Source organism: Tachypleus tridentatus, chromosome 3, assembly GCF_004210375.1.
Source record: "Tachypleus tridentatus isolate NWPU-2018 chromosome 3, ASM421037v1, whole genome shotgun sequence".
Classification (NCBI taxonomy): Eukaryota; Metazoa; Arthropoda; class Merostomata; order Xiphosura; family Limulidae; genus Tachypleus; species Tachypleus tridentatus.
Genome location: NC_134827.1, coordinates 114,575,317 through 114,719,495, shown reverse-complemented (window position 1 = coordinate 114,719,495; position 144,179 = coordinate 114,575,317). Strand labels below are relative to the sequence as shown.

Below are 144,179 nucleotides of genomic sequence, written 5' to 3'. Positions count from 1 at the left end.
TAAGACGTGTTAGTGAACATATCACATCTGACTGGTCTTGACTAAGACGTGTTAGTTAACATATCACATCTGACTGGTATTGATTAAGATGTGTTAGTAAACATATCACATCTGACTGGTCTTGAATAAGACGTGTTAGTGAACATATCACATCTGATTGATCTTGATTAAGACGTGTTAGTTAACATATCACATCTGACTGGTCTTGATTAAGACGTGTTAGTGAACATATCACATCTGACTGGTCTTGATTAAGATGTGTTAGTTAACATATCACACCTGACTGGTCTTGATTAAGACGTATTAGTTAACATATCACATCTGACTGGTATTGATTAAGACGTGTTAGTAAACATATCACATCTGACTGGTCTTGACTAAGACGTGTTAGTGAACATATCACATCTGACTGGTCTTGACTAAGACGTGTTAGTGAACATATCACATCTGACTGGTCTTGACTAAGACGTGTTAGTTAACATATCACATCTGACTGGTCTTGATTAAGACGTGTTAGTTAACATATCAGATATGACTGGTCTTGATTAAGACGTGTTAGTTAACATATCACATCTGACTGGTATTGATTAAGATGTATTAGTAAACATATCACATCTGACTGGTATTGATTAAGATGTGTTAGTTAACATATCACATCTGACTGGTCTTGATTAAGACGTGTTAGTAAACATATCACATCTGACTGGTCTTGACTAAGATTTGTTAGTGAACATATCACATCTGACTGGTCTTGACTAAGATGTGTTAGTGAACATATCACATCTGACTGGTCTTGACTAAGATGTGTTGGTGAACATATCACATCTGACTGGTCTTGACTAAGATGTGTTAGTAAACATATCACATCTGACTGGTCTTGACTAAGATGTGTTAGTGAACATATCACATCTGACTGGTCTTGACTAAGATGTGTTAGTAAACATATCACATCTGACTGGTCTTGACTAAGATGTGTTAGTGAACATATCACATCTGACTGGTCTTGACTAAGATGTGTTAGTAAACATATCACATCTGACTGGTCTTGACTAAGATGTGTTAGTAAACATATCACATCTGACTGGTCTTGACTAAGATGTGTTAGTAAACATATCACATCTGACTGGTCTTGACTAAGACGTGTTAGTAAACATATCACATCTGACTGGTATTGATTAAGACGTGTTAGTAAACATATCACATCTGACTGGTCTTGACTAAGACGTGTTAGTGAGCATATCACATCTGACTGGTCTTGACTAAGATGTGTTAGTAAACATATCACATCTGACTGGTCTTGACTAAGATGTGTTAGTTAACATATCACATCTGACTGGTCTTGACTAAGATGTGTTAGTTAACATATCACATCTGACTGGTCTTGATTAAGACGTGTTAGTTAACATATCACATCTGACTGGTATTGACTAAGATGTGTTAGTAAACATATCACATCTGACTGGTCTTGACTAAGATGTGTTAGTGAACATATCACATCTGACTGGTCTTGACTAAGATGTGTTAGTAAACATATCACATCTGACTGGTCTTGACTAAGATGTGTTAGTAAACATATCACATCTGACTGGTCTTGACTAAGACGTGTTAGTAAACATATCACATCTGACTGGTATTGATTAAGACGTGTTAGTAAACATATCACATCTGACTGGTCTTGACTAAGACGTGTTAGTGAACATATCACATCTGACTGGTCTTGACTAAGATGTGTTAGTAAACATATCACATCTGACTGGTATTGATTAAGAAGTGTTAGTAAACATATCACATCTGACTGGTCTTTACTAAGACGTGTTAGTAAACATATCACATCTGACTGGTCTTGACTAAGATGTGTTAGTAAACATATCACATCTGACTGGTATTGATTAAGACGTGTTAGTGAACATATCACATCTGACTGGTCTTGACTAAGACGTGTTAGTAAACATATCACATCTGACTGGTCTTGACTAAGATGTGTTAGTGAACATATCACATCTGACTGGTCTTGACTAAGATGTGTTAGTAAACATATCACATCTGACTGGTCTTGACTAAGATGTGTTAGTAAACATATCACATCTGACTGGTCTTGACTAAGATGTGTTAGTAAACATATCACATCTGACTGGTCTTGACTAAGATGTGTTAGTGAACATATCACATCTGACTGGTCTTGACTAAGACGTGTTAGTGAACATATCACATCTGACTGGTCTTGACTAAGATGTGTTAGTAAACATATCACATCTGACTGGTCTTGACTAAGATGTGTTAGTAAACATATCACATCTGACTGGTCTTGACTAAGATGTGTTAGTAAACATATCACATATGACTGGTATTGATTAAGACGTGTTAGTGAACATATCACATCTGACTGGTATTGATTGAGACGTGTTAGTGAACATATCACATCTGACTGGTTCTTGACTAAGATGTGTTAGTAAACATATCACATCTGACTGGTCTTGATTAAGATGTTTTAGTAAACATATCACATCTGACTGGTCTTGACTAAGATGTGTTAGTTAACATATCACATCTGACTGGTCTTGATTAAGACGTGTTAGTTAACATATCACATCTGACTGGTCTTGATTAAGACGTGTTAGTTAACATATCACATCTGACTGGTATTGACTAAGATGTGTTAGTAAACATATCACATCTGACTGGTCTTGACTAAGATGTGTTAGTAAACATATCACATCTGACTGGTCTTGATTAAGATGTTTTAGTAAACATATCACATCTGACTGGTCTTGACTAAGATGTGTTAGTGAACATATCACATCTGACTGGTCTTGACTAAGATGTGTTAGTAAACATATCACATCTGACTGGTCTTGACTAAGATGTGTTAGTAAACATATCACATCTGACTGGTCTTGACTAAGATGTGTTAGTAAACATATCACATCTGACTGGTCTTGACTAAGATGTGTTAGTGAACATATCACATCTGACTGGTCTTGACTAAGACGTGTTAGTGAACATATCACATCTGACTGGTCTTGACTAAGATGTGTTAGTAAACATATCACATCTGACTGGTCTTGACTAAGATGTGTTAGTAAACATATCACATCTGACTGGTCTTGACTAAGATGTGTTAGTAAACATATCACATATGACTGGTATTGATTAAGACGTGTTAGTGAACATATCACATCTGACTGGTATTGATTGAGACGTGTTAGTGAACATATCACATCTGACTGGTCTTGACTAAGATGTGTTAGTAAACATATCACATCTGACTGGTCTTGATTAAGATGTTTTAGTAAACATATCACATCTGACTGGTCTTGACTAAGATGTGTTAGTTAACATATCACATCTGACTGGTCTTGATTAAGACGTGTTAGTTAACATATCACATCTGACTGGTCTTGATTAAGACGTGTTAGTTAACATATCACATCTGACTGGTATTGACTAAGATGTGTTAGTAAACATATCACATCTGACTGGTCTTGACTAAGATGTGTTAGTAAACATATCACATCTGACTGGTCTTGATTAAGATGTTTTAGTAAACATATCACATCTGACTGGTCTTGACTAAGACGTGTTAGTTAACATATCACATCTGACTGGTCTTGATTAAGACGTGTTAGTTAACATATCACATCTGACTGGTCTTGACTAAGACGTGTTAGTGAACATATCACATCTGACTGGTCTTGACTAAGACGTGTTAGTGAACATATCTCATCTGACTGGTCTTGATTAAGACGTGTTAGTAAACATATCACATCTGACTGGTCTTGATTAAGACGTGTTAGTTAACATATCACATCTGACTGGTCTTGACTAAGACGTGTTAGTGAACATATCACATCTGACTGGTCTTGACTAAGACGTGTTAGTGAACATATCACATCTAACTGGTCTTGACTAAGACGTGTTAGTGAACATATCACATCTGACTGGTCTTGATTAAGACGTGTTAGTGAACATATCACATCTGACTGGTCTTGATTAAGACGTGTTAGTAAACATATCACATCTGACTGGTCTTGACTAAGACGTGTTAGTGAACATATCACATCTGACTGGTCTTGATTAAGACGTGTTAGTGAACATATCACATCTGACTGGTCTTGACTAAGACGTGTTAGTGAACATATCACATCTGACTGGTCTTGGTTCGATGTATAAAGATGTTAATGATGACTCATGTTTCTTCATTAGTTTAAACTTACAAGCTGTTTAATTATGCAGTATTTACTTGAATATTTCATCAAAGATATTTTGTTACTTTGAAGCATGTTTAATTACATGTTTAATTAAACATCCACTTGAATCTTCAGATACAAAAAATTAAACGTAAAGAAAAAACCCTGAAAAAACCATCTATATTCTAAGAGCTGGATCAGGATGTTTACTAATTAACAACATTAATATCTGTCTTGGACAAGTTGTCAAAGTTTGTCTGTTTACTAATTAATAACATTAATATCTGTCTTGGACAAGCTGTCAAAGTTTGTCTGTTTACTAATTAATAACATTAATATCTGTCTTGGACAAGTTGTGAACGTTTGTCTGTTTACTAATTAATAACATTAATATCTGTCTTGGACAAGTTGTCAAAGTTTGTCTGTTTACTATTTAACCACATTAACATCTGTCTTGGACAAGTTGTCAAAGTTTGTCTGTTTACTAATTAACAACATTAATATCTGTCTTGGACAAGTTGTCAACATTTGTCTGTTTACTAATTAATAACATTAATATCTGTCATGGACAAGTTGTCAACGTTTGTCTGTTTACTAATTAACAACATTAACATCTGTCTTGGACAAGTTGTGAACGTTTGTCTGTTTACTATTTAACCACATTAACATCTGTCTTGGACAAGTTGTGAACGTTTGTCTGTTTACTAATTAACAACATTAACATCTGTCTTGGACAAGTTGTCAACATTTGTCTGTTTACTAATTAATAACATTAACATCTGTCATGGACAAGTTGTCAACGTTTGTCCATGATGTTCAACTTTTTTCTCAATATCACCTTTGACCAAACAAGTAAAATGTCTTTTTTTTTTTATAAACCTCAAAGTGAGAAATGTTTTTCAGCCCCCTTGTGAGAAATAAAGAAACCAATATTATATTTTATGCGTCACAGAATAAAATGATGTATTTAAAACATAATAAGGTTTGGAAAATAGATTTTTAAAATAAAACTTTTCTGTGTGTGAAATTATTCTTTAAAAATTCTGGTTTTTACCACTGAACCGTATGTTATGTAACTTTATCAGGTTATTTTATGCACGTAAAACTGAAAACCGAAAATTTAAAATAAATCATCGCTGAGTGACGGAGACACATCTTACCGTCGTCAGAGTCGTACAGGTAAATAATGGCTTTCCATTTGTAGTGTTTGATGACGTCAATTACGGCCCGGAGATAATTCGGTCTCATATTAATACCGTAATAGCAAGGGCGTTCTGCCGCTTGTTCAGGGAAAGCGGGACTGACGAATGGCATCTGGAAAGTATTGGTGTAGGACGCCAGTGTATCGTAGACTGGTTCTGTTGTCGGTGCGATGAAGGTAAATATTCCGTCATTCAGTTCCTGACAAACTGTGCAGAAATAAAGAAATTGTTTTCACTTGAAAACAATAGTAATTATATGTAATTACTGATAAATAAATACAGTGAATAGTGTCAGTAAGTTATGAGAATTTTTTTATAAAGCAAGGGAGGAATTTGTGTAAACTTGTAATTTCATCAGTTCGAGATCAGTACATGAGTTAGAGTGATTTTATACGGTGACGTTTTGTTGTGAGAATATACAGGAGAGTTTGGTGGTATATAAGGCTTGAGTTTCCTTCTGTTAGAAACTCCCAGGTGTTACTAGGGCTGTATTTCTAAATAATAAGAAGTCTTGCTTATGTGGGTGGATTTACAGCTAACACGTATATATTCGAATGTAAGAGACAGAATTATTACTGTTAAAACCCAACTCGATGGGCCACTCAAGTCTATAGTCTTCAAGTCGTTTCGGTAATGTTTTTAGAAGTAAAGACTTTTTTATCTTCCGTTTTACATTCAAAGATCGTATGTAACACATAGTGCTGTAATGTCAATGACTCCATCCAATCAGACATCTAGTTGTCAGTCATGTGATCAGAAAAAAAATGTGCAGCTCGAGACGCATAAGATCACTGTTGGCAGGTCCTCGTTCCCTGTGATTCAGGGATATTTCTAACAAGTGAAGTCTCTTGAGGATTGTGGCATGGTTCTTACGGACTTCGTGTATCTCACAGCAGAGCTTACTGTAATTACTCCAACACTCCTTTATAAGATCTCGTTGTAGGTTCTCTCTGATTTCTATACGCTTTCTTACACTCGCGAGTACAACCGTTGGACATTATCGTGTCCAAACTTCCCATGTCCACTTTGCACTAAGTGTACCACAGCTTTTCAAACAACACTTCCACACACAACAGCCTGATATATGTGGCTAACACCTCGCATGCATCCTCGGAGGTCCAGCCCATGAACTGAAATTTAAAATTTTAACATACGAGTTAAAAGTTCAACTAATAATAAGTAAACACACAATACAGTGTTTCTTTTTATGTGATTTCACACTTTATTTGATAATTGAACATTTTTGTAGTTTTCCAAAATGGCGTCTTTCCACTAAGAGGTGATATCTAATTGTCTATAATTCTTGGCCTTTAAAATAAATATCTTTCAGTTGACAACAAAACTGCTTCAGTGAAGCGACTAATAGCATACTTGATTGGCCTGGGGGATAGCTTTACCTGTAGGAGGAGACATAGCACTCTGCTACTGACAGCCTTTCACGTGATAGATGCTCGTGTTGAGCTCCTGCACACTAACGAGACCTTTCCCGCCTTCTCTACTTGACGTCATTCATGTCTGCTGAACATTAAAGGCTAGAACGATATCTAGAAAATGATACCTGACCGGATATTACTGTAATAGGAACACTTCAAGTATCACATGAAGGTTTCTCTTAACTGGAGTTTAGATTTGTCATACGTTTACAACATAACTATGTAACAGTTTCGCATGATTTTGTAAGTAGACTAGTCAAAAATATAACGAAAATGAAACATAAACATTTCAAAGTAACTAAAATGGAATAGAAATAAATCAGTTACAAACTTAGGTTATATACAATATTCCTTAACTTCAGGTGAGAGCCTACTTTACTTTGATTATATACAGTATTACTTAACTTCAGCTCAGAGCCTACTTTACTTTGATTATATACAGTATTACTTAACTTCAGCTCAGAGCCTACTTTACTTTGATTATATACAGTATTACTTAACTTCAGGTCAAAGCCTACTTTACTTTGATTATATACAGTATTACTTAACTTCAGCTCAGAGCCTACTTCACCTGGATTATATACAATATTCCTTAACTTCAGGTGAGAGCCTACTTCAACTGGATTATATAGAGTATTACTTAACTTCAGGTCAGAGCCTACTTTACTTTGATTATATACAGTATTACTTAACTTCAGCTCAGAGCCTACTTTACTTTGATTATATACAGTATTACTTAACTTCAGGTCAGAGCCTACTTTACTTTGATTATATACAGTGTTACTTAACTTCAGGTCAGAGCCTACTTTACTTTGATTATATACAGTATTACTTAACTTCAGATCAGAGCCTACTTTACTTTGATTATATACAGCATTACTTAACTTTAGGTCAGAGCCTACTTTACTTTGATTATATACAGTATTACTTAACTTCAGGTCAGAGCCTACTTTACTTTGATTATATACAGTATTACTTAACTTGAGGTCAGAGCCTACTTTACTTTGATTATATACAGTGTTACTTAACTTCAGGTCAGAGCCTACTTTACTTTGATTATATACAGTTTTACTTAACTTCAGGTCAGAGCCTACTTTACTTTGATTATATACAGTATTACGTAACTTCAGTTTAGAGCCAAGAATCTTGTGATGCTACTTTTATTAGTTGAAATGTTTTTTTTCGATTTCTCCTCAACTGGTAGTTGCCATGTTATATTAGCCAAGACGTTATCATAGTTTGTCTCATAGTTTTATTTCTCATCAACTGGTAGTTGCCATTTTATATTAGCCAAGACGTTATCATAGTTTGTCTTCTAGTTTTATTTCTCATCAACTGGTAGTTGCCATGTTATATTAGCCAAGACGTTTAGTTTGTCTTCTAGTTTTATCTTTAAAATAAAATTGGTTATTTCTGTTGTCACGTGATCCCTATGGGACATCATGTTGACATTCATTATTTTGTAATTACAAACAATGTTTGTTTTACATAAAATGTAAGAGATTAATCTGATTACGTAAACATAACGTTTCAAATCTCATCTGTCTTCAGATCACTGATTGCAATATATATTGTACATTTCATTTCAAGTTGTTTATTGGACCAGCCAATTCACATCGGACTGACAAACAGAACAGTGAGAACTGTCTCACAATATGAATTTTTTTTTTACTTACACTTTCTGGAAATCTCAAAGGGGTCATCGTTATCCACTCTCTCGACCACTGGATGAACCTTGAACCTGGGTTTGGAGCTAGCATTGTTGTGTTGAATAACAGCGTAAACAAAAGCTGCCTCTAGTCTGCTTGTTCCAGGAGTAAAAATAGCCCCTTTGAATATCCAAAATAAAAGTTATAATACTGTTATAGCTATGTTACATCACTGTTATAGCTATGTTATATCACTGTTATAGCTATGTTATATCATTGTTACAGCTATGTTATATCACTGTTATAGCTGTGTTATAGCTATGTTATATCTGTCATATCACGGTTATAGCTATGTTACATCACTGTTATAGCTATGTTATATCACTGTTATAGCTATGTTATATCATTGTTACAGCTATGTTATATCACTGTTATAGCTGTGTTATACCACTGTTATAGCTATGTTATATCTGTCATATCACGGTTATAGCTATGTTATATCACTGTTATACCTGTGTTTATCTTTTATCTATAATCTAACCAGTTTACCAGCAATAGAAAGAAACACTTATTTGTTTCCCATTCAAGGATACTTGAATATTGAGACACCGAATGTTCGTTGTTCATTGTCTTTCCTTGTTATAAAACCTGTGTTTATAAACAAACACCAATATATAAACAAGTCTCTACTGGTACATAATGAATTTACTGTAGTTGATTTAACAACCCCATTACCTACTTTTCACTTGTGATCTTTGTTTTGAGTAGGCTTAATGGAGAAATTTGTTCCTAATAAGGCTTTACAAGAAGCTTTCATTTTTATTTTCATATTTACTGAGCACTTTATAACAATTTACTGACAATTTATTAAGAAAGATACATTGATGCAATACTTCTAAAAGAAAGAACATATTTGTCCGTTTCATTTGAAGCACACACAGAAATCAATAATTTCGACTTTTCTGGTCCTAATTCAAACTTAATATTTCACGTTAACAACGCAAGGTAGCTTTTTTGTTGTTTAAAATATGTTAACATCAAGTTTGTACCCCTTCACAGAACCACTACTTCTTCAAGTAATCTATACTTACCTAAAGGCACTTTTTCTGTCGAGGCTTCAGCAACACGTGCTGGACACAAGGCCACAATAAAGGTCGTAAAACTGTAAACGAAGTGAATCATTTTCACAGCCCTATTGCTCTAACTAAACTCTAACCGTCTTTAGCATGGTGTTTACTAACAACATTCTACGCCTTTGCAGACAAGCTTCATGTTTCCAGCTACTCTTCGCAGCTCACTGCGATCTCCTCTCCAAGGAGAGGAATCCAAGAGCGGATAAATGGAGCAGCATTGCGCATGCGTCCTTATAGACCAGCCGTTCCTGCTCGCGATACTATTACATGGCGTAATGGGAGGTTTTATTCAAGAATTGTGGACCCGTATTTTATCATTATCTATCTCTACTATTATCAGTTTCCCACCAGCAGTGTTCTCTCCGATAGACATGTCGACAGATCCACGTATTTTCAGCCAGCAAAACGGTTCTTGCTTTCTCGTTCATGAGTTTAAATTACATACGTGTGTCTTTCTGACTCGTGATCTGTTTTCCTCTTTCAGAACAAACAACAACAACAAAAAAAGCTGTTATTTAAATCTTTTATAAGCCCGTGGGTCAGGAGTGTTTGTAAATACCCCGATTTTCCAAATTGCCCACTTTGATGTATATTAATCGAACTGTATCAGAAATCTGTGTAGTCGAACTTTCTAGAAGGAAATCGAATGTGTTATCATTTGGCGTTAATGATTTGTTTGTTTGTTTGTTTTGAATTTCGCGCAAAGCTACTCTAGAGCTACTGCACTAGCTATTCCTAATTTAGCAGGGTAAGACTAGAAGGAAGACAGTCATCATCACCAACCGCCAACACTTCGGCTACTATCCATCTACTAGTAGTATTGACCATCACATATAATACCCTCACGGCTGAAGGGCGAGCATGTTTACTGTGATGGAAACTGCGAGTACAGCGCCCTAACCACCTGACCATGCCTGGTCAAGGAGATACGGAGTGGACTAAAATAAAGGTTACCGATGTTGTCATGCTTCGAAACTCCAGACATCAAACTTTTGACACAGAAGTTTAACCTTGTTAACTTAAGACTGACTTAGATTAAGTCAAAATAAATATTTCAATGATGAATGAACAACACAAGAACTGACTCGTGGAGCACGTGCATGTTATTTTTAATGCTCTTAAATACTCCTAGGGTCATTATAACCCGTTGGTTTATAATAACATGGTGTCTACTACGTGGTACTGTGACAACCTTAGAAATTTGCATTAGAACTTTTGTAACGTGGCACTGTGTGGGTTACAACAAGCATGGTTTTCATTATGTGGTACTGTGACAACCTTAGAAATGTGGATTAAAACAAATATAGCGTTCATAACGTGGCACTGTGTGGGTTAGAACAAGCATGGTTTTCATTATGTGGTTCTGTGACAACCTTAGAAATGTGGATTAAAACAAATATAGCGTTCATAACGTGGCGCTGTGTGGGTTAGAACAAACATTGTTTTCATTATGTGGTTCTGTGACAACCTTAGAAATGTGGATTAAAACAAATATAGCGTTCATAACGTGGCACTGTGTGGGTTAGAACAAGCATGGTTTTCATTATGTGGTACTGTGACAACCTTAGAAATGTGGATTAAAACAAATATAGCGTTCATAACGTGGCACTGTGTGGGTTAGAACAAACATGGTTTTCATTATGTGGTTCTGTGACAACCTTAGAAATGTGGATTAAAACAAATATAGCGTTCATAACGTGGCACTGTGTGGGTTAGAACAAACATGGTTTTCATTATGTGGTTCTGTGACAACCTTAGAAATGTGGATTAAAACAAATACAGCGTTCATAACGTGGCACAGTGTGGGTTAGAACAAGCATGGTTTTCATTATGTGGTTCTGTGACAACCTTAGAAATGTGGATTAAAACAAATATAGCGTTCATAACGTGGCACTGTGTGGGTTAGAACAAGCATGGTTTTCATTGTGTGGTTCTGTGACAACCTTAGAAATGTGGATTAAAACAAATATAGCGTTCATAACGTGGCACTGTGTGGGTTAGAACAAGCATGGTTTTCATTATGTGGTTCTGTGACAACCTTAGAAATGTGGATTAAAACAAATATAGCGTTCATAACGTGGCACTGTGTGGGTTAGAACAAACATTGTTTTCATTATGTGGTACTGTGACAACCTTAGAAATTTGGATTAAAACAAATATAGCGTTCATAACGTGGCACTGTGTGGGTTAGAACAAGCATGGTTTTCATTATGTGGTTCTGTGACAACCTTAAAATGGGGATTAAAACAAATATAGCGTTCACAACGTGGCGCTGTGTGGGTTAGAACAAACATTGTTTTCATTATGTGGTACTGTTACAACCTTAGAAATGTGGATTAAAACAAATATAGCGTTCATAATGGCACTGTGTGGGTTAGAACAAGCATGGTTTTCATTATGTGGTTCTGTGACAACCTTAGAAATGTGGATTAAAACAAATATAGCGTTCATAATGGCACTGTGTGGGTTAGAACAAGCATGGTTTTCTTTATGTGGTACTGTGACAACCTTAGAAATGTGGATTAAAACTAATATAGCGTTCATAACGTGGCACTGTGTGGGTTAGAACAAGCATGGTTTTCATTATGTGGTTCTGTGACAACCTTAGAAATGTGGATTAAAACAAATATAGCGTTCATAATGGCACTGTGTGGGTTAGAACAAGCATGGTTTTCATTATGTGGTTCTGTGACAACCTTAGAAATGTGGATTAAAACAAATATAGCGTTCATAATGGCACTGTGTGGGTTAGAACAAGCATGGTTTTCTTTATGTGGTACTGTGAAAACCTTAGAAATGTGGATTAAAACAAATATAGCGTTCATAACGTGGCACTGTGTGGGTTAGAACAAACATTGTTCTCATTATGTGGTACTGTGACAACCTTAGAAATATGGATTAAAACAAATATAGCGTTCATAACGTGGCACTGTGTGGGTTAGAACAAACATTGTTTTCAAAAAGAAAGAGGTAACTGACCGGAAGCTGACCACATGTTTGAAAGGGGTTGTGTAACTGTGTGTCGAAATGTAGAGGGCGGTATTAGATGTTTGAATATATAATTTTATTTATTATATTAATATAGGTATAAAGGCGTTCCTTTATATTGGTTTATTTTGGGTTTAAGTTGTTGTATAAGTAAGGCTTCTTTAATTTTACGTTTGTTTATGTTTGTTTCTTTATTTAGTATTTGAGTGTTTTCTATGGTTATGTTGTGTTTATATGACTTGCAGTGTTCGAAAACGTGTGAAGGTGACTTTATGTTCTTTGAATCTGGTTTCCATTTTCTACTTGTTTCTCAATATAGAAGTCGTGGCAGTTATCACATTGTATTTTATAAATAATGTTGGTGTGGTGTTTGTCAGTGTAGTTTTACATAGTATAGACCTCAGTTTTGTGCCGGGTTTTTGAATAAATTTGGTATTAATTGGAATGTCATATTTTGTGACTAATTTTGCAAATGTTGGTTATTTGTTTGCTGATGTCGGGAATATATGGGTATACAGCAGTATATATGGTTTCGTGGTTTTTTGATTCGTGAGCTGTATTTACTTTAGTTGGTTGATTTTGCTTTCTGTCTAGGTGTGTGCGTATAATGTTTTCTACGGTTTGTGGAAACTTATTGATGTTAGTGAAGTATTGTTTTATTTTTGTCTAATTCATCGTTAATTTTATCTGGTGAGCATAGTTTTATGGCTGTGTTTATTTGGTTTCTTAGTATGTTGAGTTTTGTTTTTTGTTTCATGTGCTGAGTCCCAAGAATGTGGATAGTCCAGTATGGGTGATTTTTCGGTGGATTTCTGTTTGAGAATTGTGTATCAGTTCTTGTATATTAAGAAATATATTTCTTAACCTCAAAATTACAAGAACTGATACACAATTTCAAACAGAAATCCACCGAAAAATCACCCATACTGGACTATACATTCTTTGGGACTCAGCACATGAAACAAAAAACAAAACTCAACATACTAAGAAACCAAATAAACACAGCCATAAAACTATGCTCACCAGATAAAATTAACGATGAATTAGACAAAATAAAACAATACTTCACTAACATCAATAAGTTTCTCCACAAACCGTAGAAAACATTATACGCACAATACCTAGACAGAAAGCAAAATCAACCAACTAAAGTAAATACAGCTCACGAATCAAAAAAACCACGAAACCATATACTGCTGTATACCATATATTCCCGACATCAGCAAACAAATAACCAACATTTGGCAAAAATTAGTCACAAAATATGACATTCCAATTAATACCAAATTTATTCAAAAACCCGGCACAAAACTGAGGTCTATACTATGTAAAAACTACACTGACAAACACCACACCAACATTATTTATAAAATACAATGTGATAACTGCCACGACTTCTATATTGGAGAAACAAGTAGAAAAATGGAAACCAGATTCAAAAAACATTGTTTTCATTATGTGGTTCTGTGACAACCTTAGAAATGTGGATTAAAACAAATATAGCGTTCACAACGTGGCGCTGTGTGGGTTAGAACAAACATTGTTTTCATTATGTGGTTTCGTGACAACCTTAGAAATGTGGATTAAAACAAATATAGCGTTCATAACGTGGCACTGTGTGGGTTAGAACAAACATTGTTTTCATTATGTGGTTCTGTGACAACCTTAGAAATGTGGATTAAAACAAATATAGCGTTCATAACGTGGCACTGTGTGGGTTAGAACAAGCATGGTTTTCATTATGTGGTTCTGTGACAACCTTAGAAATGTGGATTAAAACAAATATAGCGTTCATAAAGTGGCACTGTGTGGGTTAGAACAAACATTGTTTTCATTATGTGGTTCTGTGACAACCTTAGAAATGTGGATTAAAACAAATATAGCGTTCATAACGTGGCACTGTGTGGGTTAGAACAAACATTGTTTTCATTATGTGGTTCTGTGACAACCTTAGAAATGTGGATTAAAACAAATATAGCGTTCATAACGTGGCACTGTGTGGGTTAGAACAAGCATGGTTTTCATTATGTGGTTCTGTGACAACCTTAGAAATGTGGATTAAAACAAATATAGCGTTCATAACGTGGCATTGTGTGGGTTACAACAAGCATGGTTTTCATTATGTGGTACTGTGACAACCTTAGAAATGTGGATTAAAACAAATATAGCGTTCATAACGTGACACTGTGTGGGTTAGAACAAACATTGTTTTCGTTATGTGGTTCTGTGACAACCTTAGAAATGTGGATTAAAACAAATATAGCGTTCATAATGGCACTGTGTGGGTTAGAACAAGCATGGTTTTCATTATGTGGTTCTGTGACAACCTTAGAAATGTGGATTAAAACAAATATAGCGTTCATAATGGCACTGTGTGGGTTAGAACAAGCATGGTTTTCTTTATGTGGTACTGTGACAACCTTAGAAATGTGGATTAAAACAAATATAGCGTTCATAACGTGGCACTGTGTGGGTTAGAACAAACATTGTTTTCATTATGTGGTACTGTGACAACCTTAGAAATGTGGATTAAAACAAATATAGCGTTCATAACGTGGCGCTGTGTGGGTTAGAACAAACATTGTTTTCATTATGTGGTTCTGTGACAACCATCTAGAAATGTGGATTAAAACAAATATAGCGTTCATAACGTGGCACTGTGTGGGTTAGAACAAGCATGGTTTTCATTATGTGGTACTGTGACAACCTTAGAAATGTGGATTAAAACAAATATAGCGTTCATAACGTGGCACTGTGTGGGTTAGAACAAGCATTGTTTTCATTATGTGGTTCTGTGACAACCATCTAGAAATGTGGATTAAAACAAATATAGCGTTCATAACGTGGCACTGTGTGGGTTAGAACAAGCATGGTTTTCATTATGTGGTTCTGTGACAACCTTAGAAATGTGGATTAAAACAAATATAGCGTTCATAACGTGGCACTGTGTGGGTTAGAACAAGCATGGTTTTCATTATGTGGTTCTGTGACAACCTTAGAAATGTGGAATAAAACAAATATAGTGTTCACAACGTGGCGCTGTGTGGGTTAGAACAAACATTGTTTTCATTATGTGGTTCTGTGACAACCTTAGAAATGTGGATTAAAACAAATATAGCGTTCATAACGTGGCACTGTGTGGGTTAGAACAAACATTGTTTTCATTATGTGGCACTGTGACAACCTTAGAAATGTGGATTAAAACAAATATAGCGTTCATAACGTGGCACTGTGTGGGTTAGAACAAACATTGTTTTTATTATGTGGTTCTGTGACAACCTTAAAATGTGGATTAAAACAAATATAGCGTTCATAACGTGGCACAGTGTGGGTTAGAACAAACGTTGTTTTCATTATGTGGTTCTGTGAAAACCTTAAAATGTGGATTAAAACAAATATAGCGTTCATAACGTGGCGCTGTGTGGGTAAGAACAAACATTGTTTTCATTATGTGGTACTGTGACAACCTTAGAAATGTGGATTAAAACAAATATAGCGTTCATAATGGCACTGTGTGGGTTAGAACAAGCATGGTTTTCATTATGTGGTTCTGTGACAACCTTAGAAATGTGGATTAAAACAAATATAGCGTTCATAATGGCACTGTGTGGGTTAGAACAAGCATGGTTTTCTTTATGTGGTACTGTGACAACCTTAGAAATGTGGATTAAAACAAATATTGCGTTCATAACGTGGCACTGTGTGGGTTAGAACAAACATTGTTTTCATTATGTGGTACTGTGACAACCTTAGAAATGTGGATTAAAACAAATATAGCGTTCATAACGTGGCGCTGTGTGGGTTAGAACAAACATTGTTTTCATTATGTGGTTCTGTGACAACCATCTAGAAATGTGGATTAAAACAAATATAGCGTTCATAACGTGGCACTGTGTGGGTTACAACAAGCATGGTTTTCATTATGTGGTACTGTGACAACCTTAGAAATGTGGATTAAAACAAATATAGCGTTCATAACGTGGCACTGTGTGGGTTAGAACAAGCATTGTTTTCATTATGTGGTTCTGTGACAACCTTAGAAATGTGGATTAAAACAAATGTAGAGTTCATAACGTGGCACTGTGTGGGTTAGAACAAACATTGTTTTCTTTATGTGGTACTGTTGGCCCGAAGAAAAGTTAACAAAACGTGTAATCAAATAGTTTTGTTTGTCTCATAATTAATGATTGTGGTGTAATTCAGGTGTCTTTTTTATTGGTTAAATATTACACGATCTATAAGTAAGTTAATATTGTTGTATTGTTCTATTGCTACATTGTTGTATAGTTGCCTAAAATTCTGATTTTGTCAATTACTTGTTGAGACAACAATCACCAGTTTTATTTCTGATGGTGAGAACTCCGTAAATTTGTTGTATTTATTCAGAAGAGATTTCGTTCAATTTGTGATGACGAGAAACCCTCTTGAAGTGACAACATATTCTGAAAACAGCTGGTACAGGTATTAAACCTTGAATTAAAATAATGCACAGAACAACGTATCAACCTTCGTAGGTCATCTTCTGGTTAACAAAGAAAGTTTGCAACTGACCGTTACCGGATACGTGTCTTGGGGACGAGAGTGTAAACGGGTACGAGATTGTAGGGGGCGTTGTAGTTAGATATTAGGTGATTAATTAGTTTAGATATAAAGGTGTTCCTTTTTACTGATTTAATTTTGGTTCTAGTTGTTGTGTAAGTAGGGCTTCTTTGGGTTTACGTTTGTTTATATTTGTTTCCCTACTTAGTATTTGGGTGTTTTCTATGGTTATGTTGTGTTTATTTGATTTGCAGTGTTCAAAAACATGTGAAGTTGTTTTTTTTTTTTTTGTTCTTTGAATCTGGTTTACATTTTTTTTGCTTGTTTGTAAAATACAGAAGTCGTGGTAATTGTTGTATTATATCTTATCTTGTGGTTGAGATCACAAGAACCGATACACAATTCAAAACAGAAATCCATAGAATAATCACCCACACTGGATAATACATTCCCTGGGACTCAGCACATGAAACAAAACAAAAACTTAACATATTAATAAACCAAATAAACACAGCCACAAAACTATGTTTACCTGATGAAATTAACGACGAATTAGACAAAATAAAACAATACAACATCAATAAGTGTCCTTAAAAAACAGTGGAAAACATTATACACACACACCAAGACCAACAACAAACAAACAACAATAAACCCCAAGATACAACAAACTACAGAACCTTACACTGCTGTATACCATATGTTCCTGATATCAGTGAAAAAATAACCAACATTTGGAAAAAATTAGTAACAAAATACGACATTCCAGTTAATACCAAATTTATTCAAACACCCGGCACAAAACTAAAGTCTATACTATGTAAAAACTACACTGACAAACACAACACCAACATAATTTATAAAATACAATGTGATAACTGCCACAACTTCTATATTGGAGAAACAAGCAGAAAAAGTTAAACCAGTTTCAAAGAACACAAAAAGTCATCTTCACACGTTTTCGAACACTGCAAACCAAATAAACACAACATAACCATAGAAAACACCCAAATATTAAGTAAGGAAACAAATATAAACAAACGCAAAAGTAAAGAAGCGCTACTTATACAGCAACTAAAACCAAAATTAAACCAATATAAAGGAACACCTATATACATATACTAATTAATAACCTAATGTCTAACTGCAACGCCCCCTACAATCCTGTAACCGTTTACACTCTCGTCCCTAAGACGGTGACCGGCAACGATCAGTTGAAAACTCTCTCTTTGTTAACCTGAAGATGACCTGAGGTCGAAACGTTGTTCTGTTCTGTATTTTAATACCCATACCAGCTGTCTTGAGAAAACAGATGACACTTAAATGAAATAAAATTTACAGCCAAGCACAGACGTTAACTCAGTGTCTGGAACTGCGAATAAAAGAAACGAGAGATTTCTTTGAAGTGTACTTTATCAGATTCTCTTAATAAAACCTCAACCAATACGGATGTATTGACAAGTCCTCTTAGTTCATAGACTTGACACAATAAATTAGGAGATTACAGCTTATAACTCTAGAATAAAGCATTCACTGTCTTTGATGTTCACATAAAAATTAATTCGGTCGGATACAGTTTAGTTAATTAATTACACAAAACATGACAAGATTTAAAAGTTTGATTTTGTTTTCATTCCAAACATGCCACTAGAGGACGCGCAGCGGTATGAACTGTCTACCTATGTGCTCAATTACAAACCATTCTGTCCCCTACTGGTTCATTCGTAGATCATTGTGCAGCTTAGCACTTAACAATAAACAATCCAAACCATGCATTCTAATAACGAGACATGACGTAGAGTCACACTGAATATCCTGATAATGTTGCATTATGTACAGTTACACTGAATACCGTATCCTGATAATGTTACATCATATAGAGTTTCATAGAACATCCTGATAATGTTACATCATATAGAGTTATTTATGTAGAACATCCTGATAATGTTACATCATGTAGAGTTACATTGAATATCCCGTTAATGTTACATCATATAGTTACTTACATTCAATATCCTGATAATGTTACATAATACAGAGTTACACTGAATATCCTGATAATGTTATATTATATAAAGTTACATTGAATATCCTGATAATGTTACATCATATAGAGTTATTTATGTAGAACATCCTGATAATGTTACATCATGTAGAGTTACATTGAATATCCTGATAATGTTACATCATGTAGAGTTACATTGAATATCCTGATAATGTTACATCATGTAGAGTTACATAGAACATCCTGATAATGTTACATCATGTAGAGTTACATAGAACATCCTGATAATGTTACATCATGTAGAGTTACATAGAACATCCTGATAATGTTACATCATGTAGAGTTACATAGAACATTCTGATAATGTTACATCATATAGAGTTACATAGAACATTCTGATAATGTTACATCATATAGAGTTACATAGAACATCCTGATAATGTTACATAATTTAGAGTTACACTGAATATCCTGATAATGTCACATAATACAGAGTTACACTGAATATCCTGATAATGTTATATTATATAAAGTTACACTGAATATCCTGATAATGTTACATCATGTAGAGTTACACTGAATATCCTGATAATGTTACATCATGTAGAGATAGTTACATTGAATATCCTCATAATGTTACATCATGTAGCGTTACATAGAACATCCTGATAATGTTACATCATGTAGAGTTACATAGAACATCCTGATAATGTTACATCATGTAGAGTTACATAAAACATCCTGATAATGTTACATCATGTAGAGTTACATAGAACATCCTGATAATGTTACATCATGTAGAGTTACATAGAACATCCTGATAATGTTACATCATGTAGAGGTAGTTACATTGAATATCCTCATAATGTTACATCATATAGAGTTACAGAGAACATCCTGATAATGTTACATCATGTAGAGTTACATAGAACATCCTGATAATGTTACATCATGTAGAGTTACATAGAACATCCTGATAATGTTACATCATATAGTTAGTTAAATAGAACATTCTGATAATGTTACATCATATAGTTACTTACATTGAATATCCTGATAATGTTACATCATATAAAGTTACTTTGAATATCCTGATAATGTAACATCATATAAAGTTACAATCAATATCCTGATAATGTTACATCATATACAGCTACAAAGAATATCCTGATAATGCTACATAATATAGAGTTACATAGAACATCCTGATAATGTTACATCATGTAGAATTACATAGAACATCCTGATAATTTTACATCATATAGAGTTAGTTACATAGAACATCCTGATAATTTTACATCATATAGAGTTAGTTACATAGAACATCCTGATAATGTTACATCATATAGAGTTAGTTACATAGAACATCCTGATAATGTTACATCATACAGTTACTTACATTGAATATCCTGATAACGTTACATCATATAGAGTTACACCGAATATTCTGATAATGTTACATCATAGTTACTTACGTAGAACATCCTGATAATGTTACATCATATAGTTACTTACATTGAATATCCTGATAATGTTACATCATATAGAGTTACACTGAATATCCTGATAATGTTACATCATATAGAGTTAGTTACATAGAACATCCTGATAATGTTACATCATATAGAGTTACATAGAACATCCTGGTAATGTTACATCATATAGAGTTACATAGAACATCCTGATAATGTTACATCATATAGAGTTACATTGAGCATCCTGATAATGTTACATCATATAGAGTTAGTTACATTGTACATCCTGATAATGTTACATCATATAGAGTTACATAGAACATCCTGATAATGTTACATCATATAGAGTTATATTGAATGTGGTGTTAAAATTGTTAAGTTACACCTTTCGTGGAAAATATTTTAGTAAAAGTTTTCATTTTCCGGTTATAAATTCATTGGGTTTGAGTATCACGGGAACTGAAAAACTGAATCACATGTTCTTTACCTTGTTATACATCTACAAAAAAAAACAGCTGTTTGTTTCTTTATGGATTCTAAGAATTACTAGATATGAAATGCATTCCAACATTTACTACACGAACATAGCGTATTTAAATATGGTGTTCATATTCAATAGTCAATGAATTATCAAACTGTAAATAATTTCAGTTTCAGAACAAGGTGAATGAAATAACATGATTTGAATTAATAATTTTGTTTTTATTCTAAACTCGTGAAACAGATTACAGATGTGACACGTGGTTTATGGTTGTTACCACCACAATATTTACCCAACAGATGAGTGTTGGGAAACATTCAGTTCATGTACCAAGTCCTATATATTGATAAAAGTAGTGTAGTTTTACCCTGGAAAAATATCTACAGTTCTCTGTGTAGCGAGAACTGGGTTAAGGAAAGGGTTTATTCACCCTTCTGCTCACTGTGACACATGACAACACACAACACGGTATCGTGTAGTCACGTGTTATTCGTAAACTATAAAGACTAATTATAACCATCTCTACTGATTCAAGAACTCAACATAAAGTAAAAGTTATCTAATACTAAAACTAAGCAGGAACTAAGGACTGATTTGAACTATCTCTACTGATTCAAGAACTCAACATAAAGTAAAAGTTATCTAATACTAAAACTAAGCAGGAACTAAGGACTGATTTGAACTATCTCTACTGATTCAAGAACTCAACACAAAGTAAAAGTTATCTAATACTAAAACTAAACAGGAACAAAGGACTGATTTGAACTATCACTACTGATTCAAGAACTCAACATAAAGTAAAAGTTATCTAATACTAAAACTAAGCAGGAACTAAGGACTGATTTGAACTATCACTACTGATTCAAGAACTCAACATAAAGTAAAGGTTATCTAATACTAAAACTAAGCAGGAACTAATGACTAATTTGAACTATCACTACTGATTTAAGAACTCAACATAAAGTAAATGTTATCTATTACTAAAATTAAGCAGGAACTAAGGACTGATTTGAACTATCACCACTGATTCAAGAACTCAACATAAAGTAAAAGTTATCTAATACTAAAAGTAAGTAGGAACTAAGGACTGATTTGAACTATCTCTACTGATTCAAGAACTCAACATAAAATTAAACTTATCTAATACTAAAACTAATCAGGAATTAAGGACTTATTTGAACCATCTTTAATGATTCAAGAGCTCAACATAAAGTAAACGTTATCTAATACTAAAACTAATCAGGAACTAAGGACTGATTTGAACCATCTCTACTGATTCAAGAACTCAACATAAAGGTTATGGAACACTAATAAAAGGAAATTAGAGAGTCAATTATAAGAATATAAGATACAACTAAACAGTTACAGTGAATACAACTACACAGTTACAGTGAATACAACTAAACAGTTACAGTGAATACAACTACACAGGTACAGTGAATATAACTAAACAGTTAAAGTGAATACAACTAAACAGTTAAAGTGAATACATCTAAACAGTTACAGTGAATACAACTAAACAGTTAAAGTGAATACATCTAAACAGTTACAGTGAATACAACTAAACAGTTACAGTGAATATAACTAAACAGTTACAGTAAATACAACTAAACAGGTACAGTGAATACAACTAAACAGGTACAGTGAATACATCTAAACAGTTACAGTGAATACAACTAAACAGTTACAGTGAATACAACTAAACAGTTAAAGTGAATACATCTAAACAGTTACAGTGAATACAACTAAACAGGTACAGTGAATACAACTAAACAGTTACAGTGAATATAACGAAACAGTTACAGTGAATACAACTAAACAGGTACAGTGAATACAACTACACAGTTAAAGTGAATACAACTAAACAGGTACAGTGAATACATCTAAACAGTTACAGTGAATACAACTAAACAGGTACAGTGAATACATCTAAACAGTTACAGTGAATACAACTAAACAGGTACAGTGAATACAACTAAACAGTTACAGTGAATATAACTAAACAGGTACAGTGAATATAACTAAACAGTTACAGTGAATACAACTAAACAGGTACAGTGAATACATCTAAACAGTTACAGTGAATACAACTAAACAGGTACAGTGAATACATCTCAACAATTACAGTGAATACATCTCAACAGTTACAGTGAATACAACTAAACAGTTAAAGTGAATACAACTACACAGTTACAGTGAATACAACTAAACAGTTAAAGTGAATACATCTAAACAGTTACAGTGAATACAACTACACAGGTACAGTGAATACAACTAAACAGTTACAGTGAATACAACTAAACAGGTACAGTGAATACATCTCAACAGTTACAGTGAATACATCTCAACAGTTACAGTGAATACATCTAAACAGTTACAGTGAATACAACTAAACAGTTACAGTGAATACAACTAAACAGTTACAGTGAATACATCTCAACAGTTATAGTGAATACAACTAAACAGGTACAGTGAATACATCTCAACAGTTACAGTGAATACAACTAAACAGTTACAGTGAATACAGTGAAACTGATTCAAAGTATGATTTATTAGATGTCAGTTTTACTGTGAAATTGATTGAAATTGACAAGTGCTTATATCAATACTTTTGTTCATGATGTCCACTACAGATACTCTTCACTAGACAAGTGTTTATATCAATACTTTTGTTCATGATGTCCACTACAGATACTCTTCACTAGACAAGTGTTTATATCAATACTTTTGTTCATGGTGTCCACTAGAGATATTCTTCACTAGACAAGTGTTTATATCAATACTTTTGTTGATGGTGTCCACTACAGATACTCTTCACTAGACAAGTGTTTATATCAATACTTTTGTTCATGGTGTCCACTACAGATACTCTTCACTAGACAAGTGTTTATATCAATACTTTTGTTCATGGTGTCCACTACAGATATTCTTCACTAGACAAGTGTTTATATCAATACTTTTGTTCATGATGTCCACTAGAGATATTCTTCACTAGACAAGTGTTTATATCAATACTTTTGTTCATGGTGTCCACTAGAGATATTCTTCACTAGACAAGTGTTTATATCAATACTTTTGTTCATGGTGTCCACTACAGATACTCTTCACTAGACAAGTGTTTATATCAATACTTTTGTTCATGATGTCCACTACAGATACTCTTCACTAGACAAGTGTTTATATCAATACTTTTGTTCATGGTGTCCACTAGAGATATTCTTCACTAGACAAGTGTTTATATCAATACTTTTGTTGATGGTGTCCACTACAGATACTCTTCACTAGACAAGTGTTTATATCAATACTTTTGTTCATGGTGTCCACTACAGATACTCTTCACTAGACAAGTGTTTATATCAATACTTTTGTTCATGGTGTCCACTACAGATATTCTTCACTAGACAAGTGTTTATATCAATACTTTTGTTCATGATGTCCACTAGAGATATTCTTCACTAGACAAGTGTTTATATCAATACTTTTGTTCATGGTGTCCACTAGAGATATTCTTCACTAGACAAGTGTTTATATCAATACTTTTGTTCATGGTGTCCACTACAGATATTCTTCACTAGACAAGTGTTTATATCAATACTTTTGTTCCTGGTGTCCACTAGAGATATTCTTCACTAGACTAGTGTTTATTTCAATACTTTTGTTCATGATGTCCACTACAGATACTCTTCACTAGACAAGTGTTTATATCAATACTTTTGTTCATGGTGTTCACTACAGATACTCTTCACTAGACAAGTGTTTATATCAATACTTTGTTCATGGTGTCTACTACAGATATTCTTCACTACACAAGTGTTCATATCAATACTTTTGTTCATGGTGTCCACTAGAGATATTCTTCACTAGACAAGTGTTTATATCAATACTTTTGTTCATGATGTCCACTACAGATATTCTTCACTAGACAAGTGTTTATATCAATACTTTTGTTGATGGTGTCCACTACAGATATTCTTCACTAGTCAAGTGTTTATATCAATACTTTTGTTCATGATGTCCACTAGAGATATTCTTCACTAGACAAGTGTTTATATCAATACTTTTGTTCATGGTGTCCACTACAGATACTCTTCACTAGACAAGTGTTTATATCAATACTTTTGTTCATGATGTTCACTACAGATACTCTTCACTAGACAAGTGTTTATATCAATACATTTGTTCATGATGTCCACTAGAGATATTCTTCACTAGACAAGTGTTTATATCAATACTTTTGTTCATGATGTCCACTAGATATATTCTTCACTAGACAAGTGTTTATATCAATACTTTTGTTGATGGTGTCCACTACAGATATTCTTCACTAGACAAGTGTTTATATCAATACTTTTGTTGATGGTGTCCACTACAGATATTCTTCACTAGTCAAGTGTTTATATCAATACTTTTGTTCATGATGTCCACTAGAGATATTCTTCACTAGACAAGTGTTTATATCAATACTTTTGTTCATGGTGTCCACTACAGATACTCTTCACTAGACAAGTGTTTATATCAATACTTTTGTTCATGATGTTCACTACAGATACTCTTCACTAGACAAGTGTTTATATCAATACTTTTGTTCATGATGTCCACTAGAGATATTCTTCGCTAGACAAGTGTTTATATCAATACTTTTGTTCATGGTGTCCACTAGAGATACTCTTCACCAGACGAGTGTTTACATCAATATTTTTGTTGAGTGTAAAAACGTCATATATTTGTACTTTCAGTGTCAGGACAATTTGTAACTATTAATACGGGAAATATTAAATTGACGTAAATTAATAAAACATTTGGTAATTAATTAAGTTTTGTAATTTAACATTAAGACCAATCGAACGCTATCAATAATTACGCAGTAAACGCACGAGCCGTCTATAAAGGACGTAAGAAATAAAGCAATGACGTAATCCTTAAAGTGGTTTCTGCTTGTTTCCTTGGACTGTGTTATCAGACGAATCTAATACTAGATTAAGCAAACAAAACGCTTTTCTATGTTCTCCTGTGATGAAACTCAAGATTCCTTTTGTACAACAAACATTTCCCGTTTCATTCATGAGAAAACTCAACTTCGATCAGAATAATGCATATCCACCACTATTTCCGGGACGCAGAAAATATGGCTTAGCTGCTGCACAAGTCAGTATCTCCAGCGAACCGTGAAGTCTTCGTCTGACAAGCGCGGCTTTAACACTATTAGTTACACGTGTTCACAGCTCGTGCACATATTCAAGACTTTATTGGCCACTGTTATCTCCAGCCTCGACATCGGTTTCAGATAACAATACTGTAATGAATCAGTAATAAATTAGAACTTCACTAAAAGAGGAGAGAAAAACTAAAAGGTTTTGATAACAACACGTGGTGGATAAAGAAATATAAGTACAGTAATTTTGAACATCGATATAAAAAATACTTGGAATGAATATCTCGCGATCTAATAAAACTAAAACCCGGTCGAACAAAACGTGTTCTTTGTACGTTATGAAACAAGACAGAGAACAATGTATTTTAACAAACTGTTGAGTTGTTGGAAGAAAATGTTGTGAAGACACTAACTTACATGGTGTGTGTTTTCTTATAGCAAAACCGCATCGGGCTATCTGCTGTGTCCACCGAAGGGAATCGAACCCCTGATTTTAGGGGACAATTATTTTTAGAAACCACATGTTTTGAAACCTTGGTTGCTTATAAGCATGGGAGTATATCGGTGTGATAAATCAGTTTTATGATGCACGTGAAGATAAAACGTTTGTTGCTGACCACGAGCTAAAAACTGGCTCATTTATTCTGTGTACACAACGGTATCGAAACTCGATTTTTAGTGTTATAAGACCCCGGACTCACAGCTGGCGAGAATAGTGGTTTTATAAAAACAGTAGTTTGAAAACTGGTTTATACGATTTAAGGAATAATTACAACACAGAAACCTGGGTTGTAATATTTTCGTTAATAATACAAAGAAATCAGGTTTCAAAGATACACAAACACCAACTTTTAAAAGTTTAAATCAGTGGTACACAGAAACATGGCTTGTAAGGGTTAGATTATTGGTACACAGAGACATGGCTTGCAAGGGTTAGATTATTGGTACACAGAAACATGGCTTGTAAGGGTTAGATTATTGGTACACAGAAACATGGCTTGTAAGGGTTAGATTATTGGTACACAGAAACATGGCTTGTAAGGGTTAGATTATTGGTACACAGAAACATGGCTTGTAAGGGTTAGATTATTGGTACACAGAGACATGGCTTGTAAGGGTTAGATTATTGGTACACAGAGACATGGCTTGTAAGGGTTAGATTATTGGTACACAGAGACATGGCTTGTAAGGGTTAGATTATTGGTACACAGAGACATGGCTTGTAAGGGTTAGATTATTGGTACACAGAGACATGGCTTGTAAGGGTTAGATTATTGGTACACAGAGACATGGCTTGTAAGGGTTAGATTATTGGTACACAGAGACATGGCTTGTAAGGGTTAGATTATTGGTACACAGACACCCGGTTTCTAAAAACTGTAATGTACTCATCTCGGATATCGACATCTGTTTTGTTGCATTGTTGATGTTTTGCGTCATAACACCTCAGAGTTACCGCTCAACCAAATTATTAACGATATTGAAAAGAACACGTTATAACGTTAAATTAGCTTTTCATTTGAAACAAGCGGGCCCGGCATGGCCAGGTGGGATAAGGCGAGCGACTCGTAATCCGAGGGTCGCGGGTTCGAATTCCGATCGCACCTAACATGCTTGCCCTTTCAGCCGTGGGGACGTTATAATGTGACGGTAAATCCCACTATTCGTTGTTAAAAGAGTAGCCCAAATATTGGCGGTGGGTGGTGATGTATAGCTTCCTTCCCTCTAGTCTTACACTGCTAAATTAGGGACGGCTAGCACAGATAGCCCTCGAGTAGCTTTGTGCGAAATTCCAAAACAAACAAACAAACCTATCTGTGCCAAACGTCCGTTAAAAAGTTAAAAGTAAATTTAGTAAAATTCATAAAAGGAAATTATGGTAAAACAAAACGAAGTTTAAAAAACATACATAGCATAAAACCAATATTTACATTTAGTCTGCAACGTTAAGAGAAAAAATACAGTAAATCAAGTTGTAAAGGACTTTCTGTAGCATAATTGTAATAATCATAACTTACCAGGAAGAACACGTAAGTTCAAAAACCACCGTCAGTCACCTGAAGTTGACCTTTCCAGTCCTGGTGTTGAGTAACTTAATGACCTAATTTCATATCGAACTAGAAACCAAGGTGGACAATGTCACCGTCACCAATAACACTGTTTGACGTCATGAATAAACCATGGGACAGACCATGTTTAAAATGGTGCAGTCGTTGAGAGTCGTAACGATGACAAGAAAGTAAAATGTGGTTTATTGTGATGTGAGTGTTACACAGACAACATACTTGTGTATCAGTTCCAGAAAAAAGAAAACGATAAGTTAGAAAACTGTGACCAATGTATAGTCTAGTTAAAACAACTTCCTCTTTCCAATCCTACCAGAAGAAAGACGGCCAAAGTCCAATACAGGGTTTTACCTGGAAAAGTTTGTTTTCACGTTGCTCACTCCAAGTCAACTGCCAGCAGGCACGAAGCCAAACCTTGAATACACGACCATAGTCCATGTATGGAACAGGCACAGTGGTGATAGTGCCAGAGCAAATAGATTTAGTTTCAATATGATCCAGGGCAAGAGAAATTGCATACAGTTCAGCAGTGAACACAGAAACTGTAAAGAGGATTCTGCATGTAACCACCAAACCACAACAAACCATGGCAGAGCCCACACAGTAACCTGATTTGGAACCATCTGTATAAATTGGAAATGAAGGATGTTCGAAAGATATTCAGCAAATATCAGACATTAATTCCAATCAGGAGTGTCTACTTTTCTCAGATCACTTAAAGGCAGGTTACAATTGGAGTTTCTAAGAAGCCATGGTGGGATGGGCTGACCAGTGGATTCAGCAATGTTATCTAAGGACAGACCCAATTCATCCAATTGTGCCTGGACGCAAAGGCCAAAAGGAACAATGGCAGATCATCTGTTCTGATAAAGTATGGCCCACCGAGGAAGGAAAACACAACCCCAGGTGGGATGCTTTGGTAAGGAATGAAGTTTCGAAGAATATAGTAAAGACAGTTGCAAACGGCAGAAGAACAAAGACGGGTTCATGAAACTCAGTGTGTAAGCTCTGAACTGGGGAGGTGCAAAAAGCCCCAGTGCAGAGCCGAAGTCCTTGATGATGAATGGGGTCCAGCATCTTTAAGGCCAATGGTCTGGCAGAGTCATAGACCAGTGATAAATAGTCGAGTTTCAATCGAATAAGAGTACAATATATCTGTAGCATAGAACGTCGATCCACTCCCAAGTGGTGGAAGAGAGGACACAGAGGATGTTCAGTGCTCTTGTACATTTGACCCATAGCTGCTTGATGTGTAGTATAAAGGTCAGTGTACATTCAAAGATAAACTCCAAGAACTTTGGATCAGGGACCACAATGTCACCAATACGGAGTTCAGAATCAGGGTGAGTACTCCGTTGGCAACAAAAGTGTATGCAAATGGTTTTAGATAGAGAGAATTTAAAGCCGGTTGCTGTGGCCCACGTCAGTAAACGATTGAGGGCAGTCTTAGTTGCTGCAAAATATACCTCATGTTCGACAACTGCCATTAAATGTGAAAGTCGTCAACATAGAGCCCGTTTGCAACAGTGAGAGGGAGTTGTTCAGTGATGGCATTAGTTTTTATATTGAAAAGCGTAACACCCAAAGCACAGCCCTGAGGAACTCCAAGCTCCTGTAGAATAGAACGGGAAAGTGTCGAATCCACACGAAGTCGGAATCTTCTGTCCATTAAAAATTTTCAACAAAAACGGACAAATGGTCGCATAACCCATATATATGGAGGTCTTGCAAAATGCCATACCTCCATGTTGTATCGTAAGCCTTCCCAATGTCAAACAATATTGATACAAGATGTCATTTGAGAAAGGCTTCTCTGATTGACATTTCAAGTCGAATCAGGTGATTCACTGTCGTCAGAACCCACACTGGGTGAGGAACAGGAGATTTTTTGATTCAAGGAACCAAACAAGAAGAGCATTAACCATCCTGTCTAAGGTCTTACAGAGACAGCTCGTCAAAGCAATTGGACGGTAGTTTGCAGGAATCTTGGAATCCTTCCCAGGCTTAAAGAACGGTAGGACAACAGTCTGGCACCAGGAATCAGGAAAAACATTCTCCTGCCAGATCCGGTTAAAATAAATTAAAAGAATAGCAAGAGAAGCAGGAGATAGATGGCGCAGCATGTCATAATGAATATCATCAGGTCGAACCAATGTACTGTCAGACAGATGAAGGGCCAATTTGAGTTCCACCAGTGTAAAGGGATCATTACAGTCAAAGAGACAATCAACTCGAAAGAAAAGAGGTGATTGCTCTGCCCAAGTGTTGATGGCTAAGAAGGTGGAGGAAGAAGCAGAAGTGCTAGATACCCGGCAAAAGCTTTCACTTGGAGTATCGGCGATGCTCTGGGTATCAGCTACTTCCTGGTCATCAGAGAGCAAGATCGAGAGGGATACAGAATTATATTGCCCACTGACCTTTCGAATCTTGTTACATATAACTTTGGAACTGGTGGTAAAAGATATACTGATTGTAAGCCTGATCCAAGATTCCTTCTGGCTTTGATGTCTAACCCACCGAGCATGTGCATGGGCCCACTGGAAAGTGATGCAGTTCGAGTGTGTGTGATATCTACGGAAAGTATCCCAGGTTCGTTTTTGAGCCTTCCATGCCATGTGGCGGGCAGGATTCCACCACGGACTAAGATATGGTGGAAAACATGTCGAGGTTTTAGGAATACATTGAGCAGCTGCTTGTATAATACAGTCAGTTACTGCTGCCACACAGTCGTCTATTGATGGCTTACAGACGATGGCAGGATCAAGTTCTGCGAGAGCAGTGAAAGTGGACCAGTTAGCTTGATCCAGCTTCCACCAGGGCGCGCGGGTAGGGTGGCATCGACCACAGCCAGTCTCTCTCAAAATTATAGGAAAATGATAACTGCCTCGTGAGTTATTGTCAACCCTCCATAAAAAGTGAAAGAACAGTGAAGGGGAGAAAACCGAGAGATCAATTACAGTAAATGGCTGACTAGGTGTGTGAAAATAAGTAGAAGAACCAGTAAAGAAAAGAGAAAAGTCACTCTACAGAGTGACCCCTCCTGTCAATATCAGCACTTCCTCAGAAGGGATGATGTCCATTAAAGTCCCCCAGGATTAAAAAGGGAGACAGCAATTGTTCAATGAGAGCATCGAGGTCAGATTGATCATGTGTCTCTCAGGAGACAGGTAGAGAGAACAAACAGTGATGGTATGACCCAAGGAAACACGGATGGCTTCGGCCTCCAAGGATGTGTTGAGTGACAAAGACAGGGTGAGCACATGCTGATCAACCAACAGTTCTACACCTCCTTGCACTCGTCCATCACACAGACTGTCATTTCTGTACAAAGAAAACTGACGAAAGGTGACTGTATCGGCAGGTTACAGAAATGTTTACTTTAAGGAAAGACATACAGGATGGTAGGAAGCAATCAGTGTTTTGATGTCATCCAGACTAGAATGTAAACCTCGACAATTCCATTATTTCAGGATGGCCATTTTTAGTTAAGTGCAGGCGAATTGGGAGGAAAATCCTTCCGTTGGTGACGTCATTTTTCCTTACTGTCCTTATTCGAGAGAGGTCTATCGACCTCCATGGATCCTGCCTTGCATCAATTGGGCAGGTCTTTGCTGTTGGAAGGAGATTCCAGAGACTGAGGGCGTAAGCGAAAGATTGTTTTGCATCTTGAGGTGGGAGAAGATGTATCCGAGGAAATGCTCGTACCCAGAATCAAAGGAAGTGGATATGGGGTTTGGTGAAATGCATGTAAGGGACAGAGATAGGTGTTGAAGTTGATTCATCAAGTTTTTTAACCATGCAGGTCAAAAGACTTTTCATGTGTTTGGAGAATGATTCTTTTGGAGGCACAGAGAGATCTGTCTGCACTCCCACTATAGTTTTGGAACGAAGTGCAGTAGCATATGTCCAAGATGAGGTAGTGGATACTAACTTTCTAGCCTCAGAATAGGTAATGTTATGAATTGTTTTCAAATGCTGCACCTCTTTTTCGTCCAACCATTTAGAGCAAGAACGAAAGTAGAAAGGGTGAGTGCTATTGCAATTATGCAATGATGGTCTGTTTCACACTCATAGGTATCATGGTCCTAGCCACTGCAACGAGCACACGTCAAGGTACCATGACATGACGTCTTCGAGTGACCAAACTGTTGACACTGGAAACATTGGAGAGGGTTTGGAATGTATGATTGTAGTCTGCAATTAAGATAACCAGCCTTGATGGTGGCAGGCGGACGTGGTGACGTAAATCTGAGAATGAGGACATTGGTCGGTACAATAATTCCATCTTTGCGAGTGGAGAAACCAGAGAGAATCTCAGACTCTAGGATGTTCTTCAAATCCCTCTCAACAATAACTCCTCGTGATAAATTCTAAGTAGCTTAAGGCATAACCTCAATAGGTATATTTCTCCAATTGCCTTTGAATTCAAGAGGATTTCACTGTATTAAGATGTGGAGGTTTCCACCAATATGTCGCCAGATCGAAGTTTCTTTACTGACTCTGGAGAGCCACCAAGTCCCTCTAGCCTTTTCTGAAAGAAAAAGGGAGGCATTTGCCCTAAAGGTCTGAAAGTGAATGCAATATAAGAAAATGAGGTACAACAGGTGGTACAGATAGTGAGAATTGCTGCTCAGAATCTTCAAGACATGGTCGTTTACCTTTAGGCTGTTTTTTCACTATTTTATTAAGATTTTTAATTGGAGTATCCATAATAAAGAGAGGGAAATTTCGGTACCCACTGACCCCACCCACCATGGAACCCTACGAGGGGATGGCACTACAATGTCAAACAAGGACACTGCAGCAATGCAAGGGTTTCGTGAGCACTATACCCAAACACCTGCATCAGATATAATGTCCACAACACCTGTTGAGGTTGGTTGGTTGATTTAGTGTTTCATGACACAAAGCAGTTAGGCTATATGCGCCAAACGTCCGGTAAAAAGGTAAAAGTAAATGTAGTAAAATTCATAAAAGGAAATGAAGGTAAAACAAAACAGCAATTAAAAACATAAATGACATAAAACCTAGACATCCAGTCTACAAAGTTAAGAGAGAAATTACAGAAAGAGAAGTTATAAATGACTTTCTTTGGCATAATGGTAATTATCACAACCCCCCAGGAAGACTAACAGGTAGGTACAAGAACCACCGTCAGTCACCTGAAGTTGGCCTTTCCATTCCTGGTTTCAAGTTATTTAATCTTATGGTCATTTCCTAATGTCAAATCGAACTAGTTCGACTGTGATGCTTAAAAGGGAACCACAATAAAAAAGTTTTAATTAAGAAATATAAAACACTTAATTGACATTAAAAAGATTAATGGCCGCGAAAAAACTAAATACTTTATCAAGGTGGATAGTGTTACTGTCACCAATAACACTATCTAATATTATGGATAAACCGTGGGACAGAACATGTTTAAAATAGTAACATCGTTGAGAGTCGTAGCGATGACAAAAAAGTAAAATGTGGCTTACTGTTATCTGAGTTTTACACAAACTACACATTGGTGCATCAGTTCCAGATAAAAGAAAACGATGAGTTAAAAACTGTGACCAATGAATAGTCTAATTAGAACTTCCTCTTTCCAATCCTTATGGAAGCAAGATGACCAAAGTCCAATATAGGGTTTTATTTGGAAAAGCTTGTTTTCGTGTTACTCACTCCAAGTCGACTGCCAGCTGACACGGAGCCGAGCCTTGAATACAGAACCATAGTCCATGTATGTAATAGACACTGTGGTGATAGTGCCAGAGTAGATAGATTTAGCTGTGATGTCTGCAAGTTCGTTCCCGCGAATACCAACGTGGCCTGGTATCCAGAAAAACTGGATAGAAGTAGATGTTATAGTGAAATGTGCCAGTCGGTTTTGAATATCAGCGAAAACAGGGTGTGAGCCAATGTGAAGCGATTCCAGAGCCAGTAGAGAACTAAGCGAGTCAGTATAAATAGTGCAGTTTGAATACTGCTTAGCTTCTATGTGATCCAGGGCAAGAGAAATGGCGTACAGTTCAGCAGTGAATACAGAAGCTGTAGAGGGGATTCTTTGTTCAACCACCAAATCACAACAAACCATGACAGAGTCCACACAGTCACCTGATTTGGAACCATCCGTATAAATTGGAATGGAAAGATTGTTTGAAAGATGTTCAGAAAGATGGTACTTCCAATCAGGAGTGTCTACTTTTCTCAGATGACTTAGGTCACACTTGGGGACTGTAAGAAGCTATGGTGGGATAGGCTGACCAGTGGATACAGCAGTGTTATCCAAGAACAGACCAAATTCATCTAACTGTGCCTAGATACAAAGACTGAAAGGAACAATGGCAGATCATTTGTTCTGATAAAGTATGGCCCACCGAGGAAGGAAAACACAACCCCAGGTGGGATGCTTTGGTAAGGAATGAAGTTTCGAAGAATATAGTAAAGACAGTTGCAAACGGCAGAAGAACAAAGATGGTTCATGAAACTCAGTGTGTAAGCTCTGAACTGGGGAGGTGCAAAAAGCCCCAGTGCAGAGCCGAAGTCCTTGATGATGAATGGGGTCCAGCATCTTTAAGGCCAATGGTCTGGCAGAGTCATAGACCAGTGATAAACAGTCGAGTTTCAATCGAATAAGAGTACAATATATCTGTAGCATAGAACATTGATCCGCTCCCCAAGTGGTGGAAGAGAGGGCACAGAGGATGTTCAGTGCTCTTGTACATTTGACCCATAGCTGCTTGATGTGTGGTATAAAGGTCAGCTTACATTCAAAGATAAGCTCCAAGAACTTTGTCGCAGGGACCACAGGCAGCACAATGTCACCAATACGGTGTTCAGGATCAGTAACTGTTACTAAATTCAAACAAGTGTTGGTATTGTTAGTCATCAACTGTTCATACAGTTACTGTTACTATATTAAAACAAGTGTTGGTATTGTTATTCACCAACAGTTTATACAATAATTGTTACTTAGTTAAAATAAATGTTGGTATTGTTCTTCATCAACAGTTCATTCAGTAACTGTTACTTTGTTAAAACGAGTGTTTGTTTCACCTACGTTAATATTGTAATTGCTATTTAGTTAACACAAGTCCTTGGTTCATCTACATTAATACAATGTGTTTATTTAACACAAGTGTTCGTTCACCTCTATTAATACAGTACCTGTTATTTAATTAACCCAAGTGTTCGTTCACCTCTATTAATACAGTACCTGTTATTTAATTAACCCAAGTGTTTGATTCACCTACATTAATATAGTACCTCTTATTTAGTTAACACAAGTGTTTGGTTCACCTACATTAATAAAGTACTTGTTATTTAATTAACACAAATGTTAGGTTCACCTACATTAATATAATATCTGTTATTTAGTTAACACAATTGTTTAATTCACCTTGGTTACTTGGGTTGACTGGTGAGCATCAGGGAAGGTGTGTCCAGCGAGTCACAAATCCTCTCTGCCTTCTGGTCAACAGGTGGTCGAGTGTACTTTTCCTAATGTTGCCGGTAATGAGCTGATTCCTGTGACATATGTCTGGTGCTTTCTTGTGGCTATTATGAGAGATGCGAAAAGTAGTCCTGAGGCTGAGAATTCTATCTCTCTGTTCTGAGTGCATGAGACCTTCTGATGTTCTGGCGTACTGATTGCTGGCACAAGTGTTATATCTTAAGGAAAGATTGACATCTGGTGAGTTCGTTCTGCTGCTGCTGCAAGTTGGTCAGCCTTCTCATTGTACTTGACACCAGCGTGTCTGGGACATACACAAAAGTGGAAGATTTATCATGGAGATAAGGTGCAGCCCTCTCCACCCATCAGGTAGCAAGTAGCACTGGATTATCTACAACCATGCTGTGGAGTCGGTGGTAAACACAACCATGGTGAAACCAATGGATTCTCGGACATGCCAACTAAGATTTGCTTGAAAGTCTCAAAGTTTCATCCTGGTGAAACTTGTTTTCAGAGTACATGCTCCAAACTTCTCAGTTATGGGTGTACCATCCAGAAATGCAGCAAATCCCCAACCTGCTCTCATGATCTCTTGTGTGAATGAGCTGTCTGTTGCAATGATGAGATTTCCGTTCTGGCCAAGTTCCTGGAAAATCTCCTAGCATGCTGCACCTTGAGGCCACTCTTTATAAACTTTTGAATTTGATAATCACTGCAGGTTGGCATGGTTATTCCTCTTCTGCATAACCAAAGCCACGGAGGTTAGTTGGAAAGGGTAAACAAATTGCAGATCTTCTTACAAGCCAGTGCAGCTATTTCAAGCTGCAACTTCCTCTTTAGATGAGACCCAGGTGCTACTTCAAGTTTTGTGTGGCGAAGAGAATGTCTTTCTTGATTGGATGGTTCAGCAGTGAAAGAATACTTCCTTGTAAGGATGTGAAGTCCATGTCTTGGATTTTGAAAGTTTGTTGGAGTTTGCCTTGGCAAACATTACGGCTCTTTGTGATGTTTGCCTGTTCTTGATACTTGGGAATCCAGTGAGATGATGAAGTACTGGCAGTGGAGTTGATTTGGTGTAACCTGTGATGATGCGTTCTGCAGCTTTTCCAACCTTCCAAGTTGGTTGTTGCTTAGTTGTGCCAGAGGCAGTGCATAATCAACCATTGAAAGTACAAGGCTTCTCTGCAGCATGTTCAAGTGACATTCCTCAGCATGCCTGTCTGCTGTGGCACGAAGGGCATTCATTCCTTTTGTGGCCCTGACAATGAGCTCATCCACATGCATGGAGTTGTTGCCTGTCAAACACAATGCCCAGTGAGCCCTCCTGTGTGATTTCTGTGCAGCATGTTCAAGTGACATTCCTCAGCATGCCTGTCTGCTGTGGCACGAAGGGCATTCATTCCTTGTGGCCCTGACAATGAGCTCATCCACATGCATGGAGTTGTTGCCTGTCAAACACAATGCCCAGTGAGCCCTCCTGTGTGATTTCTGTGCAGCATGTTCAAGTGACATTCCTCAGCATGCCTGTCTGCTGTGGCACGAAGGGCATTCATTCCTTTTGTGGCCCTGACAATGAGCTCATCCACATGCATGGGTTGTTGCCTGTCAAACACAATGCCCAGTGAGCCCTCCTGTGTGATTTCTGTGCAGCATGTTCAAGTGACATTCCTCAGCATGCCTGTCTGCTGTGGCACGAAGGGCATTCATTCCTTGTGGCCCTGACAATGAGCTCATCCACATGCATGGGTTGTTGCCTGTCAAACACAATGCCCAGTGAGCCCTCCTGTGTGATTTCTGTGCAGCATGTTCAAGTGACATTCCTCAGCATGCCTGTCTGCTGTGGCACGAAGGGCATTCATTCCTTTTGTGGCCCTGACAATGAGCTCATCCACATGCATGGGTTGTTGCCTGTCAAACACAATGCCCAGTGAGCCCTCCTGTGTGATTTCTGTGCAGCATGTTCAAGTGACATTCCTCAGCATGCCTGTCTGCTGTGGCACGAAGGGCATTCATTCCTTGTGGTCCTGACAATGAGCTCATCCACATGCATGGAGTTGTTGCCTGTCAAACACAATGCCCAGTGAGCCCTCCTGTGTGATTTCTGTGCAGCATGTTCAAGTGACATTCCTCAGCATGCCTGTCTGCTGTGGCACGAAGGGCATTCATTCCTTGTGACCCTGACAATGAGCTCATCCACATGCATGGAGTTGTTGCCTGTCAAACACAATGCCCAGTGAGCCCTCCTGTGTGATTTCTGTGCCTCTGAAAGTTGGAATGGGAATATCTGATTGTCAGCATGGTTGTTGAGAGTAAGGAAGCGTGCTTTGGCCCTCTATGGATTAATCAGCATGCCATTATCTTTACAACAGTCTCTTGTATGGTCCAGCCTAGGTTGAATCCTACTTGTGATCATTTCTGTAGATATCTCACTGGTATTAACAAGGATGTCATCAACAAAGGTTTTGATTGTGGTGTCAGATCTGTCCAGCCTTCCTAGATCAAGGGTGTAAATGTTAAAAAAAGACAGGTGACAGAGGTCAACCCTGTGGGAGGCCAGTGCTTATGGTTGACCAGTCTGACCTCCATTCACCATGTTTCATGATGACACGGAGCTGGCTGACATAACCCATCTGATACACAAAGTTGGGATTCCAAAGTGTAACATTTTGTCAGCGAGGAGAGGAAGTCACACCATATTGTAGGCATCTTCAAGATCAAGGGCAACTGCTAGAATGTTTTCCTTCCATTCAAAACCAGACCATGTTTCTTCTGTGAAGCTGGCTGCATTGATCCAAGTTTCAAATTGGATCAATACCCTCCACGACCATCAGGAAGCAGGTGTTCAACCTGTTTGGTGATGTAGCAAGCAACAACTCTCAGGGATCTTTCCAATGAAGTTCTGTACCACAATGATAAGATATCCCTTGAGGCTTTTGTGGTCTTTTCCTAGCTTTGGCACAGCACTTATAAAAGCATCTGTCTAGACTTCTGACTTCCAGCTCTGTTCATAAGCCTTTGCTAAGCTCTGGATCACTTCTGTTGGCAGGTCTTTAACATTCTTGACAGTGATACCATCTGGTTCAAGTGCTCCTTCCTTGCTGGTCCTGATGGCATACATCACACTTTCCATATTGAAGCACTGCCTGGACTCACCCTAACCATCTCTTCAATTTGTTTCCTGACCACCATCCTGGTCATAATGACTACTTTGATGAATCTAGCAAGGCTTTTCCTTGGTCCTCATTGATGAGTAGTACTTGTCCAGAGTTGCTGTACAAAGTGGTTCTTCCAGAAGACCTAAGAGCTTTCATCTTGTTATGGAACATCCAAAACTCCCTGGTGATGAGGTTGGACTTGTTACATAACCTATCCCATTGTGCTCTGATGGTTCTAGCTGCAGTTCTCTTGAACCTTGAGGCACCATGGTTACGTTCAATCCTTAGCTTGGTGAAGACTTCCACGTTAGCAGTGCTCCTGCACTGCTCAAAACTCTCTTTCCTTTCTGCTCTTATCTTTCCAAACTGCATTCACATCAGGATTCCACCAGTTTGGAACATTTTTGCATGTCCTTATAGTTCTTGGAGGTTTCTCTTTCCTGATGGTAGCCTAAACCCTGGTTTTGTCCCTCTGACCGTACAAGGCATTCTTCCTTGAAAGTGATATAATAGAGCTGGTAAAAGTGGATGAGCTCATTGTCAGGGCCACTCCCAACTCGGTACCACCTTCTCAAATGACCAATTCCTGGCATCTTCATTTATCAGACCCAGGTCAATCACTGTCCCCATATCTCTCTGCAAGGCCTGTAAGTTCTCCAGTGTTAAGGATTCAAAGATTTAACTCAACAAAGACCTCAAATAGTCCTGTTGCAGCCCGTGGAATCCCAGCTGGTGTGGCGTGAAGTCCTCCATAATGAAAAATGGGCTGTAATTGAAACTCAGGTCCTGAAGGAAATCCTAATCTTTAGGACTGGATGTACTATTACAGGCCATATAAAAGTTGGCTATGGTGAGTGGGCTGAGTAGTCTGGGGTCGGTCACACTAACTGGATCTTCCTGTTGTGGGTGTCGTATGCTTGGTCATCCAGACGTTCCACTCTGATAGTGCTATATCTCCTGCTAGTGATGGCTAGTCCATTATTGCCTAACAGTATACCCAAAGTATCTGTCCAGATTGAATTCAGCATTGTCTTGAAGCAGAAGTATCAGGTTGAATGTCCCAATTACCTTCTTCAAGATCAATTTGTTTCCTCTTATTCCCCTGATGTTGCAGTATGCAACCATGAGATGTGTTTCAAGTTAAACCATTGGTCGTCTAGAAGACTTCTCATCCACCTGAAGGACAGTCACTCCTCCTTTCTGTCAGGACCAGTCCCCTTAGCCTTTAGATAAAAATCATAATCTGCAAGGCAGCAGAACTATTCAACCAATAGTTGAGTCCTGAATGGTGGATGTCAGGGTTTGTTCACACATTGATGGGTCGTGCACATCACACCACCAGGGCTCAAGATGCTCCAAAATACCTCGCACTTTAGCCTGGGGCCGTTGATGTGCCCAGTTACTGTGTGTTGCCACAGGAGACGCGTTGCAAGAGTCCTCGTGCAGGAGAGGCTTTCTTCTGGCAGAGGAAGACATACGTAATTCACTCTCCTTTCTACTGGCAGATGAAGACATACGTAACCCACTCCCCTTTCTACTGGCATAGGAAGACATACGTAATTCACTCTCCTTTCTACTGGCAGAGGAAGACATACGTAACCCACTCTCCTTTCTACTGGCAGAGGAAGACATACGTAATCCACTCTCCTTTCCACCTGCGAGCTGAATGTAGAAAATCTACACTACAACCTGTGGTAGCACCACCACGTACATTAATACAGAACCTGTTAACACAAGAGTTTGGTTCACCTACATTCATACAGAACTTGTCAATTTAACACAAATGTCTCATTCACCTACATTAATATAAAATGGTTAATTAATGCAATTGTGTCTTTCAGCTACATTAATATACTAACTGTTTATTTAACACAAGTTTGTTTCATCTACATTAATACAGTAATTGTTACTTAGTCACCACAAAGTGTTTGAGTCACCTACATTAATATAGTAATTGTTACTTGGTTAACACAAGTATTTGTTTCTCCTACATTAATATAGTTCCTGTTATTTAGTTGACAGTGTTTGATTCATCTAGATTAATAATAGTAACTGTGTACTTAGCAAAAGTTTGGTTCACTTACATTAACACAGTAACTGTTACTTGATTACAAAGTTAAAACTGGAATGTCTGTTAAAAACAATGTAAACCTCCAAATTACATGGAATTTCACGTATGTAACAAACCTATAATTGGAATGTGTGTTAAAAACAATGTAAACCTCCAAATTACATGGAATTTCACGTATGTAACAAACCTATAATTGGAATGTGTGTTAAAAACAATGTAAACCTCCAAATTACATGGAATTTCACGTAACAAACCTATTATTGGAATGTGTATTAAAAACAATGTAAACCTCCAAATTACATGGAATTTCACGTATGTAACAAACCTATTATTGGAATGTGTGTTAAAAACAATGTCGACTTCCAACTTGCATGGAATTTCAAGTATGTAACAAAACTATTATTGGAATGTGTGTTAAAAACAATGTCGACTTCCAACTTGCATGGAATTTCACGTATGTAACAAACCTATTATTGGTATGTGTGTTAAAAACAATATCGACTTCCAACTTGCATGGAATTTCACGTATGTAACAAACCTATTATTGGAATGTGTGTTAAAAACAATGTCGACTTCCAACTTGCATGGAATTTCACGTATGTAACAAACCTATTATTGGAATGTGTGTTAAAAACAATGTAAACCTCCAACTTGCATGGAATTTCACGTATGTAACAAACCTATAATTGGAATGTGTGTTAAAAACAATGTAAACCTCCAAATTACATGGAATTTCACGTATGTAACAAACCTATAATCGGAATGTGTGTTAAAAACAATGTAAACCTCCAACTTACATGGAATTTCACGTATGTAACAAACCTATAATTGGAATGTGTGTTAAAAACAATGTAAACCTCCAAATTACATGGAATTTCACGTATGTAACAAACCTATTATTGGAATGTGTGTTAAAAACAATGTAAACCTCCAAATTACATGGAATTTCACGTATGTAACAAACCTATCATTGAATGTGTGTTAAAACAATGTAAACCTCCAAATTACATGGAATTTCACGTATGTAACAAACCTATTATTGGAATGTGTGTTAAAAACAATGTAAACCTCCAAATTACATGGAATTTCACGTATGTAACAAACCTATAATCGGAATGTGTGTTAAAAACAATGTAAACCTCCAACTTACATGGAATTTCACGTATGTAACAAACCTATAATTGGAATGTGTGTTAAAAACAATGTAAACCTCCAAATTACATGGAATTTCACGTATGTAACAAACCTATTATTGGAATGTGTGTTAAAACAATGTAAACCTCCAAATTACATGGAATTTCACGTATGTAACAAACCTATTATTGGAATGTGTGTTAAAAACAATGTAAACCTCCAAATTACATGGAATTTCACGTATGTAACAAACCTATTATTGGAATGTGTGTTAAAAACAATGTAAACCTCCAAATTACATGGAATTTCACGTATGTAACAAACCTATTATTGGAATGTGTGTTAAAAACAATGTAAACCTCCAAATTACATGGAATTTCACGTATGTAACAAACCTATTATTGGAATGTCTGTTAAAAACAATGTAAACCTCCAACTTACATGGAATTTCACGTATGTAACAAACCTATAATGGGAATGTGTGTTAAAAACAATGTAAACCTCCAAATTACATGGAATTTCACGTATGTAACAAACCTATTATTGGAATGTGTGTAAAAAACAATGTAAACCTCCAAATTACATGGAATTTCACGTATGTAACAAACCTATTATTGGAATGTGTGTAAAAAACAATGTAAACCTCCAAATTACATGAAATTTAAAGTATGTAAGCTAATATTTGAATGCCTATGACTTGGACTAGTAGGTTTTGTAACATGTTAAAATGTGAACGAAGCTTTAAACAAAGTCACAAAGAAAATAGCTTTCATCAATATTTTTTATTACAGTCCATCCAGTTCTGTCACTACAAGTACCTTAATCATCTTGAACAACGGTTCCCTTCTCTGAGACGTAGATTCCATCAAGAAACTTTCGAATATCCTTGTTTTTAACAAGGGTAGATTGCTGAATGCTAGCAGCTAGATGAAAAACAAAGAACCAGTCTCTGAAATGCTCAGAAAAGACCACTTTTAAATAGATATCACTGGATAAAAGCTAAGCTTTAACAATACTCAGAATTTCATATTTCTTCAATTAGTCATACTTTTATATTTATAATACTTTGTTACCAATATAGGTCACATTGGGAAAGACTTAACTTATTTTAGAACCGAGTCACATGAAAATATCCAGTTAATTATTCTACTCTTAATACAAGTACTATTTACCCTTCTTGTAAAAATACCTCACACACAAGAACCTCACAGCACTCAAAACCTTTATTGTACGTTATTCAGACCAATAACACATATTTACTGCCATATTCATTTCTAGCCTTCTTTTCACCTAGCTCCATAGAAACATTTCACCATTACTTACCTGATCTCGAGACCAGTTCAATGTCGTTTCCTTCCAAGATAAGTTCATCTTTCTGTGCACTTGAGTTCTGACAAGTTACACCTGGCTGCATCTTTACCCTTCGAATGTACTTTTCTCCAAGAAAGTTTCTGATTTCCACCTGAGTATTTCCCTCTGAAGTATTGATGTTGATGGGAAAGTGGGCATACACAGATCGCATCTTATACTGAAATCCCTGTGTGAATATGTATGTGTGTTTAGGACACCTTCATACCAATAAACTTCAAAATTTCAAAACATTAAACATTTTTGTAACTTCAATTACAGTAAGAATAAAAATCAAACTGACAATCAATACAGCTTATTAAATATTCCTATTTATAAAGATCAAAATGTTTCACCAGGAAACTAACCTTGCTGTTAACCCTTTTGCAATGGGTCAAAGATGGATTCAAAATTTTATTCTACTACTATTTATATCAGTAAGTTTGGTATCAAATTGTATATTACAATCCAAACTTTATTACAAGTCACTTTCTTAATTGAAGAGTAAATATTACAAAAAAAACCTAAATATTGATTATAGTGAATTGTGTGGCATGTTGAATGCAGAGTTCGAAATTAGAAATCTCTAGTTTTGTACAAATTAGAAATTTAAATTACTAATATTGACAAGCTAGAATATACAATAAAAAACTTGTATCTTTTTATTCTGCTGAGATATTTTTTACCCACTGAATCAAACAAGGTGACCTCATTCATCTCTTTCCAATCAACAGTTCAGAATGTCCCCCAGTGGTTTTCTACAGTTCAGAAATGACCCCCAGTGGTTTTCTACAGTTCAGAATGTCCCCCAGTGGTTTTCTACAGTTCAGAATGTCCCCCAGTGGTTTTCTACAGTTTAGAATGTCCCCCAGTAGTTTTCTACAGTTCAGAATGTCCCCAGTGGTTTTCTACAGTTGAGAATGTTCCCCAGTAGTTTTCTACAGTTCAAAATGTCCCCCAGTGGTTTTCTCAGTCATTTTAATTTGTTAAAAGGTTAAACATTCTTTTGAACCAATGTTTCAAGGAAGAAAGTTGCATCTTTAGTCTGCTCAGTTTACTTTTAAATGTAATTACATCGTAGTTACTAAGCTTAATATAGTAGAATTCTATGGTATTAGTGTAGTTATTTATGATTTTTTGGTTATTCAACTAAAATATAAAACCTAAAACTCTGGTATGCTCCATGTGTGAAATTTTAAAAGGCTTAGCAACCTTTATCCAGCAACAACCAAGTTCAAAGGTTGTAGTGAGAAGAGATAACTGTTTGCTTTACTGCTTGATTTATTGTTCTATAGTTTAAGGAAAATAATAATAATTTATTTCTTAGTAAAAAAACATATATACATAATGTATAATAAGTGAAATGTGACTGTATATTACAAAATAGTAGTCCACTAAAACACACCCAAGACCTGGAAGACTAAAGGTCAGTTTTATATTACTACATACATGATACGAGTCCATGTGAACCACGTCTATGTAAGTTATGTAATAAATATATAGCGTTACCAGATTTAAGCTACTTAGACTAAACATTTCTATTTTCATGTTATAATATGTAGTCACTCTAACATAAAAAAGCATAATTCTAGTAATGAACCTGATGGTGACCAAAGGTCGAAACGTTCACTCTTCTACGTAAAATATTTTCTCAACCCAAACGAACCGTTTTTGCATATATATAATTTATATTTATTTCAGAACTCTTTTTATGGTGATTACAAGGTTGGTCGAATTGACAGATCTCATATAGTTAGGATAGAGAAAATAGAGACAAAATATACTCTTAACACAAATGACAATCTATTTAGGAGGTTTTTAAGAGATTACATAAAAATATTTGAGATTTGAGGGATGAAGAATAGCTTTTTTTAATCATGACATGAAATCACTTCACACTCCGACCGGTAATGAAACAGCCTTGTCACACTCCGACCAGTAATGAAACAGACTTGTCACACTCCAACTAGTAATGAAACAGACTTGTCCCACTCCAACTAGTAATGAAACAGACTTGTCCCACTCCAACTAGTAATGAAACAGACTTGTCCCACTCCAACTAGTAATGAAACAGACTTGTCCCACTCCAACCAGTAATGAAACAGACTTGTCACACTCCAACTAGTAATGAAACAGACTTGTCACACTCCAACTAGTAATGAAACAGACTTGTCACACTCCAACCAGTAATGAAACAGACTTGTCACACTCCAACTAGTAATGAAACAGACTTGTCACACTCAGACCGGTAATGAAACAGACTTGTCACACTCCGACCGGTAATGAAACAGACTTGTCCCACTCCGACCGGTAATGAAACAGACTTGTCCCACCGACCGTAATGAAACAGACTTGTCCCACTCCGACCGGTAATGAAACAGACTTGTCACACTCCGACCGGTAATGAAACAGACTTGTCACACTCCGACCGGTAATGAAACAGACTTGTCACACTCCGACCGGTAATGAAACAGACTTGTCACACTCCGACCGGTAATGAAACAGACTTGTCACACTCCGACCGGTAATGAAACAGACTTGTCCCACTCCAACTAGTAATGAAACAGACTTGTCACACTCCAACTAGTAATGAAACAGACTTGTCACACTCCAACTAGTAATGAAACAGACTTGTCCCACTCCAACTAGTAATGAAACAGACTTGTCCCACTCCAACTAGTAATGAAACAGACTTGTCCCACTCCAACTAGTAATGAAACAGACTTGTCCCACTCCAACTAGTAATGAAACAGACTTGTCACACTCCAACTAGTAATGAAACAGACTTGTCACACTCCAACTAGTAATGAAACAGACTTGTCACACTCCAACTAGTAATGAAACAGACTTGTCACACTTCAACTAGTAATGAAACACTTTATATTTTCACAAAAAAAATTCTAAGTGAAAATACTTTATTATTCGTTTGATTTGTTGTCAGCATAAACACTTGTAATCTTTACTAAAAGACTAACAGATTTTGTGAAGATACACTTACTGTTATAGTGCAAATGTGTATACCAACTTGTGTGTTATACTAAACTTGTTGTGAAAGGGTTAAAACAGAAAACAGTAAATAAAACTCTCTCATACAAGTTACGACCTTTATATTTATTGTTGCTTGTGTTAACTTGCTAAACCTTAAGATATTTTACGTGTAAATATGAAACTATTTTTTAAAGGCTTTACGTAAACATTTGAATAACCCGAAAATCATAAATTACTTCATTGGTACAACAGAATTCCATAATTTATCAAGTTTACTAACTATGTGGCATTTGTATCTTAAAAATATGAAATCACAGACTAAAGATTCAACCTACCAGTTTAAAAGTTTGGTTTAAAAGAGATATATTTTAAAATAGTGAGAAAATCTCTAATAGGACATTCTGAGCTTCCATTTCATTATTAATAAGTTGTATATCGAAGTGAATATAAGGGACCATTTCTTAAAATGATAAGGTTCGACAAAGACCACCATGTTAGATTCATTAAATATAGTCACGGCTCAACAAAAATAAAAGGTTGTACTCCAGCTTGTCAATATTAGCATTTTGACATCACAAACACCTAATGTGAACTGCATTCAACATACAAAACTCAACATTATGTTCTTATATTATTATTATTAAATTAACTGATGTATAATATATAAATTAACTAATGTATAATGTATAAATTTGACACCAAACTTAGAAAGATAAATTCATAAAATACTAGTTCAATAACATCTTGAATGAGTTAACATACCTAATGACATGACCTTTGACCTATTACCCATTGCAAAATGGTTAAAATGAGGAAGTGATCACAAGTTTACCAGCTCCATCCACAAACCCTAGCACAAATTTTACTCTAAGAAACTGGTAGTAATAAACAATGTAACTTGTCTGTAATATTTGTTTCTGGAAATGAAAAGATTATAACTTTAAGTTAGAAACAAGTGCTTTACAAGTGATCCTGCCATCTATATCCAATGATCTTCAACTATATATTATTACTTATATTTGTTGAGGTCTATTTCCAATAATACTAAATATTTATTGATAGATAATCCATCATTAACCAGATATTGTAATAATCAAATCTCACATATTTCTTCAACTGATTACAGATTTTAGAGTAAATAATTCAGCATTACAAAATGGCCTTCAGATGTATCTGTTTCAGGTTAAACATGTTTCACACCTTAGTAACTCCCTTCATCATGTTTTCAATATGAGAGCATATTGTGCGGACCGTTGCAAGTTCCTTTCTGTTGCCAAACCACTTCCTCACACGAAGTTTCTTTTTTCCAATAAGTTCCATGTCTACTTGGCAATGTTTAAAGCTTCTACACAAAACACCACGGGGTCCTGTCACTGTAACTCTTCTGGAGTTCACGGTAACTTTAACTAAAAACAAATACAACGTTTCTGAGACATTTCAAACACATTAGTAATCTAACACAATATACAGCTAAGGTTTCTTCACGAGGACTGATTGATCACCCAATAGACTTTATGTAGAGGTTACAGACTAATTTTTCTATTACAACATGAAATAATCATCTGTGTATTGGTTCATGAGAAAAACTTTATTATAGTGACAAATACATTTTCTTCAAACAAACAATAAGCACTTTTACAATTTACAGCACGTAATTAGTTTTAGAAGAGATCCAATGTTTCAATCACCAGTACACACAGTTTAATGTGAACTGCAAACAATCACACAATGTATTTAAATTACACTGAGCATGTTAATATCTATGACAAGATGATGATCATGCTTCATTTGGGAAACAATCTCAACATCAACATGACGACAAAATGGTCAAACGGCTAGAAGTAGTACCGACTGTGTAACTTCACTAACATTGTTTAATAAAACTGAGTTTCAGGCTATAAAGTCTCATTTCTATACAGTACTATTAGGCCCAGATGCTATAAGTAAGGTGACAGCTTGTGTGGTACACTAAAGGTTACGATGAAATGAATCCAAGTCTTAGTGAAGTTTAACTTGCATAATAGTATTTATGTAATAAAGTAATTCATTTAAATGTGAATACAACATAACATATCTGAAACTAATCACATTAAGAGGTATAAATGAAACTTTGCTTTAAAACATTTTATAAACAAGTCAGTGTATCATGAATCATCTTACCTCCTACTGGAATTTTTACAATCTGATCCACTGAAATTGTTTTCATGGTTGATTAGTCTACTGCAAAAGATAAAGACACAAACACTTCAGTTTTGAAATTAAAACCTCTACTTGAAACATAGGAAATACATAACATGGCTTCCATTAAACTATCTTTTGTTGGACCAAAACTCAACCTAACATTCAAAACTTCCTGAAAGGTATGTCGCATAATACTTTAAAACATGTTCACACCCATGTGGTAAAACAAAGGTACATCACATAACACTTTAAAACATGTTCACACCCATGTGGTAAAACAAAGATACGTCACATAACACTTTAAAACATGTTCACACCCATGTGGTAAAACAAAGATACGTCACATAACACTTTAAAATGTTCACACCCATGTGGTAAAACAAAGGTTCACATAACACTTTAAACATGTTCACATGTGGTAAAACAAAGGTACATCCACTTTAAAACATGTTCACACCCATGTGTAAAACAAAGGTACATCAAACACTTTAAAACATGTTCACACCCATGTCACATAACACTTTAAAACATGTTCACACCCATGTGGTAAAACAAAGATACGTCACATAACACTTTAAAATGTTCACACCCATGTGGTAAAACAAAGATACGTCACATAACACTTTAAAATGTTCACACCCATGTGGTAAAACAAAGGTACATCACACTTTAAAACATGTTCACACCCATGTGGTAAAACAAAGGTACATCACATAACACTTTAAAACATGTTCACACCCATGTGGTAAAACAAAGGTACATCACACTTTAAAACATGTTCACACCCATGTGGTAAAACAAAGGTACATCACATAACACTTTAAAACATGTTCACACCCATGTGGTAAAACAAAGGTACATCACATAACACTTTAAAACATGTTCACACCCACGAGATACAACTGACTGTAATGTGTTCATACAACTAAATAAAATATATTTACAATGATAAAATACACTAACAGTTCATGTAAATAGTTTAAACTGTCTTCATGAATGTAATTTGAAAAAGTGAGGTATTGAGTTCTTTTTAATTCACCATACAGGAACATAAATGTGTGTGTGTTTATATATTCATTAAGCAGCTGGTCTTCTGTATAATATACAATAATTAGGTTAAATGTCATATTACTCACACACCTACATCAACTCTGATTACCATATGGGTAACTGAAAAGAATTCAAGATCCCATGGATTGTACACACTAAATCATTATGATAAGCCTAACTGTATTTGTTTGGTTTGCTGGCTCAAACTGTGCTAACAAGTCCTTAACAGTGCACAAAAATTGATACGGCCAATCAAAGAATGTATCAGGTCTCTGGGTCGCAGATTCTGTTTTCAACCTTGGACTCGAACACATTTATTACTTATTAAATTTTTAAATGTTTTATTTAAAAGCCAAGATTTACTGAAACTACATTAGGTAGATCATGAGACTGACTATTAGGTTAGGTATGAACTGTAGTTAGTATAATTTAAATGAATTTCATACAATTTTAAATATATTCACTTTAATAATTATCTTTAACTGTTTAATTCTGTATAAAGACAACTGTAAAAACTGGTTTACATAAAACAAAATTCCGTCATTAGTAATGTAGACAGGAACTGTAAAATATAAATTGTGTTAATTTTACTGTAAAATATAAATCATGTTAATTTTGTTTTTCTAGTTACATTTTCATTTTAATGTACTCTACACAACATAATGATTCAATGTACAGAGAGCAAAGTTTTCATAAATTTAACCAATATAAACTATAATGTTTCTATATATTAAAAGTGGCTCCAATTATTGTAAAAAATAAATTTAAGAACTCTGGTTTCTCAGTTGTACATTTAAAAATTACAAAGATACAATTAAACCCTCACATACAGTCCTAGTGTAAGCTGTGTTCTTGTACTTGTATCTAATATTGTGTTCTGTAATAAAATGATTGTTGCACATACCAATTTTACTATTTGTCTGAACCTTGAATATTAACACTCCTACGAAAAGACGTTTCTAGTCCTGATTTCTCCAAGCCCATTCCCCTGGCTGTGGTTTCGCTAGATAGTAGATAGGGACAGTGGGAATCTCGTTAATCCATTCATTAATGGATTTAAATGGCAATTTCATTTAAATACAAAATTATTAGCCTAATATTAATAACCTTTCAAGTTGCTCTGGGGCCTATTATGCCTATTATTCGTAGGAGTGTTAAAAGTGAACTTATTTATGGATTGTGTTTGGTGCCATTGAACAGATGGCACATGATTTTTGGTTACATACATAGATAGGGACATACACCACATCTTTTATAGTCAGAAGATAAATATTACTTGTTTCATACATAAACAATCAAATATTTAGTTTATTGGTTTTACCAGCTTAAGAGTTTCTTACAGAAAACAAATAATTACCTTGAGATAGAAATGAAAGCTGGTTAATTATTAAAAATCTTGTTGGTTCATCATTTAACTAGTGACTACCAAAGGGTAAATTTTTAGCAAGTTGATAACCCAGGAAAGACTAGAGCTTGGATTAATAATGTAATACTAACAAAACAGTTTTGTTAATAAAAGTGCCAGTAGCCACAAATTAGGGCTTTAGTTAACAAAACTTAATCATAAATCATGGTTTTTACAGTTTGTTTCCAAATGTTAGTTCAGTAAGTTTGTTATATGACAAATTACGTAGCCCCTAGCATAATACTTCTCAGTTTCAGACCTCTTGTTGTACAGAATAATAACCAACTCAGATACAAAGTTCATATCTGTGTTAGGTCAGAGTTTTTTCGAACATATTTCTTGAAATACTGAAAATTGGTTTTGCAATGGGCCGTCTCACAAATCTGTATATTATGTGTGGGTCTGATAAGTGTATCAGTGAAGTTACTGCACTGGTGAACATGCTAAGAAAAAGAATTCACTAAACCTAAATTTGTGGGAACAAAGCATGAAGTCAGAAAGCCAACATGCCCCGTATCTGTTTTATGATGAATGAAATGGTGATGTGTGAAAGAGCTGAACTCAACATAAAAAAGGATGAAATAACCATTGATGTAGCACAGCAGTTGGAACCACTGATACGTATATCCTACTACAGTCACAATCATCTGTATAGACCTCAAACTTTTTCACTTATCAGTATGAGATTTGCACGTTTTCTGTCACATTAAGTTAGGAATAAAGACAAATAGCCTTTCATTACGCATAAAATTCTCATTTCAGATCTCAAGTTATTCATGCTTCAACATAAGCACAGTGTAAAGGTTTATGACAAATATTTATGTAAGGCAGTAACCACAACCTCCAACGTCAGAGATAACTTTCTAATAATATATTTATCAACTTCCACTAGTTATTAATAACGATTCATTTATTATTAATCTTAGTATTAACTAACTGGTACTAGATTATATTGGTTAGTTTTTTTTTCATTTACAGATATAAAGAATCCAATGCAATTTTTTGCATACACGAGATCATCTAGAAAATAAAGGTAGGCCCACATATCGTATATTTAATAAATGTTATAACTATGGTAGATTTTGCATAAAAATTAAACAATAAAAGCACTAGCAAGTATATTCCATAAATAAATATGAAAATATTGTCATATTTCCACTTGATATCGCGATTAAAACAGATTTATCTAACCAACAAAAAACTTACCACGTACAACCACACGCAATACCAACGAAAAAGGTAGAATGAGTTACTAGGCTTAAGCAAAATACAAACGCACTCTCGTGTTCAATAAAATAACAACATATTAACTTATTATTATGTATTATACTTTCAAAGAATTAACAATAAAACGTACCCGATTATTAAGTTAAAAGTACAATTTTGTTTTTCAAAATTTCTTTCCTATACTTATTACTTTATCATGGTTGGAAATTTCATAAATTACAAATAAGAAACTCAATAAATCCAGAGCTTAATAAAGGTAGATTTGTTTTAAGAGATAAATTATGTGAAAAAAAAACTCAGCTAGAGAAAGGTTTGGTTTGTTTTGAATTTCGCGCAAAGCTACTCGAGGGCTATCTGCGCTAGCCGTCCTTAATTTAGCAGTGTAAGAATAGAAGGAAGGCAGATACTCATCATCACTTATCGCCAACTATTGAGCTACGCTTTTACCAACGAATAGTGATATTGACCGTAATTTATAACGCCCCCACGGCTGAAAGGGCGAGCATGTTTGGTGTGACGGGGATTCAAAAGCGCGACCTTCGGATTACGAGTCGAATGCCTTAACCACCTGGCCATGCCGAGCCTGCTACAGAAAGAATGTCTACCCTGCAAATATTCTGTTATTGGACCTCTACTCTTAATTTAATATTTGTATTTCAGATGGTATCACCGTGGAAGATAATCCGTCATATATTTTTTAATACTGTTCATCTTGAATTTGCTTTAAAGTTTATTATATTTATCGCGTGTTACAATATAATGTTATATTTTCAAACAAAATATTTAAAATAAATAGTAACTATTTACACTTAAAGATCACGACAAATACTTATTTCCCATGCAGATAATTTGTTTGTTCTTAAACACAAAACTACAACTGGTCTCTATGTGCCCACCAGAGGAAGAATGCGCAAGTAGAAAATCAACCTTTTGAAGAGCCAATGATTGCTGTTAAGATTACATCTAAAGAATGATCAACGATGGAACAATCACTGGGCTCACTCAATCTGTTTACAAAGAATTCCTCCAGTGGCAATCCAGGACAAGAAATATCCTATCTATATACCATGGGTCTCAAAAGAGAAAACTACCAAACTGACTTATTGAATGGACATTGTACATTTTTATCTGTGTGTCAAGGTTGTTCAAGTAATTTCGCAATTCAGGAAGAGGTTTGTGTTGTACGCTATATTATCAATATTTTGATTTAGTTGCTTATTGGACCAGTACTTCCCAAACTTTTTGGACCGGCATAGCCAGGTCGTTAAGGTACTCGACTCGTAATCCGGGGGCCGCTCGTTCGAATCCTCATCGCACCAAAATGCTCGCCCTTTCAGCCGCGGGAGCGTTATAATGTTTCGGTCAATCTCACTATTCGTTGGTAAAAGAGTAGCCCAAGAATTGGTGTTGGGTGGTGATGACTATCTGCCTTTCCTCTAGTCTTATACTGCTAAATTAGGGAAGGCTAGTGGTGGCCCCACGCTCACCAGATCTTAATCCACCAGACATTTATCTATGGTAAGCAGCAAAATCTGCAGTGTATCGAGATCGTCCGCGCATGCTGGATGACTTGAAAGCAGCGATAATAGCATTCATTCAGTCTATTTCAAGCCAGCAACCGATAGCAGTGTTTAGAAACAAAATAAGAAGGATTCAAGCCTGTATTGATGCTAACGGGGGTCACTTTCAACATTGTTTATAATTGTCATTCATATTTACCTTCTGTATTTTATATTGAAACATGTCTGTTAATAAATATATAAGTGCACAGTGACTTTCCGAACACCCTGTATCTCCAGCAAAATTTCAAAATCGTGTTACAGATATTATTATCAACTAAAACTATAATATCATTAATCATTTGTACTTAGTTATTAAGAAAAGCGTTAATGTAACGTCAAAGGTCTAAATGCCCTGCAGTAATAAAAGAGAAATCGTTTGAAGAAATATTGTGACCTGTGGCTTTAGGATGTGAACGATGCTAAGTGGCTGGAAGATTATTTCTTTTAAGTAATCGAAAATGCTTACAGGCTTTAGTTTCAGGTGGGATTTTGTTTTACCAATGTACGCGACCTTACAGACAGTACCCGTATATTTATATATGATCCATGAAAGTAGACGTTTAAGTACTTCGTCTTTGTTTGTTTTTTGAATTTCGCACATCTGAAGGCGTGCGACTCGTAATCTGAGGGTCGCGGGTTCGCGCCCGCGTTGCGCTAAACATGCTCGCCCTCCCAGCCGTGGGGGTGTATAATGTGACGGTCAATCCCACTATTCGTTGGTAAAAGAGTAGCCCAAGAGTTGGCGGTGGGTGGTGATGACTAGCTACCTTCCCTCTAGTCTTACACTGCTAAATTAGGGACGGCTAGCACAGATAGCCCTCGAGTAGCTTTGTGCGAAATTCCAAAAAACGTTAAACTGGACAAGTACGATTTTTCCGTACATTAGTTGTACCACTATTAGCGAGCAAATTTCTTTTGAAACCTAAAACGTAATTTTTGAGCTTAACCCGATAAGTACAATTGTATAGAAGTGATAACCAGCCTATGGTAAACGTTTAGGGAAAGAATAAAGTAATTTTTCATTGTTATTTGGACTGGAGTTCTTTATATTTTAACGAAATAAGCTAAAAATAATTCTCTCAGTGGAATAGTACGTTACAATAACAAAGATGAACAACGTTTCGACCTTCTTAGGTCATCTTCAGGTTAACAAAGAGAGAGTTTACAGTTGAGGAATATTTTTACTTCAAGTGGGTTTCTCATCATCACGAATGCACACTAATTATTACTAAGTAACCATGATATATTATTTTCTTATTGTTTACAGATTAATGGACGTTTAAAATGAAGCAATGCACAGTGTTTTTAAGTTTGTAAGCTGGTGTAGCATGTTTTGTTAATATGAAAATATCATAGTATATTTTATGTATATTAATCCTGAAGAAGGCAAAAAGGTGAAACGTTGGTTTAAATAGAAACATATCCTTTTATATGGAGTGCAAAGTTCGTTTTTATTAACTCTTATCATCCTGTATATATATAATTATGCTTTAAGAAATTTCTATATTTTTATTATTATCTTTATCCTGTCAATAAGCGACTCAAAATTCGGGAATGAAGCGAACCATTTGTCTCACTTTATCCTGCACGTAGGACAGAGAGGTTGATGGTGGTAGGTTGTCTTCTGGCTTTGTATGCTTATCTTTCCCCAGTTATGGCAGCCCATAGAGAAAGAACATTTGTAATGGTAAAGCCTGATGGTGTCCAACGTGGCCTTGTTGGTGAAATAATTCAACGATTTGAGAAAAAGGGATTCAAGTTGGTTGGTATGAAATTTTTGCAGGTGAGCCATCAAAATAATCACTTTTTGACGATGTAAAATAACGGATTGACATCATATTTTTAGATTTTATGTGGAGTTAATAAAAAAAAGGTAATTGTAAATGAAGTGTGTGTGTGTCCATATATATATATGTAATATATATTATAAATATAAATTTTCCAAAGTGAGAGACCAAAATGTAAATCTACTAAGTTGCCAGAGTCGAACTATCTATATACATGGCCTCCATGAGTAATCAACCGACAATTAGATTGATTGATTTTGAGTAGGAAGTGTATATACATGGTAGTGGAGTAATCGTTCATACTTCAGGCCTATTATTATTTCTCATTTTCTAAATACACGCACATTTGTTTCATTTCTCTTTCCTATGTTCTTGTTTTATGACCTTTATATCTATAAAGTATTTTATTTTTAGTGGTTTTCCAGAGGTGGGTGTGGGTGGTAACTATTTTATGGTATTTATAAATGTAAAAACTACTGCACAAAATATAGGTCTGAGTTCATAACTTACAGAAAATTGTGTTTTAAATTCAGGTACAATTTGTGAAGAACTCTAGAAGGGTTATGTAAACTTAGTAGATACTTCACAGGGATTACAAAATTTTTGTACCCCAGTAGCTCACACCGTTAAAAACTGTTTTACTTTCAGTACTTACGGTGGGCACATAAACCATTCTGTAGCTTTGTAGTTAAATAGCTAAAACCTAAGTCTTATCAAAACTTTATTTCTGGAAATAATTTAGACTTCTATCTTACAGAATTCATTCACAATTTCTAGCGTGCTTGTTTAGTTCATGTATGAAACTTCTAGTGGTAAAACTACATTACTTTAAATTCAGTAAATTGTGAATGTCTGTATATGTGTCAGCAGGGCATTTTAAAGTCTTACAATTAGGATATTTAACCTGAATGGCTTTACAAATGGTCCTACTAATTACCACAAATATCTGAACTATGGGGTCAAACATTATAACTATTTAATCTATAGAAATCATCATAGCAGGTCATTACAACCAAGATTAAACCATTTTACCAATTCATCAGAGGATCTTTTCTTATTTCTGTTGCTAATGTTTGTTAACTTTATTATGGTTTTGTTCCCATGAACAGTAGTGAAACATTTTATTATAAAGAACTTCACTGTAAGAGCGTATATTTCTTCATATTATGTGTATGTTGTGATTTTACTTGTTTATTGTTTAGTTTGTGGTAATTAGTAAAACCATCTAGAAATGTGTTCTTTACAGACATCTTGTATAGAATTGTATTCAAAATTGTTGTGGATGGATTCCTTGGTGAGATACAGATAGGCAATAATGGACTTAATTTGTATGAAATTAACAGTGGATAAAGTCCTGCATCTGTTTCTATGGTAACAGTGGATAAAGTCCTGCATCTGTTTCTATATTAAATTAACAGTGGAAAGTTAATTCCTGCATCTCTTTGTGGTAAATTAGCAGTGGATGGTTATAAGATGCTGCATCTCTTTCTGTGGTAAATTAGCAGTGGATGGTTATAAGATGCTGCATCTCTTTCTGTGGTAAATTAGCAGTGGATGGTTATAAGATGCTGCATCTCTTTCTGTGATAAATTAGCAGTGGATGGTTATAAAATGTTGCATCTCTTCCTGTGGTAAATTAGCAGTGGATGGTTATAAAATGTTGCATCTCTTTCTATGGTAAATTAGCAATGGATGGTTATAAAATGCTGCATCTTTTTCTGTGGTAAATTAGCAGTGGATGGTTATAAAGTCCTGCATCTGTTTACTGTTTTGTTTCTATCAGTAAGTTATGTACGTAATATTTCAACATAATTAAATTTATTGAAATGCTGTCATACACTGTTGTAAATTAGAATATTCTAACATTTCATACACTACTGTAACTTATTTCCTCATCTGTACTTATTACAAACTTTACAATGTGATCATGTCTCACTTGTAATTCAGTGATACCAGATTTTGATACAGTAACATAGAGAAATTGGAATTCTGTTTTACATCATAAATATATTACATATCCATAGCTCTTTGTACCAAATGTTGTGTGTCCCCTGCTGGTACAGCGGTAAGTGTACTGATTTACAAAGCTAATATCAGGGGTTCGATTCCCCTCGGTGGACTCAGAAGATAGCCTGATGTGGCTTTGCTATAAGAAAACACACACACACACACACACACAAATGTGTACATTTCAGTGTATTTACCAAACTAAAAACAGTGTTATTACATGGTTCAGTGTTTGCTCATAAAAATTCAGTGATCCAGTTAACTGCAGTAGATTTGTTAACAGGAAGACAGGCCTGAAACAGCAGTTCTGTTGTTGTTCAGAATGTTTATTCTTCTATTTTATTAGCTGCAACATATGATAAAGTATTGTACTAGAATAATATACTGTCCAGACCTTCCTTTAGTTGAAGACTTAACCTGTAGTCTTAACTTGTAGATTTAAAATGTAACAAGAAAATCATCTGTCAGTGTGAAATGTTTCTATTTATATTAGTTTGTGATGTTCCAGCAAACTGTCACTGGTATAAACTAGCCCTTTTGGCGTTAAGTCAGTCAAATCCTTTTGTGTGTTTTAAACTTCAGATAAATTAGAATACAAACATGGTTCATTAACATTGAAACAGCCTGTAACAATAATATTCAAGATACATGGAATTTATGTTTTGATGTGTTATCGGTTCTTTGTTCGTTTGTAGGCTGATGAAGTGCTCCTAAAGAAACATTATGAAGAGCTGGCAGGCCGACCTTTCTTTAATGGCCTTATTAAGTACATGCAGATGGGGCCTGTGGTTGCCATGGTGAGTGAGTAAAACTAATGAAAGTTTAGCTGATTCAAAATATCTTATTTTTATTAGATATTTGAGTCTTGTTTTATGTTGATAGTCTTAGTTTTAACATAAAATACATGGAGACTGAATTTACAGTTGAAATATATCCACAACATCCCGAACATAATTTATACAGAACTTAAAAATGTGTTGTTGATTTTAAATTATATTACTTAATATAACTTGTAGTTTCTATAGGAAATCATCTAGTATGTATAAAAGTTACACGTCCAGGATGTATTCTCTAGTGATACTGTCTCTTCTATGATTAACTTTATAGGCATGGGAAGGTCTAAATATCGTTAAGACGGCAGGGACATTATTGGAGCGACCAACCCCATGGAATCGAGTCCAGGTACCATTCGTGGTGATCTCTGTATTCAGGTTGGAAGGTAAGACCAGGAACAGTTAATTCATGTTCGACTTTACTGTATACCTTAGATGAAGGATTTGAACAGGTAAAAACTATGTTTCATGTTACAGTAATGAACTTTAAGTTTCTACCAAGTCAAACTTTAGCTAATTAATATGAAACGTCAGTGAAAATACTATTAAAATCTTTATTTTGTGTAGAAACATCATCCACGGTAGTGACTCTGTCCCTAGTGCAGAGAGAGAACTGGCATTGTGGTTTGACACAAAAGAGCTTGTTTGTTGGAAGCAAGAAATGGAAACATGGATCTATGAAGAAAACTAACTAACAGAATTCTGTCATGAATTTTCAGTGGACCACAGTATTAATTTAGATAACTCACAGGTATCTTTTACAAAGTTCTTCTGTATTCAAGAAAGTATTCTATGCTGTGTTTAATAAAATTGTAGTTCACTTCAAAATAAAATTGAGTTGTGAAGTACTTGATATATACTGCTGAAATGTTTACTCAATTTTAACAGTACAAGTACTACTGTTAAAACTTGTGTAATGTATCACATCTAATTTAGATGCTGGTTTTTACTGTAGGGAAGAAAAGCAACGTGGGTCTTAAGTTTCTTCTGGTCAAGTACAGTTGTAAATTACTTATGGAACTTAATACATTTTCAATCAAAAGGTTTGTACAACAAATTACAAGCCCAAGTAAACCCCATCACCCTTGATTAATTAATTACTACCAACCTTGAGGTTGTTAAGTGCAAGTTTCTGTTTGCAAGATCAAATTAGAAGTGGCAGGGTTGTCTTCCAACACTGGTTACTTTCAGAGGAACCATTCATGTACATAAAAACATTCAGTTCATGTATTACTAGAACCTACTTACAGCTGAGGTTAAATCAAAACACGTGCTACTAGGGTATCCTATGACAAATACTTCCCACGGAACTATGACCCCTAGAGAGTGGACTTTTGTCACAACCACAGTACAAGTTGGGATAGTTACACTGAGTGTTTATTACAAAAAAACAATGATTACAATATGGTAATGGTTTAATTGTCTTTGTGACATCTATGTTACAGATATTACATACATCACAATGTGATAATAAGCAAGCATGTTACTTTACTATATTTACATGCTGCTATAGAAACAGACCAATTTGTCTGGTTATAATAACATTACTTCTATTCATAATATACTTGACTAGTATGTGTTGCTGTCAGTGGTTTACTTCAGCCACGAACAGCAAATGGTTTTTACTTAATTCAGTGGCGTCTTCAGTTCTGGACAGAACTCAAAGATGAACGTTTCCAAAATATCCTAAAGTGAAGAAGAAATGGGTGTTAGGGTGAAAGATTTACGAGCATTTACAAAAAACTTCATAACCACCACCTATGTACACCAGAAAATTAAATATAATGGAGTCACTCTACAGTTCTTATAAATAAGTCACAGGAAAGACAAGAGAATCACTTCTCCACAATACTAAGTTACTTATGAAAAACAAGGCTTAACATTAATATCCAGGAAATGGGATGGGTATTTATATAATAAATCTGTTTTATAGAACATAACTACTTCAATGCTTTATGTAGAAGAGCTAGGGTTAAATATTGGGATGGTGGACAGGTAATAACACTTTAAAGGGTCTATAGACATACACATTTTATAGTTTCTACTTTTGTTAAACTAATTATTGCTGCTTTATCAGTTCTTCTAACATTGATAGATGTTTGTTAAAAAACTGATGAAACATCATGTCCAGCTGGTCCAATGAGCCTCTGTTGGGTAAAATGCATAGTCAGTGTAAACATAGAGCGGGCTTAACACGCTATAACATGCTCTTAGAACAAACGAGTCACACAGTTAACAAAACTGCAAAACTAGTTTTGGGGGTAAAGCCCACAAAATAAAAATGAGAAATTTACTTTTAAGAGTATATAAAAACTTGAATTACAGAAAGCACACGTAAAACTGTGATACTTACATACAACAGTTGTTTGTTTAGGCGACGGTCTTGAAGGGCTTCAAAAACTTTAGCCATTCCTTTCCGGGCATTTTGTTGACCAACCAAATCACTCAACATTTCTGCAAAAAGAGAATCTAAATACATCCTATCTTTTATCAGTACTAAAATAAAGATGTAACAAACATATAGGAAGATTTATTTAAATGTAACTTACGGATAAGCAATTTGTGAGAATGTAGAAGTTCATTCATCACTAGTAATATTTAAAATAAACAAACAATTTAGGGGTAAGCACTCCAAGGTTTTTCAAGCCCACGAGTAAATGTGTTTCGTTTCACACGGACTGTATTTGAAACTCTGTCAGCAACGAACACATTTCATGTTGATCAACAATTATCTGCTGTCCATAAGTATAAAAAATTACCTACAGCTGAACACAGGAAATCCCAATTAGTGAACTAAAGGCTATGCTCATCCACCTTTGTAAGCTTAACTTCATTTGGATCAAGGATTTGCTATAATTTATTTACTAACAAACCACATGCTCATACAATACTTATGTAAGTACATTAACAAAGTCAATAGATTACCAGGTATACTTGTAAGCAGCAGCTGCTTGGCTTGGTCTCGGGTCTGTTGTTTCTCAGCATCACTACGAGGACATTCGACTTTAGAAAGTACCCCATCAGGCCACATGGAATCTTTAAAGGTTTTCAGGTACTCTTCAAGCATTGGCTCAGAGATAATATGTGCCACAGTTTCATGAATCTGTCTGCAGAAAATGTCTACACTTGTTACCAGTCTCAAGATAATGTGTTGTTGAAACTTTATACAACAGTTCTCAGGTTCAAAATATTCTGTCAACACAATTCTATTTCTAATAATGACCATAGAAATCTAATCATCCATATCCATTATGTTAGCAACACTATTGTCACCTTGATTCATAATTTATAGTACCTGTACCAACAACATCCAAAGTTTTCCATAGGGAACTCTCTCAAACTCTGCAGCTGTTTAACTTGAAATCATTCACGTATGGTCAATACTGTACTGATGAATTCTTATATCCATCCTTAATGAACGTCCACTTTATGAAATACTTAACACAGGTGAGACCAACCATTCTTAAACTCAGTATACTGACACGTAAAGTGTCTCATTCTTACCAATAAGAACAAGGAAATTCTAAGACAAAAGTAATAATTTTGGAAACTTCAAAACCCCTAAGTCGAATTATAATATAATATTTTTGAAACACAAACTGGAAACTATTTAATTTACACTAAGTATTTAAACAGTGAGTTGAATATCTATATCTCCTTCCAGACAAGTATGAACTAAATTCTTACCCTTATATTACTATTCTTCAAACAAATACCATTACCTGTTAATTGTTTTACCAGAAGTAATCTGTACAAAAGCAATCAAAGAACGTCTAAACCAGTTAAAGACTCCACGAAGTTCAAAAATCTCTCCAACTAAAAGATAAAGTGGTTCTGCAATGGAATCTTTCTTGTCTTCTTTACTACAACGAGAACAATGTTCTGTTACTAAAACAACTGGAAACATGACCTTATTGTTATCTAATACATATCTTAAAATATCACCTTATTGTAGGAATCTAATATATATATATATATCTTAAAGCATGATCTTATTGTAGGTATCTAATATATATATACATATCTTCAAACATGATCTTATTGTAGGCATCTAATATATATATACATATCTTAAAATATCACCTTATTGTAGGTATCTAATATATATATACATATCTTAAAATATCACCTTATTGTAGGTATCTAATATATATATACATATCTTAAAACATGACCTTATTGTAGGTATCTAATATATATATATATATATATATCTTAAAACATGACCTTATTGTAGGTATCATATATATATACATATCTTAAAACATGACCTTATTGTAGGAATCTAATGTATATATACATATCTTAAAACATGATCTTATTGTAGGTATCATATATATATATATATATATACATATCTTAAAACATGATCTTATTGTAGGTATCATATATATATATATATATATACATATCTTAAAACATGACCTCATTGTAGGAATCTAATATATATATACATATCTTAAAACATGATCTTATTGTAGGTATCTAATATATATATATATATATATATACATATCTTAAAACATGATCTTATTGTAGGTATCTAATATATATATACATATCTTAAAACATGATGTCATTGTAGGTATCTAACATATATATAGATATCTTAAAACATGACCTTATTGTAGGAATCTAATATATATATACATATCTTAAAACATGATCTTATTGTAGGTGTCTAATATATATATATATATACATATCTTAAAACATGATGTCATTGTAGGTATCTAACATATATATAGATATCTTAAAACATGATCTTATTGAAGGAATCTAATATATATACACATATCTTAAAACATGACCTTATTGTAGAAATATAATATATATATACAAATCTTAAAACATGATTTTATTGTAGGTATCTAATATTTCTATACAAATCTTAAAACATGATCTTTATCAACAGTTTCTTACCTGTCTACACTATAAAGTAGAACTATACCATCAGTTACTTACCTGTCTACATCATACAGTAGAACTCTACCATCAGTTACTTACATGTCTACACTGTACAGTACAGCTATACCATCAGTTACTTACCTGTCTACACGGTACAGTAGAACTATATCATCAGTTACTTACCTGTCTACACTGTACAGTACAACTATACCATCAGTTACTTACCTGTCTACACGGTACAGTAGAACTATACCATCAATTACTTACCTGTCTACACTGTACAGTACAACTATACCATCAGTTACTTACCTGTCTACACAGTACAGTACAACTATACCATCAGTTACTTACCTGTCTACACTGTACAGTAGAACTATACCATCAGTTACTTACCTGTCTACACGGTACAGTAGAACTATATCATCAGTTACCTGTCTACATCATACAGTGCAACTATACCATCAGTTACTTACCTGTCTACACTGTACAGTACAACTATACCATCAGTTACTTACCTGTCTACATCATACAGTAGAATTCTACCATCAGTTACTTACCTGTCTACATCATACAGTAGAACTCTACCATCAGTTACTTACCTGTCTACATCATACAGTAGAACTATACCATCAGTTACTTACCTGTCTACAATGTACAGTAGAACTATACCATCAGTTACCTGTCTACATGGTACAGTAGAACTATACCATCAGTTACTTACCTGTCTACATCATACAGTAGTAGTAGGTCTTCATCATCAGTAGTTTCTGTCTGCCCAGTTCCTGCAGTGCTAGAGAACAGAAAAGTTACAAATGACACATATGATAAAGATAGAAAACTTATTTTATCTCATATGTACACATCTTTATTAAAGAATAGTATGTTAGAACTAGATGTCCTTCCACAGGTCCCTGAAAGTGTTCTGTTTCAAGAGTTAATAAAATCAAACTTAAAAATTATATTTTCTGTTTCTTGTTTTTGAAGTTTACATGATGTTGTAGCTTGCAGAATGGATAATTCTTGTTGTGATTCATGACCTGCATGTTTCACTCATGATATTTTAGTGTCTACAGACTGACAGAGAATACAGTACTGTAGAGTGGTGGAAATGATTAGAATAGATGACCTCTCCAGGCAGCCCTTGGCCTCTCTTTCAGAGAAACTAATTTATAAAATACACTACTTTCTAAATTTCTCATTAAAATGTACTTCTTGGTAGACAGTAGAAAACAAAAGTCACATTTGAATAAATTAGTTATTCTAAGATAACATTCCCCTAATTTATAATATTACACTTATATAGTACATCACAACAATTCCTAATATTATAAGAACTTATTACACTTATATAGTACATCACAACATTCCCCTAATATTATAAGAACTTATTACACTTATATAGTACATCACAACAATTCCTAATATTATAAGAACTTATTACACTTATATAGTACATCACAACATTCCCCTAATATTATAAGAACTTATTACACTTGTATAGTACATCACAACAATTCCTAATATTATAAGAACTTATTACACTTATATAGTACATCACAACATTCCCCTAATATTATAAGAACTTATTACACTTATATAGTACATCACAACAATTCCTAATATTATAAGAACTTATTACACTTATATAGTACATCACAACATTCCCCTAATATTATAAGAACTTATTACACTTATATAGTACATCACAACAATTCCTAATATTATAAGAACTTATTACACTTATATAGTACATCACAACAATTTACACGACAGTGTTAAAACCTCTGACGTTCACTATCTTTAGTTTCATATTATAATTAACAATAAATATTGATTATAATTATCAACTCCATGTTCAGTATTTGATTTATCAAATTAAATCAATTATTGTCATGAATATAATTAATTAGTCAAAATGAGCATTTTAAGTATCCAAGTGATGGAAATACATTCTCAAGATGACTTAAGATGGTTGGCACGTTGTTCTATACTTTATTTTAAAGTTTTAATACCTGTACTGGCTGTCTTGAGAATACATTTTTACTTCAAGTGGGTTTCTTGTCATCACAAGTACTTGAAATATTTTCATCATAATATCTCGTTACTATATATTGGTTAATTGAAGTTTCTTTAGTTAGTCATTAGTGTCATAGCTCCAACAAACAATTAACTTGAATAGCTTAAGTTAAGACACAACTACAGTGTCCACGTGCTTCATTCCATAAATGTAGTTGTATCAACATAAAACCATAAAGATCATCCCAGAAATGAAATGTATGTAACTTATTTGTTGTTAAACACGAAGCCAAACAATGGACTTCAACAACCCAAAGTTTAGTGTTATAAGTCAAGACTTTCTGCTGAGACACGACATAACTTACGTTAATCTGTATCTGTTTATAAACTTAAAAGTCAGTTATATTTAGTTTTTATTTCATTCATAGTGAATGTCAAGTAGACATGTTTGTTTTCAAGAATTCAACAGTTTTAATGTGAGAAAGAAACCTGGAAGATGTGTTATCACACTTCATACTACATTGTACGTACAAAACATTTTCACGTACAATGGGTTACAATTAAAAATGTAACTATTCCTGAGTGATTGTAACTGTAGACAGGGATTCAAACATTTAACTCACTCTTAATTTATAATTTTAATTCAAATTCTGTTTGAACAATTCTGACACCAAAATATTTTAAAACTAACATTTATTTGATGTAACTTCATGAAAGAAATGAAACAAAGTTTAACTTTTTGTTTGTGCACAGCTTGAAGAAGTTAGCTCTAAAAAAATACTTACTGAGTTCTTAGACAAACCAAAGACTGGCTATACGTTTCCAAAGAAACTATCTCTCGATCAGAATGTATGATATATTCCTTGATTATCAAGCGTCTTCCTTGTCTTTTTCTGACTGCAACTTTTTACAATCACACATCAAATGGTTTATTCATTTTTCGTGTCTTCAACATTTTTATGGTTGCATGTCAAATGGTTTGATTATTTACTAATAATATACAGCTTTTAAAACAGCTATAAACAAACTTTAAATATCATTGGATAGAAAAGTAATTGGACTTTTCATGCCAAACTAGAGTAAACAAAGTGGCATTGGAATTAGTTTATGGTTTTGTGGAAACTTTTTAAATGCAGTTCCAGCACCTACCAAATAACGGGAAGTTATGATGACTTAAAAACAACAGCCGTGGCTCGGGTCATTTCCCGTAGTTTGTTTAAATGTTTTCTTTTCTTTGGTGAAAGGGTTTACATAATAAATTAAACATGTTTGAAACTACAGAAAGTTTCTTCAATGAGAATACATCAGAAAAGCCTACTTAAAGTTAGTGAGCAAGGTAGATAACAAAATATTCTGGTATCTCTATTGCTTATTTATTTCTAATTTCAACTGTGATGAGTTTTATATAAAACATTACAATTATAAACAATAATTAAACATCTTTTCATTATATAATTTACAAAAGATTATTGTGACAACAAACAAATTGGTGAATATATATAATTTTTGTCACTGTCATGTAAGAATTGTTCAAATTATCTTTGTATATTTCTTTCTAAGATAACTTTTTTCACAAAATTTCCAAACACGTATGATGTCTATCATACGAAACAAAGGATAGTATGTATGTCAATAAAAATACAGCTGAGAATAGGAATATTATTTATGTGACAATAACAGAGTAATGTAATCGATAATTTATTACAAACTTCCACTAAATTACAATAATACATATAATTTCCAAAAACTGATGACTTGAAGAACTGAGACAATAAGAACCTGGGATTCATGAAATGTTAATATTATGATAATAAAACTCACTTCTAGAAGAACTGAGACAATAAGAACCTGGGATTCATGGAAAATTAATATTATGATAATTAAACTCACCTCTAAAAGAACTGAGACAATAAGAACCTGGGATTCATGGAAGGTTAATATTATGATAATAAAACTCACTTCTTGAAGAACTGAGACAATAAGAACCTGGGATTCATGGAAGGTTAATATCATGATAATTAAACTCACTTCTTGAAGAACTGAGACAATGAGAACTTGGGATTCATGGAAGGTTAATATTATGATAATAAAACTCACTTCTGGAAGAACTGAGACAATAAGAACCTGGAATTCATGGAAGGTTAATATTATGATAATTAAACTCACTTCTTGAAGAACTGAGACAATAAGAACCTGGGATTCATGGAAGGTTAATATTATGATAATAAAACTCACTTCTGGAAGAACTGAGACAATAAGAACCTGGGATTCATGGAAGGTTAATATTATGATAATTAAACTCACTTCTTGAAGAACTGAGACAATGAGAACTTGGGTTTCTTTGGAGGTGGCAAACTGCGTTTAAGGTGATCTGGACTTGGACTTAGGAAGGAGTAGAGAGCTTCACTTTTATTAAGTTGGTCATCCTTCATTACAACCTGAAATTATAAAGGTCATTCTACATTACCACCTAAATGCAGCTTTTATGCTGGAGAAACAGAACAATAAATCATGACTGAGTGAAGTTCTGATGGTAAAAAGATGGAGAACACTTACTGTTAGAAAGTTTTGTAGCAAAGCTTTAGCTCTATCCAGGTAAGTCTTGTCAAAAGTTTTGAAACGTGGTTTATTCTGACTGGGAAGTTCAATCTTCTTAACCCACAGAGCAGCCTAAAGAGAGACCAGCATGACCAGAACTTGGAGAATGATATGCAACAACTTTCTGTACATTTTAGTCAAACAGAAATAAAGGAATATACTTTTACTATTTACACTTAGTACAGTATTATTGAAACTTCACTGTAACAGAAGTACATTATAATACTAATGTTTAGTATTATTCAAACTTCACTGTACCAGAAGTACATTATAATACTAATGTTTAGTATTATTCAAACTTTACTGTAACAGAAGTACATTCTAATACTAATGTTTAGTATTATTCAAACTTCACTGTAACAGAAGTACATTATAATACTAATGTTTAGTATTATTCAAACTTTACTGTAACAGAAGTACATTCTAATACTAATGTTTAGTATTATTCAAACTTCACTGTAACAGAAGTACATTCTAATACTAATGTTTAGTATTATTCAAACTTCACTGTAACAGAAGTACATTATAATACTAATGTTTAGTATTATTCAAACTTCAATGTAACAGAAGTACATTATAATACTAATGTTTAGTATTATTCAAACTTCACTGTAACAGAAGTACATTCTAATACTAATGTTTAGTATTATTCAAACTTCACTGTAACAGAAGTACATTCTAATACTAATGCTTAGTATTATTTAAACTTCAATGTAACAGAAGTACATTATAATACTAATGTTTAGTATTATTTAAACTTCAATGTAACAGAAGTACATTATAATACTAATGTTTAGTATTATTTAAACTTCAATGTAACAGAAGTACATTCTAATACTAATGTTTAGTATTATTCAAACTTTACTGTAACAGAAGTACATTCTAATACTAATGTTTAGTATTATTCAAACTTCACTGTAACAGAAGTACATTATAATACTAATGTTTAGTATTATTCAAACTTTACTGTAACAGAAGTACATTCTAATACTAATGTTTAGTATTATTCAAACTTCACTGTAACAGAAGTACATTATAATACTAATGTTTAGTATTATTCAAACTTTACTGTAACAGAAGTACACTCTAATACTAATGTTTAGTATTATTTAAACTTCAATGTAACAGAAGTACATTATAATACTAATGTTTAGTATTATTCAAACTTCAATGCAACAGAAGTACATTATAATACTAATGTTTAGTATTATTTAAACTTCAATGTAACAGAAGTACATTATAATACTAATGTTTAGTATTATTCAAACTTTACTGTAACAGAAGTACACTCTAATACTAATGTTTAGTATTATTTAAACTTCAATGTAACAGAAGTACATTATAATACTAATGTTTAGTATTATTTAAACTTCAATGTAACAGAAGTACATTATAATACTAATGTTTAGTATTATTCAAACTTCACTGTACCAGAAGTACATTATAATACTAATGTTTAGTATTATTCAAACTTTACTGTAACAGAAGTACACTCTAATACTAATGTTTAGTATTATTTAAACTTCAATGTAACAGAAGTACATTATAATACTAATGTTTAGTATTATTCAAACTTCAATGTAACAGAAGTACATTATAATACTAATGTTTAGTATTATTCAAACTTCACTGTAACAGAAGTACATTATAATACTAATGTTTAGTATTATTCAAACTTCACTGTAACAGAAGTACATTATAATACTAATGTTTAGTATTATTTAAACTTCAATGTAACAGAAGTACATTATAATACTAATGTTTAGTATTATTCAAACTTCAATGTAACAGAAGTACATTATAATACTAATGTTTAGTATTATTCAAACTTTACTGTAACAGAAGTACACTCTAATACTAATGTTTAGTATTATTTAAACTTCAATGTAACAGAAGTACATTATAATACTAATGTTTAGTATTATTTAAACTTCAATGTAACAGAAGTACATTATAATACTAATGTTTAGTATTATTCAAACTTTACTGTAACAGAAGTACACTCTAATACTAATGTTTAGTATTATTTAAACTTCAATGTAACAGAAGTACATTATAATACTAATGTTTAGTATTATTTAAACTTCAATGTAACAGAAGTACATTATAATACTAATGTTTAGTATTATTCAAACTTCAATGTAACAGAAGTACATTATAATACTAATGTTTAGTATTATTCAAACTTCACTGTAACAGAAGTACATTATAATACTAATGTTTAGTATTATTCAAACTTCAATGTAACATGAGTACATTATAATACTAATGTTTAGTATTATTCAAACTTCAAAATAACAGAAGTACATTATAATACTAATGTTTAGTATTATTCAAACTTCACTGTAACAGAAGTACACTCTAATACTAATGTTTAGTATTATTTAAACTTCAATGTAACAGAAGTACATTATAATACTAATGTTTAGTATTATTCAAACTTCACTGTACCAGAAGTACATTATAATACTAATGTTTAGTATTATTCAAACTTCACTGTAACAGAAGTACATTATAATACTAATGTTTAGTATTATTCAAACTTCACTGTAACAGAAGTACACTCTAATACTAATGTTTAGTATTATTTAAACTTCAATGTAACAGAAGTACATTATAATACTAATGTTTAGTATTATTCAAACTTCACTGTAACAGAAGTACATTATAATACTAATGTTTAGTATTATTCAAACTTCACTGTAACAGAAGTACACTCTAATACTAATGTTTAGTATTATTTAAACTTCAATGTAACAGAAGTACATTATAATACTAATGTTTAGTATTATTCAAACTTCAATGTAACAGAAGTACATTATAATACTAATGTTTAGTATTATTCAAACTTCAATGTAACAGACGTACATGATAATACTAATGCTTAGTATTATTTAAACTTCAATGTAACAGACGTACATGATAATACTAATGCTTAGTATTATTTAAACTTCAATGTAACAGTAGTACATTCTAATACTAATGCTTAGTATTATTCACACTTCAATGTAACAGAAGTACATTCTAATACTAATGTTCTTAGTGAACATATAGTCTTCACAAGTCACTAAATATAAAGCTGGAACATCCATTTTGTTTTATTTAATCTTATACATTATTTCATTCTCAGTACCCAACTTACAGATATATCACACACGTGTTTATGAATATTATACCAAGTGTTATAAATATTATACCACATTCACAGTTTATACCATCAAGATCCAGTTCACACATGGTGTAAATATTATACCACATTCACAGTTTGTACCATCAAGATCCACTTAACACGTGCTGTAAATATTATACCACATTCACTGTTTATACCATCAAAATCCAGTTCACACATGCTGTAAATATTATACCACATTCACTGTTTATACCATCAAGATCCAGTTCACACATGCTGTAAATATTATACCACATTCACTGTTTATACCATCAAGATCCAGTTCACACATGCTGTAAATATTATACCACATTCACTATTTATACCATCAAGATCCAGTTCACACATGCTGTAAATATTATACCACATTCACTATTTATACCATCAAGATCCAGTTCACACATGCTGTAAATATTATACATTTACTATTTATACCATCAAGATCCAGTTCACACATGGTGTAAAGATTATACCACATTCACAGTTTATACCATCAAGATCCACTTAACACGTGCTGTAAATATTATACCACATTCACAGTTTATACCATCAAGATCCACTTAACACGTGCTGTAAATATTATACCACATTCACAGTTTATACCATCAAGATCCAGTTCACACATGATGTAAATATTATACCACATTCACTGTTTATACCATCAAGATCCAGTTCATACATGGTGTAAATATTATACCACATTCACTGTTTATACCATCAAGATCCACTTAACACGAGCTGTATATATTATACCACATTCACAGTTTATACCATCAAGATCCAGTTCACACATGGTGTAAATAGTATATTACATTCACAGTTTATACCATCAAGATCCAGTTCACACATGCTGTAAATATTATATTACATTCACAGTTTATACCATCAAGATCCAGTTCACACATGGTGTAAATATTATACCACATTCACTGTTTATACCATCAAGATCCAGTTCACACATGGTGTAAATATTATACCACATTCACTGTTTATACCATCAAGATCCAGTTCACACATGGTGTAAATAGTATATTACATTCACAGTTTATACCATCAAGATCCAGTTCACACATGGTGTAAATATTATATTACATTCACAGTTTATACCATCAAGATCCAGTTCACACATGGTGTAAATATTATACTACATTCACAGTTTATACCATCAAGATCCAGTTCACACATGGTGTAAATATTATACCACATTCAGTGTTTATACCATCAAGATCCAGTTCACACATGGTGTAAATATTATACCACATTCACTGTTTATACCATCAAGATCCAGTTCACACATGGTGTAAATATTATACCACATTCACTGTTTATACCATCAAGATCCAGTTCACACATGGTGTAAATATTATACCACATTCACTGTTTATACCATCAAGATCCAGTTCACACATGGTGTAAATATTATATTACATTCACAGTTTATACCATCAAGATCCAGTTCACACATGGTGTAAATATTATACCACATTCACAGTTTATACCATCAAGATCCAGTTCACACATGGTGTAAATATTATATTACATTCACAGTTTATACCATCAAGATCCAGTTCACACATGGTGTAAATATTATATTACATTCATAGTTTATACCATCAAGATCCAGTTCACACATGGTGTAAATATTATATTACATTCACAGTTTATACCATCAAGATCCAGTTCACACATGGTGTAAATATTATATTACATTCACAGTTTATACCATCAAGATCCAGTTCACACATGGTGTAAATATTATACTACATTCACAGTTTATACCATCAAGATCCAGTTCACACATGGTGTAAATATTATACCACATTCACTGTTTATACCATCGAGATCCACTTAACACATGCTGTAAATATTATACCACATTCACAATTTATACCATCAAGATCCAGTTCACACATGGTGTAAATATTATATTACATTCACAGTTTATACCATCAAGATCCAGTTCACACATGGTGTAAATATTATATTACATTCACAGTTTATACCATCAAGATCCAGTTCACACATGGTGTAAATATTATACTACATTCACAGTTTATACCATCAAGATCCAGTTCACACATGGTGTAAATATTATACCACATTCACAGTTAAAACCATCAAGATCCAGTCAGTTCACACTAAATATTCCTTCTTTCTGTAGCATGCATTAACATAATGTGGAAAATAGAATCTTACTGGAATCAATTTTTGCTGAAGAGAATGAAAATCTGCAACAGTTCGCAACACCACCCAACCAGAGATTCCTCGTTCTTTCCGGGGAACTCGCCCTCCTGTGAGATGAACAAGAAGGGTAAATTGTGGGACGAGTTTCTCAGAGTCTTTGGAAATCTAAATATTGAAAAAACAACAACATCGTATCTCGTACATTCTCTAGCATAAAGAATATTGCTACAACTCAACCCTACATACGTATATACAGTAACAACAATGCTTATTTTTAAGAATTTGCAGAAGTACCTTAACAATGAGTTGTTTTTACAACCAAATTATTTTAAACCTTTCTCTAATAACTTTCTATTACAAGCAGGTATCTCATATACTTCTGAAGTTTAATGATTTGAACAATATGCTATCACTAACCATTCTAGTTTAATATTCATACCTTGATCACAGTTGTGTGAAACTTTTACAACAGAATAATTAGTTTTAACATGTTAAAATAAAGAAAATCAATTTGAAAACGACCACTTGATTCCATCAGTCTAAATCAGTGCACAGACAATTTATCACTTGACAACAACCATTGCTCGAGAAGATAATTTTTTGAAAGAAACTTAACATCCAAATCTAAACAAATAATTTACTAGTCTATTCCCTCACCTCTCTAGATATATTTTGTAACCCTATTTTCTACATAAAGAGAGTCGTTAAACCTAATTACGTGTTATGTACGGTGGATAGTTTTCCTGTTATTATTACTCATAAACCAGCAGTGTCCTAATTCAGAAGATTACTAACCCTACTTATTAATACTTATGTGTAACACTTTTCGTCTCTAATTACGTGTTATATACGGTGGATAGTTTTCCTGTTATTATTACTCGTAAACCAGCAGTATCCTAATTCAGAAGATTACTAACACTACTTATTAATACTTATGTGTAACACTTTTCGTCTCTAATTACGTGTTATGTACGGTGGATAGTTTTCCTGTTATTATTACTCGTAAACCAGCAGTGTCCTAATTCAGAAGATTACTAACACTACTTATTAATACTTATGTGTAACACTTTTCGTCTCTAATTACGTGTTATGTACAGTGGATAGTTTTCCTGTTATTATTACTCATAAACCAGCAGTGTCCTAATTCAGAAGATTACTAACACTACTTATTAATACTTATGTGTAACAGTGTCCTAATTCAGAAGATTACTAACCCTACTTATTAATACTTATGTGTAACAGTGTCCTAATTCAGAAGATTACTAACCCTACTTATTAATACTTATGTGTAACAGTGTCCTAATTCAGAAGATTACTAACCCTACTTATTAATACTTATGTGTAACACTTTTCGTCTCTAATTACGTGTTATATACGGTGGATAGTTTTCCTGTTATTATTACTCGTAAACCAGCAGTATCCTAATTCAGAAGATTACTAACACTACTTATTAATACTTATGTGTAACAGTGTCCCAATTCAGAAGATTACTAACCCTACTTATTAATACTTATGTGTAACACTTTTCGTCTCTGCAGTGAAGTATACAGTAGAATCATAGAAACAAAATACTCTTTAATTGAAACAAGTTCAATTCACTATTTGGACAAGATATTGGCTGGTATGTACCTGACCTTGCATATTTTTAGGATTATATCTGCATGAAAGATTAAACTTCCCTTGATTGTTTCACCATCATAGCTCTCGACATGAAGAAGCATTGCATGTTTCTCACATGAAATGGATGTAAAATGAGACTGTGCTGAGTGAAACAGATTATTACCTCAGCTTTGTCTAACGTGGCCTGCCACATGCCTAGGTTTTCACTCCAGGTTTCTGTTCGATCAATGTGACATTCCAACTGATGACGTTCTGCTTTCATGTCATCAATTTCTTTTTCTAACATAAGCATCATCTGAAACACATGTAAACCACATCGATAACAACAATTTAAAACACATGTAAACCACATCGATAACAACAATTTAAAACACATGTAAACCACATCGATAACAACAATTTAAAACACATGTAAACCATATCGATAACAACAATTTAAAACACATGTAAACCATATCGATAACAACAATTGAAACACGTGTAAACCATATCGATAACAACAACTTAAAACACATGTGAACCATATCTATAACAACAATTTAAAACACATGTAAACCATATCTGTAATAACAATTTAAAACACATGTAAACCATATCTGTAATAACAATTTAAAACACATATAAATAATGTTTATTATAACAATCTAAATCTCATGTAAACCTCAAGAGAACCATCAGAATCATATCTAAACCATATGTATATCCCTAAAACACATGTAAACCTCACGAGTATCATGTGAACCACACCTACACCATATGTATATCCCTAAAACACGTGTAAATCATATCTATTATTTCAACACAATCTAAAACACTTGCAAGTCATATCTATTACTTTAACACAATCCAAAACAGGTAAATCATATCTATTATTTCAACACATTCTAAAACACATGTAAGTCATATGTATTATTTTAACACAATTTAAAACATATCTATTATTTTAAAACAATCTAAAACACATGTAAGTCATATCTATTATTTTAACACAATGTAAAACATATCTATTATTTTAACACAATCTAAAGCATGTAAATTACATCTATTATTTCAACACATTCTAAAATATGTAAATCATATCTATTATTTCAACATAATCTAAAACATAAATTATATCTAATATTTCAACACAGTCTAAAACATGTAAAACATATCTATTATTTTAAAACAATCTAAAACACATGTAAGTCATATCTATTATTTTAACACAATGTAAAACATATCTATTATTTTAACACAATCTAAAGCATGTAAATTACATCTATTATTTCAACACATTCTAAAATATGTAAATCATATCTATTATTTCAACATAATCTAAAACATAAATTATATCTAATATTTCAACACAGTCTAAAACATGTATGTCATATCTATTATTTTAGAACAACCTAAAACACATGTAAGTCATATCTATTATTTTAACACAATGTAAAAAAACGTATCTATTATTTTAACACAATGTAAAACACGTAAACTTCATGAGTACCATCTGAGCCACACCTACACCACACATATATCCCTAAAACGTGCAAATCATATCTATTATTTTAACACAATGTAAAACACTTGCAAGTCATATCTATTATTTTAACACAATGTAAAATAGTTGCAAGTCATATCTATTATTTTAACACAATGTAAAACGTATCTATTATTTTAACACAATCTAAAACACATGTAAGCCTCACAGGTACCATCTGAGCCACACCTACACCACATGTATATCCCTAAAACACGTGTAAATCATATCTATTATTTTAACATGATCTAAAACACATGTACATTATATCTATTATTATGACACAATCTGAAACACTTGCAAGTCATATCTATTGTTTTAACACAATCTGAAACACTTGCAAGTCATATCTATTGTTTTAACACAATCTAAAACACTTGCAAGTCATATCTATTATTTTAACACAATCTAAAACACTTGCAAGTCATATCTATTATTTTAACACAATCTAAAACACTTGCAAGTCATATCTATTATTTTAACACAATCTAAAACACCTGCAAGTCATATCTATTATTTTAACACAATCTAAAACACCTGCAAGTCATATCTATTATTTTAACACAATCTAAAACACCTGCAAGTCATATCTATTATTTTAACACAATCTAAAACACTTGCAAGTCATATCTATTATTTTAACACAATCTAACACACCTGCAAGTCGTATCTATTATTTTAACACAATCTAACACACCTGCAAGTCGTATCTATTATTTTAACACAATCTAAAACACTTGCAAGTCGTATCTATTATTTTAACACAATCTAAAACACCTGCAAGTCATATCTATTATTTTAACACAATCTAAAACACCTGCAAGTCATATCTATTATTTTAACACAATCTAAAACACCTGCAAGTCATATCTATTACTTTAACACAATCTAAAACACCTGCAAGTCATATCTATTATTTTAACACAATCTAAAACACTTGCAAGTCATATCTATTGTTTTAACACAATCTAAAACACTTGCAAGTCATATCTATTATTTTAACACAATCTTAAACACTTGCAAGTCATATCTATTATTTTAACACAATTTAAAACACTTGCAAGTCATATCTATTATTTTAACACAATCTAAAACACGTAAACTTCATGAGTACCATCTGAGCCACACCTACACCACACATATATCCCTAAACGCGTTAAATCATATCTATTATTTTAACACAATGTAAAACACTTGCAAGTCATATCTATTATTTTAACACAATGTAAAATAGTTGCAAGTCATATCTATTATTTTAACACAATGTAAAACGTATCTATTATTTTAACACAATCTAAAACACATGTAAGCCTCACAGGTACCATCTGAGCCACACCTACACCACATGTATATCCCTAAAACACGTGTAAATCATATCTATTATTTTAACACAATCTAAAACACTTGCAAGTCATATCTATTGTTTTAACACAATCTAAAACACTTGCAAGTCATATCTATTATTTTAACACAATCTTAAACACTTGCAAGTCATATCTATTATTTTAACACAATCTAAAACACTTGCAAGTCGTATCTATTATTTTAACACAATCTAAAACACTTGCAAGTCGTATCTATTATTTTAACACAATCTAAAACACCTGCAAGTCATATCTATTATTTTAACACAATCTAAAACACCTGCAAGTCGTATCTATTATTTTAACACAATCTAAAACACCTGCAAGTCATATCTATTATTTTAACACAATCTAAAACACCTGCAAGTCATATCTATTATTTTAACACAATCTAAAACACCTGCAAGTCATATCTATTATTTTAACACAATCTAAAACACTTGCAAGTAATATCTATTATTTTAACACAATCCAAAACACTTGCAAGTCATATCTATTGTTTTAACACAATCTAAAACACTTGCAAGTCATATCTATTATTTTAACACAATCTAAAACACATGTAAGTCATATCTATTATTTTAACACAATCTGAAGCACATGTAAGTCATATGTATTATTTTAACATTATCTAAAACACATGTAAGTCATATCTATTATTTTAACACAATCTAAAACACTTGCAAGTCATATCTATTATTTTAACACAATCTAAAACACTTGCAAGTCATATCTATTATTTTAACGCAATCTAAAACACATGTAAGTCATATCTATTATTTTAACACAATCTAAAACACTTGCAAGTCATATCTATTATTTTAACACAATCTAAAACACATGTAAGTCATATGTATTATTTTAACACAATCTAAAACACATGTAAGTCATATGTATTATTTTAACACAATCTAAAACACTTGTAAGTCATATCTATTATTTTAACACAATCTAAAACACATGTAAGTCATATGTATTATTTTAACACAATCTAAAACACATGTAAGTCATATGTATTATTTTAACACAATTTAAAACACTTGTAAGTCATATCTATTATTTTAACACAATCTAAAACACTGGCAAGTCATATCTATTGTTTTAACACAATCTAAAACACTTGTAAGTCATATCTATTATTTTAACACAATCTAAAACACTTGCAAGTCATATCTATTGTTTTAACACAATCTAAAACACTTGCAAGTCATATCTATTGTTTTAACACAATCTAAAACACTTGTAAGTCATATCTATTATTTTAACACAATCTAAAACACTTGCAAGTCATATCTATTATTTTAACACAATCTAAAACACTTGCAAGTCATATCTATTATTTTAACATTATCTAAAGCACATTAAGTTCTGTATAGATCTACAATGTATAAAACACAAATTATTAAAACATTGATTAAAGTATACTTTTAAATATTACCAGTCATTCCTTAATGTTCATATGGAATTAAACACAAAGCTCGACAATGGGCTATCTATACTCTGCCCACAATGGGTATCAATACATAGTGTTTAGCCAAGTAAATCAGAAGGCATACCACTGTGCCACAGGAGGGCTTTCATCTTTCAAAGTACTTGATGTTATATTCAATCAAATAGTTTATTTATTACTTTAAGTACAAACTCATGGATTACATGTAGCACAAGAATACAGTTCATCTGGATTTACATCACATATAAATCCAGATGATCGATGACAGAGATTAAAGCTGTAAGTGTTTATTTTGTGAGCGAGGCCACTGTTTGTAAGGTTTTGTCTGCATAATCAGTCTATTGTTTGAGTGAGAGAATAAAAAAAATCACCAAAATAAATATTTAAAAGTATTTAATGTTTATTAAGTATATTAAATTAAATTCTAATTAGAAAGTAGTTCAGTGACTGTAAACACACTGAAACTGGTGGAATAAATAAAAAAATTAGTAACTGATTCTACAACAAAAGCCAGCTTTGTTTGTGACAAACTTACTGTAACTAACCACTGTCATTCCTAATTTTGAGTTCCAAACAACAGGAACAAAACCTATCATATGCTATTGGGCTACTCTTTAATAAGAAGTAGTGGAATTGACTATCACAGAATAACACCCCTTGACAGAAAGGCAGGCATGTTTGGATGTTGGGTTTTGATAGAGTGACTGGCAAAGTGAAATCCTAATGTCCTAAATATCAGGTCATGTTAAGCCTAAAGGTAACTGTTTTTTGTGTTCTGTAATACATGTACCTGTTGCATGGTTTATTTCATTACTGTATTCCACAACAATAATAAAAAGTAACAAACGAATTAGTTGAAAACTTCGGTAGAACTTTATGCTGATCGTGTAGTTTGTGATAATAAAATGATTCGTTTTGTATGTGGTATTTGTATAAATTCACAAATATGATAATTAAAAAAAATTTCCATTGGATACATTTTTGTTGATTTTAATTACCAATTTTTATGTCTTCGTACGTTATTGTAAAGCTTTTGTTGAAGTTTTTATTTGATAAAACTGTAAATTTTATCTTTGTTTTCATTTAAAAAACATTGCACAAGGTTTCAAGATATTTGCCTCAAAGTCAACATCTGGCATAATTTAAGAGAGATTTAATTAAGATGTTAGTGATACTTGGGTCATCATCCAGTGTAGTTTAATATTCACTAAATTAAAATATTTATTAGATTCAGTGTAAAATCCAGGGTGCCTACTGTTAATTTGTATTTGTAAATAATTGAACCCAGAATTAGCTGTATAAAACATCCCAATCACAACAACATAGTGTTTGACTTGAAAGTTTATGTAATTTGCGATTCAAATTATTACTGTGAAACTCGATACATTCCTATTTGTGAAGGAGGAAGACAGAATTGTTTTAATTAAAATGAAATGTTCTTGGTTTTTTTTTTATGAGCATATACCAAGAGATACAGGATAAGATGGGATAACACTTGTTACCTTTGTATGAAAACCAGTTCAATGCAAATTCAGGAAGAGCTGGTAACAACACGAAGTTTAGATACAAGACAGGATCATGCTTGTAATCTGTGTGGCAAAACGTGATTTGTTTCAAGTACAAAAAAGTCATAGTAGCTAAGTGAAGGTATAATTAATTTAAACCAATTGACCTATAGAATTCTACTAAAAGATTCTGGTACGCTAGTGCAGATGTTCACTATTCTTTTGTCTCTCCAGAAGATACACTGTAACTGATGGATATTTAGAACAAAACTGATTAAAATTGTATTGTATTAAATTACTAACTCAAAGTTATGCAGACACGTGGCTCACCTTTGGGTCCGACTTTGGCGTACTTCGTAAAGCCTGTAAAGCCTGAGTCTTGTTTGATAACTTCTCGTCAAGTTGTCGCATTTGAGCTTTAGCACAGTTTGAATAATCTGATAAGGAGAGGCCCTCACCGGAGGACTCACAAATGTGGGAGTTTTTACAGTCCTCATCCTCACGTGAATCGTTAGGTTCTTGTAAACAAACACAAGTTTTCTGATTCTAATGTTGCTTTCATGAATTAAAAAATAAATTTCTGTATTTTTATAATGAAATATTCACTACAGCAAGTAATTTTCTATTATTTATCAAAAAATTAGAACTTACTGTACAACATAGAAATAAAAAAATTAGAATGTTAAATGTTTTCCATGAAATTCAACAGATATTAATTACCTTTTGATAATTAACAAAATTACATTTTAACAAACAACTGATCATCCAGAATTTATTTAAGCTAAGATTTAAGACCTCCCCACAAACACATTATTATTATTTTTATTCACTCAATAAGCAATCATAGCATGCTTCAAACAATTCTTTAAAGTACATTTGATGTATGGTGTACGTTTGGTTGGTTAAATGATTTCAGTGTCATCAAAAGGTAATAATAGTATACAGTTTAGAAACATGTAGTATTAGTTGCTTTCATAGTCAACAATAAACAACATTGTTATACAGTTTAGAAACATGTCGTATTAGTTGCTTTCATAGTCAACAATAAACAACATTGTTATACAGTTTAGTAACATGTAGTATTAGTTGCTTTCATAGTCAACAATAAACAACATTGTTGTACAGTTTAGAAACATGTAGTATTAGTTGCTTTCATAGTCAACAATAAACAACATTGTTGTACAGTTTAGAAACATGTAGTATTAGTTGCTTTCATAGTCAACAATAAACAACATTGTTGTACAGTTTAGAAACATGTAGTATTAGTTGCTTTCATAGTCAACAATAAACAACATTGTTGTACAGTTTAGAAACATGTAGTATTAGTTGCTTTCATAGTCAACAATAAACAACATTGTTGTACAGTTTAGAAACATGTAGTATTAGTTGCTTTCATAGTCAACAATAAACAACATTGTTGTACAGTTTAGTGTAGTATTAGTTGCTTTCATAGTCAACAATAAACAACATTGTTATACAGTTTAGAAACATGTCAGTATTAGTTGCTTTCATAGTCAACAATAAACAACATTGTTATACAGTTTAGAAACATGTAGTATTAGTTGCTTTCATAGTCAACAATAAACAACATTGTTGTACAGTTTAGAAACATGTAGTATTAGTTGCTTTCATAGTCAACAATAAACAACATTGTTATACAGTTTAGAAACATGTCGTATTAGTTGCTTTCATAGTCAACAATAAACAACATTGTTATACAGTTTAGAAACATGTCGTATTAGTTGCTTTCATAGTCAACAATAAACAACATTGTTATACAGTCTAAAACATGTAGTATTAGTTGCTTTCATAGTCAACAATAAACAACATTGTTATACAGTTTAGAAACATGTCGTATTAGTTGCTTTCATAGTCAACAATAAACAACATTGTTATACAGTTTAGAAACATGTCGTATTAGTTGCTTTCATAGTCAACAATAAACAACATTGTTATACAGTCTAAAACATGTAGTATTAGTTGCTTTCATAGTCAACAATAAACAACATTGTTATACAGTTTAGAAACATGTCAGTATTAGTTGCTTTCATAGTCAACAATAAACAACATTGTTATACAGTTTAGAAACATGTCGTATTAGTTGCTTTCATAGTCAACAATAAACAACATTGTTATACAGTTTAGAAACATGTCGTATTAGTTGCTTTCATAGTCAACAATAAACAACATTGTTATACAGTTTAGAAACATGTCGTATTAGTTGCTTTCATAGTCAACAATAAACAACATTGTTATACAGTTTAGAAACATGTCGTATCAGTTGCTTTCATAGTCAACAATAAACAACATTGTTATACAGTCTAAAACATGTAGTATTAGTTGCTTTCATAGTCAACAATAAACAACATTGTTATACAGTTTAGAAACACGTCGTATTAGTTGCTTTCATAGTCAACAATAAACAACATTGTTATACAGTTTAGAAACATGTCGTATTAGTTGCTTTCATAGTCAACAATAAACAACATTGTTATACAGTTTAGAAACATGTCGTATCAGTTGCTTTCATAGTCAACAATAAACAACATTGTTATACAGTCTAAAACATGTAGTATTAGTTGCTTTCATAGTCAACAATAAACAACATTGTTATACAGTCTAAAACATGTAGTATTAGTTGCTTTCATAGTCAACAATAAACAACATTGTTATACAGTTTAGAAACATGTAGTATTAGTTGCTTTCATAGTCAACAATAAACAACATTGTTATACAGTTTAGAAACATGTCGTATTAGTTGCTTTCATAGTCAACAATAAACAACATTGTTATACAGTTTAGAAACATGTCGTATTAGTTGCTTTCATAGTCAACAATAAACAACATTGTTATACAGTCTAAAACATGTAGTATTAGTTGCTTTCATAATCAACAATAAACAACATTGTTATACAGTTTAGAAACATGTAGTATTAGTTGCTTTCATAATCAACAATAAACAACATTGTTATACAGTTTAGAAACATGTAGTATTAGTTGCTTTCATAGTCAACAATAAACAACATTGTTATACAGTTTAGAAACATGTAGTATTAGTTGCTTTCATAGTCAACAATAAACAACATTGTTATACAGTCTAAAACATGTAGTATTAGTTGCTTTCATAATCAACAATAAACAACATTGTTATACAGTTTAGAAACATGTAGTATTAGTTGCTTTCATAGTCAACAATAAACAACATTGTTATACAGTTTAGAAACATGTAGTATTAGTTGCTTTCATAGTCAACAATAAACAACATTGTTATACAGTTTAGAAACATGTAGTATTAGTTGCTTTCATAGTCAACAATAAACAACATTGTTATACAGTCTAAAACATGTAGTATTAGTTGCTTTCATAGTCAACAATAAACAAAATTGTTATACCGTCTAAAACATGTAGTATTAGTTGCTTTCATAGTCAACAATAAACAACAATGTTATACAGTCTAAAACATGTAGTATTAGTTGCTTTCATAGTCAACAATAAACAACATTGTTATGCAGTCTAATACATGTAGTATTAGTTGCTTTCATAGTCAACAATAAACAACATTGTTATACAGTCTGAAACATTTAGTATTAGTTGCTTTCATAGTCAACAATAAACAAAATTGTTATACCGTCTAAAACATGTAGTATTAGTTACTTTCATAGTCAACAATAAACAACATTGTTATACAGTCTAAAACATGTAGTATTAGTTGCTTTCATAGTCAACAATAAACAACATTGTTATACAGTCTAAAACATGTAGTATTAGTTGCTTTCATAGTCAACAATAAACAACATTGTTATACAGTCTGAAACATGTAAGTATTAGTTGCTTTCATAATCAACAATAAACAACATTGTTATACAGTTTAGAAACATGTAGTATTAGTTGCTTTCATAGTCAACAATAAACAACATTGTTATACAGTTTAGAAACATGTAGTATTAGTTGCTTTCATAGTCAACAATAAACAACATTGTTATACAGTCTAAAACATGTAGTATTAGTTGCTTTCATAATCAACAATAAACAACATTGTTATACAGTTTAGAAACATGTAGTATTAGTTGCTTTCATAGTCAACAATAAACAACATTGTTATACAGTTTAGAAACATGTAGTATTAGTTGCTTTCATAGTCAACAATAAACAACATTGTTATACAGTTTAGAAACATGTAGTATTAGTTGCTTTCATAGTCAACAATAAACAACATTGTTATACAGTCTAAAACATGTAGTATTAGTTGCTTTCATAGTCAACAATAAACAACATTGTTATACAGTCTAAAACATGTAGTATTAGTTGCTTTCATAGTCAACAATAAATAACAACATCTAAAATATGTAGTATTACAGTCTAAAAACAATAAACAAAATTGTAGTATTAGTTGCTTTAGTTGCTTTCATAGTCAACAATAAACAACATTGTTAACATTGTTAGTACAGTCTAAAAACATTGTTGTATGTAGTATTAGTTGCTTTCATAGTCAACAATAAACAACATTGTAACATTGTTATACAGTCTAAAACATGTAGTATTAGTTGCTTTCATAGTCAACAATAAACAACATTGTTATACAGTTTAGAAACATGTATACAGTTTAGAAACATGTCCTATTAGTTGCTTTCATAGTCAACAATAAACAACATTGTTATACAGCTTAGTAGTATTAGTTGCTTTCATAGTCAACAATAAACAACATTGTTATACAGTCTATGTAGTTTAGTTGCTTTCATAGTCAACAATAAACAACATTGTTATACAGTTTAGAAACATGTAGTATTAGTTGCTTTCATAGTCAACAATAAACAACATTGTTATACAGTTTAGAAACATGTAGTATTAGTTGCTTTCATAGTTGATAAGAAACACTTTAATCTTTTTACAAAATGAGTTATTAACTGTTATCCCATTGCTTTACCATTTTCATACAAAATGCTTGACTAAATTGCATGAAAACATTCTGCACAAAATCTAGTTTTTAGGTTAAATAATTCCTCAAAATTTAAACATCTCAGATTGTTAAGGATGTAGATTACTATGAAATCCTTATTACTGATAACCTCATACATGAACAAAAACTACATAACCTGTTAACCCTAAAATGTATAAGTTAGTTTAGCAAAAATCTACATAACCTGTTAACCCTAAAACATACATGTTAGTCTAGCAAAAGTTAGTCTTCAGACTTCATGATCATTTACCTTAAGAAAAGCTACACTTCAGACAAACTCTTGACTTGTTAATCCTAACAAAAAATAAACATATCTGTTACCCTTGCAGAAGCCCATTCTGTTAAACCTAAAAAGGACACACACAACATGATGTGTTATAACAAAAGCTGTTCATCAGACAAAATGTGCGTTAACCCTAATAAATGTTACGCTTCACACAAGGCTGTATGATAAACTAACAACAACTATACTCAAGTTGATTAACATTTTTATTCTATCAAACATTATGTTTCAGAAAATTTCACATACTGTTCACCCATCTGCAGCTTAGTTCATACATTGCTAACCCAAAATACGTTATATTTTAAGACAAACCCATAAACTGTTAACCTTAAACAGAAATACACTCCAGCTAAGTTCACAAACTTAGATTCAATGAATGTTAGATCTTACACAGATGGTTTCTGAATGATATCCGCTGTTCTCTTTCTTCAGCATTTGTTTAAGTATGATGCAATTTTGTTATTGGTTTCTGCTTTATGAATAATGCACACACACATACCAAGGAAACACTAAAAAAATCTAAATTAAAACAAAGCTCTTCTATATTAAGAAAGTATAGTAAATGAAACAAGTTATCAGAAGTCTTGATATTTGGAAGACAAGATAGAGAGATATTGCCAAGGCTTCTAAAAGTGTGTTTTGTTTTATGTGATTTTTCACCACTGCTATGAACAATATCACATTTTGTCATTAGAAAGTTCTTTTCTTACCTTCTGGACACTGAGAGAAGTCAATACCTTCTTTTTCAGCTTGTGCAAGCATCCTATTATAAAGCTCACTGACAAGGAATGAGTGATAAAACCGTTCCTCTAACTTCACGTATACTTCTTCCTGGGCCTGAAAAAAGGATTCTGGACCCTGTACACAAATAAGTTTGGAAATATTTAAAACTGACCACAGCCAAACATAACATTTTACTCTCCAGATATAAAGCACAGACACTCTATGCAATTATTTCCAAACTGTTTATCACTACTGTAATAATTTAAGTCAGGCTTAAGTGAACAGATGAAAATTGAAAACTAATTTTTAGGCCTAAGTCATAAGAAGTGAAAGATGTACCTTGTTAGCCATCATAAAAGCTTCCATTCCCTTTAGAATGTTTTTAGAAAGCTTGACATTAGCAGTAACATTGTTTACGTACAACTGGTAGATTTCATTTCCAAACTGATGCCAGAATGTCTACAAAAATATTACATACAAAATAGTAATCAACAGCCCTGTACATCACTTACAGAGAAATATTCTGTAGCTACTAGTGACACAAAAAATATTTCATTTGAAATTAACACACAGATTTACACCAATAAACGTTTAGAAAATGGATATATAAAATAAAATGTACATTATTTAATATTTTTCTTCAGTTGTTGATATTAATTTTACATTAAACATGTCCACATTTAATTCTTTACTTTTTGAGATACACATAACCTTTAGCTCATAAATATAATATATCAGTTGAAGTGTGTTCTGGTACAACAAACTACTGACAATAAGAAACTAAAAGTATTTAAACATGAAGGATATAAATATCCTTCTTTCAATAACTTATAGTTATTTCTATATGATAGATATGTTTTAATAATTACTACTTTTACTGACAGAAGGATAGAAATATGTAACTTGTATAAATATGTGAGGCTCAAATTAATAACTATTAATTTTACTGACAGAAGGATATAAATATTTAACTTATATCAACAAGTGTGGCTTGAATTAATAATTACTACTTTTACTGACAGAAGGATATTAATATCTGACTTGTGATATTACCTTATCAGCTTGTTTCATTTCCTCTACATCTTCCCAGAACCTAGTATATTTTTCAAGACAAAAATAAATATTTTGAAAGACCTTGTAAAGTAACATTATAATCATGAAACTTGTAAAACTATGGAACTAGTAGAAAAGTATTACTAGAGAGAAAGTAGTAATGTATCACAAAAACACACAGAAAAGGGTTAGAAGTAGTAATCTAAAAATGTAGTGTCATGGTAAAAAGAAACCAATAAGTAATAGTGAATCAGAAAGCCTGTATTATCTGGATATTAATAGTAATATTACACTCACATGCAACACTCTTTTTAAATTACATCTGTTTCAGTTGTTGACATCTAATGTTTGCTCATGCTGTTCTTTGTACAGTTTACGTTACACTTTACATTACAGCTTACACTACAGTTTATATAACAGTTTACACTATGGTTTACATTACAGTTCATACTGCAGTTTATATTACAGTTCATACTGCAGTTTATATTACAGTTCATTCTACAGTTTATATTACAGTTCATACTGCAGTTTATATTACAGTTCATACTGCAGTTTATATTACAGTTCATACTGCAGTTTATATTACAGTTCATTCTACAGTTTATATTACAGTTCATTCTGCAGTTTATATTACAGTTCATTCTGCAGTTTATATTACAGTTCATTCTGCAGTTTATATTATAGTTTATACTAGTTTATATTACAGTTTACACTATAGTTTATATTACAGTTTACACTATAGTTTATAGTACACTTTATATTATAGTTTATATTACAGTTTATACTATAGTTTATATTACAGTTTACACTATAGTTTATATTACAGTTTATACTATAGTTTATATTACAATTTATACTATAGTTTATATTACAGTTTATACTATAGTTTATATTACAGTTTACACTATAGTTTATATTACAGTCTATACTATAGTTTATATTACAGTCTATACTATAGTTTATATTACAGTTTATACCATAGTTTATATTACAGTTTATACTATAGTTTATAGTACACTTTATATTACAGTCTATACTATAGTTTATATTACAGTCTATACTATAGTTTATAGTCTATACTATAGTTTATATTACAGTTTATACTATAGTTTATAGTACACTTTATATTACAGTTTATATTATAGTTTATATTACAGTTTATACTATAGTTTATATTACAGTTTACACTATAGTTTATATTACAGTTTATACTATAGTTTATATTACAGTTTATACTATAGTTTATATTACAGTCTATACTATAGTTTATATTACAGTCTATACTATAGTTTATATTACAGTCTATACTATAGTTTATATTACAGTTTATACTATAGTTTATATTACAGTTTACACTATAGTTTATATTACAGTTTATACTATAGTTTATATTACAGTTTACACTATAGTTTATATTACAGTTTACACTATAGTTTATATTACAGTTTATACTATAGTTTATATTACAGTTTATACTATATTACAGTTCATACTGCAGTTTATATTACAGTTTATACTATTGTTTATATTACAGTTTATACTATAGTTTATATTATAGTTCATACTGAAGTTTATATTACAGTTCATACTGCAGTTTATATTACAGTTTATACTGCAGTTTATATTACAGTTCATACTGCAGTTTATATTACAGTTCATTCTACAGTTTATATTACAGTTCATACTGCAGTTTATATTACAGTCTATACTATAGTTTATATTACAGTTTATACTATAGTTTATATTACAGTTTATACTATAATTTATAGTACACTTTATATTATAGTATATATTACAGTTTATATAATTTTCTTTAATAATCACCTTAACAATGAATGATTTTCTTCCTTTTCCAAGTACTTTGAAAAGTAACGACGACAATGAGACGACTCCATGATGACAGAAAAAGATAGCACTGTTCTTCCAGGCATGCTCTCTGATGTTTCATACTCTGAACCTTTACCATATATTGCAGAGGAGCTGTAATCTGGTCCTCCCAAGTTCTTCACTCGTTTTTCACAAAGGGTCTTAGCAGTCCTCAGCTGATAAGTACATAAAAATTCACAATATTAATTTTATTTTTCAAACAAATAGATTAAAAAAAGTAAAGTGACATTTGAAGGTTCATCATTATTCATCAACTTTGAATTCATATAGTGGTGATATTTTGTCTACTAATGCCAGCCTTCAACATGATAATAATGACCAAAAAAAATCTTGAAAAGCAGTGTTGCCCAATGAAACTTCAAGAAAATCTATCACTCTTTATATAATTCTTAGCTAAGTTTGTAACCTTAACTGTATGTTCAAACATTAACGTGATTAATATTATTAATTCAGTACTTCTTTCAACATTAGAGGAGACAACAATGAGGTTACTTCCTATTCATGCTTTTAAAACATCTCAAGAAATAGCATCAATTATTGTTAAGTAACAAAATCACAGAGATATTCCAAACATAATTAAATTTAGCTGATAGTAACTGTGATATTACATTATTATTACAAAATACCCACACTCTGCTACAATATTCTAGGTCCCTTTATGATTCACAGAGGTCTCAGTGTACCAGTCAAGTGTCACCATTATCTCCAATACTTCTGTAGCTACCAATTCTTTAACTGATTTGTCTGTTGTCATTTCCCAAATTTAATTCAACTCAACTCTTTAACAGTAAAATATTTCAATTTAGCTTCTCAGACTTGTATTTTCCCTGTGCTGAATTATTTTCCTTCCACATTATTCTCCAATTCATATTTTTCTTCCAGTTGTTTGTTGCCAGTATTTAAACTTCAGTTCAAAATTTCTTAATTCTCCAATTTATATTTTTCAACACCATCTTGTGTTGAAAATAAGTATTTGACAGAAAACTTTTAAATGTTGTTCATTAAGTGATAATTAGAAAAAAAATACTTTCACATAAATTTTTAGAAAACAAAATTATTGGACTTAAGAGCAAAAAAAGTAGACAAACTGTTTAGTCAAATCTAAAAAAAAACAACCCAGATGCACACCCTCAGGATCATCTTAGTATGCACACACAGCTTCAGGTCTCTATATTCTTTCTTCTTGGAGCTTTGGCTGTCACACACACAGTCTCTTTTATCATTATGGATGTGATTTTTTAAACACGTTTAAATGCACTACACATATTTTAACTTGTTTTTATTGTTTTCTTTTATATAAATTATTCTTTCCTATCATTTTCTAAAAAAAAAAAAAAAAGAAAACTGAAATGTCATTCTGTTTACAGCAAAAACCCATGTAAAAAAGATACATTTCTATAATTTATCACACACAAAAACCATTGAAGCAATTACATTTTACATTCATGGCCTGCTTATGTCTCTGAAGGAGCTACAAAAGCAACAGTATTGTACTTTACGTTTAAAGCTGTTTTTAAAGATACCTGGTTTATGTAACGTTTCAGATTGCGGGCTTGCAATAAATCTCCCTTAGAGGTTGTTTGAGGAACACTCTCTTTATCTAAAATGTGGCAAGAAATTACAATGATAACAAAATAAGTAGATTTTCAGTTCCATAATATAATATTCAATAAGCTAAATTAAAAACATACAAAGTTACTTGTAACTTATGGTAACACCATGTACATCTAATCAACTGGACTCTGAACATCCCTAAGTTCTACAGCTAAACAGATTGAAAAACATGATTCTAACTAAACTCAGTTGAACTCTGGTGAATTATAAATGTATATAGCAGATAAAACTTATCATTTTAAGAGTTTTTGACACAAAATAAAACTAATTTCACAAGTACAAAACTACGAAATGCATAAAGGGTTTAGCATTTATAAAACAAATATTGATAACATTGAAACACACTGGTAAAGGAAAAAAACTGCATGATCCTAGTAGAGAAAAGTGGCTTTTCCATGACTGGCTATCAACTTCACACCAATACTACGAAGAAAATAACACAGCTCCTCACCAGGAGCAACCCCTAAAGAAAGAAAACATTACAGAGAAACTATCTTGAAAGTGTAGAAAGGATAAATCAGATCTAAATCTCTCTGATTTATCTTTGTACACTTTGCTCTGGGAGAAACCAGACAATCCTGTATCTGGCATATTACAAATGTAAGAAGCAAATGTCTACTTTAAAAAGTGCCAGTCAAAACCATACTATTTACCACATCTTGGTTAGTGACATACAACTAAATATAGTAAAGAGCATCTTGTGAATATGTTTTTATGGAATTTATAGTGATTACAGGTGTCAGTTATTATTCTAAGTCTGTTAGTGATATACCACTAAACATAGTAAAAAGCATCTTGTGTTCATGCTTTTATGGGATTTATAGTGGTTACAGGTGTCAGTTATTACTGTAACTTTGTTAGTGATACACAACTAAACATAGTAAAGAGCATCTTGTGTACATGCTTTTATGGGATTTATAGTGGTTACAGGTGTCAGTTATTATTGTAACTTTGTTAGTGATACACAACTAAACACAGTAAAGAGCATCTTGTGTACATGTTTTCAAGGGATTTATAGTTGTGACAGGTGTCAGTTATTACTGTAAGTTTGTTTGTGATACACAACTAAACATAGTATAGAGCGTCTTGTGAACATGTTTTCAAGGGATTTATAGTGATTACAGGTGTCAGTTATTACTGTAAGTTTGTTTGTAATACACAACTAAACACAGTAAAGAGCGTCTTGTGAACATGTTTTTATGGGTTTATAGTGGTTACAGGTGTCAGTTATTACTGTAACTTTGTTAATGATACACAACTAAACATAGTAAAGAGCATCTTGTGAACATGGTTTTACGGGTTTATAGTGGTTACAGGTGACCATTATTACTGTAACTTGGTTAATGATATACAACTAAACACAGTAAAGAGCATGTTGTGAACATGTTTTCAAGGGATTTATAGTGGTGACAGGTGTCAGTTATTACTGTAAGTTTGTTTGTAATACACAACTAAACACAGTAAAGAGCGTCTTGTGAACATGTTTTTATGGGTTTATAGTGGTTACAGGTGTCAGTTATTACTGTAACTTTGTTAATGATACACAACTAAACATAGTAAAGAGCATCTTGTGAACATGTTTCTATGGGTTTATAGTGGTTACAGGTGTCCGTTATTACTGTAACTTGGTTAATGATATACAACTAAACACAGTAAAGAGCATGTTGTGAACATGTTTTTATGGGTTTATAGTGGTTACAGGTGTCAGTTATTACTGTAACTTTGTTAATGATACACAACTAAACATAGTAAAGAGCATCTTGTGAACATGTTTTTATGGGTTTATAGTGGTGACAGGTGTCAGTTATTACTGTAAGTTTGTTAATGATATACAACTAAACACAGTAAAGAGCATGTTGTGAACATGTTTTTATGGGTTTATAGTGGTTACAGGTGTCAGTTATTACTGTAAATTTGTTTGTAATACACAACTAAACACAGTAAAGAGCGTCTTGTGAACATGTTTTTATGGGTTTATAGTGGTTACAGGTGTCAGTTATTACTGTAACTTTGTTAGTGATATACAACTAAACACAGTAAAGAGCATGTTGTGAACATGTTTTTATGGGTTTATAGTGGTTACAGGTGTCAGTTATTACTGTAAGTTTGTTAGTGATATACAACTAAACACAGTAAAGAGCATGTTGTGAACATGTTTTTATGGGTTTATAGTGGTTACAGGTGTCAGTTATTACTGTAACTTTGTTAGTGATATACAACTAAACACAGTAAAGAGCATGTTGTGAACATGTTTTTATGGGTTTATAGTGGTTACAGGTGTCAGTTATTACTGTAACTTGGTTAATGATATACAACTAAACACAGTAAAGAGCATGTTGTGAACATGTTTTTATGGGTTTATAGTGGTTACAGGTGTCAGTTATTACTGTAACTTGGTTAATGATATACAACTAAACACAGTAAACAGCATCTTGTGAAAACACACTAAACAATTTCTGAAATATAACTTTTCTCAGACTCAGTGCTAAATAATTCCTGTACAACCTGTGCAAGCCTAAAACTAAGATGTTTCATAAATAAGTCATTATATGGAAAGATTTCAACTGCATGTCCACAGTAAGAAGCCACATACAGTTAACAGTCAGAATATTTCCTAATTAATAACCACACTTTGAAATAAAAACAGTACATACTACACTGGGCTTCAAATCTCATTAAAGTGGAAGATAAATACCTTGGTCAATTCCTCTGGAACGTTTAAGGTTATTGATTGTTGTTGCTTGTAATATCTCTGTCATGATATTGTAACTGAAAACAATAACTGTTGTTTATTTAATGCATACATTCTGAAACTAAGTCACACAATCTACTAATTTATGTCTTTTATATAATGTCAGTTAACATACTGATATTACAATAGAATCACAAAGCATTCTAAAGTCAAATTTTCAAATCTTTATTTAATAGATTAACTTAAGAAACACATTTAAGAAACTAGCTACAAAATACATGTTCACAACCATTACAACTGAAACATGGTTACCGAATTATCTTCAAGTCTTCAATGTGAATACACTGATTTATCATGCTCACAAAATCTTCAAATGTTTTTGCGTATGTGTAAGTTTTAGTATGTTGTTCCAACTCGGCTTGCTGTCTCTTTAAGTATTGCACCAACTTACGATTGATGTAGTCTGGGTCACATATCATCTCAACCGTCGGATACACCACTTATCACAGAGAAAAACAGGTTAATTATAATTACTACACAGCTGTTTGTAGAATACTCTATTATTAGACCATATTAATAACAAAGATAGCCACTATTAATAATACTGGAAGTCACACTATCACTATTAATTTTTATGAAACATTAATAGCACACATACCTACAGACACTAACCATTATTACTGTTCAGATTTATACCATTCAGGACTGGTACGGTCCACAAACTCTAACAAATTATACTTCTGCGTGTTACAGCTTTTAGTTTAAAGAAGTTAATGAAAATATGTACAAGGCCACCTCAAATACACTCAAGGTCAAAATACTAAATACATTAACCACACTACTGATGGCATCTTTTATAAAGTTCATGTTTGTCATATGTTATTAGGAACTCCTGTAAACAGCAAGATGCACAAATAGTTTATAAAAGTACCTTTAATGACCCATGGAGTCATCATTAAGCCTGAGATAAAATTTATATCAGTAACTGAGAAATTAACATATTATGTCTCTTACTGATCTTAAGATTATTAAACTACTGTTTACATCAGTAACACGGAAGTTAACTGATTACATCTGTTATTAAACTACTGTTTATATCAGTAACACAGAAGTTAACTGATTACATCTGTTATTAAACTACTGTTTATATCAGTAACACATAAGTTAACTGATTACATCTGTAATTAAACTACTGTTTATATCACTAACACAGAAGTTAACTGATTACATCTGTTATTAAACTACTGTTTATATCACTAACACAGAAGTTAACTTATTACATCTGTTGTTAAACTACTGTTTATATCACTAACACAGAAGTTAACTGATTACATCTGTTATTAAACTTCTGTTTATATTAGTAACACAGAAGTTAACTGATTATATCTGTTATTAAAGTACTGTTTATATCAGTAACACAGAAGTTAACTGATTACATCTGTTATTAAACTACTGTTTATATCACTAACACAGAAGTTAACTTATTACATCTATTGTTAAACTACTGTTTATATCAGTAACACAGAAGTTAACTGATTACATCTGTAATTAAACTACTGTTTATATCAGTAACACAGAAGTTAACTGATTACATCTGTTATTAAACTACTGTTTATATCACTAACACAGAAGTTAACTTATTACATCTGTTGTTAAACTACTGTTTATATCAGTAACACAGAAGTTAACTGATTACATCTGTTATTAAACTTCTGTTTATATTAGTAACACAGAAGTTAACTGATTATATCTGTTATTAAAGTACTGTTTATATCAGTAACACAGAAGTTAACTGATTACATCTGTTGTTAAATTACTGTTTATATCACTAACACAGAAGTTAACTTATTACATCTATTGTTAAACTACTGTTTATATCAGTAACACAGAAGTTAACTGATTACATCTGTAATTAAACTACTGTTTATATCACTAACACAAAAGTTAACTGATTACATCTGTTATTAAACTACTGTTTATATCACTAACACAGAAGTTAACTTATTACATCTGTTGTTAAACTACTGTTTATATCAGTAACACAGAAGTTAACTGATTACATCTGTTATTAAACTTCTGTTTATATTAGTAACACAGAAGTTAACTGATTATATCTGTTATTAAAGTACTGTTTATATCAGTAACACAGAAGTTAACTGATTACATCTGTTATTAAACTACTGTTTATATCACTAACACAGAAGTTAACTTATTACATCTATTGTTAAACTACTGTTTATATCAGTAACACAGAAGTTAACTGATTATTTCCATTACCAAAGTATGTATTAAAAATATTATAACTTATTTATATTTAATGACTATTAAAATGTAATATACAATGTTACAAATACAAGTTATTCCTTTAATATTAAAATTATACTTTATGTTTTATTTGTTAGTATGAAATACAGCTGAGGTGTTGAATTAACATGAAACAAAGTTTAGTGTAATAATTTATCAAATCAAAATATCACTGAATAGTTTTAAATGATAACCAAAATGATTACCCTTGCAAGCAAATATCTCTCTCAGCAGGTGACGAACAGGTTGGCAACGTGCGTACTTAGATGGTAATAGGAGGACAAGAAGAAAGTTCGACATTTGTCTCAGATATTCTAGTTCACGTGCTTCTGATATTAAGAAAGGACTGAGAATAAAAGGTGTCTTCTCTGCTTGGTTTCTATAAATAAATGATGTGTTCTCTTTCATTATCTTTGTACTAATTAATTACTTAACTGTATTCTTGTAGCTATTATAAAAATAAGCACGATTAGACTTCATGGTCTTATTATAGTCTATTATAAGCACAACTAGACTTCATGGTCTTATTCAAATATGGACTTTTACTGATTCCATTGTCACAGATATTTTTTCTTCCAAAAAACTGGACTCTGATTCTCTCTTATTAATGAAAGTTTTTCTTGCAGGATAACTAGCATTTTATTTTTACATGAAATTTTTAAGAAAGGAATCTATCTGTTAGATTTCTTTTAGAATGTTTATATACATAAATTTGAGTTATAACAGTTCTTTAATTGGCATCACTACAACAATCAAAACTATATCAAATCAGAGATCAAAACAATGAGTATGTGGTTAATTACTGTATCTAAATCAGAGTTAGGTGATATAATTGATTATACATGATCAGTCATTTACTGATTAATATTACATACTCAAACCATTTATACTATGAGTAAATCAATTAATCAAAACCAGTATTTCCATTTACTACGGTTTTTGATGATTCTAACAAATGTAATTAATTAAAATTATAATTAAATCAACTGTCAGGAAAATAATTAATGAACAGAAAACATATTTCCTGTTATTCTGTTTTTGATTACTCCAACAATTGTTTAATTAAAATTATAATTAAATAAGTTATCATGAAAATAATTAATGAACAGAAACCAGTAATTACCAATTATTTCAACAATTGGTCAAGAGAAGTTATGACAAATTAAAACTATCCAAGTAAATCAAAATATTGCTATTACATCTGTTTGTTATTAAGTTCTAATAATGGTAACACATCACCCTGACAGTATGGTAAGGGTTAAAATACTAGCCCACAGAATGAGTCAAGCTTGTTTGTAATTTAGCACAGAGCTACACAACAGATTATCTGTGGTGTGCCCACCACTGGTATCAAAACCCAGTTTCTAGCATTGTAACTCCACAGACATACTGTTGTGCCACTTGGGGGCAGCATTACTGTTGTAAACAGATAAACAACATGTGATATGTGTTGTTACAGCAAAGTTACATCGGGCTAGCTGCTGCGTTTATGAAGGAGAATCAAACCCTTGATCATAGTGTTGTAAATCCTGAGACTTACCAGAGGATGAATGAATCAAGTAAAAAATATGATAATTATTAAACTGCATAATAAACAGTAAACACTCGTTTAAGTCTCTTCCCTAAAAACAGAATAACAGGGGTGGACATTGAGACAGAAAGTTATTTTGTTTTACTTAGTTCAAGCATGTTATTGTTTTATTTTATTAGGGTTTCATTTGTACTTTACTTAATGAGTTAGAAGGGATTCTTAACTGTATTTTTACAACTTCTTTAATAATATATTGAACAATCTTATGGAACCTTAACATTAATTAGGGTATACTTTAAAAGCTCACCTTTTATTTTCTAAAATATTAGACTTACCCACTTGAATATCTTATTTTCTGAAAATGATTATAAATCCTACAAATCAGGTCATTGGTAAAGAATTTCACTTCATCCATCTTTCTCAGTCTCTCTTTAAAATTCATCAGAACCTGCCATAATTCTTCCCTTAAAAAATGTTAATTATAAGAATCCTCATAAATCTTCCCTTAAAAAAATGTTACTTTCCATAATACACAAAAACTGGTTATTGAAATTAATTAGCACATGATAATTCTTCCCACAATAAACAAAAGCTATATTATTAAAATTATCACATAATTCTCCCCATAAACAACAAAAACTTCAGTTACTGAAATTAATATGCAAGTTGATAATTCTTCCCACAGTAGACACAAACTATGGTTATTAAAATAAATTATTATATGTGATAATTCTTCCCACAGTAGACACAATCTATGGTTATTAAAATCAATTATTATATGTGATAATTCTTCCCACAATAGACACAAACTATGATTATTAAAATCAATTATTATATGTGATAATTCTTCCCACAATAGACACAAACTATGATTATTAAAATCAATTATTACATGTAATAATTCTTCCCACAATAGACACAAACTATGGTTATTAAAATCAATTATTATATGTGATAATTCTTCCCACAATAGACACAAACTATGGTTATTAAAACCAATTATTATATGTGATAATTCTTCCCACAATAGACACAAACTGTGGTTATTAAAATCAATTATTATATGTGATAATTCTTCCCACAATAGACACAAACTGTGGTTATTAAAATCAATTATTATATGTGATAATTCTTCCCACAATAGACACAAACTGTGGTTATTAAAATCAATTATTATATGTGATAATTCATCCCACAATAGACACAAACTGTGGTTATTAAAATCAATTATTATATGTAATAATTCTTCCCACAATTGACACAAACTGTGGTTATTAAAATCAGTTATTATATGTAATAATTCTTCCCACAATAGACACAAACTATGGTTATTAAAATCAATTATTATATGTGATAATTCTTCCCACAATAGACACAAACTATGGTTATTAAAATCAATCATTATATGTGATAATTCTTCCCACAATAGACACAAACTATGGTTATTAAAATCAATTATTATATGTGATAATTCTTCCCACAATAGACACAAACTGTGGTTATTAAAATCAATTATTATATGTGATAATTCATCCAACAATAGACACAAACTGTGGTTATTAAAATCAATTATTGTATGTGATAATTCTTCCCACAATAGACACAAACTATGGTTATTAAAATCAATTATTATATATAATAATTCTTCCCACAATAGACACAAACTATGATTATTAAAATCAATTATTACATGTGATAATTCTTCCCACAAGAGACACAAACTATGGTTATTAAAATCAATTATTATATGTGATAATTCTTCCCACAATAGACACAAACTATGGTTATTAAAACCAATTATTATATGTGATAATTCTTCCCACAATAAACACAAACTATGGTTATTAAAATCAATTATTATATGTGATAATCTTCCCACAATAGACACAAACTGTGGTTATTAAAATCAATTATTATATGTGATAATTCATCCAACAATAGATTAAAATCACTTCCCACAATAGACACAAACTGTGGTTATTAAAATCAATTATTGTATGTGATAATTCTTCCCACAATAGACACAAACTATGGTTATTAAAAACAATCATTATATGTAATAATACTTCCCACAATAGACACAAACTATGGTTATTAAAATCAATTATTATATGTGATAATTCTTCCCACAATAGACAAGATCACCAATTATTGAAACTAATTAGGACATGATTATATTCTTCCCACAACGATCAAACACTTCAATTGTTACAACAAATTAGCATGTATGATAATTCTTTCCTGTCACTTGAAGGTATTTGGTACACATTCTATTAAACAGATATAAATATTAATTCAAAAATAAATTACATGGAGACTAACTATTCATTATAAGTTTTAGTAATACCTGATTAGACTTATACATTCATGTTTAGCAACCAAATCTTCATACCACCAGAGCACAAAATCTCTATTTATAAGTTTTAGTAATACCTGATTAGACATAGCACATGTTCATGTTTAGCAACCAAATCTTCATACCACCAGAGCACAAAATCTCTATTTATAAGTTTTAGTAATACCTGATTAGACATAGCACATGTTCATGTTTAGCAACCAAATCTTCATACCACCAGAGCACAAAATCTCTATTTATAAGTTCAATGATCTCGTGTACGATAGCATCAACATTTCGAGAAATTAAAAGTGGCTGTTTCCTGGACTCTCTCTTCCAAATTTCTTCATATTCTTTGTATCGTTCCTGAAAAAGATTGGACATGAAAATAAAATAGAGATTCCTAAAGCATCTTTTAATTCACTCAAAATCAAATGACTGTCTACGTATTGTTAAGAGAATCAAGACAGAGGTCACTTCTCTTTAGCATTTTGAAGATATATGAATAATGAAAACCAGGTGCAGGGGGAAATTAACAGTAAGTCAATTATTTTATATAAAAACATTAATTTCACAAAGAATGACAGTAGGACTTTAATATTTTAATTAATTCATTAAGTATTAAAATAAATAAAAGCAAAAAATATCAAGTAACAAATACAGGTCACAAGTCTTGTTAAATAGAGTTGAATCAGCAGTGGTGACAAAAATAACAGAATTAAATAACATATTGAATGAACACCAATTTGTTTCTTTAATGAAGTACAACATTTCTAACTAGTACTCTACATCACATTGTACAGTTTACAAACACTTGTGCAATTCTTTCTGACAACTATCAGTAATTAGACACATGAAGAAGGTATGGAAATCAATCTTTCTGATGGAACAAAAATAATTAAAAACAGTAGATAATTTTAATTTTGTTTTTTACATAATTTGACTTTCGAATACACGTGACATCAGTCACAGAGTAGTGCACAATTAATAATTAGTTTACTTTTGAATACACGTGTGACAACAGTCACAGAGTAGTGCACAATTAATAATTAGTTTACTTTTGAATACACACGTGACAACAGTCACAGAGTAGTGCACAATTAATAATTAGTTTACTTTTGAATAAACGTGACAACAGTCACAGAGTAGTGCACAATTAATAATTAGTTTACTTTTGAATACACACGTGACAACAGTCACAGAGTAGTGCACAATTAATAATTAGTTTACTTTTGAATACACACGTGACAACAGTCACAGAGTAGTACACAATTAATAATTAGTTTACTTTTGAATAAACATGTGACAACTGATCAGTCACAGAGTAGTGCACAATTAATAATTAGTTTACTTTTGAATAAACATGTGACAACTGATCAGTCACAGAGTAGTGCACAATTAATAATTAGTTTCACATCGATAGCTTAACATCACTTTAGGTTCTTACAAATTCATGTCTCACGTTCCAGTGGTGTTATATTTACATTTAAAAAACTACACAAACATCACTCTACATTGTGATTAGAGACATCAAACAGAACTTTAAAAACCAGTTACCTTTATATAAAACACACCTTGAAAAGGTTTTAGGAACATTACTATCACACCTTCTCATTACTGCAATATATAATAAAAACGAAAAATATATTTCTCTTATTTCATTCATTTGTTATTAATGTGCATTATACATAAACTTATATTAACATGCATTATGCGATAAACCTACTACTTTTGTTTAACTTGCCACTGTTTTGCTGGTAAGGTTTAGTATAAACCTTTCTTTCTTTTCTATGCTCACTTCCATAGTAAACAGAATGGATGCTTGACATTATGTCTATCACCAATTAATTAGTTCATCTATTTAGCATACCTCTACTTTTGATATCAACTATTTAAAACTTTATTTAAAGTTTGTTAAAAACAATTTGAAACACAGAGCCAAAACAATATTTGTAATAACCCTAAATTTCAATGAATTTGTAATGTTTGTTGTTTATTTTAGTAGAGGGTATTTTTTTCTTTCAATGGAAATTTTATTTAGAGTTCTAGGTATAACAAATTTTATTTAGAGTTCTAGGTATAACAAATTTTTAATTTCTATCATCTTTTAAAAAATTACATTTATAACAAAAACCTGTCAAAAGGTTAAAAAAGGTCAATAAGTGCTGATTGTAAATACATTCTCATCTAGAACCTGAGCATGTTTAAATAATACCCTCTCCAGCACTGTGGTTTTATGGATGTTGTAATGATACTTACTGCCAGCACTTCTTGATGTGCTGCACCATCAAATGGTTCTTTTACATCCACGACGTACTTGCTTCCTGTAAACAACATTAACTTGCAGCTTATCAAAAATCCAAAGGCTACAACTCCCAAGTACTCTAGAATCTTGATGGCTAATCCAAGCTTTCCAAAATAATGTAGCAGGACACCAGCTACTGCTACAGCTACAGATCCCTAAAGAAGTCGGTGAATTATCGTGTACAAATCACAAGATCAGGAGCATAATTTACCAAGTAAACTACAGTTATATACTAACACCATAAAGTTGGAACTTCAGAAATACTTGCAACACTATGAGGCAGTGTTTATCTGGGTTGTTAAGTTGACCAGCTACAAGCATCATCTAGTTTTGTTATAATTTGAACAGATGCCTGAGGTTCCAGGCACATTATAACAAAAAAATACCACAAAGCACTCTTATTATAATTAGTAACTGAAACTTTTTATCTATCCTTAATTTTTGAAACTAGAACTTGTTCCAGACTTGGCCACATAACTACAGCTGTAGAAAAAAAGATATTAAAAACCTGATGATCACTAGATATAACCTTCAAACATTAGATTTATTATCAAAAACACCTGCTGACAAACTTGTTCTAGTGTTCTTCTTCTTAAGTAAGAAAAGGGGTTGATAATCAAATATTATCCACAAATGATCTGAGAAAGGCTTAACTTACTCCTATTTCCTCCTAGCTGACAATTAACAAACAAAATTATTATGTTTGGTTACACCCTTACTGATTAGTTCCTATAGATACTTGTGCATGTGATACACACACACACACCTTAGGATTACTAATAAAATTAATCACATACTGAAAAACAAGTATTAACAAGTATTAATCAGTATTCACAAGCATTAATCAGTATTAACAAGTATTAATCAGTATTCACAACTATTAACAAGTATTAATCAGTATTCACAGGCATTAATCAGTATTCACAGGTATTAATCAGTATTCACAGGTATTAATCAGCATTCACAAGTATTAATCAGTATTCACAAGTATTAATCAGAATTCACAAGTATTAATCAGTATTAACAGGTATTAATCAGTATTCACAAGTATTAATTATCTGCATTTCTTCACTACAGAAAGAAACAAAAAAATTCTTACAACTGCTTTTCAAAAGAGGTGAATATTTTTTCAGTTAGGAAATTCAATGCATATAAAATATTATAAATGTTAACTTTGACAAATATATCTGGAACATCCCACAAATATATATTTTGACATCCTTAAAAGCTTCAAATGTAAGTTTAAATACTTTGATATTCCTATAACCATACCATATTATTCCAGTATGTTGACGTTATAATAAACCTACAAAGTTTTAATAATTATTCTAATGATCAATTAGTTTAATATCCATTAAAAGGCTCGTTACATCAAAATAGCACACACACACCTATGAATTATAAAGAAACAAATACATCCTTCAGAAACAAAATAACACACACACACCTATGAACTATAAAGAAACAAATACATCCTTCAGAAACAAAATAACACACACACACACACCTATGAATTATAAAGAAACAAATACATCCTTCAGAAACAAAATAACACACACACACCTATGAACTATAAAGAAACAAATACATCCTTCAGAAACAAAATAACACACATCAATGAACTATAAAGAAACAAATACATCCTTCAGAAACAAAATAACACACACACACCTATGAACTATAAAGAAACAAATACATCCTTCAGAAACAAAATAACACACACACACCTATGAACTATAAAGAAACAAATACATCCTTCAGAAACAAAATAACACACACACACCTATGAACTATAAAGAAACAAATACATCCTTCAGAAACAAAATAACACACATCAATGAACTATAAAGAAACAAAGATATCCTTCAGAAACAACACACACACACTAATGAAATATAAAGATACAAATATATCCTTCAGAAACAAAATAATACACACACACCAATGAAATAAGTGTGCTCCAGATATTATAAATCAAGTTTATAAAAAGTAATAAATAATAAACTGATAAAAAGTGACAACTCTAGTTTGTACGTATGAAAATCTTTCATAAGTTCACAGTTTCCTACCTTGACATATTTCATGGTTTTTCTTTTTGTTACATCAGGTTTCACTGTTTCCTTAGCAACCAAATCATCTTTGGAACACATCTTTCATCTGGCTTCTTGAACTTAAGAAAAGCTGTTAAAAATAAATATTAATGATAATCTTAGCAGTCACTCTACAAAGGTGCAAACAGAAGAACGTGGAAGATTCTCTACTGAAATTATTACTGAATCATAACTGCTTCCCCCTAAAATAAATCTTGAGTACAGTTTTGTTATATCAGTTAGAAACTGTGACTTCGGCACTTTTCAGTTATATATGTCATTAGTTATGACAACCAAGACTATCAGTAGCTTGAAATATTTAAAAAAAAACTCATTAATCATACTCAACTGGTATTTGTAACATTAATCATACTCAACTGGTATTTGTAACTTTGAGAGAAAAAATATTTTATTGAATTTATTTAAAGTGCTGATAAATAATGATGAAATAAACAAACACAAACAACCTAGTTTCAAATATTCTACAATCTTAGTTTGAACTGATGCTATGATAACTGAAACAAGATTGTAGTGTATTATGACAAAATGATTGACTGCTGTCCTTCTGAAAACATGAGAAAACCCTCTAACTTTCAGCATCAAATTATCATAAAAAAATAAACTTTCTTTTTTTATAAATACAGAAATTTACATGGTTACCTAATAGTTTTCAAGACAGTTTCAATGCATTTATTCTTTTCTTCATACATAAAATTAACAGAGGGAGACACTAACAACCACAATTAATTAATTTCTGCTGAGTTTCCACTATTTATGGAAAAAACAAATCATTAAATTTGTCAAAAATAAAACCTTCACCACCAGTAACACTTCTAGAAAAACTATATTGTGTTTTAAGACATTAAAAATTATTATATATATATTTAATTACTTTGAGGCAATAATATTATATACTAATATTGAAGTGATGTATCTGGTGCCTTGGTAGTATTCATTTACTGCATATTCATTATCACTTCATTAATAAGCTATTATATGTTGTTTGTAATTGTTTCTATTGTGTTGTTTTTTTTACTATTTAGTAAAATGATTGAGACAAAGGTATAATTTATTGACCTTTGACTTACTATGGTCTTGTATCTAAATGTGTCAGATATTTCAATGGCTCTCAATAGTTATTTAAAAGTTACTAGCATCGTTGTTTCAGTTTATGATGACGGCCTTTTACAAAGAAAAACCGAAATAAGTGCCTAATCCTTTAAGTAAGCATTATTAAAATGCAATGGAAAAATGTTTTCTTTCAATTTCTTATTTAAACAGGTCTATACAGTACAAAATATTTTGTGAAATATATCTTGGAAAGTTATAAGTGCGTATGTTATCTAGAACTTAGCCATGACGTCGTTCAATTGAGCATTTAAAGGACCAACAAAAATAATGAAAACTACATTATGTGATTAAGGATGTTCAGAGACATACTGATATTAGTATTAATAACTGAAGTTAATATATTTAAAAATAATTAAAATAAACCCAATATTTTACAGAAAATAAGCATAGAGATCATCAACTTCCAATTTATGGTGTTTGTTATAATAGTCTAATAAACACTCAAATATTTTCGAAATTCAATATTTTATTTTTACCATTCGACAACCATATTTCCTCCACTACAAGGAACTGTTGCAAAACATAAAGCGTCCTCTAACTACTACGCTAAAGTACGTATTAATATTCTAAATGTAATTGGAATCACACAGTAATATTCTACATAAATTATGTATAAAAAGAGAAATTAATCATAAACTGAGTTTAAAAACCCGTAAACAAAGCTTAAGACATAATTCGTAAATGAATAATTTAACAAGTTTATTATTAATAGTGCTACGCATAAAATAATTTTAAGACATTATTGAATATTTAAATTATGTACAGAGTACAGTCATCATCATTTCACCGGTAAATTTAACAACTTTTGTTTTGATTAATAAAAAATGGCGTGTTAAAATGTTATGTAAACACCTAGGGTTAAATCTAAATGCACTAATGCCATCGGAAAATGAAGACATATTTAGGTCAATCCGTTAAACAAAGTATCATACAAAAATACGACGCGGCTTCATCAGACTGCGATGTGCATTCTTAAATGCCCCCGCTATTATAGCGGTAAATTTACGGATTTACAATGCTAAAATCAGCGGTTCAATTCCCTTCGGTTGGCTCAGCAGATAGCCCGATGGGGCTTTGCTATAAGAAAACACAAACACACACACGCATTCTTAAATAATATAGTGATGTAATATCTAAATTATTTTGGATTCCCGAGCTATATATAATAACATATAAATACAGGTTTACTTCCGGTGCTAAAAAACTACAACTATGAATTTATCTATCGAAGTAAATAAAGATCTGAAATACATTAAAATGCATTTAACTGAAGTGTTATAAAAGAAAAGATCGGAATTAGTCAGTTTGTTTTCTTCAGTACTTTTGGTTTTAATAAACCATACATTATACCATTAACAATTAAATTAAAAACAGTTTTCTATCAGCAATTCTAAGATATTTTAAGAATTTTGGTTAATTAATGTTTGGTGTTAGTTAACACGAATATTTCTATAATAATATTATACATAAAAATTATCAGTGTTTCATATTTATGGTATTTTTAGCAGCGTATATTTTAAACACTAAGGTCAAATTATCTTCCATCAATACTGCTTTATTATTTAGATCCTATATAAATGTAGGTTCTCTGATATTAGTAAAATACAACTCAAAACGCCATCAGGGAACTGAAATGATTTAGTTACGCCATACATCTATTGTATTTGTGGTTACCTGAACTTACACTGTGAAATTGTATTAATACATTATTAAGTTACGAAAGAGGAAACTTTGATTTATGACGTGTACATCCTCTAGAGTACAAAATGTAGTCTGTGGTATTTTTCGATTATAATAAATATTATTGTTTGATATATAAGTTGTATTTTAATTTTTAATGTGGAGTATTATACATATGTAATGAATCGATAATTCTGTAAACTGTAACTTCCAGGTGTTAAAATCGTCACCGTACCTGCTCTTTTTGTTTTGGTACCAAGTTGGTAGTACTACTATTGGTACTAGAGGAACACGTTGTATCGTAAGTTGGTAGAGTAAACGTATTACGCAGCCAGAAGTATTATTAATTGGTATTTTTACATAATAAATGTAAAAATCTGTTCCAAACCATAACCACAGGATTTACCAATTTTATTGTTGTTTGACATCCTATTTAATGTATTAAATACTGTGCTAATAGTCGACTTGTATGTTGTTACAGTAGAGGAACATAATGTTACATAGTGGCTATTCACACCCGACGTTGCGATCATGGCAGACCGTTTCAACTTCAGTTACTCCTAAAAACCTTATGTATCCAATATTTGTGGTGTAAGTATGACCAAAGTGCACCTTACTAATATTGCATATATTCATGTTAGAGACATAACTCGCAATGATATATTAATTATCAAATAATTTAAAGAACATTTGTACATATCTGTGTGGTAATCTTCTGTATGTCAGCTTTCGTTAATTTCTAGCTTTCAAAGAAAACTGTTTAGAATCTAATAAATAGTGTCAATAAAGAACAGTTTTTCAGTGGTAGTAAATGATATATTTTGTCATTAGGTATAGTAAGTAAGTTTTAATAATTATTCTGAATTAAAGTTTATTTTTCAGTGAATATTAATGATTTCTAATTATTAGAGACGAACCAGATGCTGTTCAAGATATATCAAGCATGCCTGAAGTTTCTCGTTATGGGGTTGAGAAAATTGTGGATTTTCTTCAGCCACTTGTTAAAAAAGGGCTTTCATCAATTTTGCTGTTTGGTGTACCTTCAAAACTTCCTAAGGTTGGTCATGGTTTTATAAAATAGTCATGTTTCTTTGTATGAAAATTATTATTTTATTAGAAGAAGAATCATTGGAAGTATGTTAGAGAAGTTTTCCTTGTTCTAATTTTACTGTTGTTTATAACTGAGTAATATCAATCTTTCTAATAAACAACCAGAGAGGGATCTATGTGGTTTTGTATCATATATTTAAACAACCAGAGAGGGATCTATGTGGTTTTGTATCATACATTTAAACAACCAGAGAGGGATCTATGTGGTTTTGTATCATACATTTAAACAACCAGAGAGGGATCTATGTGGTTTTGTATCATACATTTAAACAACCAAAGAGGGATCTATGTGGTTTTGTATCATACATTTAAACAACCAGAGAGGGATCTATGTGGTTTTGTATCATACATTTAAACAACCAGAGAGGGATCTATGTGGTTTTGTATCATACATTTAAACAACCAGAGAGGGATCTATGTGGTTTTGTATCATACATTTAAACAACCAGAGAGGGATCTATGTGGTTTTGTATCATACATTTAAACAACCAGAGAGGGATCTATGTGGTTTTGTATCATACATTTAAACAACCAGAGAGGGATCTATGTGGTTTTGTATCATACATTTAAACAACCAGAGAGGGATCTATGTGGTTTTGTATCATACATTTAAACAACCAGTGAGGGATCTATGTGGTTTTGTATCATATATTTAAACAACCAGAGAGGGATCTATGTGGTTTTGTATCATATATTTTATTAGAAAATTCAGACAAAAGAAAAAAATAACTATCTTTAATTTGAGTGAAATGAAAATCAGATTAGAATATCAAGTTTTGAAACACAAATTGTTGTATATTTCATTTTGTTTTTGTGATTATATCTGATGAATGTGTTAAGACTGAAAGGCCTTTGAGTGGTATATGTGGAAACTTATCAGATGTTTCAAATCTACTTTGGATCTTTGTCTTAAATTTTGAATGCTTTAATTACAAGGAAGCATGAGAAACTACATATATTTTAGAATAGGAGAAAACATTAGGAAAAGAGGGAAAATGTATGAATTTTGAAACTGAATTCATTTCATAGTTAAAAATAATCTTTTCAACTACACATGAACATGAACATTTTTTTATTCTTTCATCTGTGTTTATTATTATTAAAATTTGTTTACATTCAAGTGTGTATTCCATCCACATAATAATAATGTTTATTATTATTAAAATTTGTTTACATTCAAGTGTGTATTCCATCCACATAATAATAATGTTTATTATTATTAAAATTTGTTTACATTCAAGTGTGTATTCCATCCACATAATAATAATGTTTATTATTATTAAAATTTGTTAACATTCAAGTGTGTATTCCATCCACATAATAATAATGTTTATTATTATTAAAATTTGTTTACATTCAAGTGTGTATTCCATCCACATGCTACTGACATAACCTGTTCAAACTTTTTTCATTTGTGTATAATTTGTAATTGTTTAATTTAAAACCAGTATTATATTGTGAAAGTTTATCTTTGAATTGTTTTAAATTTTATTGATGTGTGAATAAACATCGATACATCCTTAGCACATCAGTTGAACACTACATCCTTAACACATCCATTAAACACTGATACATCATGTAATAATACATTGTTACATTATTAACTAAGGTCCATACCCAGTAATAATACATTGTTACATTATTAACTAAGGTCCATACCCAGTAATAATACATTGTTACATTTTTAACTAAGTTCTATACTCAGTAATAATACATTGATACATTATTATCAAAGGTATATACCCAGTAATAATACATTGATACATTATTAACAGAGATCTATACCAAGTATCAATACATCGATACATCATTATCAAAGGTCTATATCCAGTAATAATACATTGATACATTATTATCAAAGGTCCATACCCAGGACTAGTACATTGATACATCATTAACAAAGGTCCATACCCAAGACTAGTACATTGATACATCATTAACAAAGGTCCATACCCAGGACTAGTACATTGATACATCATTAACAAAGGTCCATACCCAGTAATAATATATTGATACATTATTAACAGAGATCTATACCAAGTAACAATACATCGATACATTATTAACAGAGATCTATACCAAGTAACAATACATTGATACATCATTAACAAAGGTCCATACCCAAGACTAGTACATTGATACATCATTAACAAAGGTATATACCTAGTAATAATACATTGATACATTATTAACAAAGATATATACCCAGTAATAATATATATTGATACATTATTAACAAAGATATATACCCAGTAATAATATATATTGATACATTATTAACAAAGATATATACCCAGTAATAATATATATTGATACATTATTAACAAAGATATATACCCAGTAATAATACATATTGATACATTATTAACAAAGATATATACCCAGTAATAATACATTGATACATTATTAACAAAGATATATACCCAGTAATAATATATATTGATACATTATTAACAAAGATATATACCCAGTAATAATACATTGATACATTATTAACAAAGATATATACCCAGTAATAATATATATTGATACATTATTAACAAAGATATATACCCAGTAATAATATATATTGATACATTATTAACAAAGATATATACCCAGTAATAATATATTGATACATTATTAACAAAGATATATACCCAGTAATAATATATTGATACATTATTAACAAAGATATATACCCAGTAATAATATATATTGATACATTATTAACAAAGATATATACCCAGTAATAATATATATTGATACATTATTAACAAAGATATATACCCAGTAATAATATATATTGATACATTATTAACAAAGATATATATACCAGTAATAATACATTGATACATTATTAACAAGAGATATATACCCAGTAATAATATATATTGATACATTATTAACAAAGATATATACCCAGTAATAATATATATTGATACATTATTAACAAAGATATATACCCAGTAATAATATATATTGATACATTATTAACAAAGATATATACCCAGTAATAATACATATTGATACATTATTAACAAAGATATATACCCAGTAATAATACATTGATACATTATTAACAAAGATATATACCCAGTAATAATATATATTGATACATTATTAACAAAGATATATACCCAGTAATAATATATATTGATACATTATTAACAAAGGTATATACCCAGTAATAATATATATTCATACATTATTAACAGATATATACCCAGTAATAATACATTGATACATTATTAACAAAGATATATACCCAGTAATAATATATATTGATACATTATTAACAAAGATATATACCCAGTAATAATACATTGATACATTATTAACAAAGATATATACCCAGTAATAATATATATTGATACATTATTAACAAAGATATATACCCAGTAATAATATATATTGATACATTATTAACAAAGATATATACCCAGTAATAATACATTGATACATTATTAACAAAGATATATACCCAGTAATAATATATATTGATACATTATTAACAAAGATATATACCCAGTAATAATACATTGATACATTATTAACAAAGATATATACCCAGTAATAATACATTGATACATTATTAACAAAGATATATACCCAGTAATAATATACATTGATACATTATTAACAAAGATATATACCCAGTAATAATATATATTGATACATTATTAACAAAGATATATACCCAGTAATAATACATATTGATACATTATTAACAAAGATATATACCCAGTAATAATATATATTGATACATTATTAACAAAGATATATACCCAGTAATAATACATATTGATACATTATTAACAAAGATATATACCCAGTAATAATATATATTGATACATTATTAACAAAGATATATACCCAGTAATAATACATTTGATACATTATTAACAAAGATATATACCCAGTAATAATACATTGATACATTATTAACAAAGATATATACCCAGTAATAATACATTGATACATTATTAACAAAGATATATACCCAGTAATAATATATATTGATACATTATTAACAAAGATATATACCCAGTAATAATATATATTGATACATTATTAACAAAGATATATACCCAGTAATAATATATATTGATACATTATTAACAAAGGTATATACCCAGTAATAATATATATTCATACATTATTAACAAAGATATATACCCAGTAATAATATATATTGATACATTATTAACAAAGATATATACCCAGTAATAATATATATTCATACATTATTAACAAAGATATATACCCAGTAATAATACATATTGATACATTATTAACAAAGATATATACCCAGTAATAATATATATTGATACATTATTAACAAAGATATATACCCAGTAATAATACATTGATACATTATTAACAAAGATATATACCCAGTAATAATACATTGATACATTATTAACAAAGATATATACCCAGTAATAATATATATTGATACATTATTAACAAAGATATATACCCAGTAATAATATATATTGATACATTATTAACAAAGGTATATACCCAGTAATAATATATATTCATACATTATTAACAAAGATATATACCCAGTAATAATATATATTGATACATTATTAACAAAGGTATATACCCAGTAATAATATATATTCATACATTATTAACAAAGATATATACCCAGTAATAATACATATTGATACATTATTAACAAAGATATATACCCAGTAATAATATATATTGATACATTATTAACAAAGATATATACCCAGTAATAATACATTGATACATTATTAACAAAGATATATACCCAGTAATAATATATATTGATACATTATTAACAAAGATATATACCCAGTAATAATACATTGATACATTATTAACAAAGATATATACCCAGTAATAATATATATTGATACATTATTAACAAAGATATATACCCAGTATATACCCAGTAATAATATATATTGATACATTATTAACAAAGATATATACCCAGTAATAATACATTTGATACATTATTAACAAAGATATATACCCAGTAATAATACATTGATACATTATTAACAAAGATATATACCCAGTAATAATACATTGATACATTATTAACAAAGATATATACCCAGTAATAATACATTGATACATTATTAACAAAGATATATACCCAGTAATAATACATTGATACATTATTAACAAAGATATATACCCAGTAATAATACATTGATACATTATTAACAAAGATATATACCCAGTAATAATATATATTGATACATTATTAACAAAGATATATACCCAGTAATAATATATATTTATACATTATTAACAAAGATATATACCCAGTAATAATACATTGATACATTATTAACAAAGATATATACCCAGTAATAATATATATTGATACATTATTAACAAAGATATATACCCAGTAATAATACATTGATACATTATTAACAAAGATATATACCCAGTAATAATATATATTGATACATTATTAACAAAGATATATACCCAGTAATAATATATATTGATACATTATTAACAAAGATATATACCCAGTAATAATACATTGATACATTATTAACAAAGATATATACCCAGTAATAATACATTGATACATTATTAACAAAGATATATACCCAGTAATAATATATATTGATACATTATTAACAAAGATATATACCCAGTAATAATATATATTGATACATTATTAACAAAGATATATACCCAGTAATAATATATATTCATACATTATTAACAAAGATATATACCCAGTAATAATATATATTGATACATTATTAACAAAGGTATATACCCAGTAATAATATATATTGATACATTATTAACAAAGATATATACCCAGTAATAATATATATTGATACATTATTAACAAAGATATATACCCAGTAATAATACATTGATACATTATTAACAAAGATATATACCCAGTAATAATATATATTGATACATTATTAACAAAGATATATACCCAGTAATAATACATTGATACATTATTAATAAAGATATATACCCAGTAATAATATATATTGATACATTATTAACAAAGGTATATACCCAGTAATAATATATATTGATACATTATTAACAAAGATATATACCCAGTAATAATATATATTGATACATTATTAACAAAGATATATACCCAGTAATAATATATATTGATACATTATTAACAAAGATATATACCCAGTAATAATACATTGATACATTGTTAACAAAGATATATACCCAGTAATAATACATTGATACATTGTTAACAAAGATATATACCCAGTAATAATACATTGATACATTATTAACAAAGATATATACCCAGTAATAATACATTGATACATTATTAACAAAGGTATATACCCAGTAATAATACATTGATACATTATTAACAAAGATATATACCCAGTAATAATATATATTGATACATTATTAACAAAGATATATACCCAGTAATAATACATTGATACATTGTTAACAAAGATATATACCCAGTAATAATACATTGATACATTATTAACAAAGGTATATACCCAGTAATAATATATATTGATACATTATTAACAAAGATATATACCCAGTAATAATATATATTGATACATTATTAACAAAGATATATACCCAGTAATAATACATTGATACATTATTAACAAAGGTATATACCCAGTAATAATACATTGATACATTATTAACAAAGATATATACCCAGTAATAATATATATTGATACATTATTAACAAAGATATATACCCAGTAATAATACATTGATACATTGTTAACAAAGATATATACCCAGTAATAATACATTGATACATTATTAACAAAGATATATACCCAGTAATAATACATTGATACATTATTAACAAAGGTATATACCCAGTAATAATATATATTGATACATTATTAACAAAGATATATACCCAGTAATAATATATATTGATACATTATTAACAAAGATATATACCCAGTAATAATATATATTTATACATTATTAACAAAGATATATATACCCAGTAATAATACATTGATACATTATTAACAAAGATATATACCCAGTAATAATATATATTGATACATTATTAACAAAGATATATACCCAGTAATAATACATTGATACATTATTAACAAAGATATATACCCAGTAATAATATATATTGATACATTATTAACAAAGATATATACCCAGTAATAATATATATTGATACATCATTATTATGTATCCAGTGATAATACATCACTTAAACTTAGGTACATTCTTAATACCACACAGAGCAGTAGCTATGTATTTCATTGTTTTGTTGTTCATCAGGATGAGATAGCTTCTAATGCAGACAGTTCAGAGAACCCTGTACTTCTGGCCATTCCTAAGATAAGAACTGCTTTTCCTGAACTTCTTGTGGCTTGTGATGTTTGTCTTTGTGCATACACAAACCATGGACATTGTGGTAAGTATTCCATAACAGTAGTTTTGCTTTGAAGTCTATTATATTTAATAAGTACACAGTTATTTTAGTTAGAGTCAGTTTTCTAAAAGAAACATAATATTTAATAATGTGATAATGTAATGGCTTCTGTAATTATTGTATGTAAAATGCTTCTTTGTATTTGTTTCAAAAGGTTTTGAGTTGGAAATATTCCTGAATTATTACCAGTAATTAAGTTTAATGTCAGAAAGGATTGTGGTGTTCAATTTACAAGGAATTCTACAAACAAACAGGTGGTCTAGCCATGGATTTCAATTTACAAGGAATTCTATGAACAAACAGATGGTCTAGCCATGGGGTTCAATTTACAAGGAATTCTATGAACAAACAGATGGTCTAGCCATGGGGTTCAATTTACAAGGAATTCTACGAACAAACAGATGGTCTAGCCATGGGGTTCAATTTACAAGGAATTTTATGAACAAACAGATAGTCTAGCCATGGGGTTCAATTTACAAGGAATTCTATGAACAAACAGATGGTCTAGCCATGGGGTTCAATTTACAAGGAATTCTATGAACAAACAGGTGGTCTAGCCATGGGGTTCAATTTACAAGGAATTCTACGAACAAACAGATGGTCTAGCCATGGGGTTCAATTTACAAGGAATTCTATGAAGAAACAGATGGTCTAGCCATGGGGTTCAATTTACAAGGAATTCTATGAACAAACAGATGGTCTAGCCATGGGGTTCAATTTATAAGGAATTCTACAAACAAACAGGTGGTCTAGCCATGGGGTTCAGTTTACAAGGAATTCTACAAACAAACAGGTGGTCTCGCCATGGGGTTCAATTTACAAGGAATTCTACAAACAAACAGATGGTCTAGCCATGGGGTTCAATTTACAAGGAATTCTACAAACAAATAGATGGTCTAGCCATGGGGTTCAATTTACAAGGAATTCTATGAAGAAACAGATGGTCTAGCCATGGGGTTCAATTTACAAGGAATTCTATGAACAAACAGATGGTCTAGCCATGGGGTTCAATTTACAAGGAATTCTACGAACAAACAGGTGGTCTAGCCATGGGGTTCAGTTTACAAGTTTTCCTTTGCCAGAACCTGTTCATTTAAGAAGCATTTCTGAAGGAAAGTCGTATGGCATGTGAAATGTTACAGCCAGAAAAGCAAACAGATAACTAATGTTTTTAAGAATAATATTAATACTAAGAACTTTAAAATTTACTTGTAATTTTTGTCTTTTATGTAACAAGTAATTTTAGCTTTTCAGGTGTTGTTATTTTCAAGATAATTTAGTGAGTACACTGGAGTTTAGTTATTAACTTGCTAACTAGAGGACAATGTTATGATAATACATAAAATATGATAGGCATCCTGCTGTATATTGTATTAAATAAATTTGTTACTCTGTGTGTGACTGAATGTCATACATATTTGGGTATATAGTTTTGATAAATGGTACTTGTAGCAATAGGACCTAAGTTCGTACTTTGGGCCAGATATATTCTCATGGTGTGAAATAATAGCTCACTCTCAGGTATAGGTAACTTTTTGTGATGTTATGTTTGAGTTTTTTCTATTTTAAAACTGCTAGATGTAATATGATTATGTTTTGCTTGATACAGGTCAGTTCTGTTGGTAAAGTAAGTAAGTTATTGTGAAATGTTACTTAAACTTATTTATTTTTCTCTCTTTGGCTAAAGTTGAACACTTAACACTTAAACATTTGTTTATCTCATATTTGAAGGTAGCCATATCTTCATGTGACCTACTTTTGTGGAACAAAATATTTTTATTTTAAGAAAAAAACCAGTTTAACTGTTCATATTTTGTTTAAAATATTACATTTTACTGTTTATCATGGTACTAAACATCTGATCAAGCTTGTATACAGTTTAGGGTGTAATTAGGTAAGTTGTAACATTTTACTCAATGTATGAATTATACATTATAAAAAGGTTAGTGAATTTTAAAAGATAAAATGGTTCATATATTTCAGGTATCCTTCATCCGATGGCTCTATAAACAACGCAGCTAGCATTCAACGACTTGCTGAGGTTTCTGTTGCTTACGGAAAAGCTGGTAAACTGACGTTGCTGTAAAAAAATAAATTTATATTTCATCTCTCACTAATTATTACAGCTCATACTTTTGTGCAAATTGTTGTAGCTAAAACAACTTGTCGTGACCTAATATGTCAGAAACAAATATTGAATAACTTAAATAGTTTTTAAAATATGTATTATTATGTGTGGTGAAAATTAATGTAATTCTCAGGTGAATTGGAAGCAGTAGATAAGCTGTTAATGTTACTCATAATAAGGGTTTGTGTGTTGAGTGTGTAATAAATGTGACTCAATCAAACACTGCTCGAGATATTTCTGTAAGAGCAAGGTAAATGGTGTTTATTCAGTGTTTACTATTGTTTGGTAAAACCTCTACATGTCAAGAACAAATAGAATTTATCTGTGAGCTGGAACGGGAAGTGTGAGAACCAAGCTTGCACAAGTTTTGTACGGGTTCTTGTGTGTGAGAACCAAGCTTGCACAAGTTTTGCACAGGTTCTTATGTGTGAGAACCAAGCTTGTACAGTTTCAGGCAACTTCAAGTGTATATTGAACCCATAGTTTTTATTTCTTTCCATGTGACAACCATGTTACTCATGCTAAGGCCACCAAGACTACTTGATAAGAGGAGATATCTTGTGTGAAGAGATTGTTATTTATAGTGTTTAGCAGATCCTACGATTGATTGGTATTATCTGTTTGTATAAAATGTCTAGTCGGATGTATTCTGTAGAAAAATTTAACAAATATATAACCTTTTCTAAGACACAGAAGACTAGAAGTTTCACCTGAGTAAAGATATATATAGAAGGCTACAGTTAATGCTACAATGTTCTCCCACAGGGTATATTTTCTGATATATATAAAAGGCTACAGTTAATGTTATAATGGTCTCCCACAAGATATATTTTCTAAGATATAGAAGGCTACAGTTAATGTTATAATGGTCTCCCACAGGATATATTTTCTAAGATTTTGAAGGTTGCAGTTAATGTTATAATGCTCTCCCACAGGATATATTTGCTAAGATATAGAAGGCTACAGTTAATGTTATAATGCTCTCCCACAGGATATATTGTCTAATATATATAGAAGGCTACAGTTAATGTTATAATGCTCTCCCACAGGATATATTGTCTAATATATATAGAAGGCTACAGTTAATGTTCTCCCACAACATATATTTGGCTATCCTTAATTTTGAAGATAATTTTGAATTGATGTTTGAAGAGACAAATTCTTAGATCATGGACAACACCAATTACATAAAACAACAAGAAAAAAAATTATTTACACAAGTCCATAAACCAAATATAGCAAACAAACACAATAACAAATGTTTGAACACAACATAAAACAAATAAATGTTTAACACATAGGATCTGTTTTAAAAGTATATAAAATGTGTGCATCAAAATACCCTTTAAACCTGAGAAAAAAGGAATGTTTGGCAGTTATGTTAGTACTTGCTAAATAGTTTAAATCAGAGTTATGTTTCCCTGTTATGTTTACCTAAGTATCATTAGATGTTTACACGAGTAACACTGAAGGAACTTGAAACTTGTTGAAAGCCAAAGAAACAACCAATTCTAATGGACTACTGGATCACATACGTAGATACATTCTGTATTCTAAAAGAAGTTGAGAGAAACAATAATATCCGCTGATGAAAGCACTGATTCGTCATTTGTGGTTAGAATGAGTTACATCAAGTGAAAGTACATGTGATTCTTCTGTATTAATTCCAAGATTGTCCAAACACAGCACCAGGCATGTACCTCTTGTTCCTAGTCCAATTATTTCTGGTCCTCTTTCATATCCATGAGATGTATTAATCCCTACAAGGTCTGTTCAAAAAATACGTGGACTGACGTCATAAAACAAAATGTACTTTATTTAGAAGTTACAGGTTTGGGACCCCTTCAAAGTACTCTCCTCCCCAACGCACACACTTATCCCAACGGTGTTTCTACTTGTTGAAACAGTACTGGTACGCTTCTTTTGTAATGTCCTCCAGCTCCTTCGTCGCATTTGCCTTAATCTCGGGAATCGTCTCAAATCTTCTTCCTCTAAAGGGTCTTTTGAGTTTGGGGAACAAGAAAAAATCGCAAGGAGCAAGGTCAGGTGAGTAGGGGGGTGGGGAAGAACAGTGATCGAGTGTTTGGCCAAAAACTCACGAGTTCTGAGGGCTGAATTTCGCAGCAACGCGGTGCATCTTTAATTTTTCGGTCAAAATCTCGTAACAAGATCCAACTGATATCCCACACTCTTCAGCAAGCTCCCTGACAGTGAGACGTCGATTTGCCCAGACCAGGGTGTTGATTTTGTCGACGTGTGGGTCAGCAGTTGACGTGGAAGGACGTCCAGGACGCTCATCATCTTCAATGGACTGTCGACCATCCTTAAAACGTTCATACCACTTGAAACATGCCGTACGCTTCATAGCAACATCTCCGTAAGCCGTGTTAAGCATAGCAAAAGTTTCAGTCGCAGATTTTCCAAGTTTAACACAAAATTTCACAGCAAGTCGTTGCTCCTTTAGGTCATTCATTCTGAAATCCGCCAAACGAAAAAATCGCACTTCACTTAAAACCGCGTAGCTAATACACAAATGAAGATATCTGCAATCAGGAAATGGCGTCGTAATCAGCTGATCTGTGCAAACCTAGCAACACCAAGCAGATTCCCCTGGAACCAACTGGAGCCACGCAATTCAAACAGTCTGCGTATTTATTTGGACAGCCCTCGTATATTGTCCAAACACAGCATCAGGAATGTACTTCCTGTGCAAGTCCAATCACTTCTGGTCCTCTTTCATATCCATGACAGTTATTAATTCCTGGACTGTTCAAACACAGCATCAGGTCTGTACCTCCTGTTCCAAGTCCAATCACTTCTGGTCCTCTTTCATATCCATGACAGTTATTAATTTCTGGACTGTTCAGACACAGCATCAGGTCTGTACCTCCTGTTCCAAGTCCAATCACTTCTGGTCCTCTTTCATATCCATGACAGTTATTAATTCCTGGACTGTTCAAACACAGCATCAGGTCTGTACCTCCTGTTCCAAGTCCAATCACTTCTGGTCCTCTTTCATATCCATGACAGTTATTAATTCCTGGACTGTTCAAACACAGCATCAGGTCTGTACCTCCTGTTCCAAGTCCAATCACTTCTGGTCCTCTTTCATATCCATGACAGTTGTTAATTCCTGGACTGTTCAAACACAGCATCAGATCTGTACCTCCTGTTGCTAGTCCGGTCATTCCTCATCCTATTTCACGTCCATGAGTTGAACTGCTTCACTTTACCTGTGTGTCAGATGTTGTTGAAATCTGAGTGGTTCTTCTTGGTTTCTGGAAGAACCTTTGAGTTTAACAACATTCATTGCTCCTAACTTGGCAATTGTTCATGTGGAGATTTGTGAATTCCAGGTGAATTGTGATCACATCAAACTAAGATTACATTCTTATAATGAAATGCTGAAGGCAATTGGATAAAAATGTATTCGTATCTACAGAGGATATGGTTGAAGATATATTGTGTTTATTGGTGAACTGGGATCCTTCCAGTGTCTTTCTTCAGTAAAATTTAAATATTGTGATGAATATTTTTAACATGTAAATCAGATATGAAGCAATTTAGATTGTTAAGAAAGAAATGGATGTATCAACATCCAAACTATCTAATAGGTAACACATTTTGTTTGAATTGTTATTAAATATTTGTTTTTCAGTGTCACCTGAGAATTTAGTAAAATACAAAAGTAAGTAATAGCCATATTTCTTTAATACAATAGTTATCAAAAGCTTCATTAAAATATTTTGTAATTAACTAATAAAAACGTTTCTGTAAAAAACGTGTGTGTCCATCTCTTCACTGGACATTGTCTTCATTAGGGTGTCATGTTGTAGCACCTTCAGACATGATGGATGGACGTGTGAAAGCCATCAAGGACGCTTTAGTCAGTGAAGGATTGGGCTCTAAAGTTGCTGTATTGAGTTATGCTGTAAAGTTTGCTTCAAGTTTTTATGGACCTTTCAGGTACGTTTGACGTGATTTTGTTCTGTATTAAGATGTATTTATTGTGTGAAGTTTGTGTTACGACATCACCATTAAGATGACAGCAGTATACAACGGTTTTATACTTTTGTATTTTGTGTTACGACATATCGACATCACCGTTAAGATGACAGCAGTATACAACGGTTTTATACTTTTGATATGTACCTTTAGGAAATAAACACTAAGTGTACACACTGTTTGGGTTTAGTTACACTGTCATAGATGTTTGATGTACACACTGTTTGGGTTTAGTTACACTGTCATAGATGTTTGATGTACACACTGTTTGGTTTTAGTTACAGATGTTTGATGTACACACTATTTGGGTTTAGATACACTGTTTGTTAGAGATGTTTGATGTGCACACACTGTTTGGGTTCAGTTACAGATGTTTGATGTGCACGCACTGTTTGGGTTTAGTTATATGGATGGTTTAAAACCAGGTGACTGTGGGGCTCTGCCATGATCTGTTGTGGTTTGGTGGTTGTGTGCAGAATCCTCTCTACAGTTTCTGTGTTCACAGCTGAACTGTACACCATTTCTCTTGCCCTGGATCACATACAAGCTAAGCAGTACTCAAACTGCACTATTGATACTGACTCTCTTAGTTCTCTACTGGCCCTGGAATCGCTTCATGTTAATTCACACCCTGTTCTCGCCGATATTCAAAACTGACTGTCCCATTTCACTTTAACATCTACTTCTATCGAGTTTTTCTGGATACCAGACCATGTTGGTATTCGTGGGAATGAGCTTGCCAACCCTGCAGCTAAATCTATCTGCTCTGACACTGCTGTGTCTGTTCCATGGAATATGGTCCTGTATTCAAAGCTCAGCTCTGTGCCACTTGGCAGTCGATTTGGAGTGAGCAACATGAAAATAAGCTTTTCCAAATAAAACCCTATATTGGACTTTGGGCGTCTTGCTACAATAAGGATCGGAAAGAGGAAGTTGTTCTAACTGGACTACACATTGGTCACAGTTTTTTTAACTCCTCATTTTTTTTTATCTGGGACTGATGCACCAATGTGTTGTCTGTGTAACACTCAGGTCACAATAAGCCACATTTTACTTTCTTGTCATTGTTACGATTCTCAATGACAGCACCATTTTAAACATGTTCTGTCCCAAGGTTTATCCATAACGTTACGCAGTGTTATTGGTAATGGTAACACTGTGTCCACCTTGTAATGTTTCTAGTTTTCTAATGACCATTAATATTTTTAATGTTATTTAAGTTTTTTTAATTTATACATCAGACCTTATTTAATGTGATTCCCTTTAAAGAATCAAAGTACATATAGTTTGATTTGAAATTAGAAAATGATCATAACATCAAATAACACGATACCAGGACTGAAAAGGTCAACCTCAGGTAACTAACTGTAGTTTTTTAACCTACCTCTTTGCCTTCCTGGCAAGTTATGATAATTATAATTATGCTACAGAAAGTCCTTTACAACTTATATTACTGTAGTTTCTCTCTTACTGTTGTAAAGTAGATATAAAAAATAGGTTTTAATGTTATTTATGTTTTTAATTTAAAAATTAAACTTTGTTTTACCTTGATTCCTTTTAATAATTTTACTTTAATTTTAACTTTTAAACCACTCCTACTTTATTAGTATCTCAATACTGTGTACATTATATCAACATAGAATTAAGAACTGGTACTTTATTGGTTAACCTTTACTTTAAACCACTTCACTCCTACTTTATTAGTATATTAATCTCTGTGTACATTATATCAACACAGAATTAAGAACTGATACTTTATTGGTTAACCTTTACTTTAAACCACCTCACTCCTACTTTATTAGTATATTAATCTCTGTGTACATTATATCAACATAGAATTAAGAACTGGTACTTTATTGGTTAACCTTTACTTTAAACCACCTCACTCCTACTTTATTAGTATATTAATCTCTGTATACATTATATCAACACAGAATTAAGAACTGGTACTTTATTGGTTAACCTTTACTTTAAACCACTTCACTCCTACTTTATTAGTATATTAATCTCTGTGTACATTATATCAACATAGAATTAAGAACTGGTACTTTATTGGTTAACCTTTACTTTAAACCACTTTACTCCTACTTTATTAGTATATTAATCTCTGTGTACATTATATCAACATAGAATTAAGAACTGATACTTTATTGGTTAACCTTTACTTTAAACCACTTCACTCCTACTTTATTAGTATATTAATCTCTGTGTACATTATATCAACACAGAATTAAGAATTATTCCCAATATTTGGAGTTACAGTAATTTAGCTGTAATCACAGGCTGTTGCTGCTAGAAATTCTCTGTATTTTCTAGTTTCCTTACTTATTATTTAAACATTGAGTTCCTAGTTTACAGTAAAATATTAAATCAATATTTCTCACACGATTGTTGGATAAGTTGTGATTTTTACAAGTGTTTATTCATTCAGAATTGTTTGGGTTTATTGAAGGGATGCTGCTAATTCTGCTCCTCTGTTTGGTGATCGTCGATGTTACCAGTTGCCTCCTGGAAGTTCTGGGCTCGCCCTTCGTGCAGCGGTATTTTTTATTTATTACTTTGTTGTATTTGTTTACTATTAAAGGTTCAGAGAAAACTGTTGTTCTATCACATGGTATAGGAGCTGTATATGTGGGTTTGAAGAATTACAGACATGTTTGTTTTTTACTGAATAACAAAACCATCTGGATTTATCAAAAGTTTATAAGGTACTGTTTTTATCAGAAAGTGTGGCTTTCATTTATAATTTTGAAAACTGTTATTTTATAGAAAACTACATGCAATTAATTTTCGAAAGAAATGAGTCTGTTAACCCTTATGCTGCATTTAGTCTTATGGATAATGATACGTATATCATGCAAGTGTACTAGGATACTGAGTAATAGAGGATATTTAGATTAACATATATCATGTAAGTGTACTAGGATACAGAGGTTTAATATTATTCTTAAAAAGTCCTCTAAGAGTTTTTAAAGAATATTTATCTATAAAGATGTTTATGCAGGAAAGGAGGAGATCTGAATATGTAGGTACGTTTGAGTTTCAGTTCACCAAGTTATCATGAAATTTTATCCATTAGATTATGCTATTGACTAGTATTTAAAGGGTAGGGATAACTCCAGTTATATAGCAGATAATAGGCATCACAGATATCTTACTGACTTAAAGACCTAGTGAATTTAAAATAATTAAATAATTACAATGTAACAAACCATTTATCCAACAGATGGCAGCACTGCCAGGTAAATATAAACTGTGGGGGTTTTTTCCGTTACGTTTTATGACTATTATTGAAACCAAACACCTGTGGTATCTGGTATATTTGTGTTTCTATATATGTATGTATATATGTGTGTCTGTTTTTCGTAATTTATTTGCAGATCCTGATTTAACCTATAACAGGCACTGAATTATTCAAATTTATGCATAAACTTGTCCTAAAATAGTCTACATTCTGGTATGTATTAATTATCTGGACTATTTTAATATTACTGGGCTCTGGTTGTTATTGTCAGTTCTAACTCCTGAAAAGACATTTTTATTTTAAGTTCCATGACGTTTTTTGAACGTGCAAGTTTTAATGTTATTGGGTTTTTATTTCTAACTCAGAAAAGAGACGTACAGGAAGGTGCAGACATGTTGATGGTGAAACCTGGTCTGCCATATTTGGATATTGTGAGACAAACTAAGACAGAGGTAAAACTATGATAAATCTACATTAGTGAAAAGATTTCATGTGCTACTTACAAGTTTTTTTATACATTTGTCCATTATTCATCATATTGTATATAAACATTACAGAGTGTGTGGTTCAATTTGTTTTGTTTATACAGGTATGGTAAGTAACACTATACTACAGATGTGTGTGGATCAGTTCTTCCTGTTTATACAGGTATGGTGAGTAATGGTACACTACAGATGTGTGTTGTTCAGTTCTTCCTGTTTATACAGGTATGGTAAGTAACACTATACTACAGATGTGTGTGGATCAGTTCTTCCTGTTTATACAGGTATGGTAAGTAATGGTACACTACAAAAGTGTGTGGATCAGTTCTTCCTGTTTATACAGGTATGGTAAGTAATGGTACACTACAGAAGTGTGTGGATCAGTTCTTCCTGTTTATACAGGTATTGGTTAGTAACACTATACTACAGATGTGTGTTGTTCAGTTCTTCCTGTTTATACAGGTATGGTAAGTAATGGTACACTACAGAAGTGTGTGGATTAGTTCTTCCTGTTTATACAGGTATTGGTTAATAACACTATACTACAGAAGTGTGTGGATCAGTTCTTCCTGTTTATACAGGTATGGTAAGTAATGGTACACTACAGATGTGTGTTGTTCAGTTCTTCCTGTTTATACAGGTATGGTAAGTAATGGTACACTACAGAAGTGTGTGGATCAGTTCTTCCTGTTTATACAGGTATGGTAAGTAATGGTACACTACAGATGTGTGTTGTTCAGTTCAGTTCTTCCTGTTTATACAGGTATGGTGAGTAATGGTACAATACAGATGTGTGTTGTTCAGTTGTTCCTATTTATACAGGTATGGTAAGTAATGGTACACTACAGATGTGTGTGGTTCAGTTCTTCCTGTTTATACATGTATGGTGAGTAATGGTACACTACAGATGTGTGTTGTTCAGTTCTTCCTGTTTATACAGGTATGGTGAGTAATGGTACACTACAGATGTGTGTTGTTCAGTTCTTCCTGTTTATACAGGTATGGTAAGTAATGGTACACTACAGATGTGTGTGGTTCAGTTCTTCCTGTTTATACACGTATGGTGAGTAATGCTACACTACAGATGTGTGTGGATCAGTTCTTCCTGTTTATACAGGTATGGTGAGTAATGGTACACTACAGATGTGTGTGTTCAGTTCTTCCTGTTTATACAGGTATGGTGAGTAATGCTACACTACAGAAGTGTGTGGATCAGTTCTTCCTGTTTATACAGGTATTGGTTAGTAACACTATACTACAGATGTGTGTTGTTCAGTTCTTCCTGTTTATACAGGTATTGGTTAGTAACACTATACTACAGATGTGTGTTGTTCAGTTCTTCCTGTTTATACATGTATGCTGAGTAATGCTACACTACAGATGTGTGTTGTTCAGTTCTTCCTGTTTATACAGGTATGGTGAGTAATGCTACACTACAGATGTGTGTTGTTCAGTTCTTCCTGTTTATACAGGTATGGTGAGTAATGGTACACTACAGATGTGTGTTGTTCAGTTCTTCCTGTTTATACATGTATGCTGAGTAATGCTACACTACAGATGTGTATTGTTCAGTTCTTCCTGTTTATACAGGTATGGTGAGTAATGCTACACTACAGATGTGTGTTGTTCAGTTCTTCCTGTTTATACAGGTATGCTGAGTAATGCTACATTACAGATGTGTGTTGTTCAGTTCTTTCTCTTTATACATGTATGCTGAGTAATGCTACATTACAGATGTGTGTTGTTCAGTTCTTCCTTTTTGAAAGATGAAAATAATTCATTCATTGCTTCTGTCCTTTTTCAGCTTCAATATGAAGTTTCTTTTTCTACTCAAATAACATAATCTGAAACTGTTTTATATCTTGCATTTATCATTTCAGTTTCCAGAGTTTCCCCTGGTGGTTTACCAAGTATCGGGAGAATACGCCATGCTGTACCATGGTAGTATGGCTGGAGCCTTCCAGCTGAAACCAGTTCTTTTAGAAACTTTGACGGCAATGAGAAGAGCAGGTATATTGTACTTTAATATTATTGACATTGTAACTATTGTTTACTGTAAACAGTATTACTGACATTGTAACTATTGTTTACTGTAAACAGTATTACTGACATTGTAACTATTGTTTACCGTAAAACAGTATTACTGACGTTGTAAGTATTGTTTACTGTAAACAGTATTACTGACATTGTAACTGTTGTTTACTGTAAACAGTATTACTGACATTGTACTGTTGTTTACCGTAAAACAGTGTTACTGACGTTGTAACTGTTGTTTACCGTAAAACAGTGTTACTGATGTTGTAACTGTTGTTTACCGTAAACAGTATGACTGATGTTGTAACTGTTGTTTACCGTAAACAGTATGACTGACGTTGTAACTTTTGTTTACCGTATAACAGTATGACTGACGTTGTAACTTTTGTTTACCGTATAACAGTATGACTGACGTTGTAACTTTTATTTACCGTATAACAGTATTACTGACGTTGTAACTGTTGTTTACCGTAAAACAATGTTACAGACGTTGTAACTGTTGTTTACCATAAAACAATGTTACCGACGTTGTAACTATTTAACACAGTAGGTTCACATGTCATTACATTGTTTGGTGTGAAACAGTATTATTCATTTTTTGAGCCATATTATTTAATAAAAACGTTGTTATTTAGTTTCAGACTAATCTTTTCCATTTATCACTACAAGTTGTATTTTTTTAACAGTACTTGTTTATATTACATAGACCAAGTATTATATACCATGGGTTTGATTTAAATTTTGTAATTATACATATACACAGATGTACTGAGGTTCAGGTCACTTTATAAAATTGTCCCTGTGTCTCGTAATGTTCTTCATCTGATGCACTCATCACCACATCTTGTGTTGTAATAACTTTCATTACAGACCTTTCGGTGTTCATGGCAATTGGAAGACAAAGGCTAATAAATTCCAGTGGATGTGTCAACACATATCTCGTTTAATGTGATAACTGGGATCTTTATCTGTTTGTTTATTCCTCAGGAAAGCAGCCATTAATTCCTAAGTGTGGCTTAAGTTTTGTGAAAGTTTTACTAGATGGCTCCACTAACTTCAAATCCCCAGTATTGTGTCACATTAATGGTACCATGAGAAATGCCCAGTTATATCATGTTGGCCATTTGCTGAGATGGGCATTGCTCTATATGTGGCATTATTTAGTTTTTTCCTCAAAGATCTCACTATATGAATATCTTTCCAGCCATCTGTTTCCTAGTGGAAACATCATTGCATAAAATGGTTGGAAGTTGTCTAGAACCAGATATATAGATGATAAATTGTTTTTGATGACTATCATCAGTGGTGACATGCTGTGTTGGTATGTGCAGATCACTCAAATATAACATAAGTAATCTTTAAACACACGTCAGACGAGTTTATCTTGAAGTTCTCAGTTGGACTGTAGTTTGAGCAAATGACAACTGTGGGTTGTTTATTTTTCCAGGTGCTGATGTGGTTATCACATACTTTACTCCAAAACTGCTGGACTGGATAAAAGATTAGCAACTGGTTGAGTTACTGACATTTGAATATAATAAAGTTATTTGGTTGAGGAAAAGAATTCTTAAAGGATGTTTTGGTGGAAAGATTCATACAACTAGAGACACAAGTTTAAAATGATAAATTATCAGAATGTTTTGGTGGGAAGATTCATACAACTAGAGACACAATTTTAAAATGATAAATTATCAGAATGTTTTGGTGGAAAGATTCATACAACCAGAGACACAATTTTAAAATGATAAATTATCAGAATGTTTTGGTGGGAAGATTCATACAACTAGAGACACAATTTTAAAATGATAAATTATCAGAATGTTTTGGTGTAAAGATTCATACAACTAGAGACACAATTTTAAAATGATAAATTATCAGAATATTTTGGTGAAAAGATTCATACAACTAGAGACACAATTTTAAAATGATAAATTATCAGAATGTTTTGGTGGAAAGATTCATACAACTAGAGACACAATTTTAAAATGATAAATTGAAAAGAAAATTGATTAAAATATAATTTTTCATTGTATTGTTAGTCATCCTGGCATATAACATATCTAATATCATTTATTTGTAGAACAACAGAGTAACATGCCTACTTTAAACACTTTCAAAACTACAGCGACTTTTACAACATACGAAATTTTCAGAACACATTAATGAACACTTTGGTTTAGAGTTTTAAATATTAACATCATGGTCTTGCTAGGTAACAGAAATGGAATTTATTGTACAGAGTAAAAAAAAAAAAATCCTTACTCTAAGTCTGACTGGGTATGATGTAAAAACTTCTAACCCTAAGTATGATGTACCGTGAAGTAAGAAAAACTCCTTGCCCAAAGTCTGACTGGGTATGATGTAAAAATTTCTAACCCTAAGTATGATGTACCGTGAAGTAAGAAAAACTCCTTCCCCAAAGACTGACTGGGTATGACGTAAAAACTTCTAACCCTAAGTATGATGTACCGTGAAGTAAGAAAAACTCCTTGCCCAAAGTCTGACTGGGTATGACGTAAAAACTTCTAACCCTAAGTATGATGTACCGTGAAGTAAGAAAAACTCCTTGCCCAAAGTCTGACTGGGTATGACGTAAAAACTTCTAACCCTAAGTATGATGTACCGTGAAGTAAGAAAAAATCCTTGCCCAAAGTCTGACTGGGTATGACGTAAAAACTTCTAACCCTAAGTATGATGTACCGTGAAGTAAGAAAAACTCCTTGCCCAAAGTCTGACTGGGTATGACGTAAAAACTTCTAACCCTAAGTATGATGTACCGTGAAGTAAGAAAAACTCCTTGCCCAAAGACTGACTGGGTATGACGTAAAAACTTCTAACCCTAAGTATGATGTACCGTGAAGTAAGAAAAAATCCTTGCCCAAAGTCAGGCATGTTGTGAAGTAAAAATAATTATATGTGTAGTAACATAAGTAAAGTGGATTAGAAATCACGTTGAACTAAACTAGTTCATTTTGTAAAAGTAGCATTTACTGATATAAATAAATAAAGTTTGTGTCCTATCTTCGCCAGTACAGATATCAATGGTGTAAACAAAGGGCTTCATCAGGGCAATGGATATAACATATATATAGTTCTGTTATCATACATGATATTATAAACGCTTTATCTTTACTCACAAGTTTTTATCGTGAACTTTTTACGACTCGTGTGCATCACGAAACTTTACACAAGTTTTTATGTTGAAAACTGTTGGTTTTGTGTACGATACAACTTACTTTTATGATGTAAGACCCAAAAGCTAGATGTGTTTTTGAAATATGAACGGTCCTCTGGTGAATTGTCAATAAATCTACGGACTTACAATTCTAAAATCCGGAGTTCGAATCTTTGTGGTCGACACAGAAGAAGGTCCAATTTGGCTGAAGAAAACAAATAAAGAAACAAAAAATGTGTGTGATGAAATTTCTAGGTATTTTAAATCTGAAACCTGAGCCTAACCGAGGAAAATTTACATATGAAACAGTAAGGATGTTTTATTTGCATTAAATACGAGTCGTTTATGTTTTTCTCGAATGTCAATACTTAGCGTCGCCATGACATAACTATTTCTCTGAGCAGTTCAGTATTAACATGTATGAATGTTACACATGACATTGTTACTAAACCTAAAAATTGTGTAACTTTAAGTTCTGTAACGATACTCATTCATTTCGGTTTTGAATTTCGCGCAAAGTTATTCGAGGGCTATCTGCTTTAGCCGACCATAATTTAGCAGTGTAAGACTAGGTAGCTAGTCATTACCACCCACCACCAGCTGTTGGGCTACTCTTTTACCAACGAACAGTTGGATTGATCGTAACATTATAACGCCCCCACGACTGAAAGAGCGAGCATGTTAGATCCGACGGAGATTCGAACCTGCGACCCTTATTTCGGAATAATAATATATCATTCTTTTTCAGCGTCGGCTACTGTCGAAAAGTTTCGTGTTATTATAAAAACATATTTATACGTGTTTTTTTAAAACTTAAATTTTTCCTCTGTTCTGCTAATTACAATGTCCGAGCGGAAAATTGGCCTTCAACACTTCTGTTCGACTCGCGTTTATAATTTAATGAGACCGCTGCTGTCAGCCAAGTCAGTATATGCCTATCTTAACTTCATTTCTCTTCAGTTTGTCCTGTAACTACTGCTAAACTTGCTAACTTTTCTCATCACGCGCTGCTGTCAGCCATGTCAGTATAGGCCTACCTTTACTTTGTTTCTCTTCAGATTGTCTTGTTACTACTACTAAACTTGCTAACTTTTCTCATTACGTGCTGCTGTCAGCCATGTCAGTATAGGCCTACCTTTACTTTGTTTCTCTTCAGTTTGTCTTGTTACTGCTGCTAAACTTGCTAACTTTTCTCATTACGTGCTGCTGTTAGCCATGTCAGTATAGGCCTACCTTTACTTTGTTTCTCTTCAGTTTGTCCTGTTACTACTGCTAAACTTGCTAACTTTTCTCATTACGCGCTGCTGTCAGCCATGTCAGTATAGGCCTACCTTTACTTTGTTTCTCTTCAGTTTGTCTTGTTACTGCTGCTAAACTTGCTAACTTTTCTCATTACGTGCTGCTGTTAGCCATGTCAGTATAGGCCTATTTTTACTTTGTTTCTCTTCCGTTTCTCCTGTTACTACTGCTAAACTTGCTAACTTTTCTCATTACGCGCTGCTGTCAGCCATGTAAGTATAGGCCTAACTTTACTTTGTTTCTCTTCTGTTTGTTCTGTTACTACTGCAAAACGTGCTAACTTTTGTCATTACGCGCTGCTGTCAGCCATGTCAGTATATGCCTATCTTTACTTTGTTTCTCTTCAGTTTGCCTTGTTACTACTGCTAAACTTGCTAACTTTTCTAATTACGCGCCTCAAGTGAAATTTTCTTGTAATTGTTATCTCTGTGTGTTGCTGTTCTTTCCCAGTATAGACCTTTGACCGAGACAGTAAATATTGAAACATTGTGTGGCATAGTTGATTTCATCGTTATGTTGTCGTTGCGTGTAGCAGAGATTAAAACCGCTTTAATGCCGAAGGACAGATGGTGTATTCTCGAGTGACTGTTCTGTTGCATGCCGGGCGGTTTATAGACGATCAAAGGCAACTCTGACAAGGTCAAATTTCAAATGTTTGTGTGTGAAAACTTTACCTTAATCCAGTCTGTTATTTTCTCTCGACGTTTTAGTTAAGAATTTTTTTTCTTCAACCGACAGAAGATTTCCTGTAGAATAACATTAGTACAACTGATTTACAATGATAAAGGAAGGATATGAACTGGTGGTCTCCACGCCTCAGGTAGTCGGTTAATTAGGCAAGACAACAGCGCCAAAGTTGCCGACGAACTAGCGCCTGGTGAGATATAACCTCAGGTTAACGCTTTAACTCGCTTACCCTAGAGAACGAATAAAAGATCTGTTATATACAAGCTTCGGTAGATTCAGGCAAAGATATTCGGACGTCGTAATTACTAGAATAGCTTCGTTGGAAGATGTCAGTTTTGTTTATGTATCAAAGTTATGTAGACGTTTGTATAAGTGAATACGACTGCTCTTTATCTGCGAGTGAGCTATTTGAATTTGTGAATGTTTGCTTCATCTTTCTTAATTCAAATTTCGCATATTTTTGATTATCTGAATCTTCAGAAAGTGATACGTAGTGTTTGTTTTTGAATTTCGCGCAAAGCTACGCGAGGGCTATCTGCGCGAGCCGTCCCTAATTTAGCAGTGTAAGACTAGAAGGAAGCCAGCTAGTCATCACCACCCACCACCAACTCTTGGGCTACTCTTTTACCAACGAATAGTGGGATTGATTGTTACTTTATAACGCCCACATGGCTGAAAGGGCGAGCATGTTTGGTATGATGAGAATTGAACCCGCGACCCTCGAATTACGAGTCGAGTGTCTTAACCACCTGGTTACGCCGGTCGTTATATGTAGTGACTACAATATTTTGGTGTCGGGTAGATGTTTGTGTAACGTAATATAGCACCTAAACGTTTTCCTTTTTAATTTTGGAACGTTTTGACACATTCCAGTGCGAGGTATTTGAGGCCTAAAAATCGTAATATAATATTTTAAACTTTTATTCAATGTTTTACTTGAAAATAAAATTTATATATTATTAATGTTATTATTTTATTTAATCTTTTAAACACATAAAGAGAGATTATTTGAAAGACGCTTTGGAAGTCAGTCGTGTCGAAACTGATCGTAAGTGAATAAATAAATATCGGTAAACAAATACCTTTCTGTAATGTTACCTGGACCTAGTTTACATAGCTTACATCTGAAATTATAAAATGGCGAGTTAAACACAATAATGCATTATTTTTTCTGAATAAATAAACTTTAAATTTTTCTGATGTGTATGTGTGACTATTATTGTCCGATAGAGGGCGAAACCATAAATCAGAAACTTGTAGAACGTTGGTTGTTATTTGAATATTAAGGGAATTGTCTGCTATATACTTTTATATGAAGTCAATCGTTGTCGTTCTTGTCATGGCTAAAGTTTCGAACCCTGACACATGACACGAAGTAATACTTATTTAATTTGTTTCTGGCAAACCTCGAGCGGAAATAAATTACGTGAGGACAACTGTTCACTGCTACTTCCAGCAAGTGATTATATAGTTGTTAATTAAATGTTGTAATAGCAAAATTCAGAAACAAACAGAGCATTATCTCACAGAACAGGGATATAAGAAATGTGCTGTCACCTGGTGTAGGTATTGAGTACCTCAACATATATAATGATAATTAAAGGCGTTTATCTAATGGAATGTGAATGAATTAGGATTATGAAAATCATTGACAATATGAATGTTTCTTTTTGTAACTATCTCTCGATCATCGAGGAGAGGATTGGATTTCTCTGATGTAACAAAATGTGCGTCGATATCAGTCGTGGTATAAGACATAGGAGTAGATAACTAAGAGTAATCTGCTGCACAGGCTATGGTTCAATTATCCGATTTGTGTTTAAAATGTTAGTTTATCTTCGCTTTGGGGCTGTATTTTAATAAATCAGGTCGATATCAAATAATAAAGTAAGATGTTTGTTTGAAGTTTCCATGATGTGAATTTCATAAGTTATCTGTATGTATTGGACACATCTGGAGTAATTTGGTCAGGTATAATATTTTTTATGATTTCAGTGAACCCTAACGGCTGCCGCCAGATTACCCGGAAGGAATGTTCCTTCAAGCACTCAAACTCCTTCAGGCATTTTCTAGAATTGTTTAATCATATTATTGTCGAAGCGATTTAGATTTCCAAGAGGTTTGTCTAGCGAATTGTGAAGTTATTAAACTAATCTACATTTTGTAGTTTTTAGTGAAAGTTTCGAACGTACAAAACAACAACTTGTCTCTAGTTTAACTGTTCTACTTCTCAATACTGATAAACATTGTTAAATATTTAATGGTGGTAATTATACTTGTACCAAGGTTGACCACAGTCTGTTGTTGTACTACGTCTTCTACTGGATATATTTTAAACTCAGCAGTAACTTATATTTGATCTTGGGCAACTCACTTATAAAAACCAAATTACTATTCGGAAACTAAAAAGAGACCTGATACGGTAACTACGGAACTCTGATCTCTCTATAAACCTCGCTTCTCTAGACACGATCAAATAATGTTTTGTTGTTTTGTTTTTGAATTTTGTACAAAGCTACTCGAGGGCTATCTGTGCTAGCCGTCCCTAATTTTGCAGTGTAAGACTAGAGGGAAGGCAGCTAGTCATCACCACCCACCGCCAACTCTTGGGCCACTCTTTTACCAACGAATAGTGGGATTGACCGTCACATTGTAATGCCCCCACGGCTGAAAGGGCGAGCATGTTTGGCGCGACGGGGATGCGAACCCGCGACCCTCGGATTACGAGTCGCACGCCTTAACGCGCTTGGTCATGCCGGGCCCACGATCAAATAAATGTATGTAACAACCACAAGTTTAACTTGAAGAAGATGGTGTGAAAACTTATTTTAAATTGTGTGAGAATTGGTTTGGAATGAGTGAATGTGAAAACATTAAAAGTTTGAATTTTATTATAAAATAGTTCTCTGAGAACCTGTGAAAATGTTTTTATTCAAATATTTGAACCTTGTGATTGGTGGTCTGAGAACCTAAAAAGTGTTTTTATCTGTACGTTTGAACCTTGTGATTGGTGGTCTGAGAACCTAAAAAGTGTTTTTATTTATATGTTTGAACCTTGTGACTGTCGGTCTGAGAACCTAAAAAAGTGTTTTAATCTATACGTTTGAACCTTGTGACTGGCGGTCTGAGAACCTAAAAAAGTGTTTTTTATCCAAATATTTGAATCTTGTGACTGGTTGTCTGAGAACCAGAAAGTCTTTATTAATAAACAAACTATTCTGTCTTTGCTCTTTCCTTGACCGAAAGTGATATTCAAGACTGTCGTTTGTAGTTGTTACATGAATGAAACATTTCGTTTTACAAGCTAGAAAAATAAGACAAGAGATTATTCTATACAACAAAAACCGTGGCTTGTGAATATTATTTAAAATGAATGTATCATAAGTGGTAAATTAAAGGTACTTACTGGAATATATATACAGTTAAAATGGTGAATCACATCATTAGTTGTAAACGTGTTCAATTTTATAAAGTTCTGTGATTTTGTTTTGAGCGTACCTCGATTATGAGGCGACAATCTGTGAGCACGGCACGAGAGGCTTAAACACTGATTGTTCAGGTAATACCAGCACCTACCTTCTTATTGGCTAAATACCAACAAGAGTTTCAGCCACAATACACCAACTTTACGACGAGTTCCAACACTTTAGTCTTAGCGAAGCGAGTATTCAACTCGGTTCGGTTGATTTACAGAAACCGCGACATGATTATGGCTTTTTTCTTTCTTTTATCGGTTTTGTTTTTCTTTCTAATTCCAAATGAAAAGTATCGTGTGCCGTTTTTAAAATAACTCGTTAAAATGTGTTAAATATAACAGTTGATTGTTGCTTAACCCTAACCTGAGGTAAGATTAATGACTGAGTGAAAGGAGAGTTAGTTTTTAACACACACTTTCCAGGTATAATACTATAAATATGAAACCCTGTTTTACTTACCTACACTTTTCAAGTTATTTAATTTATTTGTATAGAAAATAACAAGAGACTCTGGCCCTGTAGCAGGTATATCTATCAATTAAGTTTATATTATGAGGTCTTTTATTTTCTGTTCATCATATTAAAAGTTCCTTTTTGACGATTTGTTATAAATAATTTCAGGCTTTAAACTTGATTCCACGCTCACTGGTGCCTTCAGTACAAACATAAAAATAAACACGAACATTTATCCTCGGTTTTAGTTTAACGTTATCGTAAAAATTACTTCGATATTAATTACGCAGTAATTCTCTCTAACCTACGTTTCAAGACTGAAAGCGACCCGCAACGGATATTATATATACTACTTGTCATTTGTCTATTACTCCCTGAACTGACTAAAACGTTCTCTAAAGTCGATACGGATTGACTAACTCTAAAGTAACACATAGAACATCACAACTGTACCATCAAAATTATATACAGGACATCACAACTGAACCATTAAAACGATATACAGGACATCACAACTGAACCATTAAAATGACATACAGGACATCACAACTGAACCATTAAAATGACATACAGGACATCAAAGTGAACCATTAAAACGACATACAGAACATCACAACTGAACCATTAAAACGATATACAGGACATCACAACTGAACCATTAAAACGACATACAGGATATCATAAGTGAACCATTAAAACGATATACAGAACATGACAACTGAACCATTAAAACGATATACAGGATATTATAAGTGAACCATTAAAACGATATACAAAACATCACAACTGAACCATTAAAACGACATACAGAACATCACAACTGAACCATTAAAACGACATACAGAACATCACAACTGAACCATTAAAACGACATACAGAACATCACAACTGAACCATTAAAACGATATACAGAACATCACAACTGAACCATTAAAATGACATACAGGATATCATAAGTGAACCATTAAAACGACATACAGGATATCATAAGTGAACCATTAAAACGACATACAGAACATCATAAGTGAACCATTAAAACGATATACAGAACATCACAACTGAACCATTAAAATGACATACAGGACATCACAACTGAACCATTAAAATGACATACAGGACATCAAAGTGAACCATTAAAACGACATACAGAACATCACAACTGAACCATTAAAACGATATACAGGACATCACAACTGAACCATTAAAACGACATACAGGATATCATAAGTGAACCATTAAAACGATATACAGAACATGACAACTGAACCATTAAAACGATATACAGGATATTATAAGTGAACCATTAAAACGATATACAAAACATCACAACTGAACCATTAAAACGACATACAGAACATCACAACTGAACCATTAAAACGACATACAGAACATCACAACTGAACCATTAAAACGACATACAGAACATCACAACTGAACCATTAAAACGATATACAGAACATCACAACTGAACCATTAAAATGACATACAGGATATCATAAGTGAACCATTAAAACGACATACAGGATATCATAAGTGAACCATTAAAACGACATACAGAACATCATAAGTGAACCATTAAAACGATATACAGAACATCACAACTGAACCATTAAAACGATATACAGGATATCATAAGTGAACCATTAAAACGACATACAGAACATCATAAGTGAACCATTAAAACGATATACAGAACATCACAACTGAACCATTAAAACGATATACAGGATATCATAAGTGAACCATTAAAACGACATACAGAACATCATAAGTGAACCATTAAAACGACATACAGAACATCATAAGTGAACCATTAAAACGACATACAGAACATCACAACTGAACCATTAAAACGATATACAGGATATCATAAGTGAACCATTAAAACGACATACAGAGCATCACAACTAAATCATTAAAACGATATACAGAACATCACAACTGAACCATTAAAACGATATACAAAACATCATAAGTGAACCATTAAAACGACATACAGAACATCACAACTGAACCATTAAAACGATATACAAAACATCATAAGTGAACCATTAAAACGACATACAGGACTTCACAACTGAACCATTAAAACGACATACAGGACATCACAACTGATTCATAAAAGCGACATACAGGACATTACAACTGAACCATTAAAATAATATACAGGACATCACATATTTTCCCGACGTTTTGGTTCTCTGTTCCTTGTGTGTGCATTTTCCAGTAATAAACAGTGTCAGCTATATTTATACGGTAAATTTGTGGTTTCACAAGCGGAAAGTTACATGTCACAATAACAGCAAGTTTGTTCTCTGGACCTCTTGAGTGAGTGTTAATATAAAAAAAAATAATCGACAACCACGCCTACTTAATGTTAATTCACAAACTAAATATTGTAATATATTCCTTTTTAAATTTAGACGATAGTATTGGTGTTAGGTAAGGTAGAAGAGTGACGTAATATGATGGGCGTGCCTTAATGAGTAGAAATTGTCCTGATAGGTTAAGAAACAGTTCGAACTGCTCATAAAAAGTTAATTAGGTTAGAGTGAGTTATTAATATAGCTAATAAGTAACCATAGCATTATTTAGTCTTCTGTTTAGTTCAAATATCGAGTTTGCGTTTCGAAGAAGAAAGAAATATACAATACAAGAAATCAAGTGGGTTTTTGTAAACATGGGTTACTTGTAAAGTTAGGCCTGTAGCTTACAGAACATTAGAAGAACCTTAACTTAGAAATATATAACTTAATGCTAGAAAGAGACAGAAAGTTGAAAGAAGACCTGATGATGAAAGATGAGGAAGAAGGATTATTGAACATTAAGTGTACACGATATGATGTGTGGATAAAATTGATATTGGATAGTGACATGGATATAAGGTGAGGTCCACACCAAACTTCTTTACATTAAGTGTACACGACATGATGTGTGGATAATATTGGATAGTGACATGGATATAAGGTGAGGTCCACACCAAACTTGTTTACATTAAGTGTACACGACATGATGTGTGGATAATATTGATAGTGACATGGAAATAAGGTGAGGTCCACACCAAACTTGTTTACATTAAGTGTACACGACATGATGTGTGGATAATATTGGATAGTGACATGGATATAAGGTGAGGTCCACACCAAACTTGTTTACATTAAGTGTACACGACATGATGTGTGGATAATATTGATATTGATAGTGACATGGATATAAGGTGAGGTCCACACCAAACTTGTTTACATTAAGTGTACACGACATGATGTGTGGATAATATTGGATAGTGACATGGATATAAGGTGAGGTCCACACCAAACTTGTTTACATTAAGTGTACACGACATGATGTGTGGATAATATTGGATAGTGACATGGATATAAGGTGAGGTCCACACCAAACTTGTTTACATTAAGTGTACACGACATGATGTGTGGATAATATTGATATTGGATAGTGACATGGATATAAGGTGAGGTCCACACCAAACTTGTTTACATTAAGTGTACACGACATGATGTGTGGATAATATTGGATAGTGACATGGATGTAAGGTGAGGTTCACACCAAACTTGTTTACATTAAGTGTACACGACATGATGTGTGGATAATATTGGATAGTGACATGGATATAAGGTGAGGTCCACACCAAACTTGTTTACATTAAGTGTACACGACATGATGTGTGGATAATATTGGATCGTGACATGGATATAAGGTGAGGTCCACACCAAACTTGTTTACATTAAGTGTACACGACATGATGTGTGGATAATATTGGATAGTGACATGGATATAAGGTGAGGTCCACACCAAACTTGTTTACATTAAGTGTACACGACATGATGTGTGGATAATATTGGATAGTGACATGGATATAAGGTGAGGTCCACACCAAACTTGTTTACATTAAGTGTACACGACATGATGTGTGGATAATATTGGATAGTGACATGGATATAAGGTGAGGTCCACACCAAACTTGTTTACATTAAGTGTACACGACATGATGTGTGGATAATATTGGATAGTGACATGGATATAAGGTGAGGTTCACACCAAACTTGTTTACATTAAGTGTACACGACATGATGAGTGGATAATATTGGATAGTGACATGGATATAAGGTGAGGTCCACACCAAACTTGTTTTCATTAAGTGTACACGACATGATGTGTGGATAATATTGGATAGTGACATGGATATAAGGTGAGGTCCACACCAAACTTGTTTACATTAAGTGTACACGACATGATGTGTGGATAATATTGGATAGTGACATGGATATAAGGTGAGGTCCACACCAAACTTGTTTACATTAAGTGTACACGACATGATGTGTGGATAATATTGGATAGTGACATGGATATAAGGTGAGGTTCACACCAAACTTGTTTACATTTGGTGACTGAGAAATCTCTTTGCAACTACCAGATGATAAGAGCTCCAGTTGTTGAACTTTTAGTGACATCGAAGAAACAAACACAAAGTAGTAAAGGCAACCAGTGTGTGCCAGAGAATAATCTAGAAAGTCGGGTAATCCGGGTCTAAGGTCACCTATCAAATAGTTAATTCCAAAAAGGACTTCATCAGAAGTAAGTCAACCTCATTTAGGGTTCCTGTCAAGAACAGTTCCACTGTATTACCAGAGAGAGGGAGCCACCAACGAATTTCTCTGACCATCTATCAGAATAAACTATTCCTTTCACAAATCAGCACGTGTTGAAAAGGTCATTCCACATAAGTAACGAAAAACAAACCCACTGAAGAGATCTGGTGAATAGACAGGTTACTAAGCAGAGAATAATGTATGTTAATATTAAAACTATCTGTATATAACGTATGTTAATATTAAAACTATCTGTATATAACGTATGTTAATATTAAAACTATCTGTATATAATGTAAGTTAATAATTAAACATAATGTATGTTGATATTTAAACATAATGCATGTTAATATTTAAACACACTGTATATAATATATGTTTATATTTGAACATAATGCATGTTAACATAATATATGTTAATGTTATGATATACACTTCATTGTTTTATATTAATGTAATTATTACTTTCTTTTCTTCGTTCTATTATTATAAAAACTTTTGAGTGAGTTAATTTTTAAGGTTTGGTTAACAAGTTAGCACACTTGGTTACTTATAACAGTTGTAATGTTGTCAAACGAAACCCAAAACTCGAGCGCTTTCAGTATTGTTCGTAATTAAATGTTAGGTGTAATTTTTAGTTGAAAACCGTTTTCAGTTCCCCGGTTAAATAAAATCATTATGAACGAGTCAAGTTTTTGCCATAAAAATAACTATTGGACAAGAAAGTTGACCAGTGAAAAGTAGGCATCCCTTACAAAGCGAATGACCTCGGCGATATGTTTTATTCAAAGAAATATCCTTTTTAGAATGGATAACATTTCGTGAGAACATTGGCTGACCGCAGTTGTGTTCCAGTGACCTCGCTATCAACTCCTGTTTCTTGTTGACATGTTTGTTCTAAGGATGATCGAGGAAACATGTTTTGTAGAGGACTTTTTAATGTCGGTACATTAGTTCTGAGTCATTCTTTTAATATATATGATTCCACCGTACAACAAAAACGTACGAGTTACATGAAACATATTACAAGTCAACTTACACAACTAAAACCAATTGCAGTCAGAAGGAGTTGGATTTACTAACACTCTGGCGGAGAGGCCTGAATCGTCAAAATAAACGATGTCCTTCTGACAGCTGATGGAGAAAGTTGGATTTACTAACACTCTGGCGGAGAGGCCTGAATCGTTAAAATAAACGATGTCCTTCTAACAGCTGCTGGAGAAAGTTGGATTTACTAACACTCTGGCGGAGAGGCCTGAATCGTCAAAACAAACTATGTCCTTCTGACAGCTGATGGAGAAAGTTGGATTTACTAACACTCTGGCGGAGAGGCCTGAATCGTTAAAATAATCGATGTCCTTCTAACAGCTGATGGAGAAAGTTGGATTTACTAACTCTCTGGCGGAGAGGCTTGAATCGTCAAAACAAACGATGTCCTTCTGACAGTTGATGGAGAAAGTTAACTTCTCACACACAGTATGTAAGAACGGAAACACTCAGACCATAGGAAGTAGCACTGTTGTTAACATTGATAACAAATAACACAATGTCGAAAGTTTAAAAACATAAACAACTCTTTCTTTAAAACTGTTTCATACTCACTTCTGTTGACGTGATTTGAAACATTTGCTGCGTTTTACATCATATGTGTAATGTCATTTTTTGATAAATTTATAATATAAAAAGTCCTTTTTTTACAGACACATTGTTGTCTTAATTATTTATAAGGTATTGTTCTTACAGACCCATTGTAGTGGCCATTATATATAAAGTCCTTGTTCTTACAGATCCATTGTTGTGTTCATTATAAATGAAGTCCTTGTTCTTACAGACCCATACTTGTGTTCATTACATATAAATTCCTTGTTCTTACAGATCCATTGTTGTCTTAATTATATATAAAGTCCTTATTCTGACAGACTCATTGTTCAGTTAATCTGTAAAGACATATTCAACAAAAATTTTCCATTTGTTCTACAGTGGATTTGTCTGTTGAACACCTGTTTCTATTGTTAGAACTAGGTGTTCCTCTGGTTACACGCTCTTTATCGTTTTATAGTGGTTAGTTTGTTTTTTGTTTTTTGAAGTTCGCGCAAAGCTACTCGAGGGTTATCTGCGCTAGCCGTTCCTAATTTTGCAGTGTAAGACTAGAGGGAAGGCAGCTAGTCATCACCACCCACCGCCAACTCTTGGGCCACTCTTTTACCAACGAATAGTGGGATTGACCGTAACTTTATAACGCCTCGACGGCAGAAAGGGCGAGCAAGTTTGGCGAGATGGGGAAGCACGCCTTAACACGCTTGGCCATGCCGGGCCATAGAGGTTAGTGTATCAACTGTTTATCTGGTCACATTTTCTTTATTGTGTTATAGTGGTTAGTGTATCAAGTGTTTATCTGGTTACGTGTTTTTATTGTTTTATAGTGGTTAGTATATCAACTATTTATCTGATTTTGTGTTTTTATTGTCTTACAGTGGTTAATATATCAACTATTTATCTGGTTACGTGTTTTATTGTTTTATAGTGTATCAACTGTTTATCTGATTACGTATTTTTATTGTTTTATAGTGTATCAACTGTTTATCTGATTACGAATTTTATTTTTTATAGTGTATCAACTGTTTATCTGGTTAC

General features: G+C 32.5%; 5 protein-coding genes across 10 annotated transcripts; 2 read left to right on the top strand and 3 right to left on the bottom strand.

The window, feature by feature from the left end:
- Nucleotides 1–5,258: 5,258 nt before the first annotated feature.
- On the bottom strand, nucleotides 5,259–9,787 carry LOC143247825 (glutamate receptor 1-like). Its single transcript, XM_076496342.1, has 3 exons — nucleotides 9,563–9,787; nucleotides 8,499–8,651; nucleotides 5,259–5,596 (listed from the first exon to the last, which is right to left on the bottom strand). The coding sequence occupies exons 1-3, from the start codon at nucleotides 9,651–9,653 to the stop codon at nucleotides 5,274–5,276; spliced, it is 567 nt and encodes a 188-aa protein (XP_076352457.1). The 5' UTR covers nucleotides 9,654–9,787; the 3' UTR covers nucleotides 5,259–5,273.
- A 33,088-nt stretch (nucleotides 9,788–42,875) lies between these two features.
- Nucleotides 42,876–52,375, bottom strand: RpL9 (ribosomal protein L9). 2 transcript variants are annotated; one of them, XM_076496340.1, is made up of 6 exons: nucleotides 52,286–52,313; nucleotides 50,579–50,677; nucleotides 48,604–48,663; nucleotides 47,644–47,849; nucleotides 43,432–43,645; nucleotides 42,876–43,031 (listed from the first exon to the last, which is right to left on the bottom strand). In XM_076496340.1, exons 3-6 carry the CDS (start codon nucleotides 48,647–48,649, stop codon nucleotides 42,928–42,930), a joined length of 570 nt encoding a protein of 189 aa, XP_076352455.1. In that variant the 5' UTR covers nucleotides 48,650–48,663; nucleotides 50,579–50,677; nucleotides 52,286–52,313; the 3' UTR covers nucleotides 42,876–42,927. The 2 variants fall into 2 exon arrangements, with proteins under 2 accessions (XP_076352455.1, XP_076352454.1); XM_076496339.1 differs by lacking the exon at nucleotides 50,579–50,677 and having other exon boundaries at nucleotides 52,286–52,375.
- A 3,055-nt stretch (nucleotides 52,376–55,430) lies between these two features.
- LOC143247824 (nucleoside diphosphate kinase A-like) lies at nucleotides 55,431–59,328 on the top strand. The gene is given in 5 exon segments (XM_076496341.1): nucleotides 55,431–55,651; nucleotides 58,358–58,459; nucleotides 58,770–58,791; nucleotides 58,794–58,881; nucleotides 59,063–59,328. Coding segments are annotated over 5 exon segments (513 nt in total). The 5' UTR covers nucleotides 55,431–55,474; the 3' UTR covers nucleotides 59,187–59,328.
- A 528-nt stretch (nucleotides 59,329–59,856) lies between these two features.
- On the bottom strand, nucleotides 59,857–106,303 carry snz (sorting nexin snazarus). 5 transcript variants are annotated; one of them, XM_076496333.1, is made up of 23 exons: nucleotides 106,213–106,303; nucleotides 104,585–104,696; nucleotides 102,470–102,670; nucleotides 100,398–100,576; nucleotides 98,211–98,339; nucleotides 96,551–96,723; nucleotides 94,353–94,539; nucleotides 94,044–94,117; nucleotides 91,258–91,334; nucleotides 89,672–89,889; nucleotides 87,848–87,887; nucleotides 87,134–87,253; nucleotides 86,782–86,929; nucleotides 81,162–81,349; nucleotides 75,154–75,285; nucleotides 73,383–73,535; nucleotides 67,976–68,089; nucleotides 67,724–67,857; nucleotides 64,125–64,193; nucleotides 62,218–62,358; nucleotides 61,421–61,602; nucleotides 60,849–60,949; nucleotides 59,857–60,181 (listed from the first exon to the last, which is right to left on the bottom strand). In XM_076496333.1, exons 2-23 carry the CDS (start codon nucleotides 104,663–104,665, stop codon nucleotides 60,122–60,124), a joined length of 2,901 nt encoding a protein of 966 aa, XP_076352448.1. In that variant the 5' UTR covers nucleotides 104,666–104,696; nucleotides 106,213–106,303; the 3' UTR covers nucleotides 59,857–60,121. The 5 variants fall into 5 exon arrangements, with proteins under 5 accessions (XP_076352448.1, XP_076352450.1, XP_076352452.1 ...); XM_076496335.1 differs by having other exon boundaries at nucleotides 86,782–86,908; XM_076496337.1 differs by having other exon boundaries at nucleotides 100,309–100,576; nucleotides 106,213–106,248.
- On the top strand, nucleotides 105,653–129,412 carry Pbgs (Porphobilinogen synthase). The gene is given in 10 exon segments (XM_076492240.1): nucleotides 105,653–105,667; nucleotides 107,898–108,007; nucleotides 108,326–108,473; nucleotides 115,802–115,941; nucleotides 117,939–118,021; nucleotides 121,905–122,049; nucleotides 124,541–124,628; nucleotides 125,698–125,784; nucleotides 127,695–127,824; nucleotides 129,296–129,412. Coding segments are annotated over 10 exon segments (1,005 nt in total). The 3' UTR covers nucleotides 129,355–129,412.
- The last annotated feature ends 14,767 nt before the right edge of the window (nucleotides 129,413–144,179 follow it).

Coding starts and splice junctions, on each gene's coding strand:
- LOC143247825 (XM_076496342.1), bottom strand. CDS start 9,653: ATGATTCACTTCGTTTACAGTTTTACGACCTTTATTGTGGCCTTGTGT. Junction 8,652..9,562: donor GACAGAAAAAGTGCCTTTAG/GTAAGTATAGAT, acceptor GGATATTCAAAG/GGGCTATTTTTACTCCTGGA. Junction 5,597..8,498: donor CTTTGAGATTTCCAGAAAGT/GTAAGTAAAAAA, acceptor ATTTCTGCACAG/TTTGTCAGGAACTGAATGAC.
- RpL9 (XM_076496339.1), bottom strand. CDS start 48,649: ATGAAAACAATTTCAGTGGATCAGATTGTAAAAATTCCAGTAGGAG. Junction 47,850..48,603: donor TGTAAAAATTCCAGTAGGAG/GTAAGATGATTC, acceptor ATTTGTTTTTAG/TTAAAGTTACCGTGAACTCC. Junction 43,032..43,431: donor TGAACTGGTCTCGAGATCAG/GTAAGTAATGGT, acceptor TTTTTCATCTAG/CTGCTAGCATTCAGCAATCT.
- snz (XM_076496333.1), bottom strand. CDS start 104,665: ATGTGTTCCAAAGATGATTTGGTTGCTAAGGAAACAGTGAAACCTGAT. Junction 67,858..67,975: donor TGCTACAAAACTTTCTAACA/GTAAGTGTTCTC, acceptor TTATAATTTCAG/GTTGTAATGAAGGATGACCA. Junction 61,603..62,217: donor TCTGGTAAAACAATTAACAG/GTAATGGTATTT, acceptor CATTTTCTGCAG/ACAGATTCATGAAACTGTGG.